The 121,486-nt window shown below is 38.7% G+C and overlaps 1 protein-coding gene across 1 annotated transcript; it reads left to right on the top strand.

The window, feature by feature from the left end:
- The first annotated feature begins 24,581 nt into the window (after window positions 1-24,581).
- Window positions 24,582-106,788, top strand: LOC133993866 (seizure protein 6 homolog). The gene is made up of 16 exons (XM_062432969.1): window positions 24,582-24,666; window positions 68,333-69,106; window positions 69,573-69,694; window positions 84,444-84,636; window positions 91,973-92,158; window positions 93,015-93,183; window positions 93,685-93,851; window positions 93,949-94,143; window positions 94,975-95,113; window positions 102,744-102,940; window positions 103,777-103,971; window positions 105,265-105,456; window positions 105,678-105,872; window positions 106,035-106,073; window positions 106,164-106,272; window positions 106,364-106,788. The coding sequence occupies exons 1-16, from the start codon at window positions 24,582-24,584 to the stop codon at window positions 106,521-106,523; spliced, it is 3,117 nt and encodes a 1,038-aa protein (XP_062288953.1). The 3' UTR covers window positions 106,524-106,788.
- The last annotated feature ends 14,698 nt before the right edge of the window (window positions 106,789-121,486 follow it).

Below are 121,486 nucleotides of genomic sequence, written 5' to 3'. Positions count from 1 at the left end.
ATTAATGTGGACTAGCATGGTGGGAGGAATTAACCTATTTTCAATGAATTATCTCGCTGTAAGTTAACTTGTGATGCTTTTTCCAAGTTGAGATATCCACCATATGAACAAAGCGATGCAAGATCATGATTGCTGTCGTGAAACCAAATCATTTTGAAGAAAGAATTACCATAATAACTGAAATATCCACATTTTCTAAAGCTAGTGAGATAATTATTTTATTAAGATAAGGTTTATGTCATATTTCTTAAACTTCAGGGGGAATATATATTTGTTTGCTTGTGTAAAGGACATTTCCATAGAGCTTTTAACACCTTGCAGACACAGAAATTTATGGTGTTTTTTAGACGCACACACACACTGGATATCTACTGTACAGTAATTATAGTAATAGTAATTTGGATATACAGTATATTCAATATTTTAACATTAATGCTTCAGCTGCATAGTCTACAGTGAAAACTGTCTTTATCTGGGGGATTTTTGGCCATGTTCGTTTAAGCACTAAAGTAATTACATCATTTTCAGTACGTCACAGTCTTCCCATTTCAATGTGCCAAAAATGTTGGCATACTGTATGTAGAGTATATTCATTAAACCAGTGACTTTTTTGTCCATGACCACCAAAATCATTGTATGATGTAATAGTTATTCTCAGTCTGTATGCATTTTAATATCTAAGAGGATTCTCATGCTGACAATGATTGAGGCTTTATGGAGAATACACTTTTTTTAGACTGAATTTGTTAGGGAATTTGGGGAAATGTCAAAAAGATTCAAAACCCAACTTTAGCTCCATAACTGTATGTTGTTAGTTTTGGATGTGTTTTCTTGTTTATTTTGTCTAATTTAGCCCCCCCTTGTATTACCTCATAGAATACTGCCAAAAATACTCCCGTCTGCTCGAATAATTCAACACCTTCATGTGATTTCAGACCCAAAGTGACAAAAACAGGAAGACCGTCAGCATGTTGTTGTCCACACTTGCTGGATATTACTGGATATTTGGCCTTACAGAAATGATGATATGCGTAGATGATTGTGACCTCTTTAAACCCTATTTAAAATATATCTAGGTAGACTTGAATAAGGAAGCAAACTATATGTGTGTGCGTGTGGACTGTCTGCTCATGTGCAAAGAAAAGCTTGGCTTGCTATTTGCATATCTTCTCAGAAGAGGCTAATCTGCATTTCAGGTCTTATTTTCTCTGTTTTTTTTCTTTGCTTCAGACATGAATATTAATGTGGAACACAGTAAACTTTGATGTCAGTGCTTCAGAATAGACTTGTTTAAATTGGAAAAAAAAATATTGTAAGTTTCATTGCCTCTAAGTTGCTGGCTTTACACATTGTGCTTGAAAAGTTTGTACACTTCATGTCTTTTGAGAAGGCTTGTCTATTTTCATTATCGAACAGATCACCATTTGTAATAAGAGTGTGTTTGGAGTTTTTTAGCAAATAAATTCAGCTGTTTGTTTACAGAATCAATGTTGGCTCATTGTGATTGCATAGAGGTATAATTTGGATGCTATTTTGTTTTCGAATTCAGCGGCGTCAGAAAACAGTTGGAGAAAAGGAGGTTAGACAGGAGGCAGGAGTTTGATTCATTTTAGCTCATCTATCCCGGAGTAGCTTTTCATCATACCCATCCAGTTGTTCCCAGGAGACTACGGAGGAAACAAACAATTCATAGAAATGATTAATTCTGAACAGTTGGAAAAGCAGACTGAACATTTCTCACAGTACCTTTCCACACTCTGGTTGTTAATATGACTGCTGCATAGCTACACATTCAAAATCAAGCTTGGGGCAAATTCAAGAAGATCAAAAAAAACAAGTGCAAGTGCAGTCTTCCTTCCCACATCAATCTCCATCCTACATAGTAGAAGCTTACCTACAGTAGATTCAAAGAGATTGATGGTTTTAGGTTACCATGTTGGCTGACATTCAAACTCAGTATGTTTTGCTTTTAAGGATCCCCTATTTATCCAACCAATCTGTAATCCTTATTGCTGTACACAACCTGTTGTGTTGCTTCACTTTGTGCCAGGGAGCTTTTTCCTGTAATTTCACTTCACTTGCATGCACTCACTGAGTGGCTGCATGTTTCTGCTTAAAGGCTTTCCACTGAGTGACAGATTAAATTCTGCTCCCGATTTTACTTATTCTGGCTCTAACACTGTTTCACAAACCACTGGAGCAGGAAGTCATTAGCTCAACAAAGCCAAGCAAGTCTGTGTTTACGGTGCCACCCTCCCTGTTATTTAGACACAATGGTTTGGCCACATTTGCTACTCTGGAAGTCTTACGCTGCACTTCCATGGACAGTATTACTCTGTACAATAACATAGAAGGCCAGTAGATTTCTGTAATTTGCCTTTTAAGTAGACTATTTCAATATGTTGATTCCTCATATCATTTGGAATTCATTTGGAATTTGTATGAAATTGTGTACTTTTCTTGTCACTTGTCTCCACAAACAAAGACCTGCTATGTATAACAATGCACCTTTTAGAATTACAAAGGAGATGTAGAACAGTCAAACTCAGTCAGAACTGCCTCTTAAATGAAACTATGTGCCAGTTTTTGCATGAGCAGCTCTATTTGCCAAGCATCTCTGCATTTTAACCTTGGGTGCAGCCCGCCCTGCCAGGCAGTAAAATATGTGGGGGGTACAGTTAGACGGGAGAACGTGTTTATCAGCATTCATCCTCAACTATTAAGGCTCCCAGTTTTCTGCCGGATGCCTGCTGTCAATAAAGCACTGATTGGAGGCACTGGGACACCGCCTGCAGGGACCAGGTGAGGAGGTTTGCATTCATTTGCAATTCTAAGATGAAAAGAGGCAGCAGAGTGTGCTGCTTGGGTGCCTCTCTTTGTTTGCACATATCATTTCCACTCTAATGAACACTGCACAGTAGTGGGCCCTTGTAACAAGGCTCAAAGGTAGACTCAAACATTGTTTACATTTTGCATAGGTCTTTGCAGGGCCTGGGGAACAATAAAATAATTTCCTCCTCCTGTGTGGGACCTACCATAAACGTGAATCAGTTTTAGTCCCTGCAGCTTAGTTATGCCATTCCTTATAAGCACAGTATAATCCTTGAAAACAAATTGCTGGTTTTCTACGCAGTGGAAAAAGGAAATAGTGGAGGGTCTATCACCAATTTCAATGTTGGATTTATATCTGTATCTCCACTGCAAAGTATGAAGGTGGCCAAAGCCTCCTGCTGTGCTCAGAGCTGTTCCTTGCTTAGTGTCCCTGCCAAAGGAGAATTGCTGCCCCTGTCGCTGGTGTATGCATGTGTGTGTATGTGTGCGTGGGCGTGTGTGTGTGTGTGTGTGGGCGAGGGGGGAAAATGAAGGCTTAGGGTGTACTCTACAGCAGTCCACTACATCTGAGGGATTTGAAAGGGGTATAAATGGTCCTTCCTCCTAGCCTCTCAGTAGGAAAGTGTTGGAAAGATCATTTAACTGTTTCTCAAATGCCTCAAGCGCTCGCTGCCACACTGTGACAGATTTCATGTCTGTCGTCTTTCACCTTCCCTTGCTGTTGTGTTTTTAGTTCCACAAACTCAGAAACCTGTTTCCATCTTGACAAGAGATGCAGGGGCGCCCAGGAAGTTCATGTCAGTCTCTACTGATAACTATCCAGTGAAGATAAAATATTCATGATGATAAGTAGAACAACAAAAAAATCAAGTAAATTGGAAAATTACTCATCCTGCAATTCAGATCTCTATCGCATAGGTGAAAGACAAATTTGGAGCATGTTTCTATCCTGACATTTTTACTTCTTGTTATACAGTATACCCCTGATTATTCTCAGATTTGGAGAATTCTCCTACTGTCTGGTTTGCTTGTGTTTGTAGTGGCTCAGTGGTGAAGAACAGTGCTACGGGAGAGCGAACAGCATCATGTCTCTGTTTCAAAACCCAAACGACCCATGAAAAAGCAGTGCTATCACATCAGTATTTTGCATGTCTTGGACCTCTAGTCTCTTTAGCTCATCTCTTGTTAAAATGCTACTTTATTGTCCATATTAAATAGTTTTCACTGCAGCTCAAACAGATGGGAGGGTTTCAGTGGACGGGGGGTGGTGGTGGTGGTGGAGACTTGTACTGAGGCTACAAGGAGACTGCTGCTGTAGTTGCACTCCCCTCTTGCACTCATCAGTGGAGTGATAGATTGCTTTGTGTGTGTGTGTGTCTGAGAAGGTATTAGGCCAAGAACCAAATTCCAAGTAGCAGCATGCTTTTTGTATTGACCGAGGCACTCTTAAATTATTGCACCGTTCACCGCATTCCCTGCAGCTACATTAAGATCCATCTAATAATCCTTGAAGATCCATGTTGCTCTTCTAACCAGGAGTTCATGTTGTTTCCTGAAAGCTGTTGCCAAGCTTCCTAGTGCCACTTCATGGTTGTCCACATCCTGCTGCTGACAAAGATGCCTCAAGTAGACCGTTACAAATTGTTCTAGACAATCTTTTGGCAATCTCATGTATTGCGAGAATATTTTTCGAAATGAAACGAAACACTAATTTATCATTTATAATTCTGAGGTCTTTAATCGTTAATAAATGTGTGAAAATACAGTACAAGTAAAAAGTTTGGACAGACTTTCTCATTGTATTGAATGGGAAGGTGAATCTAAACTTCTAGCTGGTACTATAGGTATGGGAAAATACATCATGGCAACTCCACCAGACATTCTTTAGCTCTGACTATGCCACGATGTCATTGCACCGAGAGATAAAATGTTCTTGACTTGGTGCCAACGCTTGACAGCTTGGTGGTCTTTACCAACAAACTCACAATTGCCGCAGCCATAAACTGATGGATTGCTGGAATTAACTATGCATCTAAACTGCAGAATTTATAAGCATTACTCACCGAGCAGATGGGAGTCATTGGTGTATTTGGAATCACTTTATTCTAACCCCAGGATATTGCACTTCATCCATGTCCAGAGGAACATATTCTTCTCCAAAGTGGGATTTATTTAAACTAATACAAAAGCCCAGTGGCTATTTGGCTTGACACTGGTATTGTGTCATTGAGTCTTGGCATGTGCAGAGTGAAAACAACTGTGCACAGCTCTTCTGGACTTCTGGAACAGATCTGGACAGCTGTCACAAGCCATATGCATATCGCTGTTGTCAGGTGTTGGAGATTTAACTCATTTTAACTCATGTACAACCGAATGTTAACATGAAAAGGTACCTTTGGTGGTAGAAATGTTTGTATTTGCTCAAGGATGTCCATGCTTTTCAGATCATTCGAATAAGTTAAGCACAACAGAATTAAATGTGAAAAATATGTTTAATTCAGTAAATCATCAAATAAGGGGAGTAATATCAATGAAATTGTCCCAATGTAATAAGTATCAAAATAAAAAAGTAAAAGAAACAGTGTGGGGAAAAAACAGTTTAAACATCAACTGTAGTGTTTGCTTGTTTTCAAATACAGCCAACTATAGCTCAGCTCAAAAGTTTAAGTGTTCATTTCTATAGTGATTGAAAGAAAGACATTTTCACTCACATCTGATCCCTGAACCCAAGACGCCATTTCTTTTCCATTTCGACTTAACCTCACAGAAATTGGGGAGAGCGATTTGCAGCCTCAGCCATTTGGAAGACCTTAAACGGTTATTCAAGGAGGAGCACCAATCAACATCCAACAGCGAGGTATTGAATAGAGATAATCAGGCTCTGAATAGAAATTCAGAAATGCATAAAGTGGTAAAGTAGTGTCTCAAACACATCCAGAGATTGACGGCTGGACGCTGAGCGAATCAGACAGGATACTAATGTATGTCCTGTCATTCGGTCTTCCCTTTTAGCAGGCTCCATCTCGCTGCCCATGTGGGACTGAGTCTGAGTGACAAGCCACTGACATTTACAATCTCTCAGCCTCAAAGTGTGGGCAAGCAAGCCTGTATCAAAAATGTGACCTCAGTGGATGGTCTGAGTCATCATTAGTGAATTTCTGGAATGTCACATACAGTGTTATGCTCATGCATCGCCACATGTCTGCCTGTTCATTACTCTCTGTTGATAGTCAGTGCACTATGCTTGGCCTGTCGTCTCATTTGCTCTCAGCATCCAGTTTCATTAAATCTACAATGCTGTCATGGAAAAGCATGTTTTGACTTTAATTTATCATCATTCCTGCCACATATTTCAGGTGTTTTGGTGTATTTGTCCATGAAGTATACTTTAATGATGCTCTAATTAATAATGTACTGGTGGAATTTTGGAATTCATGTCAGGATAAAGTCTGAGCTATTCTTAGCCTATTTGTCTAATGAATTTCATCGAAACCTATTTTGAAGCTTTTAAGACATTCATGACAGACAGACATAAGCAGACTATATAATGTAATGTTTACTGTGTAACTTCATCTCAACATCCTTGCGAAAGCTATGTTCTTTGTTACATGGTACCCACGGAGTTACAACTCTAGCACGTCTAGCAATGTTGCTAGGAGACTTTATGTCCGGCAAAATGTTAGACTAATAGGCATTGAATTATTCAGCGTCAGTACTGGAGGTGGTGCTGTTATGAAAAGTTTTATCAGCATGGAAGGCAATTTTCTTCCAGAGACCTTTGCAACTATAAAAACGGGGCTGCGTCACTAAAAATTCAGGCGGATCTATTTATGTACACTATAATATTTCCTAACGCTCATCTTTTTGCCATGCTCAATGAAGGCCACGCAGTCAGGAGTGCTTGTGCGTTTTTTCTACTCTCTTCTCTTTTCCAGACTACTGCTCAGGTTATACTATGCTGTATGTGCACAGAACCTTCCCATTCCAGTGGCACAAATTAATCTGCACCGCCTGTCCACCTGCAACAGACCTCATACAATACAAGGCCACATGCATTTATTTCGCTTCTTGCTGTAGGGGCCAAATATACAGAGACATATAATTTAGAGCTGCCGTCTCTTGCTATCTGCTGTTTTTCTGGCTAAACAATACAGCATTTCAGTGAGAGGTGAGCTCATGCTGCTATTTATTGCCTCGCCAGGATGAAAAGGCTGGTTTCTCAAACACATGATAGGTGTGACTACAAATCTTCAATGTTAGAAATGATTATTTGGATTATTATTAGGATATTTTATTCCTGATTCTGGCATCTGTGGCAGGTAATTTATCTCTATATTTATATGCTTTAGTCTGTGATTCTGTAATTCTGACTCATAAAGTAGCACTGCTTTAGAACTAACTGCCATACAGTGCATTGGTTGTGAGGCAACACTTATTGCTGTTTATACAACTATGAACTAAAAAGGAAATTGCTTGTAACATTTGCAGGAAAATAACAGATTGCAGACATGCTGAAAGATACAGCTTAAGGGCTTTTTTTGTGGTTTGGAAAAGTCAGGTCTGTAAATCAGTATACAAGGTATTTACGCATGAATAAGCAGTGAAAATGAAAATACAGTATTTTGTTGGAGAGGCAGACACATAAAGGCCAGCATCACTATACAATGCCATAAATACAGCTAAAAACATTTGATTTCCCTTTTCCATTTAAAAAAAACAAAAACGTGTAACTACTTTCCCTCCCTTTAACCACCCACACCACCATCATTACAATGATGACATACTGAACAACAGCCACCATTGCTTTTTTACTCTTGTGTTTTGTTTAAATATAAAAGTGTAAAATAATTAAACGTATCTAAATGTATCGAGGTGTGGGTATATAGGTCCACAAAAGACAATCACTGAGCAAGGGGTCCCTGGTCTTACTTTTCTCCTCACTATCAAGGTAACGGGATTTTCCATTAAAACAATTATCATTATACATATTAGCATCAGGTAACTAGGAAACTAAAGCCATGCTACTGTAGGTACATTATCAAGTAGATGTTGAGATATTTGAGTGAACAAGAAAAAAAATGACCTTCAGGAAAAGTCAGAAGATCACCAGTGATTAAAATGTATCTACTAAGAAACTTTAATATCTGTAGCATACTCCAAGGTAACTAATTCATAGTTCACTCTGAACCACAAATATCATCCTTGTAGTGTTAAAGGAAAACTCTGTATAACCAAAGTCAGTAGGTTTAACCATTGTGCAACTATGAATGTCTGTATAAAATGTACCAGCCATCCATCTGATATCATGAGATATTTCCATCTGCACTGAAGCGATGGACTGACTTACTGAATGCTATTCAATTGTAAGTCATTTACTGGGAAAATCAGTGAAAAGATTTTGCTTCTGGTTAGTTTTTATTGTACAATTTCCTTAGTGCAGAGATTCTGTTATACAGTACATCATCCATCTACACTAATCCTGTGAAATAAGTTGCATTTTTAGTTGTTCAAACTTGTTTAGAGTTTGTATTTACTACCTATAAATGCATCAGATACATTAGGACTCACCGGGATGATTACACAAACATACAGTTGGCAGGCTTTTTACATTGTGTGCCATCCATTGGATTTTGTAGGAAATCTGCTGACTTATTTTACGACACAAGCTAAAAAAAATGGCTGCTGTTGAACCAGTACAAACACAGGTAAAGCATTCAGAGTTTCTGGCTCCGGCAAAATTCTCTTTGTGGTAGAAGATGAGACAGTAGTACTGACAATGTGATTGCCACAAAATTGAAGCGAGACATGAGCACTAAATTATCGATAGAAATTAAACAATGAATGACAGATGTGCAAAATACACTTGCACCTTTAATGTCTGCATGTCTGGCTTTCAGCATAACACTTTTTGAGAAGATGAGAAATCGCTTTCGCTCATGTATTCATTTCCATTCATCCAAAAATACTCCACTCATTGTAGAACTAGGCTACACTTCTGTAACTGCTGCCAGATCCTTCTCGATTGCTCCATAAAAAGATGATTTTCCATGCTGGGCTCAGTCTGCATACAGCATCACTGGATCATTGCTACAGACAGTCTTTAGGCATGGTTTGAGCTCAACCAGAAAAAAGCAATAATGCCAATATCTTTCCTTCTGCCAGAGGAAGAAATAAATAACCTCTTTTTATGTGTGTAAACGTACAGTACCAGTCAAAAGTTGGGACACCCCTTCCCATTCCCTTTAATAAGAAAATGTGTCCAAACTTTTGACTGGTACTGTTATGTCAGCACTCTAGACATTTTAAAATGTACATGATCTCTTCTCTTACTGGCCATGACCATAAAGTAATATGATAAACATGAGAATGAAAATCATCTTAAATGTGTGATGACATCACACCTCCTGACACTTCTGACCTGTGAATAGAGTGCCCAGCTTGTGAGAGGTATATAGTGTATATGTAGGATGCTCTGTCACCAGCTTGTCCCTCAGGGACTGGTGGCTGTGGCAAATCTCAAGGCGGCTGCCTCAGACCCAGTGGTCTGGGTGATGGATAGCCTCTGGCATGATGTATGGCCTCCACTTTCTTCCCACAGGCCTGTATGGGTTGTGTTTGGTCAAGTGACCTCCGCTTCCTGTGCATCCCTGCATGTCCCTGGAGGCCCAATCTGCTGTCTGGGTCTAAATATGATCCATGGGACTACATGGCAGACTCTGAGTGATGGGCCTCATTGTCCAAGGGAAGGAAATCAGATTCTCCTAGATTTTTCACAGCCTTTGCACTCAGTAGATTTGGGAATCGCTCTATTTACATTTGCTCTATGACAGACACATGTTATGCAGAATGCATGCAATCAGGTGTTTACAGGCAAAGGAGATACATAGGATTAAATGAAAAGGCAAATGAGTTGTAAACACTGAAATGTACCTATACTTTATTATGCCTTTTTTGTGAATATTCAATCATTTGGTACAGTTTTAGGATGTATGCCTGATACAGTAAACAATTAACTATTATTGGTTATTTGTTTATTTAAATACTCATTTTCTCTGATTCTTTAAAAAGAGAGCATTTAACTATGTTTAGCACCATGAATTCACATGTTTGTTTTTTTCAATATTTTCTAACTGAGACTCTAATTTAAGTTTTGGGTTTTTTTGCACAGAGAGTGATGCAAATGTTCAGCTCTCCAAATTATAAACTGTGAGGCATTTGCCTTTACAGTCTATCCAGCATCCTGGAACAGTATGACCTTTTATTGTGTACAAACCTTTAATCAGGCAGCCTGTGCAATACTGGAGTCAAATATGTAATTTCTCAGCATGCCATCAAGTAATTTAATGATTCTTACGTTTTGCTGCTGTGCACTACTGTGCACATCACACCACTAAATAATGGGTCACTGAACTTCCATAACAGAGAGAACTGCCAGACGCTGACACAATACATTTCCCCCGCTATAGCTACTCTGGTAAATACACACACTGAGAAATTAGATTTGGCAGGTCATTCAACTCTCCCCCTGGGGATCTGCAACTTTGTGGCTGCAATGTTTTATTTATTTATTTATTTTCGCTCAAAATAAACAGTTCACCCCAAATACTCCGAGTTTTTCTCAGATTTGACCATTTCCCTTAACCTCCTTTGAATCTTTTAAGGCAATGATAGGAAAAAAAGACACAAAAAAAAAAAAAAATTCTCACCCACTAATCAAAAAAGATGTGAGGGTAGCATCACAATTTCATCCTTGACTTGCGACCGTTCTGAAAGCCCACACTTTTACTGCGAGTAAACAGAAAGAATTTATTGGCTTGCCAAGTACTCAAAATTTCTTGAAGGATTAAATAGCTACATCATGTTAGATGAGTTTTGAATCACGAGGATATGTTTTCATATGATTTTTATCAAATCCCCTGCAGCTGTAATGGAGGAAAAAAGGAGAAGAAGAAGAAGGAGAAAAAGGCAAGTGAAGGTGTTAAATCTGAAGTTTGCTTCCTCTGCTTTAATGATGGAGGAGTCGCTGCTTCTTTTGCTCCACTGCTCAAGTGCATTTCAGTGGCATTAGCCTCACCTCCAACTTTGCCCAGAGCTGCTGGTGGCACTGCTGGAGGATAAAGTCTTGCGCACAGCTCTTCCAGATTATTCATGTATGTCCACTGCAGCTCCCTTGGCAACAGTGAAGGGAAGGACCCCAGTCATTCAACACACGCTGCTCTTAATGCTGAGGTGGCCCTCTCTGAACGACATGCACAATTAGAGAGTGAGACATGGCCGCATTTAAAATCTAAAGACGGTTACTGTGTCTGGTCGTTTTAGTGGGGCCCATTCATGAAGTAATTCACCATGAATCAATGCTCTGATTAATTACCACTGTGAGCCATAGATGAACTGTTGTCAAGACAAAGAGCAGAGAGAAGCATTGCCATCTGACATTTGCTGCTTCCACTATTCCACCCACATGGTTTGTTTATGCTGCGTGGCATCAGGCATCAAAACGGCTGACATGATTGCAGCAAATGGATTCTCTGCTTTGTTAAACGCCATAAGCATTTTTCAATTTTTTGTGTTTATTACATGCAAATTATAATATTTAGCTATTAATTAAGATATTGAAATCCTCTATTATTAAACTGACTTTTCCTATTTTTAGTTGATAACACACAGGCAGATAAACTCAATGCAAGGCGCCTTTTTTAAAATCTGGGTCAAATCTGATAAATGTGATTTATCTTGACAGAGAAAACCCACCGAACCTGAAAATTTAAGCGCAACACATGGATGTACACATGGATATACTCATCTGCGATCACTGACATAATTACCTACAAATCCTACAATTGTCATGATTAATAATGTCAAGATTATCATCTTCATCAACACCACCATCACAGCTCGGCAGTTTAATTCATTTAATAAGATTTCATGATGATGAGGATCATTTCTATGTGAATGGTAGTAATAGCAGTACTGCAGTTACTGTGAAAGTCCTCTAGCAGTACAGCCACATTTTTTTTCTTTTTCTTTTAGCATTCCATTTGGATCCTGTTTATCTGTGCTGATGCTGGATTGCCCCACTCTCCCTCAGTATCCAAAGGTTTCCGTTAATAACATATGAACCTGACTGACTGAGTGACGGCCTTCTGCTTCTTTTCTGGGTAATGACAGAAGTCTTTGTAAGACATGCAAGATTCACACAGCATATAGTTGGCAATGATTTTGTATTTAACTCCACCAAGTGAAACCCTCAGAGGATATTTGGTCTCAGGGCTGTGTACATGAAAACATTCGAGAGTATGAAGTGGAAAAATGGAAGGAGGTGATGCTTATGAGCTCCTCATCATCCAACCCGTTCCTCTTCTCTCTAAAACAAGTGCCTCTGCTCATGTTGAATGAAATCCAGTGCAGATTTGCAAGTTTTTATATAGCGACTGCAATTTTCTGCAGCCATGATTTTTGATTTTATGTTAATCCTAAAAATAAGAACTTTGATGATATATATTATTCTTAGAAATGTAAATAAAATGACAGTGTGATTTCAGGGCGTGTGCTCACACACACACACACACACACACACACACACACACACACACACACACACACACACACACACACACACACACACACACACACACACACACACACACACACACACACACACACACACACACACACACACACACACACACACACACACACACACACACACACACACACACAAACACACACACACACACACACACACACACAGTGTGATTTGAGTATAAAGTGTAAGGCATCCTGCTGCTCCTCCAAAATTACATTCTGGCAGGTGTAAAAATTTGCTCTGCAAGAGCACTTCACACAGGTTGATTGTACACCTGCTTGGCTATTTTACAGGTGCTATTCATGCTTTCAAAGACGGCAGCTTCCTCCGAGGATCTCTCTCCCCCCAGCCTCAAAACGAACGAGCCCTCTGCCTGCCAGCGTGATAGAAAGCTCATCATGTTAATTCAAAAGCTAACTGAATCAGCCATAGAATTGTATTTCTACCAGACAGGTGAGCTTCATTAACTTTTCCAGTTCTGTTGCGCTGGCATCCTTCTCACTATCATTTTGCCCACCCTGAAATGCAGTAAATAATTAAATTGGCTGGGTGAAATATTGAGTTTGCGTTTTCCAGAGGCACATAAATATTTCTGTAGCATCTAGGAAAACACAAATAGCTGCTGCGGCATTATCAGCTAGAACTTATTTGCTGATTTTTGATCTCAGTAGCATCAGTACAGTAGCATCGCTTTGTGTAGTGTGTGACCGAGCTAACCACAGAAAGACATCACATGTTTAAAATGGTGGGTTTTGCCAAGACATTTTAGACAGAAGATAATTAATTTGAATTCCTGGACTGACTGGAAACACACCCTCTCTCCATCTTTCATCCCTCAACAAATGCTATTCAGGTGCTGTCATACAGCAGTTAACCCCCCACTGCATCAGCTCCAACTGTTAGTCCAAATTATGCTGCAAGGCAGTGATTTCTTGAACATGCAATCATTTTTCAGTTAGTCTGTAATGCAATAAACAAATCAAAAAATGCAATGCTCAATTACAACATAAATAGATGAAAATGTAATTCTTTAAATGGCCTCTTTGGAGGAAAATGATCTCACAAATAATTTAATAGTTCAGTAAAAAAAAAAGAAGTAATTTGTAAATATTGGTAATATGACAGTAAGGATCTAATTTGACCAAATTGTTCACCTGCATACTCACAGATAAAAGTCACAGTGTTTTTTTTTGTTCAAACAGCTGCTGAATATTAATGCTGCTCTCCAGGTTACACACAGGTTAATATGCGTCCTTTCTGATGAATAACTAAGGGCTAATGTATAATGCATAAGACTGGCTGTTCCCTGCTCGAGGCTTTGTGTTTCTCTTAGGTGTCCATGTTGGAAGATGCTGGATGTCACCATCAGGAAGAATTGTTTCTGAATGTCTAATCACTTGCATTGGCTGGAGAGCTCACAGTAGAGTTTTCAGCTGAATGCCACAGAAGGAAGGATGACAGTGCTGATGGTTTTCAAAGTTGTTTCCAAAGTGATGCTTTAGCATTTTAATATTTATCTTTAAGTTTGCTGCTTTGAATTATAGTAAATCAACTGCTACTAAAATTATGGGCATGATGCAAAAAAGCAAAGCCAGAATTTAGTGTTATAAATTGTGTATAGCATTGCCCATGAGTTCAATCCATGTCTATGTACTTTATAAGAATTTATGCTGTAGGCATTTGATGTGAGGCCTACAATATATAAAATAATACTCACACTATTTTGGAAATATTTAAAGTGTATTTCTCAACTGTTTTTCAGGGTATGTAAAACCAGCATATGGCTCCATATCATAGTACACTACAGCAGTATCATCTCCAGACACTATTTTGTAAAAGAGATGGCAGCTTGAGAAGCAGTTGCTGGTGAAATCATGGAGGGAATATATCAGAATAGCCAGAGGCTCTGGATTGTTAGCTAGCTGAGTGAAGCTGCTTTGCTGAACTAGTTTGCAGACCCCTGGGCAGCCAGTCCATGTAAACAGAATATTTATTTAATCGTCTGCTTGGCATGTGGGACTGTTCCAACTCAAGTAAAATGCTGCACATGGATTTATTTTACTCTCTACACTCGCAGAGCCAGGCTTCCGATACTGTGTAAACCTTTCCCTGCTTATCGTAGTTGGTGCATCGATTTAAGGGAGCATGTCACTGGAAGATGCTGTTGTTATTTTGTTGATGAAAACATTTTGCTATTCAGCTATTCAGCATGAATGAGCAATTTGAAATGTGTTCTTTCTGAACGTCAGGAAAAAAATGCATTGTTTGTGTGTGTGTTTGTGCTCGGTCCTATCTTGTGATGGCACATGTCCCGCCCCATGCTGTGAGTGCCCCCACTGAGCAGTAATAACACACCTCACTGCTGTCTGAAATATTCATAGCCAGGTAAGCCCATCACTCCGAGTCAGTCACATGGATTCCCTATTATCACCCCCCTCTGCTCTCGCCCCCAGGTCACTTTTTTCCACCTGCCTTTTTCTGCATCCCACTCACCTCTCAGCCTTTGGCTGCACCTCATACAACCACCCAGTGTTGAGCCATAAGCTCGAAATGCCACTGTTCCTCTCTTTATTGTTTTGTTTTTTCTATTGACTTTCAGACAGGGTTAGCAGGATTCATCTTTGTATTTCATCAGTATTTTTTCATCATGAGAGTGGAAATGTGAGAACCTGATTGAATGTGTCTTTGCTGCTGAGCAAAGATTACATTCAAGGTTTTAATCCAGAAATGCCAAACCACAATGTTTATTACATGAGCAAAAATGCAAGATTTCATTAACTTTTTACAGTTTGATTCACTATTGCTATGCTATACACTAACACAGTATCACATAAATAAATGTTGAATGCCCTTAGGTGTGTCTATTTATTCATTGTAGATATCCAGATGTTGTTTATTCATTCTTTAATTTTGCTTCACGCCAGTGTTATTCAATTTTGAAAACCACCATTAACATTTATACCATTTATAGAAAACATGTGTATGTGCGTGCAAATGTGTGTGAACTGATCATCCTTGAAGTGGTTATATGTGTATGTTTTTATAATTTGTACATGAGGATGATGGTGAAATAGATACAGTACTATGGAAGAGGAGGGGTTTGATCAGAAAACAGCTCAGAGCTTAGTGGCAATATAATATCATTTTACCTAATACTATAAAAAAATCCAGTTAGGATGACCCATGCTGTGCCTATAGATTAGTAATACATAAAAAATGTGAAGTATCCTTGAACAATACCAGCAAATTCCTCTCAATGCCTCTCAACTAGCCTGGAAGTCAGAATAAATAATGAGAGCAAAAATTTATATCAACAATCATCGCACTCTTTGTTTTACTAATATGAGAGGTATAGGCCAATATTGATAAATTCTTCATGAACAAACCTGGCAAAAATCCAGTAAGGTCAAGGCCACAGAAGCTCAAACACTTCCAGCAAAAGCAAGGCCAGGCAAGAGCAGAACAGTTGCTTTTAAGCAGCTTTTCAAACTGCACTCGTCATCGCTCCACAGCTGAGACCATACAGTGAGGTCAAAGTCAACCTGCACCAGGTCATGGCCTCTGCCAAGAACCATCAGTTAGATACAGGCATAACTCAGAATAGAATAGCAGCATTTTTTCTTATTATTTTATGGTGTTTTTCTTTTTAAAGCCCTATATTTTTTTTCAGGGAAGATTTATTGCTTTTTTTTTTTGCTTCTTGTAACAGCAACAAAGTCCGCAATTGCACCTGGGAGCTTCTTACAACATTCACATATGAAGTGGCTTGCTCAAGGGCATGTAAATATTGACTGTTGAGGGAGGAGTGTGGGTTCAAACCCAGACCAAGGTGTCTCTTAGGAATACAGCACAGGCCTGCTATCATTTGCAGACAATAATCACTTACAAGTGATCTGTGTAATGTCATATATTCACAGATGAGGCACAGACCTCTGAGGAAATCAACAAGCCAGAACTAAAAATAAATCAATCATTGGAAATGTCATGCTTCCAGTTCACAATGAGAGACTCATATACAGTACTTTATCTTTGAGATTATTGTAAATATTGTTGTGAACAAGTAGTTTCTGCAGCAGAAACAACAGGGTGAAAGTATTCAACTCCAGAATGGAAAAATCATGTATCATTTAGTGTGAAGGGCAAACAGAAAGATAGTATGAGATACATTGATTAAAATATGATATGATGGTGATGATGATCATTTTACACTCATTGTAATTGCTTTATGTTAATTATATTCTAGACAGTAGGGTCACTTGCACTGTAATGGGAGAAAGAGGCTTCATGACCAGCTAAGACTTAACAGCCAAAACATTCCTGCATTTCTTCTTTCTTTTTTTTCTTAGCTTTTAAAACTAGCTGCTGCGGATGGAAGAAAGGCTGTTTCCGTCACAGCATCATGGAAGCCAACTGATTAGTTTTGAATGTGAAAAAGGAAATATAGAAAAGAGGATCCAGATCATGCCCCTGTTGACTGTTACATAGAGCCTAACACAAGGAGACCATTAAGAATCCAAGTACTGTCACAGTGAAGGAACATTAAAGGAAATAATCAAATGCAGCTAGCAATGCCACGTACACAACACTACTGCACAGAATGAGATATTTTCTGCTGAGATATCATGGAGTGAACTCATCAGGGAGTTCAGAATGTGAAGTATACAATACAACCAATGATAAAAGTGAGACGATAAAGGAAACACTGCAATGGTCACCCGCCCTGGGATATTGCTGTGGAGCTGTTGCTGAGAGGTTTTGTAGTCTTCCATTCAACAAATAGTAGACGTGCAGACAGACTGACAAAGGTGAGAGTTAAGCATCTACAGAGAGGTATGATCTAGAATACAGAAACAAACTTGTGGGAAAAAAAGCTATGACAGAGCAGGACTAGAGAATCGTCTGTGTGTATGAAGGAAATGCAGTTGAGGTGATGTGGGAAACATGAATTTAGAGACAAAACATACTGTAAAATACTGTATTAAATACTGTAAAAATACTGAGTTAATGTGTGAATGATAAACTTGTAATTAAAGTAGGTGAAGTATTTCTGCTTAAGCTATTTCATATTTGGCTTTAACTGAGGTCTTGAGCAACCATAGACATCTATTAGTTATAGTCTCCTTTGTTGGGACTGATTCAGTACACAATGAAATGTATAGAGTCAGGCGTTTGTATAGAAATGTGGCAACACAATTTAAATAAAGTGTTTTAAGGGAGATTGAAGAGATTGGAAAACTGTGCAAATATCACATGGAAGACTGAAGTGGAAAGTCTCCACAGAACAAGAATTTTTGATTGCCTTGACAGCTCTTTGGTAAAGTGAAGTCATCAAGACAAAAAGGCTTCAGAGGTGTCAAGAGCCAATCTACTATAAATGGATTCTCTGTTTTAAATTATCTACAGTCATGCTTTTAAAATATGAAATGTTAAATAAAATATCAAATAAAAGTGCCAACACACAGCCGTCCTTAACTGGTTTGCTAACCTGACAGCCTCTGGAGAAGATGAAAAAAAAAAAAAGGTAATAGAATGACCATCCATCCTCTTTGACATTTGGCATTTCAGAAACACTTGAAAGAGGTGCTCTATTACCTCTATGTACCCGTCATCACACCCCTCAGTGGTATGCACTCTTGTGCTTCTACAGCAAAATATATAGAAGACTGAGTCATCTCAAAACTCGTTAAGGAGCCCAATTTCAAGCTGCTGCCTTTTACAGCAATTACGGTAGACAACTATCATTACAGCATTTGAGAGCTCTTCTTTAAGGCAACATGTGAGCTCTTTCTAGCCAAACTTATGTAAAGTTAACTTTGTATTCATTTGAAAATGTAACCTATGCTACATCTACCTTTATTGTACAAGAAAAGTGATCTCCTACACCTGTAACAGTTTTTAAAATGTATTTATTGGTGGTAAAATCCACACATTATATAAACAAAATAACATTTATTTCAAAATATATTCCAGTCTGGCTCAGAATGAAGATCTGTGTGGGACTTTCACCAAAAACTGAACAAAATCTGTTCAAAGAAAAATAAATATTCCAGTGTAGCAGTAATGTCACAGCTGGTTTGCAATTGCATATCTGAAACATATTATTATGTGGATAAAGGCACAGTATGCACAAAATGGGAATGTACAGTACAAAGTTGATAAGCTGAAAAGCTTATATAAATGTCCTTTACATATTGGCAGGGATCAGTCAGACTGTCACTTTGTCACTTCAGTGATGTTCAGTGTGTGTGTGTGTGTGTGTGAGAGAGAGAGAGAGAGAGAGAGAGAGAGAGAGAGAGAGAGAGAAAGCTGGAAGGTACAAAGGAAATCAAACTCAATGGCAATAAAGTAAAATTTCCTTTTGAGCCTTTTCATTAAAAATGACTTTCCACACGAACAATATACTTTTTAATTCTAATTGAGCATGTGTTCTAAATAATTACATTCAAATGAAATTAAGTGATGACTAGAAAAGAGCTGCAATAATAAAAGAAATAGAAAAACATTGTCAAATTCGCCCACTGTCTCCCATTATAACAGCTGCTAATACCTTTTAAGGAGAATAACACTTCCCTGTCATCTTAGCTGTCAGTTTGAGTGTGAGAGCTGAGCAGTGATTGCTGGCTGGAGCCCCTGTTCTTTAAAGACAGACACCTTTTTGGCTGAGAGTGGAAAGCAGCCATGGAATTGAGGAAAGCGAGGTGAACAGCGGGCAAAGATGAAAGCTGAAGCTGAAGTGGCAAGACTTGCGTTTCTGTGACTCGGGGCCTGCATGGTTTAACAGGATGCCGTTGAACCCAGACACACGGCATGGACATCAGTTTTTATGTGTGGAGGCAAAGTGACTGTGCATAGGAGGGGGGCAGATCTGTTGTCTTGTGCAGTCAGCCGCCTTTATCTGCACTTAACTTCTCATTAGGGGCTCATGTGACATAAGGCAACAACCTGTGACCAATCAGGCATGGTATATGGCCTACGCTGTTGAAAGGTGGGGGTTGGGGTGGGGTGAGGAGGATGGAGGTGGAGCTGTTTGTGTGACTTGTTGTCACGTCAGGTACCGCAGCCACTAGCCTTGAGATACTTGGCTGTTGTCTGAGAGTGCTTTATCATCTTGATAAATGCAGCCTTGGAGCAGTGCACTATCAGCATGCTCAGAGGCATGAGACACGCTCTGACTAATGAAAAGAGAAGGTCAAGGAGAAGGAGGGGTGCACAGTGAGGGGGAGAGGAGAAACAGTGAACAGAGATGTGGATGTAAAAGTATGGGACAACATGTCAATTTTTTTCCCTAGCAGCGTATGAATGATTCGTGCGTTTCTATCATAGCATCTCACGTGTTGACACTGGGTGCATGTTCAGCCTTTTCCTTTAATGTGTGTGTATTGCTAAATGAATGGTTGAGTGTCACACCGTGCACAAGCTCTTCTATTATTATATGCATGGGTAGAAAAACTACATCTTAACATTCACTTCCTCACAGGCACACAGAATACTGGTATCAGGAAACAATAGAGTTTCTCGTTGCAGCAATAATTTCTCGCTTCACCATTTCAAAAATATTCATTGTGCCATATCTGTGCCACTATATTCCTAATTACATTTGACAAGAGAGGTTACATTAATTTTCTTGTACCTGTATTACCGAAGACATATTCCTTCTATCTTGAATGTTATTACAGCAGGTGTTGAGAATATCTAGCGTAGTGTGTTAATTTTGGAGTCATCAAAGTGACAGTGCCGAGCTTTGGGAATCCTTTCAGGCTCATTACCATAGTCTGCTGAATCTATTGGCAGGGCCCCGCACGACTGGGCAGACGCTGCTCCAGCCTAGCCGTCAGATAGAAGCAATGATCAGGGGGTTAACAGATGCTGCTCATTCTTTAGGGTCACATCCACTCTATTCCCACTGCCGGGACTCAGACCGAGCACAACAACAGCTATCCATATTGCCCGCACACAGTTTTGCTGTGGAAACAGGAAAACAGGCAGCTTAGAGAAATGCCCTTCTCCTACAGACCTGTCTCCCAGCACTCTTGTACCCAACAGTTACAAATCCATGAAGCAGATGTCAAAGGTCAGGAGGAGTTTGATATACCCCCGTTGTCCTTTCCTCCTGCAGAAAACGGATGTGTGAAAAAAAAACAGCTTTGTAAAACTGTCTACTGCACAGTTGACATGCTCAGAGGGAGCTCTTTTTCAATACATGGTAATGAGGAATGTGCAATTAACGGGGCTCTACCAGGAGGAAGTATACAACAAAGGGGGGGAGGGGGAGAAAAAAGAAGATGGTACAATGCTGCAAAGTACACTGAACTATTTATGATACACAGGGAAGCATGGACGAGTTAAGAAGAAACATGTTATTTATGGGGAAATTGGGTCATTGCGCTAACAACCAGGGTATAAAGTAGATATGGGTACAAGGAAAACAATCAATTAAGGGTAACACACAAATATATTCACAGCTTACTGCACATCAGTTAACATGGAAGTGTCTCTTTTTTGTTGGTAGCATTATTGATTTGAATTCTTGTGTGTGTGGTTACACGAAAAGACACAACTAGTGACAACGCCTACATGAACTTCAAAACACTGCTGCTGCGATTAAATAAAAACACCATTGTCTGAAAAAAGAAGATCAATGTCAGCGCGTGCGTGTACGTGAAAATCTATCAAAACAGTCATTTTAACTTGTTCTGTTGTGAAAGCTGTGTAATCTGTTGCTTTGTATGATTTTCTGGTATAGAAAGTTGCTTCTGAAAATTCCAAAAAAACTACCTGCAATCATAAAAAGAAAATCATGTTTTTCTAGGAGGAAATCGATACTATAAAGAGATTCACATCTCTGACTGACTTGTTCAGACAAAATGTGCAATAACACTAGCTGTTCTGTTCTCCATGACTAGACTTGCCTGAATATTTAGTTAAATAATTAAGACTATAGCACTTCAGTAGTAATGATACATATCTTTCAAAGAAATCCTAAAAATGAAAGCTTCTTAAAACCAACTAAAACTTAAAAAAACCCATAAATTAACAACAGTCCAAAACAACAAACAGCAATGCTCAACCAAGGACTAAACTAATGCTTTATTGAGTTGCATCAAATAAGGAAATATACCATTTCCCACTGTACTGATTCAGGTATATGTTATTTTCTAGTGTAGCGTCTGATATTATCCATCAGTTTCAAACCCTGAATCTCTCACAGTTACCTCCCCTCTAACAGCTGAAGTCTGATTGGCATCCCCTAATGCAAGACAAATAGCAGTAAATAACAGGGAACAGTGAACAGATTTCGAGACAGTACTCTAATTGCGATTGTTGGCTGAAAGGGGTCACGGTTCTGCACTGTGAATGTGATGCACGATGATTAGCCCCGCATGCATTTGTGAGTCCTGTGACTGTGATATTGTTGCTGTCTGTGACTGTAATACGGGCTGTAATTTGTAGGTTGTAATGCTGCGTGGGTAGGGACTCATTGATAGCATTTGGCACAAAGCCGTGCTTGGATGAAGCACTTAGCCAGTAGTCAATCTAAATATCACAGACACTGCTCTGATTCAGTGGCAGTGTGTTTGTTAGCTGGAACATGCTGCGTAATAATCAGTCAGTCCTTAGCTATTTAATGAACAGTCATCATAAGATGTTTTTACATAATCCTGCCATCTAAGATTACCTTAATGCTTGTAAAGGCTTGCTGCCGGTGTGTGCCTCATTACCTTGGGACATTGGTCATTTCATTTCAAGGGTCTGATTTTCATTAACTGCTCAGCCCCCCTACCCATTAGCAGAATGAAAGCTCAGCTGCAACCATCTGGCTGCCAACTAGACCTCAGGGCTACTTTATGGCTCCACCGAGCTTCACTAAAGGGAAAGTTGCACTATTAGGTTGTTTTTTTTCTCTTCTGAGTCAGGCCAGAGGGAGTAAGGGAGTGATGCAAGGAGTGTCCCATGCTTGGGGATGTAGGGGGAAACAGAGAGATAAATTTAGAAGAAAAAGAGCAGAGCAGTGATAGAGGAGACAAAGAGAGAGGCAAAGTGAGACAAAGTCAAACAGAACCTGAAAGAACAAGTCAACATAAAAAAGGAAAAAAGGAGACAAAGAGAATAAAGAAGAAGAGGGAGTACAACATGAGTCTGTGAGATGACAATGATATACATGATACCTCTGTTAATCCAACACACCTTTTGAGTCTTAGGGGCCAGAGGTGTGACAAGATGTGAGAGATTCAAATGTAGACTGATGATAGACATTACACTTGGCTTATGGTGGGCTGCCGCACATATAGATACTCAAAGAGCAGGTGTACATTTTACTCTTGCACCGTATACATTTTATTTTAAGACATAGTGGTCTGGTTTCTAAATAGCACCTGCTTACACATACTATTTTAGTGTGTTCAACAAAGTCTGATTCTGATTCTCTTCCAATTCCAACCCCATCTCTATTCTTGACTTCTAATTGCTTCCATTCTGACACTGTTTTGCTTTGTCTTGCACAACAGATTGCCTGTGAATACACATCAACCTGCTGTATCGTCTACTATTTGGGTGACAACAGAGTTCAGTATGACAGCAAAACAAAATATCCTTCCTGAAAAGTCGTATGTTTTGTTGCTTGTCTCTCTCTGTAGAGTAGAAAGCTTCAAATGTATTTCGGAGTTTTATCCATTACTGTTCATGCATCACATATGGTTAGTGACCGGATGAAGATAATGTAGGTAAGGGCTTGCAGCAATTATTTTACTGGCTATATTAAGCCTCTTTTGATATAAGTGGCTAATCTGACCCAGATAACTACAGAGGTTTGATAGCATAGTCGATACAATTTAATGCTTCTTGATTATTAAGCGTTGCGAAAGACGAGCATATCTTAACCAATGTATCTACCGCAATTAGTCAGTTCTAAGACTGGCTGAGTTGTGTTATTAAATGAAAGCACAGTATGTAGCAACCTTTATGCTGGCTAAGAGTCTAATGATGGTTGATGATGGCTTATCTGTCTCTAATGAACTGCTGTTATGAGAGCAATGATGTAATACCCTATTGATCTTTAAGGAGAAACCGCCTTTCCACTTGCTCAGACTCCACAGGGAGGTCAGAGGTCAAATTACAGCAGCCTTTAGAGCTTGTAAAACTTCAGCGTTTGATTGAACCCAGGTCGTCATGAAGGATTTGTTCCAATGTACGCTATTTGTTATGGTTTTAGCTCTTGCTGATATACTCACCAAACACTGTATTTTACTGGTTAAAAAAACAAACATTTTTTGCGCCCAATTTTATCCATCAATGTGGAATGTGCCTGCAAGCACTGGGCAGACATCATTACTGGCAAATAGATACAACACTAAGACACCCAGTACTAAACCTACAAAAATGACTCAGAGAATCATGTCATGATTATTTCCAGCACCTGCGGAATGTCTCACTTGGGTGCTAATCATGAACAGCAGGGTCTGAGCTTTTTCTGGGAATGGGACTAAAAAAATAGACATTAGCAATCACAACTCCTGAGGGCAAAAACTAGTCCAGATGCTAAAATTGGGATCAGAAATTAAAAAACAAAGCAATTTAATGGTGATAAAGACAAGATCACAGTTTCCCGATGCTTATCATAAATAAGCCACAATATTTTTTTACTTACTCTAACCTGATCATGACAGTTATTGATGATGTGAATGTGAAATAGGAAATGCTCAGTAAGTAAATGTGCGTATAAAATAGATAAAAATGATATATTATACTAATAAGAATGAGATGAAAGGAGAAAAAACAGATAACAGTCCTTCAACTCCTCCAACTAAACTTTGTGGGGGCTGTTCCATCAGCTGACGCTAGGAGCTGTCCGTGGTGCTGAAGCATCGGCAGCCTCTTCTCTTTGTGCCGACGGCTCCACACAGCCAGGAATCCGCTTACTGAGCGTCCAAATTAAAAAGAAGGGACCTCCGCATTTCACTTTATTATTCTCGACTGTCCTCACTCTGCGAATTCACAGGAAGTGCATCAGCAAACAACGCGCGGCTCTGTTTATATCCCCCAGACGTTCAAAATCTCGCTGTGCGTGTTTTTGTTCTTTTTCCGCCCTGGAAGTATTCTTTTTTTCTCTCTCAACACAAGGACGTATCCTGTAGCTGAGCGAAGAACAACCTCGACTTTAGTAGACATGTGTATGAGACAGGACTGTCAATTTAAGACCCTCTTCGCGGTTTTGGTTCTCGTTGCCGCCGTGACCAAAATCCATGGCCAAGGTAAGAACTTCATACTTTGTGAGGATTGTACTTCCTTCTGTGAAACTATACAAGGCGAAGGTAGAGCTGACTCCTGGCCAATGACACCAGGTTCACGACTCTCAGATCTACAAGTGTGTATGTGGCTGTATTAACCGACTGGAGTGCTCACAGAGGGGTTTATTTGATATTAAGTTTACAATATGTCAGTAAAAACCGTAACAATCAAGCTGTAAAGAGAAATGACAATTATCCTGGTTCAAAAAAAGTTGTAGTCTATAAAGATACTGATCATTCTTAAGTGCTTCTTTCCCACGTTTTACTACAAAGATGACTGAAATATGAAATTAGAGGCAGCAAATAAACGAAAATCCTTGTGCAGTATCGGATCCATACTGCACAAAGAGTAGAGTAGAAGTTATAGATCGTTACATGTTGCCACAGGGTAAAATGTGTTTAACAGTCAGTTACATACGGTTATACTTTCGATCACAACTAACAGTCTCTTTAGATAGCTCTAACTGCACTGCACGTACACATACACACGTTTGTCCACAAATAAAACTTAACATGCCGTGCACAAACTGAGCACTATTCTAATTCATATTCAATCTAACGTGGGCAACTTGACTGCGTTTAATCCCACAGTGAAATAGATGTTTCGGAGTAAACAGTCAGGAAGTGACTGGTTTGGCCACTGAGGTCTGTGTGACAGACGGTGCTCGGTAATAAGACTCTAATCCTCAGGAATTGCTGAAGATTATTGACCAAGCTGTTTGACACAGTTGAGTGCTTGTGGGAAGCAGCGATGGATTCAAGCACACTGGCCTTGTCCTAATTATTTCTCTATTATGCTCTCTGCCCTCTCTTCATCATCATAACTAGCTTTCCATTTGACTATCTCCTTTCTCAACTTGTCTATACGTTTGACTACTGTATCACCCTTCTCTCTCTTTTGTGCTGAACTCTTCTTTGTCAAGCAGCTAGACATGAGCCACCCACCCACCCCCAAAAAAAGTAGGGCATTAACATGGGAGTAAGGGAGCAGGGAGTAATGGCCCGTACATAAGGTAAACTAAATATCACACAACAGGCAGCCACTGCACAGTGTCAGCTTGATAAATAAGTCTTGATAAATAAATAAATATTTACATCAGTACTTACTTATCCAAGCAGGATTAAATGTTTAAATGTTACTTAGTTGTTCTGCCCCCTTGGGAATAAGACAAAGAACTCACATCACATCATCATCCTGTGCATGTGTTTAGAATGCCCTTCCACATCCTCGTTTCCACATTTTATGAAAGCTGTCAATTCATGTTGAAAATGAATATGTTTATGAGGAGCAAGTGACTACTATACAATTTACAGCAGTATCTGTGAAAATGAATTCATATTACCTGGGCTGTTTCACTGATTGCATCTCAGCCCATCCAAAACCGAGGTGCAATTCTGGAGCAGTGCCCGAAAAACAATATCTTACACTGTCAACAAAACATCAACTGATTGAATATCTGGTGGAGGAAATGTGTGGCAGCCGCTCCTGTACAGAGTTTCAGAACCTTATGTAAGCATAGTGTAAATCCAATAATTTGTTCTATTGCCTAACAGTTTATATTGTTTAAATCTTTAAGTTGAATCTGTGTTGAGTGAACACACACTCAGCAGTGGAACCCTGCACATTAGTGCTTCGTAGTAGAAGAAATGTGAATTTCTGAGTGTTTTCAGAGTCACAACTGCACATAGCCTAGGAACACACTCGCGCTGTTCGCTCACCGCTCAAAACTCTAGGGAGAGGAAAAATGCACAGTGCACTATTTTTAGAGCAAAATAAAATTTAACAGCTTCCATTAGTGACTTCTCTGCAGTTGCTTAGACAGCAAATGTTCACATTGTAGAAAATTCTCCAAGGTAGGCCACTTCAATTTTTATTTCTTGAGGTTTTGGTCTTTTTTCTTTGTCAGAAGTTTCAAATGTGTTGGCAGGTACGGGAATGAGGTTGAATGAGTGAGGTTTTGGTTTAGAAGAGGTCTGAATCTCTCATTTGTGGCACCGTCTGTTGTTGTGAACTTGCACAGTCTTTTACCTAGCGGGGATTACAAACACCCATCTATTTCACTGTCATGAGCACACAAACAGACACATCTTTAGCTAAAATTTCAGGAACTGTGCCATGATTTTCTTTGAGCATTTTGTCACTTCAGTGGCCAGGATTGTTTCATATCATGTATATAAACATTTCAGTCAACATGAATGCAGATAATCTGAGCAAATATATACATATGATCAAATTGTTGTAATTTCTGTATTCATTTGTGAGTTTAATCTAGGATATCTTTTCATGCCTTTTCAAAGTAAGAAAAAAATGTACATGGATGTCAAACAGTGTCCTGGGGTTAGACTATAATTTGAGCAAGAGCATTTCTGTCATTTATATAAAGTTATCCAGGATTATGGTAATATAAATATCATCATCACATAAACATACATTTAAAAGATAAAATGAAATATGAGACATAATTAACTGATTAAAGGTTAATTACCATCTACAATAATTACAATAATGTAGGCACATAGTTTTGAAATATGATGCTGCTTTGCAATAGACTTGGTCAAGCCTTCTATTGCTTTATCTTTTCCCGCACATCAATAACAGGAGGCCATTTGGGGAGGAAGAGAGTAAAACATTTTTGAAGGAGGATCATTAAAATTGATCAGAACTTCTCAGTTCTTTATGTACTCATTTTAACTGCAAAAACACCAAGAAAAATAAAATGGACTGTCCCTAGAGTAAACCTGTCCCTGCTTTTAATGAGGCACTTTCATTTAGTTTGTCCTCCAGCTTTTGCTTGTTTTACGCTAAATGACGTAGTGACTCAGTAGTTTGGTGAGGAATCAGTATGGTTTCCTCACATTTGCATTTCAATGTTTTTCGGACATCCCAAAACAAAAAATCATATATTTAAACTTGTTTGTGTTTTGTTAGAATGGCAGCTTGTCTCATATCATAAAAATATACTGCATTATTTAATATTAAATCTAATTCAAAATAAAAACTCCCTTTGTGAGAATTATGAGTGTGGTTCATTTGTGTGAAATGGTGGGTTGCTGATGCGATAACTAAATTGCAACAAGTCATATTTGTACATTAAACATTAATGTGGCCAGACAGCCATGCAAGCAACAACTTGAACCTGTCATAGGAGTTATCAATCAAATTTGAATTCTATATAAAGCATGTTATCAGAGACTAACTGTTGAGACACTTACAATACCAGGTGAACGTATACTGTGTACACATTCCTCCCAGCTCCAATATGAAACCTTTAGAAACATTCCTGACCACTTCAAAAATTCAGTGTACCGAGTCTACATTTACTTAAAAAATCTCTGTGATTTTTAACACTTATTCTTGACAAAATAGCTCAAAAATAATGGAATTAGTTTAATAAAATACTGACGGATATATTTAATAGCTAATCATGCACCCATTCAATGTGGGGAGTTTTCGTTCGCCCTGATGCGGCACTTGAAGTTTTACACAATTTAATGGCATTCAGCTGAGCCTATTATCTTTATGCTTACACATTATCTCCGCCTGTTAGCAGTGATCTTTGGCGATCTGGGAGTTGCAGAAAAGGGATGTTTTATGTATCGTAAAGCTCATTAAATGAGTTATGATCTCCTGGGTGACAGAGCTCTCCTTGACAGACCACTGTCGGTGTTAAGAATGTGCTATGGATGGGAGACTATGATTCAGATATTATTAATGAGTCTTGGTTAAGAACTGATGATTATCTTTCATAGCTCATATTGAATAAGGCCTCAGAAGATTGACAATATCTGGCAAATTCTGTATTACTTTTATAAATTCCAGTTTAGATGGCATGAAATGATTTAGCATGCAGTTCACAGGGAGTCCTTTAAAATAATAAAGATAAAACATATGTTGTAATGGTCTTAATTTGAGGTTAATATTAGAAGAGGCACATATTAAAAGACAGTGCTCGCCATACTGAACTCACACAGAGGGTGAAGTAGCATCTCTCTGGGGTTCCTTTTGTATTAACACCTGTTACCACTACAGTGAAATAAAGCTCATCTTCTGTTTAAAACAGGCATTTGGTACGTGCTCATTTAACTCAATAGTAAATCTCCCCGTCTGTCTCACCAGTGTTACAGGTTAAAACGCAAGTTTTCTGTTTTCCAGTATTGGAGGAGTTGATCATGCTCACAAGTGTTCATTAAATCTGCCAATATCATGGGAATAAGACAGCATAATTCTGCTTTAGGGTAGATTGTTGCTTTGAGCGGTGCGCTGGAAAAATCTGAACATCCTATAATTCCAGGGGAGTTAAAAGAAATCATTCAACACCTGTTTGTTGGATTGCCAGTGATTAACTTCATCAAGGGCTATTCAGCATCTGTGTGCTGTCATAATTAGTTTAACTTTCCCAAGGCCTGTCAATGGTAAATGAGCGTCATTATGCCAGAATGCCCCTCTTCAAGGTTTGGCGCCTGCCTGCCTCAGCCCCTCTCTGTGCCTGTGTCGGTCTCTTTCACTGCCTCCTAGGTGGAGCTCACAGCTTGGCTGAATGCGACTCATTTTCAACTCTTCATGTGCAAATGCCTCTCTCGCTCCATGAGAATGTTCTGTGCATCCTAATTTGAGCACTTGCCTCATATGTTTCTTCTTCAAAAGTGCAGAGCTTTATTTGTCAAAAGGAAAAGAATATTTTTTCAAGGGTCTTTTTTGGATTTCGTCACTGTTGTGATTGGAATGGTCCTCCAACAGCTAGTTTAACACTATAGAAAATAAACCTGGGTGTTCTCACTAAAACAGGTGGTATTTGAAGGAGACTACAGTTCAATCTCAAAATTCTGAATCAATGAAGTGGTTGGACACATTTCCAATTTTCTTACTGTGTGGTGAAACTGCAGCATTAACTATGACAATCTGAGCATTCCCCCATGTTGTATAAATAGCTAAATAACTAGGCTATAATGTTAACTTATTCTTCATGTTTCCTATGTTAAATAACACTAAACTGTATGTCAGTGGCTCAATTAATAATACATGTATGTTTCAATGTCATCTTACTTTTTTCAATGTGTTTTTTTGTGCTTCCACGTTAAGAATTAGCATTTCAGTTCATCTGTAAGGCAGACTCGAAATGAGTGTGATTGGCATTTGTTCATCAAAAAATAGTTTAGCGTTTTGGTGTACTTGTTTTAGTGCAAACTAACTAATAAACTACATTTGTTCAGTTGTCCAGCATAGAGAACAGATGAATATGATTTCTTCTTCCTAATAGCATGCCTTGTCAGCATATTGCATAGTATTCATTTGTACATGCATTTTTAAAAACCTTTAAATAAAATAGAACCAACTCTGGCATCATATTCACAATCCAAATATGTATTCAGAAGGTAACTACAGCACTGGCTATTTGGCAGTTAAGCAATTAAGTAACAGAACTTGAACCAGAACATAATAAGCACCAAGCAAAGCTTAACTTTTTATTTCTTGTAAAAGGAAATTACTGTTCGCACATTGCAATAATATTTAATGACTTCAGAGTTTAAAGCACCATAATTTGCTCTTTGTACATTTACTTTTTGATCATTCAACCTGCACTATTATCCCTGGTCAATTGGAGTGTATTCTCTTACCTAATAAATAATATAGAGGATTTTGTCATAAATCCTTCACAGGACAGCAAATCACTTAAAACAATACAATATAGAGAGAAGAAACTGGAGTTCTCCCTCATAGCATTTCTTGTCCTGTTTGTTTAATCAATTTGACAATGTTTGGATAGACCTGAATTGGGTTCTTGCCTTTAGATAATTATGTTAGAGTTTTCTGCAGAGGCTTGTATTTTGGCCCAACGCAAGCATTTCTTCAGAGATTTAGAGTAACAAGTTTACAGTGAAAATGTCAACGTGGATCCCTAGCAAAGGAGAGAAATTTCCTCTGGATCGCATGCAGGCAGTCAGAGATGCTCCATTTATGAAATCTCACTCCCAAAGCAGAGGACTGGGGCAGGACTTCCTGCAGAGAGGGTAATGAACTAAGAAACTGTGCCTGGCCAAATTTGGAGGGCATACACATTTAATACATTCCAAGTGAAGAGTATAGCAAAAACCCTAAATGAAGCGAAGTCTACCACTTTGTCAAGGCAGTACGTTGTTGGCTTACTTTCTACCTGCTTTGCTTTTGGCCTTGCGCCTTATTGATGCCACCAGTCGGCCACAGAAAAAGAGTCTGCATTGGTAGCCTACTTTCCCCACCTTTCATGCTCGGCCTGGCCGTGTACACACCACCCTAATCAGGACTGGCGTGTTTTGCGGCTGCAGTGGGGACGGCTCTCTGAAACGATTAGGCCCGGGGACAGCTCCAGCTCTCTTCCCCTCTTCTCCACGCCAGATCCCATCTAGAAAGCATTTCATCTGTGGCAGTGGAAAAGGCTTATGTAGGGTCGGAGAGTGCTGTGTGGAAAGCAGCAGGTAATAGGCTGTGTAATGTGTTTGGGGGAGTAGTTTTAGTATTCACAGTTAGTGCTGACCTCTGGCAGGCTGAGACACCCCCACAGTAATTTCCTCTGAAAAGATGTAATTGAATTCATCAGGATGAGTAAACATATTATAAGTAGCAGAGAAAGATAACAATGTTGTGGATAGATCAAGGAAGGGGATAGTAGCACCATGCGTAATTGAAAATAGTCAAAGACAAACAAGCAGGGAAAGTGCGCAGGATGCTTGGACGTCATTGCTTTCATTGTTGCAGCTTTCCACTCCACTGTGCTTTCACATCTGTTTTGTTTGTTATTTCCACTGATGATCGTGTCTAATTTTAAGTAAAAGTCCTGCCTGTCCCATGCTGATCATAATATCACCATTGTTGAATTGTTGCTGTGGAAATAACATCCTACTGAACTGAATCACTGGCTAAAATGTAGCAAAGATTCAATGACATACTGTACTGTACATTCATTTCAAGCGTTTTGTCCAGCTGATGTTTTCAGTCCATACGATACAGATACAGAGCAGAGGGGCCACCATGTGACTGTGAGACTCTTTCTCTGTAGTGAGATGTATTGAAGCAAGGTCCCAGAGGACTTTGCATATAATTTAGAGGTTCTAACATCGACCGCCATCTTCAAAACATTGAACATTGTCGATCCGGGCTTCTGTCGGGTGGTCAGGCAATTGTCTGTCAGTTATAAAGCAGTCCTCTCCCTCTGCTTCGCTCCTGGTGATGGAGAACCAGCTCATTGTGACTGTTTCCATCTGTCAGGGCAGTGAGCAGCCTTTAAAAAGAATACTCGCCCTTATGAATGGATTACTTAGCAGGGAACAGCTGGAGTTGCTAGGTTATAGCTTTTAGTGGTAAAAGCCGGTCCTTGCATTTCTGACATTTCATGGAGATGGCGTGTAAAGTAGGTGGTGAAGTGATGTTTAGCAGTCTTGTATTGATGGCATAAAAGCTTTGGAAGTCGAATAATACATGTGACACTGATATAATGTAAACTTACTTTACAGCTTGAAAAATAAAGGATGGCCGACGTTTTAGGGCAAACATGCTTAATATCATTCCTTCCCACACTTTTGGTTGTTGGTTTGTTTAGCTCAGTGTACATTAGTGGTTCCCTGAAGATGAATTCTGACTCCTCCTGACCTTTCCTGTTTAGTGCCACCATGAGGTTGACATTATGACAACTACTGGAAGGATTACCATTAAAGTTATGGACATTATTAACTTTATCCCCTTACTTTTCATCTAGTGCCATCATTATTCCTCCAATAATTTGTACATCTCAGCTGTACCCATGCTAATACGGTAAACTAAGATGGTTGACATGGTAAATATTGGCTTGTTAACATTCACATTGTCACTGTGGACATGCCACACTTGCATTAATAGTAGCATGGCTGTAGACACGTAGTCTTGTTGTAATCTCTGTGTCCTCATCTTGAAATTGTATGTCAATAGGTTTGTCCTCGAGGACATGTTTGAGAGTGGAAACTACTTTGTGTTTTTCTGCTGTTGGATGACTCATCAGAACCAAAGAGGAAAACAGAGAAATTGAGATATTGGTTTAAAAAATCTCTTATTTTTATTTGTATCCTTTGGCTTTTTAGTTTAGAAGAGCAAATTATGTTATTTGGCTTCACCATTGTGTGGGAAATTCTAAATTGTGTTTTGAGTATTAGGAGTGATTCAGACATCCATTGCTGGCTGAGGTTAGCACACATAATGTCTTAAGTTTCTGAATAACATTACAAACATATTATTGTTAACAACTCATTTGAATTTGTCTAGTTTCTGTAATCATCGCATTCGTATCACGGGAATGTCACTTTAATAAAAGGTCTGGCAAACATTAAGGAATGAATCTCTATTTACCTGTGTTTAAAATAAAAAAATCCTAACTAGGTTTTAATTTGTCATGTTCTTTTAAATGTGAGTCCAATATGTTTTCCTGGAAATTAATGTCTGCAGGGTGTGAGTGAGTGTGTTTGCGTGTGCATATATTGTCTATTGTTAAGCCTCACTTCCTGGTTGCCTTCTGGATATTTTTGAGTGATTTGCTGGAGCGTGATATATTTCAATTATATTAATAGATTATTAATGTAACTGATATATATTATATTTATATGTTTAAATGCTTTATCATTGCCTTTGAATCCAAAGCATCACTGAATTAATAAACCTAAAACGCATACTCAGGCTTACATACTTAATATACTTATACTTAATATAATTATGCTGTTATAGCATTTTCTTTTATATATTATAATTGTCAGTGTAGTTCTTGTTCTTTGCGTAAAGGTGAATGTGCCATTGTTGTTGCATAACATTTGTAATCCTTACAGTATGTGACTTCTTATTTAACCCAGAGATCAGCTCTTAAATGTAGCTCAGCATGTTGGGGGAGGAACATGGATTCAATCCAGGGAGTCCAGCTGTGTGTACTTCGTTGGATTAAATCTGAATTACAAAGACAAACTGAGAGAAGGAATTCTGATGGTATAAGGGATGATCTTTGCCAAAGACTGGACAAGGGCTTTTACAGAGTACCGAGGAGGAGACTGTGTTTATATTACTCCTATAATAATCCAATGATCCTCTTTAGAATAAAACCTTAAATGGTTAATTGGAAATATGAGAACATTCAACCATCAATGATAAATCTTTGGTACATTTACTGGGCTCTCAACAACATATGTTCACCTATGTGTGTTTATAGTCTAATCATAATGTCATAGAACCAAGCACATGTGAACTCCGTACTGTTATTTTAATGTGATAATGTTCACAATAAATAATAAATGTAGCATTATTCCAGTGAGGTATGTTCAGTTATTAAGTGTCTTAGCCATGTAAACACAGTGACACAGTGGAAAAAATAGAGCATAAGTCATTTCACCAAATGTCCAAAAATGACATTTGTTTATGTTCAAATGACAAAACCCTCTAGTGGATGAAGTAATTATGCCTTTTGTCTATTGAGAGCTAAAGAAGAAGAAGAAGGGTAATGTTGTTATACAGCCAGAAAGTCCATAGAGGAGGTTGGGGTGGATGGATCGATCAACAAACACGTTGTTACTTTGTTTTAACCAGGAAGGTGTTCCCTAATCTTAATCAAGTAGTTACATGTTATACTTCTGGTGGGCATGGAGAAACAGTGTTTTTTGTTTGTTAATTTTAAAGGACTTGTTGTAAACAGCTTAATTATGGATTGCAAGTGTGGAGCAAATCACCTTCTTGACAACACAAGAGGTGTGTTTTCAGCCAGTTATTGACAGTATTCATATGTAAACAGCATTATTAATCAAACAGTCATTTTCTAAACCCATGTACAGTATATGTCTTGATTTGAGTAATGATCTAGTCTAATTATGGCAATAATCAGAGGAATTTAGTTGTATAAGATATGGAAACAAGTACATGAATACCACTTGTGTAAAGTCAAATTTTCACCATGTAGTAGTTCTTGGTATACATATTGAACCAATTTTATATGGTGATATTACACTCCTCTTCATACATGATTCAGTTTAAATGATGTGAGTATATGTGAAATCAGGCCTAGAGGGTGAAATCACTCAGCTACTTTATGGAATGGAGCTGTATCTTGCATCATCCATATGCAAAAATATATTCCCCTGAAAAGATCTGCACGAAAGTGAAAAAGCAGTTGAAACCAAGTAGGAGACTGAGGTAGAGAACTTGGCTTGTAGAGAAACTTTACTGTAAACTCGCAAGGAGTATGAAAAAAAAAGAACAGAAAACAAAAAGGTAGGCAGACAGGTGACGTAGAGAACACATATGCTATCATGAGATGTAGCTGGTGAGGCAGGCAGCAGGTCACAAAGGCTGTTGACAAGGATGAGCTATAAGTGTGCAGTGAAGGTGAACATACTAAGGACCCCTGCGGACAGGTGAGGAAAACATTTTGACATGTCACAAAAGGTCAGGCACAGGTGTAAAAAACTAAATGAATGACATATGAACTCAATGTAACTGCTTCCATTTCATGGCCCTGGTATTGTTTATTCTGGCTCACTGTCACACTCTCGTGGCTTACCGAGACACTTAAATAACGTTATTATTATTATCATTATTAGTTATTATTGTCACCACACCTAAACCTCACAATAACTTAACTGAACTGTAACTCTAACCATAAAGAAGTAACTTGACATTTCGGTTAATATTTGTTGCCTTGCTGAGAGTTAAGATAAGTCTGTAAGCTAAATATGAAGCTAGAGCCCTAAGACATTAGCTTAACTTAGTATAAAGACTAAAGGCAAGTACAAACAGCTAAAATGACTCTGTCCAAAGAAAAATAAATCCACCTAATAGCACCTCTAAAGCCTACTTATCCACATGTTATAATGTGTTTATTTAATCTGTATGCAAACAGAAATGGAAAAAAAAGGTAGCTGCTTATGCTAAGCTATGCTAAGCTATCCCTGCTGGCTCCAGCCTCATATATTTCACACAGACGTGGGAGGGGTTGATCCTTTCCTCAAACTCTCAGCAAGAGAGTAAATAAGCATCTTATCAAATTACTCATTTAACCAAAAACCAAGTCTTAACCTTACGATTTAATGGCTTAACTGCTGGAGGCCATGCAGCTTTTAGCTCTAAAATAGGGAGACGAGTCCCTGTAATGTGACCTTAATAAAGGCACATAAACGCAGCAGGAGGCGGTAACAGATGAAGAAGGGGAGGGGAGTAGGCACAGGCGTCACCATGACACCATTACCTCTGCTGGACATTTCTGCGAACGCGTCAGCAAACTCAAAGATGAAACTGTGTCAGATTGAATGGAAACTGAGGATAGTTAATGCAAGCCGGGGCAATTTCCATATCAAGAGCATATCCCAGCATACATGACTCCACTTTATTGGAAGGCAAACCTGTGATATGACAAGGCTAGCCATTTTACCATTGCCTGCTGCCACATGCACCAATTTCGAAGAATTTATACATTTCTTTATATTTGCAGTAATACACATTCAAGAGCATGATTTCCTTGCCCTGAGACACTCCACATCTTCCCTTAATGGTTCTTTATTGCAATCATTACTGATATAAGTAGCTGTCTGAATACAACCACAAAAAACACCTCCGATTTATCCATTTTAGCACACAAGCTCTAAGCTGGTCTCCTGTTTTCTTTATACTTTTTTTCTTCTTCTTTCACTCTCAACATGAGTAGCATGATAAACACATCTCTGGCTTCTTTTGGTGTTCTGCAGTGATAAAAAATAAATAAAAATAATAATTTTTATCAGCCTTGAGAAAAGGAGAGAAAACATGTGAGAGATGGGTGTCCATGTTGTTAGCAACCACTCTTGCGCTTCTTTCTATTGCTGTATTGTGCGTGAAATGTTCTGCTACATCCTGTGTTTTTCATCAAGACAAAAAGGAGTAAAACCAAATTTTCAATGCTTGAGGACAGCTGTTGAAATAATGACAGGGTTAGACGCTCTACTATACAGTGTCTGTCTCTTATTATCTCTGCACACAGGGTGGCCCTGATTTTCCTTGTTTTTTTTGACATTCATTCTTTTCAACGATGTGTTGCTCTTTTTCCCCCCCCCACACTGAATTCAGAGTAATACTGAGGAACATGTACACAGTGTAGTATAAAAGCCTCAGATTTCACATTGAGAAGAGTAGAACATCTTCAATTAGGTGAAGGCTGTGAGAGTATATCCTGTGTTTTCATGGCAAGAATTGTGTCTCGGCTCGACAAAGGCAGCAGGTTAAAAACAATTTGACAAGGAGTCTACAAAGTGAGAGCAGCGTTACACAGATGGGGAGAGAATGAAAGCAAAGTGGGAATTGTCTCCCTTTCTATTTATATTAATGAAAACATTAGATACACATCCTGTCATTGCTTCTAATCTCAAGTGCCTGAACAAAACCACGAGGGCATATAGAACCAAGCAAGGCTCAAAATCCTAATCCTGAAAATTGCTTATACACTCCTTCAGTGTTTTCATTCAGAGCATTTTCAATGATCCCAACCAAACAAGTGCCGTGTTATTTCATGCGTAGGTGTACACGGTGAGGAGGACAGTCAGTAAATAGCTTGTCAATGTCAGTGACCATTCCTCGCTTCAAGGTGACATGTTTGTGTTTAGCTGAACTTATTATGTGTCTCTGTCAAAGCAGTTTCATCTGGTGAGTAAACAAATCTAGACAAGGTTTTAGCCAAGCTGGAAAAAAATCTCATCACAAAAGTGCACCACTCGGCTCCAGTGCAATTACCTTCTGTAAATGAAGCACAGTCTGTCCTGTGAGTCGCTTACCCTCTGTGCAGGCGCTTTGCACATACGCTGTGTCAACAAAGCAGCACGGGCCTCTGTTTGGAAGGTGTGAGGCTGTTTACCTCTGTTGCTGTGTGGATTGATGAGGTGGCTGAGGCAGAGGCAGGGGCATGATGGTGAATAGTTGGAGTATTACTGTGGAAAGAGGTGTTTCCCCTTAGAGGCGGCTAACTGAGTTTGACAAAGCTGTTTCTTCTGAGAGGCTGTAGGGACGCTCCCTGGCCCCGCTCCAGGAGCCTCGGCTCCGCGCGTGGATGCGCATTTGAGGTAGTGATGAAAGGTAATGCAGAGACAGGAAGGAGGAGGCAGCTCCCAGTAACATAGTTTTAGTAGTGTAAGTCAGCCTATTGCGAGTTGAATGTTTTAGAAGCATGAAGAGAGAACAAAAACCCAGGGAGCTTTATCAGATGTTTGATTTTAAGGTCCCAAAAGAATATGTACAATATGTGCTACTGTCTGTATCTATCATTTCATCTAAGCCAGAAGAATACATTTAGACAAAAAAATTTGAGAAATTGAATTCTGAAGTTTTTATTATAATAATTATGACAAATGAGAAATGAGAAATGAGAAAAAAGAAAAGAATAAATAAATAGATACTGATACAATGCATCATATTCCACAAGATATTTAAAAGATAAAACCTGAAGATGATTGCATCATTTCCAAGGCTGGATTAGTATCCCCAAGGGCCCCAGGCCCAATTAATTTATGCTCCAACCTCCTCTACTTCATTTTTTGCCTTTTTGAAAAAGCCACTTATTTGCGGGACAATTGTTATGCGGCCGCTTCTTTCTCTTTCTCTTCTTTTTATATTTTCTTTCTTTTGTCAGCCCTGCAGGGCTTTTGGTTCACCAATGGTGCTGCCCATTTTTCTCAAACACTTATTGATACAACCTAACCACAGTGCATGGGGGGCAACTACCCAATCATCACTTTCCCAGCTGTCAATCAACAGTCAATCATTATACTTGATCTTCTTGGAAACAACTTTTATTTTATTTTGATAGGATAACGCTGCTGTCAAGTGGACCATAATTATCAACATGAAGGGAATGGGTCAAGCCTCTGGGCACTTGCCCTGATTGCTCATATAGTTGATCTGTCCATGGTCATTTCTTACAGTCCACCTGGTTTTCACATGGGCATGTTGATTGTATCCCTCCTTTTACTTCAATAGATTCTCTTTTAATCTGTTTCTCTGGTTATATTGTTCATCAATTCTGCTTTTCGGATAGTATATAGCCATCCCTATGGCTTTTATAGGACACAAACCACCATGGGATTTTTATACAACTGCCAAGGAAATTGGATTAAACGTCTGCTGTGATTCTGCAATCATTTTATCCTGCAGCCTCTCTTTCTATTGTCACTACTGTATGTGCACTCTCTGTCTCAATATCCCTTGTTATGCTCTAGGGTTTCCCCTCAGTTTTAACTCTTTTAAACTGCAAACTTAGCTATGGACTTTTTCATATTTACATCATCCAACTTAGAAGTAAAGATAAGAGAAAGGAAAGGGCTCTTTTTTTAAAATTTTACGCCAAGTTCTCATGCCAACTGGATTTGTCACCCCATAAGCCAGTGGGATTTGTGAGCTCATATTTCATTTCACTGCACAATCCAGTCTGTCCAAACTGATTATGAAGGCAAATATGAGAACACATTGGAATTCAAACAGATTCTAAAGGTTTGCAAATGCTCTCTGTCTGCTAATTTGTCTTTACATGCTACTGCTTGCAAAAAAGGGGGTCACTCTACGTGGATTAGACAAATGATTGTTTCAGTGTATGTGTGGCTAGAGAGAATGAATTAATGAAATAAGTATATGAAATACAAACATTATGTTACAGATATTTGTGCATTTTTATTTGGAAATGAAGTCTTGATAAAGTTATGTTTTGCCATAACGCTGACCGTGGCTTATTTGATCAATAGTCAAATAAATATCAATAATAAAACTATAACTACATAGAATAATAAATGGAAGCATGTCAAATTCTATAACATATATAAAATAAATGAATGGGGTTGATCAGGTGGCCAAGGGTGTGACATTTACATAAGAATCTTTTTTTTTCTACCTTATGTGATCTGGGCATTATGTTGTATATGGAGATGCTAAATAACCAACAGTGCACATTGAAGTGTTTAACTGGAAAATGTTACTTGAATGTGGCTGACAAAAACCTTAGAGGTAATAACTGTCCAATTTATAAACTTAAGAAAACTAAGTCCATTTATTGTGAGTAAAGAATTGTGTTTTCAGTAATACAATAAAAAACAATCAATCCCTCTTTGGTTGCTATGTGGTTTGGAGCCTCCAAACAAAAACTACTGACCAAGAGACACACGTTTGCAAGAAGTAGAGAGGTGTCATATTCACCCCTTTCATTGACTCATGAATAGATCCTTAGAGTAGAAGTGTTTTAATAGATCCTGAGGGGGGGAAAAATCTTGTTGTTTCCATGGTAATACTCATGAGGATTTTTTCGCTTTCAGAGAGTAATCCCGCAGAGAAACTTCACTTAAATAAGGTGAATACGGACAATGGCAAAAGCAGTAGGGAAGCCACAGCCCTTCAATTTAGACATCTCATCATGGCTGAAAAATAGAGCATAATAATAATCTGCAACAAAAAGAAGTCTGTAATGATTGTTGGAATGGAGAAGTACAAAGGGATAAAACAGAAAAGGGTCAATGCACGAATACACACAAACATACACACATGGACACACACACACTAACAGACAGCTCTGCCATTACGCAAATGGATTTCGAAAGGCACTTTAGTATGTTTGCTCTTTGTCTCGGGCTGTCTGTGGATTTGGTGGTGAAGACAAACCAGCCCTTGATCTGAAAGCTCTGAATCACGGAGCAGATAGATCAAAGCCTGCACTTTCTCTCTAAGATGCTTCCATTCCGAGTCTGCGAGATTGAGGGAAGGACGGGGAGATAAAGGAGGAGAAGAGAGGGCAAAGTTTGTGCGTGTGTGTGTGTGTCTGTGTACTCAGTGTGTATAATTAGGGTGGTTTTCTGGTAAATGTGTGTAGGCTAGGAGATTGAATGGTTAAGAAGAGCTGCAAAAATCTGCTGAAAATCCTTCTCCCCTTGGTCACACAAGCATCATGACCCCATCAGACACAGTGGAGAAGGCCTGCTAAACCATGTGTGTGAGCAAGGACTGGACAATGTGGCAGATGCCTCTTAATCATATGAGATTTCTGTGCGTCTCGTTATCTGCGCAGTTTGTGCACTGCTTTTGTTCCTTGCTTATATTAGTGAGGGAGTTAAATTACGCACATTAAGATCATATTCAGGTGCTTAAATTTAAAGGTAGTCTTAGCTGTATCAGCTGAACCAATACAAAAGTTGCAGTGCATTTTTTGCACAAGGCCCCAATTTAAAAAAAACATGTATTTAAATTTTAGCTCTGCCAGATATTGCTGGCACAGATTAAGATTATATACAACAAAGCATTCAGACCCTTGCAGGTTCTTGGCTGTGTTCTGTGCTCAGTTAATGATTAAGCAGAAAGCTGTCCTTCTGGCCTTTATTTGAAACACTTCCTGTGAGAGAAGCTTCTTAAATTAATTATGTTTGCCTAATGAATAATTAAGCCAGGGGAAAGATAATTTGGTGTTACGCAGCGAGCCAAACCATTGTGCGTGTAGAGGAACCGGTGCGCTGTGTGCCTGGCTGATTTCACATTGGGAGTGTGAAATGAGAATTAGCAAACAATTTACCTCCTGTTCCATCCTCCACCATGACTAAAACATCACTGCTGATTATGTCTTGACAAGTGTCAATACTGTATGCCTGTTTATTAACTGTACCAGAGACAGGTTGTTTATGAGCTTCCATTCTTTCAGTTTTGAATTGAATCCTGTCATTGATTCGCAGTTTGAATGAAAGCAGATAACAAATGCTATTGTGTTATGTTGTATTGTCACAGGCGCTAAAATAAAAAAATAAAGAAGTTGAAGTGTAGCTTTGATGACAGGAGACATAAACAGACGTTAATGGCTTCTTTTCTGTAGACGTGAGACACAGAGGTTAGAGATTAAACCATGAAAGAAGACATTTAATTATCCAAGTCATGCTAGTTGTTACACTGGAATAATACATGTGAACCACTTCTGTAGGATTTAGAATATATTTTACGAAATTCTATGGCAATAAGATTTGTAATGCAGTTGTCTCTCACGACTTACTATAAGTGTTGTTATCCATCAAACATTCCTATTTATGTATTTATATACACAAGACCTTTATTGGGATGTTTGAAAATTCTATCCCGTTGAATTACTTAACACAAGATAATACTTTACTTCCTTTCATTGGCAAAATGTGACACAGGCTGTCAATTTGTGCACAAATGTGGTTTTCTAAAGGTTATCTAATGCTTTAATGATGCATTTGATATCTAAGTTACATTTTCTTTTTTAACATTATGTGGCACATCAGGCATAAAATAGGTATGACTTGTGGAGGGAGAATTAGTCTTTTCATGGATTCAAATGTGCCCGTGTGTTCATATAAATATACACACCAAGCTTAGATACAGTGCATTGTAACAGGACAAATATCACTGACAGTTTCAATTTTGCTGCAGTGATTTATAGGCTCTATGAGTCACTCAGAGAGAAAGAGAGAGCGAGCGAGAGGTACACAGAGACACACACATACACCCTTTCTATCTCCTTGTCTCTTCCTCTCTTCCTCTTTGTCCCTCCCTGGTTATAAAGGCTTGCCAAGAAATCATTGGCTCAACAGAGAAAGGGCAAATCCTCTTCAGCCAATTTAAATTCTCCTGAGCACATGGTGCTGACTATTCCAAACTAATTAATAGACATGTCATGAATAAAAGCACTTTGATTATGAAAAGAGGTTGCCCTCTGCCTCCTTTTAGGCTTGTCATTAGTATGAGGACACATGTGGTGAATAGTTGGAGTGTTGGTACCAGCAGTCTCAGACAGCCGCAGATGCCCTCTCGTGATTAAAATTTTCGCTCCATGTTTTATTCATGGCTGACTGCGTGGACCCAATACCACAGTCTCTGATTAGCCATACCTGTTGCAACAGGAGAGTCAGGGCCAGTAGGACCAAAAGGGCAAGGCCTATTCAAAGGCCAGGACACAAAGACATCTGACCCTACAGCTTGTACTCATACAAGTACACTTCATCAACCTGCTACCCTGCTGTCCTCTCAATCAAAGTGACATACAGCGCAGATCCTCAGCGCACCACTATAACCCACGCTTGCTTAGTTTTATTTACGGCTGCCCTGCACTGACAGGATGTGGCAACACAAACAGTACTCCTGCTGTATGGGCTTATTTTTATGGAAGCTGGGACAAGTATTTTTTTCTATACCAAATTATTTTAGGGTGTTTTGACTGGGTGTATATTATTTGCACGCTATATGGGATTTGTTGTCTCTTTTTCTGTCAGACAGTCCTGTGCATGCCCACCTCTGTTTTTTTTCTTCTTTTGCTGTGCCAATACCTTGACAAAAAGCATCCAGAAATAATCCTACAAAAAGATGGTGTTGTTTAGAAAAAGCCTTTTGAATGTTCTGTCAGCAAAGGCATAGGTGTAAGCTTATAAACTAAGTACCTCTAATAGTCTATAAATGACATATACGGTTATAGACCAACAAGTTATATAAATCTACTAATGCATAACTTTTATAATTGGGTGTTGCTTTTTTGTTATTTCCAATATTATTTATGATATTTGCAAAGGTCATATTTGTTTCCCTTGATTTTCTACAGTTAAAATATTCAAAAACGACTTTTACTAAAAACCTACTTATCATTTTGTTATAAGGAACACATGTTTTTTTGTTTTGTTTTGTTTAATGTCAAGTACTCTGACCCTTTCAAAGCAGTTATGGGACTGACTCATTTCATATGATGCGCCACCATTAAGTGCCTCTCTTTTTGTTATTTTTCCTTTTTCATGACTAATAAGATCAATCTAATTTTCAATATTGAGTATATGAGGCACAATAGAAAAGGTTTTGTTGGGGTAATAGTTTCCAGAGAAGTGGAATCTCACAGCACACATGACTATTCAGTCAAGAATGAATAAAATACATGTTGGAGCTGTTAGTGTTACACTTGGCTGCTTTATTGATCATGTGGTACTAGTGCAACATCTCAGAGACATGTATGGTCTCCAAGCTGTTATAGATGGCTCTGTGGTGCCTTATGTTACATTGTAAAGAGGTTCTGGCTGTCAACATGTGGTCCTCCAGCCCAGCTGATTCGTCCCAAGGGGAAATGGACCCCCTTCAGGAGCCATCTGTATCCCGGACAACGCTATCCATCATCCTCGCCGCAGCGCTCAATTTGGGGTTCTTCTGCAGACAGCTTCAGGCAGCAGCGAACAGCTTTACATGTACGTGTCGGTAATGAGAGCCCTTGAAATCTGCCTAGTGGCTCTCAAAGCCAGCCTCAAGGGCTGAATGGAATCAATGAGTCAATCCCGGAGGATGAACCCACGCCCATCCTCTAGGGTTGTTCAAAATGTCAGTTTCTTCTCTAAATGTTTCACTGTGGAGGCAGCAACACTAAATTGAGAGAAAAAAAAAGTGATTAGTGTGTCCAGCAACACACAGCTGAGGCTTCTAGGTTAGTGATTCTCAAACAGGGAGCACAACAAGGTTCTTTAAAAGGTTCAATGGACCTCGGCAGGAGGAAGATAAGTTTCACTACTATTCAATACAGTGGATTTATTTATTTGTTTATTTTCCATGCATATAAAAAATAAATTTGTCATGGTAAATGTTCCAAACATATTTTCTATTTCTATCTATGTAGGCATATATGCCACATACAGCAAGGAATTCAGGAATTCCTGCTTTAAGTAATGTGAAACTGAATGTAAGTTTTGTGCTGTGGGCTTGAGTAAACCAAATGGAACAACACTAGTCTAAACATCCATTAGCGATCTTGAGTATTTTGATGTGTTTTGAGTGTAATTCTTTTAAATGCATCATATTCATGGAACTAATGGCTGTTGTTGTTGTTGTTGTTGTTGTTGTTGTTGTTGTTGTGGATTTTACCAGGTATGTCGCATTGGAGCTCACATTCATTTACACCCTTTGGGCAATAGTTGAGGGAAAAGTAGGATTATGAGCAATTCATGAAATTGTATTTACTCATGCTCGAGGGCTGCCTGGTGCAACCGCAGGACAGTGCTTCTCATTAATCTCTACAACCCAGACTTTCCAAGCAACCTCCAATCACATGCCTGCTTCTTTAACCTTAGGCTACCACTGCCCCATTAAACACATATATTTATGTCAAACAGCCAACTTTGCCTTTGATGCAGTGCCGAAACAAGAAATCTTTCGCGGAGCATCTGAGAACATTCCAGGGTTGAGGGTTGTTATCTTTTACAGTTGGCCCAGTTGTATTTGATGTAGCGCAGAGAATGTATCGCCTAATGGCTGTCTGAGCCACTGCATCCTTATATCCTGGTGAAAGCTGGTATCAGACACACGACTGCATTGAAAGCCTGTCAGTGATGCATTCATCTGTCCAGCAGGTTGAGCAAGTAGAATCCATTCTGTGTCAGTTAATTCAATCAGGCTCAACTGACTGTTGCATGCTGACGGTGCTCTTAGGGGCCACGGGTCCTTTGGAGAGAGACGATAGAAGAAGGATCCTCTTGGCAGGGGGGTGAAATGTCATAGCCCACTGCCCTGGCCAGATGAGGCTGTGTTACACACCAACTTGGCGGCTCCAGACACGATAGTTGCAGCTTATCATATGTAAGCTTAGGGAACGAGGCCAGTGGGCATTCCCACATTTTGTGTTGTCGCACTGAGTCCACATCTCTCTACAGTACAAATCTCATTCTTCATGCTGTTGTGCTGAGCCCTCACACAGTTTCTCAATAATCGCACAGGCTGGTTGGCGACATATCTAAATCCCTCTCCTACAAGTTCCCAATTCCACGTGAGACTTCTTGTGATATTTTTTTAACCAAGTACAAACGTCTTAGCAGCAAACAACCTGAAGAGGAGTTTACATTTTGTATGCTGTAGGCATAGCCAGACAGGCATAATATCCAATTATCTCTTTCTATGCCCACGATCAGTCCATCCAAGTTGCACATTACTCTAGCCACTCATGAGCTTCCACCAAGGAAACTGATTTGTAATGTGAGATTGGAGGAATGAGTCAAGCCTGGTACCGTGAAAGAAATCTTAAAGCATGCAGGTGAATGACATCAGCTTACTTTGCACAAATTCTTCAATTTATCCTACTTGATAACATTGACGTTAGAGGGAATGTGAAGCAAAGTAAACAACAAAACAGAACTCTTGTGCCAGCAGTCCCTGCATGAACATGCACATACCTGTATCACGTCTGGTAATAAATTGGATCTATAATCCAAGTGTGAAAATAAATCCAATTATTTAGGTCAGGAATCATTCCATATCTGGTCACTGTTGTAAAGGAGTATATCAGTGTGTTTTCCTGGGTTTTATCATTCCACTTCATTTGGACAGAGGTAGTAAGTTAAATGTAAATGGGTACAGTGAACAGCCTGCTGTGGCATATGATATAAATTAAACATATTTTAAAGAAAATAACCCAGGGCTTTGCGTGTGCAGAACATTCCTTTACCTTTATCTGTATTAATGGGATGTTTCTATCGCTGTGTTTAGTTCACAAGATGTGTCAGTTGATGTTTTTGTTTCTATTCTTAGGTATACAATCCTCCAGAGGTGCCCCTGCTTTTATTTTGATCACATGAGAATACTTCCTGATTTCCCCAGTAATGATCCCCAATCTCCCCATCTGCAAGATTGGCAGCATTACTCCCCACAGACAAACAGCTAGTTGTCATGTAGGAAGTTAAAAGGGAAAATTACAACAATGTAGATATATGGAAATCTTTACTTAAAGCATTAATCATACCTTGAGAATTCTGCTTCAGCCCATCAGCTCTCCTTTAAAGGAAAAAAAAATACTTGAAGCTGTGTGCGCAGTCCAATCAATTCTGCTCTATCTTATACCAACCCACATAATTGCTCAACACAAAGTCACAATATCTCTTTGCTGCTCATACTGTAGGTCCTTTATGAAACTGGAAGTCAATCCAAAGTCATAAGTGTGCTTTAAAAAAAAAAAAAAAAACTTTCTTCAGTTATAATAAATTACATAGTTTGCACTGAATTCATACAAGATGTTTGCTCTCACACTTAAACGCTGTGAGTGCACGTGTGTTCTTTTGGGATATGACTGCATCTAAATGTGTGTAAGTATTTGAGCATGTGGCTAAAGGACTGTCACTAATAACAGAAATTACATTTCTGTAGCTAAGCATATGGAGATTGCAGGCTGTGAAATTGACTCCAAGCTGTGAAAGTAAAGGCAGTTCCCACTGAGGTGATACTGTAGCTCCAGTTGTTCAGGGGTGGGGCACGCGGCACAGTACGTGTTTACACTGCAATTCAATTAGTGCCCTTGATCATCTTCTTTAGCAAGTCTGATGTGGTGTGACTTTGCGATCCAGGAGGCAAGGCACCAGCTCACTCTCAGAGAGATGCTTGATTTATTTGTTCATTAAGAACTCTCACTGCAGACTCCGACCTCTCATCAATCCCTGTTCACACTCAACAAGCAGAATCAACTGAATTTCCATTTCATAGCCAAGAGAAAAAAGTCATGCATCATAACCATTGATAAGGCCGTCCACTGCCAAAATTTTCAAACTAACCCGTAGCGTGGTAATCCCATCCAAAGTGGATTAAATATTAAATAGTTTGGCGTGTGTGAGGAAGGAGAGCAGGCTAGTGAAATGCCAGGAGGATTAAGTCGGAACGGATATAGTGCGGCTGCAGTAGCATTCTATCCGAGTGTTGCTGTTCCTTAATAATAGAAATGTCAGGAAGCGAAGGACGGGTGAGGGGGATGTCCTAACTGCAACAGCCTTTAGAAATCACAGCAAGTGTAGAATTCATCATTTCTGCTTCCCACTCACGTCAGCTTTAAAATGGTATTAACCTTTGTTGCTGAGGAAATTCCCACTCATGATGCAAAAATTCAGGGAAAAAAGACTTTTATACAAGTTTGTTGGAACAAAGCTACCTGATTAGTGGTCAGTATAATACTTTTTCAATCTTTTTCACATGTAATGAAATATTATTATTACGCCCCCCCCCCCCCACACGCACACACTTGTTCTTACACAATGTAATAATCCATAGCAATCTGTTAATAAGAAATTCAGTTTAGCGAAACAAACATTAAAACAACCTCGCCTTGAGGAGGAAGTGTTATTCATATCCATTTTCATGCTTTATTTTATAATGTTTTATCTCTCCCTGAGCGATCACTTTGTCAGCATCAGTAATGCCTATAAATCCTACTGTGGAGGAGATTAGTCTGTGAGAAGTGCTGCTGCCTGCAGTAATTAAAATTCTGCTGGATGGCCAGGGTTTCTTCTGCCATCATCTCCTCCAAACATCACTCGCGGTCTGTCTTACTCACTCCCTTTGTCCTTTTGTCCCTCTTAATAGTTTTAATCAATTACAGTATTCTTTTGCATTTAAGCAGATGATAGTCTGGAAGAACAAAGAAATATAAGCACAGATTCCCAATGACAGCCATCTACTTCTCCGGCTTTACATCTTATCACAGGGATCATTTTATGCCAGTGTACAGTATTATCTGAAAATGAAAAAAATGCGCTTGTCAGATTTCTGTTGTTTTTTTCGTAGCTATTCAAAACACAAAAGGTGACAGAGAATGTGTGATAAGGGTTGTGTACGTAATATTTAAATTCACGACCTAACCCATTCAGTTTCCACTGACTTATACTGATTTACTATTAAAATTCAGTTCAAACACTACCGTGGCTGCATTAATCTGCTTCTGCAAGGTTTACAAGTTATGATATTGATAAGTGTTGCAAGTGAAATGTCTGGAAGAGTTTGATCTGTTTATCTAGTTATGAGTTTCTTAATCAAATCCAGATTTGTTAAAAGTTTTTCTTCTTTGATTGAATGTGCTGCTGCTGTGTATAATTGATTTGTCGTGTCTGTCTGAGACTGGCTGCCTTGCTCAATAAACATGTATTTTATGACACTACAGCTCATGGCTTAACAATTGCACTCAATCACGAACAGAATGAAATACCACATTGTGCATCTTGTTGCAGCATCAGCAGTATGCACAGTCTGTGCAAATGTCTGACAAACAGCTTGATAATTTACAATTTCTGCAACCAAACTTGCGACTCCTTCCTGCCTCTTCAGTGCGCTGGAGTGTTAGAGGCACTTGTATCTATCTATGGATGGTCTCCCTCAATCTATCACCATTATGGTCATCTCAGGGAAAAAGTGCACCTTCATCTGATAAAGGCACTTAATTCATGATGACTAATGATGGATATTTAACAAAGACTTGTAGTGAGACCTTCACTTTCACTGAAACTGTCATTTCTATTCTTACACCTACAGTAAAGTGCAACACTGTAATATATGTGAAGAAATCGTATTTATCACATTACTTAGATTCTCATGATTGTATTTTTTGACTATGTACTGTGTCTTATTTGATATACCAGCTTACACATGGAAACAGACTATGGATCAGCAGCATGGGGAGGCTTTGCTAGATAACGTTTATCCTCTGCTGTTCCTCACCTTTCAGATTGCTACATTAAATCCATTTGCTGCCCTGCTGTACACTTCCGCATGGTGAGCACAAGCTTTCTGGACAGATACTCTTATTTCTTACCTTAGTTACACACTCATATCTAAAGTAAAGATGCTTTATCACAGACCTACAGATTCTGCACGCCTTGAATGACAACAGTTGAAGAAATGACAGGCAGGAAATACTGTAGAGCAATCAGTTTCTTATCGAAATCTGTCAGAATGCAATGCTGCCAACAAAGTGAAGCTCAGCACTTTGCATTTTGAAATATCTTTGATGACAATAATCGGTCGTGTTGTGCAAGCTGTGTATCGGGCCGTTTTTCACACTGTATGAGATAGCCCTATTGCTCCTGTCACTTTTATTTATTCCTTCTCTATTTTTACCACTTGTTGCCTCAAATGTCAGCTGTTCATCTGCTTTATCACCTCATTCAACTACCCTCTGTCTTTGAGTTATATGGACAGCGCCGAGTGGTCGATGAGTCTGTACCTCATTTATAAGTTCTCCATGGAGTTATGAGCAAAATTCGGAGTTTTAATCAACAACCTTGCCAGTTCAGTCGGCAACCGATTTTGTTTATGGTTCCATTGACCTTTTCTGAGCCATAAAACTCTGTCTGTGCCAATCTTTGCAACATTGTAGGGTCATCGCTTCATCAGTTATCGCTCCACTATAACAGCAACGTGACCTCAACACTCTGTCCTCAGCCATCAGACAGACAAAGATGGATAGTTTTATCTGTAAATGTGGCTATTGCACTACACATGCTGACATAAATTCCCAGCTGATAAGAAGAACACTTTACAGGGCAGTCAGCAGGGCATTGGATGCTGCCGTAACCTCTTGTGCAGCATGTAAAAGAGCAGAAATTAGACTGCTTGCATGGATACACGATGGCAAAGAGCATCGACTGAAGAAACTACATTCTTGAAGTCCTAAAGCAACTAAGTCAGGTATTCCACCTTAGGCTTATCTATTCCAGTAGGAAAAACAACCTTTAACAAGTAAGATTTTCATAGGGGAAAATATATATCAGATTTAAGTGCAGATATAGCAAACTATGTTTTATCCTTTATGCAATAACTATGGGAACCTGGCAGACTTTAGCCTTAATTTTTTGCCTTACAGACCTTTACTTATTAATATTTCATTTAGATCCATCAACCTTCCAGACAATTTGGCACATTTGCATTCTCATTTTTAAATCATTTTTTGTTGTTGTTCTGTTAAAAACATCTACCTGTAGACATCGCCTTAGGGGCAGAAAAAATGTCTGTGTGTCTGTGTTTAAATAAAGGTGATAGGTCTGATACTCTCAGGCTCTTTACTTTAGTTTTAATTTTATGCTTTTTTCCCCCCTCGGGAGAAGCTGTGAAAGTATGAAATGTTGCTACAAAATGAACAACAACAACTCTTTCAAGCTCAGTTAAGATCAGAATTTGCATGACCTCGGCCGTGCATAAAGGTTGCTGTCATTCTAACCTTGTGGTCGGCACCGCTCGCGGCGATGACACACTGATGTGTCGGACAACTTGCTTATTCATCTCCCTGTGGGATGGAGCAGACAGGTAGCTGCGTGAGGGTGTTGGCTGAGTGTGTAGTGATGAGGACAGATGCTGTAACAAGCTCTCAGTCACACTCTCTTATTTAAGTATTTAAGTCACAGACTGCCGGTGCCACTAAGACCTCAGGCTTTTTTTAAGACTGGATTTGTACTTGACTGCAAAGTCAGTTGTCAGAATTTATAAACACTCAGCATTCAATTCTGCCATCACATTAAAAATAATGGAAAAGAAACAACAGGATGATTGGTGATTGGTGGTGATTATCTGTCTGTTATATTTATTCCCGCCAAAGAAATATCAAGTGACCAAATTGAAAAGCTCTTTTCACAGGAGGCTGAGCTAATCAAAAATTTAACAGTGAGACAATGTGTAGCACATAGTATCTGTTTCCAGTAATGCTGGGCTGTAATGTTTCTTTCCTCTATGCTGGTGTATGCCAAGATTTAAGGGATTAGACCGGGGTTGTATTTTCCATGGTGCTACAGACCGCTTAACCCTGCCCTACTGTGACAAGCGTTTTCCACTCAGATTAACCAGAAAATGTACACATTTACCAGATTTACTTTGGAACAGAGTAGACGGTTACTGCCCCACTCCTTGGTTAATATACTGTGGATGCACACAGTACTGATAAATGTGAATCATATCTACAGGGAATAATATTTTCTGAACAAATGTCCATATCACAAACTTGCACACACTGATACAGCCTCTGGATTTCATGCATTATATTCTACAGCAATAAGGTGTGCAAAAAACCCCAGCTTGGAGCACAGGAGAAACCTGAAATACATAATGTATGATCAACTTGAAACCAGCATGAAAAGCCAAGCACAGGAACAAACTTCAGACAAATTGTCTTGCACTTTGAATTGATAAAACAAAGTACAAAGTGGCATCACTGCTAATTGAAGGGTTTCGTTCCAAAATATTATGTATCTATTATGAAAAGTGCTGCCACCGTGGAATTCAATCAGAAATTCAAAGACAGAGATGATTTGATCCTCAAGATAATAGCAGTTTTATAATCCAAGCTCTTGAGATGACTCTTTACTTAATTAGTACCTCGTGTACTAATGTGACTCATTTCATGCCAGAGATCATTTCATAACTGAAAGTGCTCTATTCACACCGTTGATGTCTTAATTTTAAATTAAAAATTCCATTCCTAACTTGAGCATATTTTAAGTTAATAAAAAAAACAACACCTGTATTGTTTCCTGCCAGGCTCTACTGTACTGTGATTGCATAGGGCACTGATGAGAAACAGCGGCTGCACTCGAGACCCACTTACAACTCAATCTATAAGCAAGCAACGGATTTGTGACATAGAATTTCTGATTACACAAATATCCAACATAATCTGTTTATACATTAATAACAAAAGTATCTAAAGCCAATATGGAAAATGATGATTTATTTTGCCCTTTTAAATCCTGAGGTCAGATTTATCGCTGGAGTTGTACCGTCAGTGAGTACGCACTAAAAAAGACCACTACCCCCGTATAACTGAAAGAAAAACAATCAGTGTAGTGATGTTTGAAAAGATTTGGTGCCTTCTTGGAGTCTTTAACTAAGAGAAATCACATATGCTGTACCATACTGCACCATTATTGAGGTTGTTTACATTGCTGCACATCCTTGTTCAAATAAGAAAGTTTTTGATAAGGTTATGATGAAAGAGGTAGAAAAGTTGCAGCCTTACAGGGTTGTTGTTTTTTTGTAGTTTATCTTTGATGACAGTTACAGAAATAACTTCATTGTTCTTCCAAAACAGTCACACATACTTTTTATATATTTCCCTCTTGTCACACCATGATGCATTCCCAAACCGAGCACCACTGAACACTTGAACAAAGGTGGGGTTTTTTTTCAAAAGTGGGTTTTTGAATGAGGTTTTCTACCACATAGATTGCAAAGAAATATAAACATGAGGAACACAGTTTGTGTTATAATAGTTCCTTTCTGTCATATATAAAGGGATTTTTCTTTTTCTGTCACTTTTGGTCTCTGCCTGCTGTTTTCACTACAACTAGATATTATCAAGTGCTCCCTCAATCCCCGGTGCTTTCCATTTGATGCCTTTATCCAAACCCTTACTGCATTTTCTGTATATGCAGGCTATGTGGTAGAGCTCAGCAGTGATGAAGGATGACATTTGTGATAAATGCACTGACCATAAACTGTCAAATCATAGCAGAACCTGCCTGCTGGCCTCTCCCTTAGTTACGCTCTTCACCCTTTCACTCCTGTCTTGTCCGTGCAACTCCCCTTCAGCATGGCTGCCATGTTGGACACACTTGGTCAGAGTTCACTTTGACGGGAGTTAAAGTGAGTCACATAGTGGCCAAGGGCGTTAGCAGCCAACGTTAGTCACCATTAAACATCTCTTCACCTCAAGTCTCTCCCCATGACCCCTTTTGGATTAGAAATACCTGCCTCGACCTCAGCTTCTATGTGGTCCAACGTACAGCATAGGAAGATTTTTACAGAAATCGTTGACTTTCTTTTTAAGACGCACGCAAATGAAAAGAGAAAAAAGAGGCATGGATAAAGCTACACATATAAAATGAAGTTGCAGAAAACGGATGGCACTGGGTAACCTACAACTGCTACGTTACTTTTATTTTCTTCATCTCTTATTCATCCGCCCAGTTTATCTTCCTGCTGACAAGTTGTCACTCTCCCCTAGTCTTTTGTGTGTTTAGAAAATACTCTGAATTATTCACCCTGCTTCATGCATGGTACTGCTACTGTCAGTCCACATCGCTTTGAAAGCAGATAAGAGAGAAGTTTTTGGGTCATGTTTGTGAAACCTGCCAGAGGATACTGATCAACGCTGATAAGTTTTTTCATTGTTATAATATGGACATTAAGTCATATCTAGACTTTTAGCGTATACTGCTGTCTGAACTTTTCTTTTCTGTAAAACTTCAAAAGTGAGCAGGTCTTTGGCTGGGAAGTAAAAAGCGTTGCATATTCTTGTCACATGGCCTTTAACTGATGCAACTTACTGTACAGAAGCACGGTGTCTTTTTTGGCAAGTCAGACTGTCATGTTACAGCACAGCTTGTATTTGTCGAGCTTGATTTCACACAACATAACAATAACACAACATGGATGGGGATTACAGTGCAGGAGTTAAAAGAAGAACTTGTGTGTGTTTGTGTGTGTGTGTGTGTGTTTATACTGAAGACAGCTAATGTTTCTTGCATGTTGAAATAAAGAGCTGTTGATCTCCTATCTCACTGTGGAATAAACACACAGCTCCAGATGCGAGTATCATCTTTGATGTATGTCTCTAGCATGTGCGATGGAGCCCGCGTTAGTGCTGGCGTGGGTGTTGTGACCACCTGCTGTCTTTAAAGACCTTGAAGAACTAAGCTAGATTCTCAAGAGAAGCATACAAAAGAGACATGAAAGAGGCAGAAAAGAGAAATTTCTCTCATTGGTAGAACGTTGTAAGAAACAATCCCGCTGTCGCTCACCTACCAATTATTGCTCCTCCTTGAGCTCCTTGAGTTTGTCCAGATGGCATCTGATCTAACATAGTGCATCACATGGAAGTAATTTACTTCTTCATATGACCATTTTAAGACCAGAGAGCCAGTCCTAGTGATACACTTCATGGAATTATTACATTTAAATAGACTGACAAAACATATTCTGTATTACAGGATTTAATGATGTCTGATTCTTCAGTGCATGTAAAATTACATTTGCTAGCTGTTATTTATATGAGAAAAAATTGCACATAGCCTATAGTATATAGTTCTCCAGAGTCTCAGCTGCAGTTTTAGGCATCGGCTTGAAATACACAGGAGATACCAGAGGGACAAAATGTGATGAAGTCACATGAGTTGTTCACACTAAAGGACAAAGCTAACACAATGCTATATTTAGTTTGGGAAGCACTTATTTTCTCTATAAACTGATGATTATGTCAGTGATTTATGCTGCTCACGACCATTTGATTATACTATTTTGTATTATAAAAAGTGTAAAGAAAAGACCCTCAAGAATTGTATTATATCACCCCTTATTTCTGAGCGAGCATTTTGCAGCAGTAAAATTATCAGTCTGTACTTTCTATTTAGACTTTTGTAGTTGCTGATGAACTTTGCCTTTCCTGCACGAGATCATCATTTCACAGGAAGGCATCCATGCAATGATCATGATGCACAAGACAAGCATTTTACACAACACAGAAGATAACACTTGGTGTCAATCTGAGGTCAATTTTAATTTATCAGGCAACACTGTTCAATGTCTTCTTTAATATTTGACAAAACTGAATTATCAGGCCAGTGTTAGTATCCTAGTACAATATTGTTTTTGAGTGTTAAGTCATTAAGTCACTACACAGTACTGTTGTTTGCATGGATTTATAATTAATAGAACTGGATTAAGGATCAGTTTAGCTGCATGAAACAGGGTGAGAGTAGAACCCTTCCTGGCGAATGCTTTAAGATTTCTGCTGGGTTGAAACAGACAACCCATTAAAAATATAAATGACAGGGATATGGAAAGGATGAATGACTGGGCACTAAAATGTATTTTCCAGCCCCTTAAATCCATTCAGACTAAACCACTTAAAATTTTCATTCTTTTTATTTTTTTCACTCAGTGCTTCTCCACACAGATTTGCTCTTGCACCACATGTGTTTGTAGATCCTCTTAGGGTAGCCAGGGTTGAAATCCAATTTTGGTGATGCTTTAAGGCACAGAAAAAGAAACAGAGATATAAATAAATAAAAAGTTTATAAACTGTGATGATTCTCTTCATTACATAGCGGCCAATGGAAGACAACGTCGCGAGTTTAGTGCTGTGGTTTTGCGATCATACACATGCGAATCAGCATTGCTTATGTAAAGTTTGCTTATAAAGATTAACGGTGGCTTGCCGAGAGACTTGTTTATCATCTGGGTTTTGTTTTCACCATCTGCCAGTGCTCCAACTTTATTAGTTCTACTGATGTTCTCCAATTACCTGGTGTAGTAATTTACTGCACTTCATAATAACCTGCTCTTTCACGGTGAGGCAGGGCCTTCCTTTTCTGTGAGAAGTTTAAATGAGATCAGAGCAGAATATCTGGAGTCTCTCAATCATATGCGAGTACACCACTCTATCAGTAGCAGACTATTAAAGCAATAAGCTACAAGAGGCAGTGATTTGCAGTTATTTGAAGCAGCTTCTGGAGGAGTTACTCCGAGGTACACAGAGTGTAAAAATCCTCCTACTGTAAAGTAGATTATTGCTTTAATAAAACAGGAATAACTAACCACAGTAGTACAAGTAAATATGAGCAATAGATCTTTTTCTATGCAATTAGTTCCCCAAGTTGTACCACAGCGACATGTTAGTTATGCAATCACAGGTATTTAAAAGATAATTTAAGTCTTCAACTGATTTCAAATAAGAAGCAATTTCCTTTCCGAGTATAGTATACATTTTGCCACTTGCCCTTCTTTATATAAATAACTATGTCTAGACATACATTATGATTACCATGCAACATAGGATACAGAACTACTAATCTACAGCAATGAAATATGGATTGCATGACTTACAAATGGTGTAAGAATACTACAGTTACCTCAGATATACATTAAAAAAAACATGAGAAAGTGCTAGAGCTAACTTAAGTATTACAGTATGACCCCTGATATATGAGTTCAATCTGAGCACCTGCCTCACAGCTTATCAGAGCCATCTTATCTCTTATTATTATCAATGACAATTTAATGTTTTAATTCACCTTATCTCGCCTTAACCTTTCCCCATGCTATAAAAAAACCCCAAACAAACAAAAACAGTTGCACTATATGTGAGGAGAATTTGAAGGCAACTGCTCTAAACTTAAATACCACAAGTGGCTAAATTGTTGTGGAGGGAAGATCAACTTGAGCTGCAGCCGAAGAAAGAAGATGGTATAACATTTTTTATCTCCCTTGTTGCTGTTTTTTCCCCAGAGAGGCCAACATATGTCCTCTGTACACGGACAGGGCCTGGCTCTAGTCATGAAGTTTCTCATTGTGATATATGTTGTAGTCTTTTGATTGATTTTAGACATTGGTGCCAGTATTGTGATACTGTTTCACTGTTTCTAGCAAAAATATTGATAATTCATGTTGCAAATCACCATTTTTTCCAAAACATTCAGAAGCGAAATGAAAGAGAGTCATTTGCTACTTCAAGCTTTTAGTTTTACCTTGAAACCATTTGCAGCAGAAGGTTGAAGAGTTGCCGACAGCTAATACAGATGTGCAAGCCAGTTGCTTTGTGTAAATTAGGCTGATATTGCAAGCCTAAACAATGGTTGTCAATATGTGTGATACTCAAAATCAACAGATAGCCTTCAACATGCACTACCAGTCATAGTTTGGACTCACCTTCCCATTCAACTGGCACTTGTGTTCAGTGCTAATTAGTAATACTAAACAGACTCTTACTGTGGAAGATATTTACTTCATTTGACTACCTCAAGGAGCTGGAGCCTTATATTATATATTTTTGCTCAAATTGGATTTTTTTCCTCCCATCACTTACATTGTAAATACAACACATTTGGAGGGGAAATACTAATGGTCAGTATGAACAGGAGGAATGATTACAACATGCAAAACCTGCTTAAATGTACATATGGACACCTGACTATTGTATTGAGACAGACTTAAAAAAATGGTGAACTTGTAATTTAAATCACAATATGACATTGTGAGCCTGTTTGCTTGCTGACTTCAGTACATCGCTGCCAGCATGGCTATAGACATTTACAGTCTCAATACCAACACTGAACCAAAGAACACATCACATCTGGAGGGAAAACACTAAACTAAAACAACAGCCAATTGGCTTCAAACTTACTTTTGAATTCCCATAGCCTCAGACAAAGCCCATTCTATTGCAATGAAGAAGGTCCAATTAACAATATAGTAGCAGTGCATTTCAGTCACTGGCAAACTGTTCATAGGCAATGCAAGTGATCCTGTATGCCACAGTAGAAATGTGCTGTGCATCTAACATTTACTTTATCAGTCCAGCTAGAAAATGAAGCAAACAGGGAAAAACCCATCTATCTTTATGCAAAAAAGAAGACTGTGGCACTTTTTCCTGATGAATGCAGGTTGAGGTTGTGTATGTGAAACACATGGAATGCATCTTTTAGTCTGGAACATGGTGCGTCTCGGCTCTAAAGGGCCCTGTATCTATCAGACCTCTGCAAGAAGCAGCATCATCCATCACTGTCAGTGTTAATATTGTTTCCCCTCACCTCCCAATAGGCAGCTTGTGTTTTGGTTTACAGCATTTATGTTTTCAGACTTGTGTACTCACAGGCCCTTACCTGGCTTTGCAGTCTGGCAACCCCCTGCCAAAACGCATAAAACTAATTTCAACAAAACATGCAGCCAGCATATTAAAATGCCTCTGCTCGAAGAGGTTTTCTCTCTGTCTGTCTTGCTCTCTTTCTCTCTCTCTCATCACTCCCTCAAAGATTCAGCGTATTATTATTAGTGTTTTATGTTTCAACATTGCTCTGAAAAATGTTCTTATAAAACTGCTGAGTTTTGATTTAGTTAAGAAGTTGCGTTGTGTTGTAATTGATCATTTCAAACTGTTGATAATATTTTTTCATTGTTCGAAAAGGATTGATAAGAGCAATACAACTGCAAGTTATTACTGCTGTCTCAATCTAGCAACCCAATACAATGGTTTGTAGAATGGTAAACAAACAAAAAACAAAAAAGTGTACAGTGAAAAAGTTCCTTATATACTCCACTGGCACTCACTGAAGAAAGAAAGTGATTATCAACAGCAGGGTTGAACGCGCTAAAATAGAAAGCTCTCTAGACTCTAGCCTCTTCTCTATGTTTAAGTGAATGTCACAATTCCACTTAAATTCAATTTTCTAGTGTGTGTGCCTGTCATGTTTAGAGGGAAGAAAATAACATCTTCCTCGGAGAATGATAATTTTGGATCTCTCTATCTGGATGTGTGGCTGCCTGTCCTTAAGAGATTCAGTCATCAGTGTCAAAAACATACAATTTCAAATGCATTGTCCCTCAGATCCTTCTGACTTTTATCTGTTCTTCTCTCCCTTTAACCAATTATATTTTATTTTGCTTGCTTGCTTCTACACAGTGCACACAGAAAAAAAACATGTGCAGTTTACATGTTGTCCAGATTCTAGCAGATCTAAGAGTGATTTTTGTCTGAAAGTCTGTTCCTCTACCTCCCACTCCTCTCAACTCTTTACTGCCAATCCTGTAAATGTAACATTCACACTTTAATACAATAACTTGTGCAGTCCTTTAGACTCTCCAAACTCACATTTTCCCTCCTACACCCATAGAAATTAGACATTAGAACACAAAAAATTGAAAGAAAATGTTATCCTGTAGGTGAAGATCACATGTGATTCCCTGAAAACCATAGATTTGCCCAGTGTCTGGTAGCCATATCAAAAATCATAGAAATCATAGATGAAATGTCGTATTTGTGCCACAATTACCATACAAGCTCCTCATGGCCTCAGACCAAAAATCTGAGGTATTAGACCAAATGTTCATTCTAAGAAAAGCAGCATAAATAACTGTCCTTAATATCCTCACGACATGTTATTCAGGTTTACTATTTTAATAGCTTTGAATGTCCACTTATGTGTCTCATACAAAATAATATGGTGTAGAATAATTGATACAATACTTTATATTGTCTACTGTGAGTTGTGTTAAAACAGGTTTCGGAGTGTGTCTGAGTACTGTGTGTGTGTGTGTGTTTGTGTGCATGAGTGCACCAGGCAGCACAGATCACAGTGGTGGCATTGTTTAGTGCGTCAGACTATAAAGTGGTAGACAAATGGAACAGCTGGTGAGGTGAGAACTAAAGCACAACGTAAACTGTACAGTGTCTCAAGTCTGTCTTAAATAGACACACACACACGGCATCTGTTTCTCTGAGAATACCAGGGAGCGTATTTCAAAGGAAGGTGACTCTGCAGGAGAAGACTCCCACAGAGTGTAAGACTGACGCAACAGGTTTCTAGTCTCGCTGAGTGTTGGGGTGAGTGAATTTGAAACAATTTGGATAATTGTGAATTTGACAGTTGACATAGCCACAAGAAGTGAGCTGCAGGCCCAAAGAATATACCATTGTAGATATTACCTTCAAGTAGTTCTTTCATAAAGGTCTATTTGAGCTTCCTTTTTCTCTTTTTCTCTCCTGCTGTAATCACAGCCAGCTAAAGCAGTAGTGAAAAGAAGATAGAAGAATACCAAAGAGGCCCACAAGACACAACACTTTTAATTTAAGTTGCCTTTCCAATAACTACCATGCTTGTACACACTGTACTAACACTTGTTTTTTTTGCAAAACGAGCACTGTATTTATTGCCAAATTTAAACCGTGGAAAAAGCAAAAACAAGGGTCCTTAATGCATCTTGTTGGCATTTCAATTTTCTTAGTTTCAAATGGTCGCTGCTGTTTGATAAAGAAAATGAGGGAGTTTTTGGTGAAACTACATTTCCTTGCTTCTACATTGCCACTGACATATTCAGTGGTATAGCTAGAGGCTCCTTACAAGATACAGAGTATTTACAAGTATAATAACATACATAAACATGTCAATCTATGACATGTACACAGATAGGGTTCAAAATCGGCAGTATGTTCTGATGGAACTGTTATCGGACTGGAAAAATATTTGAAGAACAGGGGAAATCGTGACATCAATAAAGCAGCTTTTAAATTCACCAGTAATGTCTCTGATGTCAGGAGGAGAGTCAGATGTCTTTAAAGTATAACATGCCTATACTTGGGTGTATATTATGCATTTTTAAATGAAAAGATTTATTACATTATTGAAATAGGAAATCTATGCATGTAGGATCTGGAAATAATAAGTAATACATTGCACATACACACACAAAACATTATTTAATGTTTCTTTCGTTAATCCAGAACTTCTACCACTTCATAACTGCTGTTGTTACAGATTTAGCAGATCTTCCACATTACAGTATTCCTCTACATATTTAAAGTTGTAGCTCTTGTTTCACACACAGCTCTATTCTTAATTGACTCCACCATGGAGTAAATGAGAAGAAAATGAAAAGATAAATTACACTAATGGAAGGAAATGAAGCGTGAAAAGAGACATTCTTCCCAGTATTTTCTAGGATGGAGTGCACTGGTAAATTGAAATACAACAAGGATCTGGCTTCTACGTAAGACAGATTCAGCCATGATTACAGAGAACAATGTCATTTTAATACCAGGCATTTGTACAACAAGACATGTAGTCATTTCATTCCTTTTTTGGCAGACAAAGAGAAAAAAAAGCAAAGGATGCTCAGAAGAAATCTGAATAAGGGAATGAAAATGGCTTATGTGAAAATACAGCATATAGTAGTTGATTACCAATTAAACTACATTCAACCTTTTGCCATGGAGTTCAGATTAGTGTAAGGGTGGCTCGTTTACCCCCTGCAGATATATACAGTAACTCATGCAAATAGTGATGCTGGGTAGATCAGGTTTTGTTCTGCTCCAGCTAAAGGTCAGGTCTTATGAGCTTCCTAGCACCATTAAGACACAGTTTGTTTAAAGCCTGTCTGAAGGACAATGCTCAGCGAACTGGAACACAGAAAGGCCGTAATAAATGAAAGGGAAAAGTTATGGTTCCGCTCAATGAAGTCAAAGGGCAGATGGAGGATAAGAGCCTGTCTCATTTCAATATGCTGTTATGCTCACGGGTCGAAAGCCAGACCAACAGTAAAAGGAAAATGTGATGCTTTGAAATTGGGATCGCTGCACAGGCGTGTATGTACTATCCCATGCATCTTGACTTCAGACTGTAAATTACTGTGTGAGGGATGAAACGGTGACCTTTTTGTTTGTTTGGTTTGTGTTTGTTTCCTTTGTTGTTCTTCCAACCAGTGCTCACTTAATTTCATTTTCTACATTTCCTTACCGCTACCTTAAAAAAAAAGATTTCCCCTTCCTTGCACCTGTCACACCCACAAACCAAATTAAATTATCAATTAATTAAGTTGACTAATGGAATCATTCATCACTTTAAGCCATTATTTCATATAGTCTTTCCTCATCACTTCATGCTAACAAGTGAAAAATCTGCAAATACTGCAAGAGTTCTAGCAAATGTCATCGGTAGAAACTTTTCACCTTAGGTGTTGGAAAGAATTCATGAGCTCAACCTCCAGTAAGGGCCCTAGACGGAGTCATGTAGAGAGATCTGAAGGCGTCCTATCTGAGCCCAGCGGAAACTGTCTATTGATTTGCTTGTCTAGTGGCCCTCTGTAATAATAAGGAAATAAAGCCCTGGATATAAGGAGATTGATGTCAATCAGCAGCCTGCCTCAAGTGTGGCTTGTCCCATCTTATTAGCGTTCTCTCCATGCACTGAGTGTTCACTGATGACTCCATTGATATGCAACTGAAGAGAGGAGGCTGTCTGTTGCCATCTTGAGGAGGGTTCCCCTGTGATTGCTCACTCTTGTCATCTCAGTCGGTGAGGAATGAGAGATGCTCTGAGAGATGAAATATCAAGGCAAAGTCAGAGCTTGTACCTCTAGTCTAAATGTCACACATAATCAGAATGGCTAGACCCCCTTTAATTATAAACAGGTCAGCTGAGTTATGAGTTATAGGTCTGCAAACATCCTTTATAATTTTAGAAGTCTCCAGCAAACCTTGTTTAACTTTCTCACTGCTTCCATTATATTGAGAAAAACAAAGGAGCAGCACAGTTGAGATGTGGTATGACATCCTGTTCATTGTCATACCTTATCCTGTAAGATATCTTTTTAAGATTTAGAGTAGAGCTACGCCTTTCTTTTTAACAGTTGTTAACATGCCAGGGTGCTCTGTGCAAATTAAAAGGATAAGACTATTTCTTGCCAGAAAAAAACAAAACAGAGAGAATTGTGTTTTTTATAATCACCACAACAAACATGCTCGACTTTAGAACACCCACACTGGGTTTACCAAACCCATCCAGGTCTGCTTTGATAATTTCATACATGTCATGCATGTCAGATTTGTCTTCATCAGTAATTGGATAGCTGGTAATGATGGATGAATATTTAGCTTCAGTTTTAAGACCAGGTTTAACATTACCAATAAGTATTCAGTTTCTTGAACGTTTTCCACACTCGCAAGAACGTGAACATTCCCCACCCTCGCAAGACCTCAGGCTTCCTCTGAGGCCCTAATATATCCTAAATGTGTTCTACTTAATGCGCTCACAGAAGAAACATTTCACCAAGTAAATTTCCCCAAGGACAATAAATGGTATTTTATTGTATTTGTGCCACCGCTCAGAATAAGATAACAGCAATCTCATTCTGTCATGGTAATTACCACCTTTAATTTATGAATTAGCTCTAATTAGCCCGCTTCAATGTTGTGCGATGTAATGCAGTTACACACATAACCTCTTGAGTGTGCAGCATGGTATCTACTTTTAGCTTTTGGCTCCACTGCACTAAATTAATTGTACAATTTAGGTGCAGAACTATATAAAATGTTCCATCCTCTCCTATGGTTGCTACACTTGCAGTAAACCTATAGCCAAACATTTTTGAGCATTAATTTAATACTCAGCACAGCTTTTCACAAACAAACATCTGTCATCTCTTTGTGATTTTATTCCTTGCCTGGGACTTAATGCAACTAACGTGGAGGGGTTAAATATGACCGCATGACACCCATCCTGTGAAACTGACAGAGCACATCGAGATTGTTCTGACAGTACACTGGTTAAGGCGGCATATTACAGTACATCTATAACTGATTGGAGTCGTTCAAGCACAATCAATTTAAATTGGCTGGCAATAGGGTGTGATTTTTCTAACTGTAGATGGAAACAGGTGAGAACAGGGCCTGTTTCTGTATAGGGAATCAGGGTCCGACAAAAGTTGTAATTTTTTTGTCAGCTTGACAGTAATAGAAGGTTGGATGAACACATCAAATGAACAAATAAACAGCAATTACAGCATTTGCATTTCGTTTACAGCCTGTCACTGCATAAATATTTGATTTCATTTTTGACAACAACATAAAAAATAGCTGTTCTACAAAAGGCAATTTTCGTTGCTCTTACTTCGGTATGTGGGCTAGTTGGCTCCTTAGTGAAATGTTTGAGATGATTTGGCTGTCAAACACTTTTAAAAGAGGCTGGATTTTGAATTAGCACCATACAAAGCAAAATACAGCAGGTTATGTTTGACAGAAGGAGTAATTCTTTGAACTAAAGTAAATAAATGGGTAGCTGAGGTTATGTGTGTGTCAAAGTACACATTGACTTCACTGTAAAACAATCAGCAAAACCAAACCTGACATACTGGCCATTGTTTTAGAGCCAGTATTGATGGTTTTTGGCAAAGCTGAGCATTCTCTGTGAATATATTTGTGTCATCCGTCAATGAACAGCCTGTTATTTTTCTTGTTTGGTTTGCCATTGTCAATTGTTTAGGCTACATGCGCTTCACACATGAACAATGACAAGTTAATTGCCTGCCATGCTCAAAATGCAGCAGAAGGAGGCACCAGGATTGGGTGCAGTCCCTGGAAAGAAACTATAAATTATTTTCAAAATGGCCTTCACCAACTCAAATTTATATTCGGAAATCATCTAATTTGCCTGGCAAGATCCGCCATTAACTTATGACTTCTGCAAATTTCATCTGTCAGGTGTTTCAGCCGCTGAAATGTACGGCAATTCACATAATTTACAGAAAAGATTAACAATCAGTGACAAGAAATGTACAATGTTTATATTTGCAACCAACAGTTGCAACTTGATGAGACTGATGAAAAGAAGATTGTGCAAATTGGTAATCTCCTGTTTTGTATTTATTGATTTGCATTACACTAATATGCAAGAAATTTCATTCAAAATTCAGTTTCCAGCTCCATTCCCTGAAACGTCAAGTGTAAACATCCAATTAAGGCTCAGAGATGAGAACAGTGTTGTAGCAGTACTCTTTCTCTGTAATCACCACAGTGAGGTCTCCAACCTGTACACATTGATCCTGTATCGATCTGTGTATGAGAAACTCTGGTTTAACCCAGTTCTCCATTCTCACTCTCCATGTTCACTCGATATTCTGACTAAAGGGCAGTAGCTGGATGGTCAAAACCTGACCGACACAGATAGAGACAGAGAGGAGGACAAAGATAAGAAAAAGAAGGAAAAAAAACAAGCAGGACTTTTCCACCAGTTCCACTAGAAATCAATTTGTTGCGGCAATAACAGTAATCCTTGCAACATTACTATTCCCAAGCTTTACTATATAGTATGTGTGTGTTTGAGAATCCTCTATATTTTTTGCAATTATGTGGAGGGGCAGCCTGAAATACTTCAATCATTCATGAAGACCTCCCTTTGCACTCTTTATTCTCTCTGGTAGTGAGATGTGTCAACTATGCTTAGTTTGCCTTTAAAGTGCAGCTTTGGCTTCTCTTGTTGTGACAGAATAAGGCTACAAGAAAATGTTGCTCCTCCATCTTAGAACATCAAAAGGTCTTTGAATTGCTTCTGTCACCAAGAAAGATAAATGGGGTGTTGTCGCGTCTGCCAGTAAAACGTAAAACCATGTGTCAATTCTGTCAGCCGTGCAGGGGCTTTGTAACAAAACTGTTTACTCTTCCTCTTGAATAGCCTGATCAAACTTTTATTAGTGTGCTGGCTGGTGGTAAAACTGCTCTGCATCAGCAAATGTTAGAATAGCTTGCAACTACTCTCCGAGTTTTACGAGCGAAGCAGAGCTGCCCCTGTGCTTTTTCGCTTTTATTCAGAGACCCTTTCCCACTTAAAACGTGAATTAATGTGTTTCATGCTATGGAATTTCTTATAAAATCGATAGACAAATTCAATTCCCCGGGGTGAACATTTGTCTCTCGGCAAGCAGATTTAAACATCTATTTCATATGCAAGAAAGCAACTGTGCTTTCAATCAATACGCCCGAAAACACTCCACTCAGTTGTAGAACACAATATGCAAGCCTGAGCATTTCCAGAACTGATCATATTGGAATTAAACCAATATAGACGATAAATAAAATGTATAATAGATGTATGATGTATATTCTACACAAACCTGATGTGACATGCTACTGTTCATTTTGCACATACACAAACATTGCATTACCATTAACTCTAAGGAACAATTTTCAGTGCACCTTATATCTGTTTTGCTTTCTAGTTAAGGCTCCCTCAACCTCTTGAGGATACATGAGGATGTCTCACTCATTTGCTTCCCATGTCAACAGCATCCTTTCATCTATAAGCATGAAACGTGTGCTGGCAGCTTTTCTGCCTCATTAGGACAAACTGTCACAGAGAATGCAAGCTAATTAAGGTGTCAAAACAGACGGCATTGTTTCATGTAGACACGTGTACATAGACGCCTAAGAGGATTATACAAGTTCTCTGTGTTCACAATTTATCTTAGGTACTTATTCATGCTATACCTCAAAACACAAATAAATTGTCTCATGTTTACATTGCTAGCTTTATGTTAACATTTACAGTATGTTTTTCTATATCTGCCAATTAGCTTCAGTGTACTCACATTCAAAGGTGGGAGATAAACTAGATTAGATGGGAAAAGAGAAAGATGGAGATTGCATTGACGCCGACATGAAAACAAGGACTCATTTTAGTCAGCAGTATTTTTAGTCAGCTCATCTCACCGCATAATTTTAAAAGAATGCCAATTTCCATAGACGTTTTATTTTTATGCACCCTAAAGAGGTGCACTGTATTTTCACCTCTCTATCCTAACAAGACAGAGTGAAAGCCTGCCAACACACACTGTAAAACAGCAAGTCAGCACTGGAATTTCAAAACCTGATGAAAAGCTATTTCACGTAAACGTTCATAAATGAGGCAAAACTCTTTGTTGACGTCTGAGTATGCATAACTAGCAGCCAGCTGGAAGGTATTTGATCATTTTAGGATAACTGTCCCATCAAAGCCACTAAAGACATGCAAAGAAGTTAATCTTTGCTGATGTTTACACTGTCTAGAGCATTTAAGGATTTGCAGTTGTGGGAGCTATCCATTCATCAGATTTCCCAAAGCAACTTATGTGAGGAAAATGTAGCAGATAATGAGGTAAATATGGCAGTTTTGGACTTGTGGTGAAATCATTTGGCTTCCAAAAACACTTACACTGCACAGACTGATTGGCGGGGCTGTTCTCCACGAGCTGTTAAAAGATATGTTGATGTTTAAAGGGATCCTTCAAATATGGTTAGAGACTTATAGGTGAAGAAGCATTTAAGCGAAAAAGCAATGGCTCCTTTAACAGATTTTATTGATCAGTGATTTAGGCTGACAGGTGTCACTCTTTACTTTAATAATCAGGTCGGTATTGTTTACTTCCTATCTGTGGTATTACCTTTTTTATTTTGGAAATATCTGTAATGAAGGATTAAATGCGTGCATCTGTCTGAAGTTGGTTATTTTGTTATTAAATATTTATATAACTGATCTAAAGTTGGAGCTCAGTCTGTCTTTTAAATGGATTAGCAGTGTCATTGTTTAGGCCATGGTAAAATGGCAAAGTACCTGCAGAGAACATCTTATGCTTTGCTTTTACAGACTAATGGATGTCATATAAAAAGCTCTGTGTTCAAAATTGTGTTGCCAAGCATCTCTCCAGCGAATCAGGATAAATCCATTTGTTTGCTTTAGTTATTAAATGTTCTTAATCTGTACATATTAGTGTTTTGTGGCTTACATCCACAGGTCCATCCAATCATTTCAAGTTTTCTGACTATTCACTGACTGACTATTCACTGGTTGAGTGGTTCCTCTATGCAACTTTGCACTGCATTGTGTTTGAGTGGTGTCTTTGTGTCTAGGTGAGGTTGAAAAATCCAGGGAATAAGAATACTAGCCTACAGAAGGAGGCCTTTTTATCCTTTTTACTAGACTATTTCTGCACAGTGCCTCTCTGCGCTGAGATTCCACTGCCTGAGGGGTGTGATTGTGGAATTTATCTTTGATAATAAACTGGCTTTCTGCAAGCTGCTACTCACCACAGTACTAATCAGCCACAGTTAACTTAAATGTAAGAATATAGCTTGTCAAGTACAGAAAGAACTGAAGCACTGAAGATGCAGTTGAAAATATATAAATATATGTGTTCTTACTACTATCATATTATACTGTGCTTTATTTGTTCTGACCTACATATGCCAACTCATTAGATTATTTTGCTGTCACTAAAGCTTCTATAACGGACAGTAAAAGGGATTATACTTAGTATTCCACCATCCCTGCTACCAAAGCCACACATATGCAAGCATGCGCACACACACATAATGAACTGATAAAAATAGCAACAAAATATGTGGGGAAGAATTATACAGGAGGACAGCGTCTCACCTCATTAGGCATAAATTTGGTAGATTATCGTCTGGCAGCCTTGATGATTCAATAATGAAGCTGTCAAAAAGATATGCTGTGTATTGCACTTTACTTTTATAACTTTCGGACCTGTAATATTTTTTTTAACACAACCATGTTATCTTTATTCCTTCATTTTCAGGTCCACGGGAAATTAATGGCATCAGTAAGAGGACACTGGATCCAGACAGGGATCTCTTCACACACCCTTCAACACAGGACACAGAGAGTGAAGTCCACTTGGTCACCACCGCCTCGCCGATGAACAGCCCCAACCACCGTCCTGTCCTAAAGGGCCTGCTACTTCACGAGCACCTACTTACAAGAGACTTCGAGGGGGACCAGCACTTTTTCAGAAGGGATGGCTCTGTGGCTGCATATCCCACCATGCCAGGCTCTGTGGCTCGTCCAGATGTTGGAGACCCTGTCACTCAGCTGGTGCCCCACGAGGATGCCCCAGCTTTCTCAGACATTGCCACTACTGCCACTGCAGCTGCCACCTCCCCACTGACCACATTCTTTCCCACAACACCAAGGCCCTCCACGTTTTTCCCCCAAAAGAGGCCCTCTAAGGACAAGACCAGTGGGTCAGACAAGGTTGAGCCAACCACAGACTCCCTCACAACTCAAGTAACACCAAATAATAGAGGGTCAGTCACTGAAAACAACCCAGCAGCTTCCTCATCCTTGCAGAGAAGTCAGCCTCGGAGTTGGAGTGCTTTTCCTGTAGAGGCCACCCTTGCACCTTCCTCAATCAGGATGGAAAAAGGAGAAGCAAGAGAAACAACACTGAAAAACAAAACCAGCCTTGATCATCCTCTCCCCAATCTAACTTCAGTGTCTCGAGTAGAAGGTACTACTACAATGTCGACAACTGTTATCACAACTACCACCATCACTACCTTGCACACATCAGGTATGTTTTCTCTGACTTTAAAAGATGTAACAGGCAGAATGTTCCAATGACTTTGTGAAAGAAGCAGCGGCAACATCAAAATAACTTTTTCCCCCCACTGGGATTTCAAAACTGAGAGTATCTCTCCCCGCTAAGATTTAACACGCGGATCCCAGAGGGCAAGAAAATTAAGCGTCAGGTCATCAGCATCACTGCTGTTCATTTCGTATGCTGCACACAGCCTTTCATCTTTCCACCAGGGATAACAGAGTTGCTCATGTGTCAAAAACAATCTGATTTTCCCTGATGTGTCCTGCCTGTCCTTTCCACTGGCCACAGAGGGCTAAAGGCACAGATGAGCAGTACGGAGAGGAAATCTGCAGAGATAGTTAGAGGGTTGCAAGGCCACGGAGACACAGGTGGGCTGTCAGATGGATCAGTGGTCTGGGAAAAAGGGAATCACTTGTCTTTTTACTGTCTCCTACAGAGCCATGCAGTCTGAATTTCACTGACCCTGAGGGTAACATCGAAGTCCTTCAACAACCTGGCTCTGGAGTGGAGTGCAACTACTTGATTACTGTCTACCTGGGATATGGCATTGAGGTTCAGGTCAGTGCTCACAATAATGTTGTTATTAGTCAGAACATGACATACGATAAAGTGATTAAGTTCAAAATTGCATTATCAAACACTAAAGATTAAATATGTGACCCCAGATAGGGGCTGCAGAAACAAGCTGTATCATACCACTGATATTACCTTGAAAGCTGATGAGGCGAATGTGTTTGCAAAAAGTTGCTTACATATTCACACATCCAGCAAATAGAGAGCAACCCATTTAATTGGTAAACTATGCTGATGAGAGCAGTGTAAATGAACCAAAACACCAAAGTTATGGGCCATAAAACCAAAAAAATAAGGTGAAAGATGCTATAAAACCCCCACGAGCTTACTTTACAAGTAATGTCAAGCATTGTTATTATGAAATATAATGTACTATGAAATGTGATGTTTGATTTTTTAAGTTCAATAATGTTGCACAAAAGGGTTTCATAAAAACAATGAAGAGCACTGACATATTTTGGTTTAGTCTTAGCTGCTAAGAGTATTCAATGCTCTTGTGTGGGTTGATAGAGATAGACGGGCAGCAAATTGCTGGGGTGAGTGGGTGGATGGGGGCACCAGGGACGGGGTCTGTCTCAGGTTGAATGTTTGCTCGGTAAGTCTTTTCACAAAAGGTTATAAAAATTAACTGTCAGTGTGTGTGTTCCTTGGCATTTGCAATTCCTCAAACGCCTCATTTACCACTGGAGACTTTAAAATGTGTGAGCTTTGTCTTGCTGCCTCTGGAGGGCTAAGATAAGTCTTGACAGAGTATATGTTTGAAAGTGTTTTTCTCTGGAAGCTTCCTCCGGGTAACTTAAGTAAATCTTTAACCACTTACAAACACAGTCACACTTACCTGCACATGTGCATGCACGGACACACATACACATCTACTTCCACGGATTCTCCAGTGCATTTGGCAAAACGTTTCTTTGCATACTTTAAAGACCACAAGGATTGAAAGCAAGAACATGCTGACATTTTGTCCTCTCATATCTACCAGGACTGATTAAAAAAAAGCCATGCACTTCAGCAACTCCATGTGAACAAATGGGGCCACTGTCTCTCAGCCTCCTATTGCTAAACTGATAGTGATCTGATGGCAAACTATACCGACAAGTGCTTGGCAAGGCTGAAGGAAATGAAGCTGAGGTCTCTGTTTCTGGCAAAGACATAAACCGAAGATGGAAAGATAGAAATTGAAGTCAAGCATGTGTCACACCTTATGATCAGCGGTGTGTGAAGCTCTTGGGCCTGGAGGCTATCCAGGTCTCAAGGTTTTAAAAGGAACGAAAGGCGATTACAAAATAGACTTGTGTCGGGAGCAGCAGTGTGTTCAGAAATTGGTATGCAAGTGGGAACATTTTTACCTCACATTTTGTTTTTACACTTGGATGATTTTTAGTTTTCAGCTACTTACAATTTAAAACTTCTTCCCTCACCTGTGTTTAATTCTTAAAACACAGGGGACAACAAGGACACACATTTAGATGCTGCTCAACACAATTTTACCATTGGACAAGACTTATCTGACACATGTAAATGTGTGCTGGGACACACTCACTCACACACAAGCATGCAGAAATACACAGACAAACCAGGAATTGAAATCAGAAAGGTGAAGCAATGCAGAAGCAATATAATTAAAAATTCAAATAATTCTCTCAAATTCAGAGTTAGTGCTTGGCCAGTGAGCTGCTGCACCATGCCTTTGCTCCAACCTGGCTAATATTCTCTGTCCTGCACCCATAAATACTGTGTGGTGTGTTGGTCAGCCACCCTTTTTAATCCTTTTTTGGCATTTTGCCTCAGTTCACAGTAGAGAGTGACAGGAAACATGAATAGAAGATAAGGAAATGCAACAGAGATTCCCAGCAGGATTTGAACTGCAGGCACATTATGGTTACATGGTCACCACTGGGCACTGTCCCTGGAAGCCTCTATCCTTTTTAGTTAAAAAAAAAAAATTCTATTTTCGCTTTTTGTTAGATTGAGTGTTTCACCAGCATGAAAAAGTGCTACACTATATTGGAAATGGATTACAAGAACAGATGACAATGCTGATATGTGAAATTGTAATTTTTCTGCACATATGGCACTCTAGTCCAGGGGCTGGATTGCCATATGTGCATAAAAATTACATTTGAGATTGTATACATTTAATAAAGACTTTTTTTTTAATTCTCTGCAGGCCACACAGTTTATACACAGACACATGATTGCAGGGTATTTTAAAGATAATATGATCCGTATTCACATCATGAACACTGTTCTTGCTAAATGGGTATATTATAAAACAGCCCTTTATTATATAACAGCCCTTAATTAACAGAAGCAATAGATGCTTTAATGAGCAACTCAATCATTGCTTTGCATGGCAGTTGATTTACACAAATAAACAGCAGCAAAACATTCCAAATGGATCTATTAATGAGCTCAGATCAATACTGTCTTTTCATCATGTTTCATGTATGTTGTCTTGACGATACTAATCTCTTTTTAATCGCGGCATCCAATAGCAAAAGAGAGATCGAATGGTTGTTGTAGCGAGTAAATTGATTGCTTCCACTTTTCTGATTAGCTTATTTGCCATCTTCACACAACGATCTCTGGAGGGATCACAGACTTTCCCCCCAACCCATTTCTGTGGACAGATTATGCAAAGTTTTGCAGATTTGTGGCCTTGATTTTACTGATATTTATTATAAAAAACAAATATATATATCTTGATGTATATGCAAATATTTCAAATATTGACTTTGATTAACTGGGATTTGCTACGTTTAACTGTGCAAACAATGTGGTGAAATGCTCATCAGAATCAGAATCAAATTTAGTAAGTTTTCAGATACAAGGAGATATAAGAGTTTAAAAAGGGAAGAAGCTATTCTTGTGGCGATAAACCTCAGCCTCTTGCTGGGGGAAGTGTTCGAAAAAGTTTATGTCCAAGGTGGGAGGAATCAACCATGATCTTTCCCGCTGACCTGAGTGTCCTGGAGGTGTGCAGATATTGGAGGGACAGTATGTTGCAGCCTATCACCCTGTTAGTAGAGCGAATGACAGACTGCAGTCTGCCCTTGTCCTTGGCAGTGGCTGCAGTGTACCAGATGGTGATGGAGGAAGTAACGATGGATTCATTGATGGCAGTGTGGAAGTGCGACATCATTGGCTTTGGCACGTTGAACTTTTTCAAGCTGCAGCAGGAAGTACGTACATCCTCTGCTGTGCCTTGCTGGTGAGGGAGCTGCTGTTCAGCTCCCACTTGAGGTACTGGGTGATGATGGTGCCCAGGAAGCAGAAGGACTCCACATTGTCGACTAGGGTTGGATTCTCTCTGAAATCCACAACCATCTCCACTGTCTTTAGAGCGTTGAGTTTTTTGGCAACAGGGGGCATGTGTCAGGAATTTCCTTTTGACTTTCAAATTGACAGTAGAACTCATTCAGGTTGTTTGCCAGGCCTGAGTCGTTAGTAGAGTGGGGGGCTTTCAGTTTGAACTTGGTGATCTGACTGAGGCCCTCCCAGACAGAGGCCGAATTGTTTTCTGAGAGATGCTGTTGGAGTTTCTCAGAGTGCAGTCGTTTAGCATCTCTCACTGCCCTGTTAAATCTGTATTTAGACTCTTTGACCTTGGTGCGTGATGGCACACAGCTGTCCTCACAGTAGTTGATGATTTCTACCAGTATGCAGGAATCAAGAGGAATATGATGCGATCAGTATCCCAGTCCAGCGTGGGGGACGACAAGATATGCACTATTGATTGTAGTGTAACAGTGATGAAGTGTAAAGTATAGTGTTCTAGTCTCTGGTCGGGCATTTAATTGGCTGAAGGTATTTAAGGAGTTCATGGCTGAGATTCCCTTTGTTGAAATCACCAAGGACGATAATGAAAGAGCTTGGGTTTGTCCGCTCCACACACAGTATCTCGTCAGTGAGCATGCGCTGTACCTCCTGCATGTCTGCCTGCGGTGGAATGGTGAAATTATGCTCCACGCTTTAGAGCAGAGGAGTCGTAGGTGGTTGAAATGCATGTACTTGTTTTGGTAGCTGTTCTCCATAATGGAAGGGAGTGATCATTATAGCAGACAGAATAGCAGACTGCAGCTGCGAAAGAGGGGAAATCAGGTGAAAGTAAAAATCTGAAGGACAGATGCATTGACTTTTATAATAAATATTAATGTTGGTGTACTCTACCTGTGGTTCTGTACAAAATAATATATACAGGTTTACAGTGTCTGTCTTTCCCCAAGACGCCACTGATCTCCACCACAAGCATTCACAAATATCACAGAGATTGGTGGGGAATAAATAAGAAAGATCAGACCTTTTCTGTGCTTAGTCAATACTCTTTTCAGCAGCCTGGCAGCTTGCAGGAGAGGGAGGATGAAAAATGTATCAGGAGAATTTACTGCCCTCAGCCTGACTGTTCAACCCCTCGGCCACAGCTAACAGCATATAATGCATTACCCCATCTGGTGATTCTGTCCACATTATGATTTATTTGCAGAATAACTGCACAAATATTAGGAGGCTAATGTTTTACCAATGTTTAGCACTGATATTAATTAATAGTGTAATAAACTGTATAGTATAGTCTTTAGTATTTTTTTATTTTTTTTTATTTGTATGTTCTGCACCTTTGGGTACATTAAAATTATTGTATGAGGTAATGTAATAAGAAAGTAACTGTTTAACAGGTAGAGAGCAAATTATGAGTCAGTCAAGATACAAAATATAGATTTTTGTTTGACATTGCTTGCTATTATATTAATGATGTATAGCTTTGAACATTGAGCATGTCAGTGTTATATGGAGGAAAGCTTTATTTCAGGGTTCAGTATCTTCACTTTTCTTGTCCTTGACACACTGTAGTTAAGTTTAGATAACAAATCAATATCATCAAATACTTAAGATGGATGAAATTAAACATGACTCATATCCACAACCATTTTTATTATTTCATAAGCATATCAAAACAGATGTGAAGCTCAATTTCTAATCCATAATTTCAAAGATTCATATTCACCTATGAATTAGCCTTAATGGGACGTGGGTCTTATTTTCACTGTATAAATACAAATGGAAATGGAAATGATTATCCTGTGAATTAGTGACATCTTCAGCACATCTTATTTCTATCCTTCATATCTGTCTCTACCTCTCTGCACAGTCACTTTTGCAATACGGTTTTAGAGGACAGATGGGGGTTTTGGAGCTTTTTTCTATTTGATCAAATAAATCCGGTGGGTTAGCAAGCTATCAGCTCTTTCCAGGCCATCTGTCCCGCTCTGATTTCTCTGTCTCCTCCGCTGAGTGATCTACCTACCTGGGTCTCATGGAGTTACCATCTGAGCCTCTACACACAGGTTGTCCCAGCTCTGTTTAATGGGGGCCATCCTGCACTCTTGCGAAAAGAAAATGCATTTGTGTGGGAAGGACTTCATCCTTCTATAGAGAGCCATATGAATTGTAAACAAAACCACTTCTAGAAAACCAACAAACCCCCTCTTTATTAAATCAAAGGCTATAAAGTTTAAAGATTTGATTAACATCATGTAGAAGGTTAAAAATCTGACCTGGCTAATCTAAATCTAAAATTGTTATGTTCAAAAAACAATGAATAAGTCTTAAATTTGAGTTAGTGTGCTGTTTTGAGCTGCTGTATAGCATCTGTCTCTTTATGTGTGTTAATGCATGTGTAAAAAAAAAAAAGAAAAGAAAAGAAACTGTATATATGCCGACTAGAAAAACCCCCATCTAATTCATCTCTTTCTATTTGACTGAGACCACTTGATAAATTTCAGAGGTTAGGAGACCAGATGTGGCCAATTTCTCCCTCTGCCACAAAGGCTGATTGGGCGAGTCTTTCCATTTTCTGACAGTTTTAAAGCAGCATCATTCAAGAAGATGGTGGGGAAGGATTTAAGGTCAATACTGTATATCTAATCTTTGTTCTCTTCTCCATCCCTCTCCCAAGTCTTTCACCCTCTCTTTTTTCCTTATTTTTTTTGTGCTGTTTTTATCCAGATGTCATTTGTCTAGCTCCTCTACCCTGTCTCAATCAGTTCCAGTTCTTGTGAGGAAACCTTTCATTAACAGAACACAGGAACAAATACTTTCTGTATAATTTATTTTTCTAAGACTGTATTTTATTCTTCTGATTGTGTTGGTTAAAACAATGTGTGACAGTTAAATGTTCAAGCAGGATTTCAGTAATAAGGAAATATAATATAGTCACAATGGTAGATGGTAGATTTCAACACTGGAAATAGTCTTTTGGCTTTGCTTTATGATGAGTTATAAAATGTAACAGTGTCCATCAAGTGAAAGAATACACAAAGCTTGTTTTGTTGTTTTAGTTAATTAGCTTATAAATATCCAACAAAGGCCTCGAGTCTCAGTGGGGAAAATTATAGCTTCCAAGTTTTTCATGCTCAAATGAGTAAATATTGTTTTGGACAATTCCAAGCAAAGCAAAAATAAATCTTAAAAACCAAAACATCTAATGAGCTCAAGGCTGCACATTGTAATTAATTACTCCTAAGGTGAGCACAAAGTGCTGCTGAGGTGTATCATCAGTGAAATTCCCCTAAAAGGATTGAGATGTTACAGAGCTTGCCAAGTGTTTATGTCTAACCTTGACTCTGGGATTAACAATTGGTAGTTGATGCTGCCTCTGCGACCACGCTCTTCTGACTCCAATCAATAGTCATGTTAATAAGCAGCACCGACACTTGACACACAGCCTCCTCTCATTGCCGGGTGAATTGCTGTATTGATCTTTGTACTATCATTTTAATTCCAGTATTTCTCACAAAAGAAGCAAAATGCACACGGCATTGACCCTGACTGAGTGTGGCTGATGAGGGAGGGAATTAGATTTGTTTTGTTGCTGTTCAGTGAACACTATAGCTTTCATCAGATGAAAAGGGCGAAAAAGAATTGTTACAAAGTTTCCACTCTTGACATTTCTGTAAAGATAAGAGTTTTTCTTTTTAATACAATCATGCGTTCCTCCTCAACACTGACATACTAAAATTGGTGCTATAACAAGGCAATAAACATGATCTGTCCATTCTGTGACTTTGGTCCCCAGCAGCGCAAATGACACAACACGTAGCAGATATGTTGCAGAGAAACTCAGCCTGACTGAGTAATGGAGGCCAAGACAGGATTACTGCCTTTAATCAAGTCGAGATGAGGCAGAGGGAAGCCTTCATCATGCTGTGTCTTGGGGGAGTAAGGCAGGACATAAAGAAGCCCAGTTTGATCTTGATGAGCTTTTTAGGGTGTCAGGGCTTTGCTGAGATGAGTTTTCATGGGGCCCAGCGATCCCGAGAGGAATGCTTTCAGGTGACACTAATTGCTCCTCCACCCAGCTAGCTGTCATAAGGGGAGAAGACTCTGTCTGGCAGTGGGCTATGTTCTCTCCAACTCTTTCAGTGTCATGATGAGGACAGGAGAGTAAAGATGCATGGATTTGTGCAAGAAAATACGAAAAATAATCAGCAATGCATGAATTTAAATCTATGCAAAACTGCTGCAAGTAAACTGAGATGTCAGGGGAAGAGAGGCACCTCGAAATGAGGCGGATTTATCAGGAAGTAAGAATCTCATCTCATGAAAGTGTTTCAAATGCAGGGGGTCGGAATGATTGCTCGCATGTCTACAGAGAAGCTTCTGGTGGTTAAAAAAGAGAAGATAAGATTTGAGACAATGGTCACTATACAGTGGTAGCATTTGTTGATCTCAGGAACAAAAATGGGCAAGCATAAATGTGAAATTAGTGACAATGAGCAAGTTAGTGTTGTATTCAGCCGCTGGCTCCGGCACATTCTCATTAACATTCATTTTGCTGATTGGTAAGGATCCATTGTTTTAGACAGCCTGGCAAACAAGAAATGGCCTTGGCTATTTTATGTAGAGGTGAATGTTCAATTAAGATAACGTTTTTCATATAATGAGCACTGGAATAAGTCTGTTTTTGTATGAATTTATCAGGAGATACACAAAAACACCAACTGGGTGAACCAAGCTTATTCACACTATGATTTAGAAACGTGTGGCTGAGATAGGGGGAGATGAGGTAGGTGCTCGAACAGTGTGTTTCACTGTATAGGCCAGTGGCTTTTATCATAGTAATGATGACACTGCAGCTGGCGAGTCCAATGGCTGTTGATTAATTGCTCCCAACAGCAGGGTCATTTGATTTCCATGTATAGTGGGATCATTTTGATTGCATACTACTCATTTCTGCATCAGCAATGGCTCCTGTGAGTCAGTGTAAATGTTCATTGCAGAGCACCACCAGATGTTTTCCAACAGTAAATTATCAGTGAAAGCCAGCCTCTGTGGACAGCTAACTCATACCGAGTGCTTGCAGATAAATTAATAAATGAGTGAATAAAGATTACATGCCATGTGTAAAAGTCTAATTTGTTTGACAGATTGTTTATTTGAAAGCACCAGGAGAAATATATATATTTTTCTTGTCCAAAGACCATTTTCAGATAAACAGTATTTCTTTATGTTTTTTTTTAAAGCAGACAGCAACCCCCTAATTGCATGATACAAATTAGCCTATTTAGTTGATCTATTATGTGCAGTAGTGGAAGAACAACTCAGGTCCTTTACTTACTCTTACTGCAAGTGGCAATACTACAATGTAAAAGTACTAGTCTTACTTGAGCTCACTTAAATAAAACAACAAGAATATTATCAGCAAAATGTTCTTAAAAGTATTCAAATGAATAGTAGTCTTATATAATGCATCAGAAAGGCCACTGTCAGTGTTATATTTTAAATGTTGTGGTATATCATTACAGATGCATTCATGTGTAAACAGCATTTACTGTTGTAGTTGATGAAGGTGGAATTATTGTTGTAACAGTTTACTAAAATATTGGGTAGTTTAAATCTATAATAATGCATCATATTTTATAAATGTTTTGTATGTAAAATCTTAATTTGCAAAGTCGATAGAGTCATCAGATGGATACAGTGGCATTGACAGCGTTTCCTACTGAAATGATCAAATTAAAAGCAGTGGCAGGCTGCTTTCTGTTTTGATGTGATAAGCTGGATCTTCACTTCTGCTCACTGTTTACTCTCATAGTTTAAGACTGCAGGATACTGGAAGCTCCCTGCTCTACAAAGGTCAAGGCAAACACAGCAAGATCAAGGCATTCAATCCTGCAAATATTGTCACCCTTTGAAACCTTTATTTTAGAGATTTTCTTCCATCTTTTGTATTCCGAGCACAGTGCCTGGACTGTCAGTTGTACTTTGGCCTTGCAGGATAGTCTGTTCATTGTAGTGGTTTGATTGAAAAGACAGTGACTAGAGGATAGAGATGACCCTCTCTCCTCTTCTCTCATTTTGATTGGGCTTTGAATATATGTATTTTACTGGAACACACTTGAAAATAAAGAGCACTTTCCCATAGGACAGTCTTGTGCACGCACACATACACATGCACACACAGACTTTTGGGGTATTTGCATAGACTTACATTCATTTCCTGGAGACTAACCCTAATTCTAACCACTACTTGCCTAACATCTGGATCCCACTTGTTATGTATATGTTGTATTCTGACTCCAATGCGGTTTTGTTCATTCCTGTAACAACTGACCAAATTATCAGCATTGTAACAATTTGGGATTCAGCTTTTCTCCCCAGTTGTTCAAGCTGTCCTCAATCAACTGGTCTTAAGTCTTGTTTGTGTCCCTGAAAGTGATTTAAGTCAGTCCCTCCCACACACACACACAGATGTGTTTCCCATCACTTCAGAGGACATTCATTTCTTACAGACTTATCGTAAGCCTAACCTTAACTCAACCCTAAACTTAACCTTAATTTTAAACCAAGTCTTCACCCTTAAATTAATTATTTATGCTCGGGGAACTTGCTTTTTGTCCCAATAAGGGAAGCGAATCCCCACAACATGACTTTGTAAACACATTTTTGTCCCCACAACATGAGGAATACCTGGACCCCACACACATGCACGTATATGTGTAAGAGAGAGAGAGAGAGAGAGAGAGAGAGAGAGAGATATACAGTGAGAAAGCAGTCCCTCTGGGCATTTGGCTGCAGTACTGGTGAAGATAAGGTAATGATGTCTCCTGACATGGCCAATGATTCATAATTGAGGTAGGACAGCTGTTGCTGGCTGTACTGACAGGTCCCAGGGTGGATGACAGATGATAGGGCCCTCTGGGGCCAAACTATCTATCAGTCCAAATGTTCACTATCCACTATCTGCTTGCCCTGTCCTTCATAAGCCTCCCTGGTATATGTAAACCAAGTGGTCACAGACTCAGCCTGTTTTACATCACTAGCAGAAGTTGAATGAAGTTGCTGCAGTATCACAGTGTGTACCAGACATGAGGTATAAAAACTGTGCAATTAGGTGCTGCCTGTAATAAATAACCAATAAATACTACTGTGCAAGATTGATGTAATTACACTACTTAAATTGTCAGGAATTCATAACTTTGTAATTTACCAGTTTTGTCTGCAATCTGCAATCAATAGTATGACCAAAGCCTAATTGAATTTGACTGTAAGAATATGAAATGAAAAAGGTCTACAGCACAGACCTGGTCACCCTTAGTTACCAGCTGAGTCCTAGGAATAACCAACAGAGCCCCATTTATTGATCTAAGGGAACTCACAGGCGTGTAAGGAGTCAGCAAATCAGTAATATATTTTGAAGCAAGGCACTCTAATGCCTTTAAAGTCTGCAATACAATTTTAAAATCGATGCAAAAACAGTAAGCCAACATAAGTTAAATTAAACAAAGTGTTCATATCTCTTGATGCAGCATTGTGCAACAATTGGCACTGGTCGAACTCTTACTTATATTAAAGTGCATTATAGTAGTCCAGGCAAAAAACAAAACAAAAGCATGTACAACTTCATGTAAATTGGGAGGAGGAGACAAAATTACCTAATTTTAAAGATTTTCTCGGATTTAAAAAAAAATCAGTGATTGAACTTAAAGTTATTGGATTTCTATGGAACATTGAACTGTGTGTCATCTATTTATGAAGAGGATGAAATAACAAATTATACATTTTTTACATTCTCTGTTCCTTGAAAATGTTTCAAGTTGAAGGTACACAAGACTACAATACAAACAAATAACAATAAATCATGATACAATCAATTATAAAGGTCATTTTGAGTAGATTCTCCAAGGTTTGCAGTTTTCTAATGTAAGCTATCAAATTGAACCCACAATGAGTGAAATTGCAATTCTATATTTTCAGCCTTATTTCTTGAATATTTTGTATAGTATGAATATGAAATTGAAGGAGTTATTGTGCTGCACCGTGGGGTAAATTATGAGGTTATAAGATGAGCAAGTATGCTCAGCCGAACTAACCTAATTTGCAAGGCATTCAGGCCCTCTATATTAGCTGAGACAAAAAGGCAGAAATCAAAAAAAGAACTGTGCCTAAGGCTGTGTCATTGCTGTTGCCCTTGAGAAACTGAGAAACAGGGATTTTAAAATCATGTGACATTTCTTTATTACTCACTGTGACACTGTGGTTTGAGGCTGCCATGTGGTTGTGGTTGGTAACTATACCTAAGCTACAATTGCAATATGCATATTTTTTTGTATTTTCTAAAAACTATAAAGATTCTGTGACAAAAAAGCAAAAGAAAGAAATGCTGTTTGTCATTTTTCATGTTCTTCTTTGACTGTCTGCCGTGTTCTTAGTTTCTTGTTTGAAAACCTCCAGAGTGGTGTTTAATTCTAGTTGTGATAAAGATCAAATCAATCAAAGTGGCTGACCTCATGGATCATTCCAGAAGAAGTCACCTCTAAGCTCAGTCTCAGAGTGTCCATTAACCTCTCCACGCTCATTGTCAGCTCCCCTTCGTCTGAGTGACAGTTAGTCAACGTGACCACATTCATTTTGCTGCGGCTGTTGTGCTATGTGCTCATCCTGCCCACTGTCTCGGCTTTTCCAGGCTGTTGCACTCCTGCACACATATTACTTCAGGGACATCAGACTATGGAGGGAAACACTTTTTCTGCCTCATGGCATACCCGAGACCTGAGCCCACTACCTATGACAGCATTAGCTTTCAGAACATGATATAAATTTCACTGCTGGCTGAGACATCCCATCCAGGGAGACAAAAACTTAAGCCTACCTGGAGGAACCTGCTTTTTTGATCAAATTACAAAACCGGGTGGTATCCAGCTTCTACAGCTCTGCCGCACATCGAGTCTGTGCATGGTTATAGTTAAGTTACAAGGAGACTCTCCTTTCTTTTGTTTTTACACATTTTATTCAGTTCCAGGCAGTAGTGCAGTGGACTATGTCATAATAGATTTGGACCCAATGTCTCTCAGAGGTTTCACTGTCAACCCACTCACACCACTATCAGATTAAAGTGAGATCAGTCTTTTTGAAGAGAGCACACACTTACAATGAGGCCTCTAAACTCAGTAAACTATATAACATACATAAAGATCAAAATCAGACTGCATGGGGAGCTGCCAAAAGGTATATGAAATTCCCCAAATCCGATATTCAATTGATTTAGGTCTTTTTAAAATGTTTCCTAATAATAACAACTCTGCTGTGGACAAAATTAAAGCAATTTTTGGTAAAGTCACATGTAAAGTCACATGTAATGTAGTCAAATTTAAAAACATCCAATCAAATACCAAAACAAATAAACAATAAAAATATAAAATGACATTTTTAAGAAAGTTATCAAGCGAAAAGCATAGACTCCCAAATAACCAAAATATAATATATATAATTATATTTTGGAATCATAGTATACTATGATTCTTTAAATCAATAGAAACACACACTAGAGCAAAGAAAGAACAACACACCAGGAACCAGCTCCGTTAAATAGAAGAATCTTTAGAGTCAAACCAAATCTGGCAGAAATGGAATACTAAATAAAACACAACAAGATCAATATTGGCAATGCAAAATATACACCAAGTGGAAATCTTAAGAATTAGTAATCAAACACAAGCAAAAACCCTCTAGATGCTTCATTAACAGAGCAAGACCTGATGGAAAGCATCCAATTCCTGAAACCTAAAAAGACCTGTAGAGTCAACAACATCTAAAATGCAATGATCAAATATTCTGACCATAAATCCAAACTGGCAAAACTCAAACTTTTTCAATATAACTCTAGCAGTTGGCCCTTTTCCTGACATATGTACAAAAGGTTTAATAAAACCAGTGAATAAAAGTGGAGAAAAATATAACCCAAATCATTATTGTGGATATGTGGATGTGTATAAATAGTAATTATCCATGTAATCCATATATTATCCATATTATACAGAGTTTGAACTACACATAATCCTCCCCCACCAGATGCTATTCAAACACGTTGAAGACATAAATCACCGCTATCAGAACAGCTTACAAGCAAAAGGGGAGGCAGCAAAAGTGCCCTGTAAGGTGTCCCGACGGTATGATAAACCGTGACAGTTTGTGAGGTATAGCTCATGTAGCAAGGATTTTTTTGCAATTGAAACAAGTATATTGATTTAATTTTTATTAAGGATGAACCACTAATGTATGTATATTTCTAAATTGGTTTTATGTGTAAGCCTGTCCAAACCTGTATAACATGCTAAACAGTATGTTAGATTGATAGTAGCTAGCTAGATGTTTACTTAGCCATCTCTATACTAAATATTTAGTACAAACTGTAAACCCTGTGGTTTGGTGAAATTGTGAAGGAAATCATTAGAGTATTTTTATTCAAAATGTGCTTAGCTTGGATTAATTTGCACTTGTAGTGAGAGAGATTAGCAATGGGTTACCCTACGGTTACAGAATGCCCAGAAGAGACAGAAAATTGGAGACAATATAAAGGGATGTGCAAAATGCAGCTAGAGGCATTAAGGGGGAGATGAGAGAGATAGAAGTGGTTTGCATTAACCATTAGCAATTAGATGGGATGCCCAGTAGAACTTAAACCTCTGCCATGGCATGTTAAAATGTTGTTAAAAATTTATCATGTCATGAAACTGTAATGAAATCTGGAAGAGAACGTTTTGAGTAACCCTGCTAACTGACAGAAAGAAAAAAACATCTTCCTTGGTAGGGCTAAAAACATACAGGACAAAGGCAAAAGGGCTAGTGTGGAATGTCAGTGCTTTACCACCCTAGGGACATGGAAAGGCATGACAAATGACAAAGCTGCCCAATCTTTCTAGGATGTTTGCCAAATCTATGACATGGAAGAAGAGAGTGTTGTTACTGAACTGAAGGTGTTTCAGTCTTCCTATGCCCTTTGTACCAGCATGAGGCTTAAATGACATAAAAGAAAAATGATGTGATAAATGCTACATGGCCAGTGACAGCGCTCATTCTACAAACTGAAGCTGATCAAAACCCAGTTTAGAAACAGATGTGGAGTTAATACTGTGGTGTTGTTTTCCTTATTTTTTGAGTCACCTTATAACATGTTAATCTTAATTGATGATGTAGCCTTTTTACCAAACATGCATTGTTGCTCTCTGCTGATGGGGGCTCATTGAATGTGTCAGGTACCCTTTATAGATGTTCGCCAGTGCCTCTGAGGCAACACATACTGACTGTTATTCTATGTACAATGTGTTGGTCTACAGAGACCCTTTGCAAAGGGCAAGTCAGACAGTGAACCATGACATCATACTGTACACGATGCACAGAGGTAGGGCAATAAAAACCTATTTTATGTGTTCATATTGTTCTCTTTTTTTAGGTGCTAAATGTGAGTGTGTTGGAGGGAGAACAGGTGACAGTAGAGGATACGGGTGGCCGAGAATCCTTCATCCTTGCCAATGAGTCAGTCTTGATGCAGGGCCTTGTACTACGCAGCTGGAGCAACCAGATCTCCATCCGTTTTCGTAGTGACCAACAGCACAACTCTGGATTCCTCCTGCTACATTACCAAGGTGAGCCACTGCCATGCTAACTACAATATGTTCACCATACATTAATCCTACAGCTGCTCAGTTTAGTTTTGTTCACAGTAGATTGGACTTGTATATACAGAGACCGTGTTACTCCAAAAAAAGTAGTAACAAGGTCTCATTCTTACACAATGTTCTGCTCTCAAATATTGACTGTTGAGCTTACTGTAATGACTACCACTCATTTTCATGATGTTCTTTTTTGTGTGTATCTATCCACTCTTTCCACTCTTGCCAAAAAGGAACATTTCTAAAACTGTTGATGTTCTCAATGGAAACCTCACTGTCATGCGTGGCATCCATTGTGGAGTTGTCAGTCAGTCAATCAATCAATCAATCAATGAGAAGGTCAGAACGCAGGAAGATTGTTTGCCAGTTGAATTTATACCTTCAAGCTGTTTTTGAGAACACTGAATTCCACTGTCCTGTGCATAGATTAAAACTATGCAGCATTAATAATTATACTAAATGTGTTCAAGTAGTAATTACATGAGAAATTGACAGCAGTAAAAGCTGTCAGAAGAAATAGTTAATACTGTATGCTGCTGTCCCAGGAATTCCTCTCTCCGTTGCGTGACATTGATCTTCCATGTCCACAACAATGTCTGTTTATCTTAGCAATCACACAAAGTGGCCACCAATTACATGCCCCATCGATTCGAGTTGATGGTGGAAGCTGGTGGACAAAACATTCATTCCACCGCATTACTGTGGCACTTTCATCAGCCCTAAAATGAAAGCAACCATCAAAACAGTGCCACTGACGTGAGATAAATCAGCCCGTCGCTGTTGGATGTGTGAATATCGATGTGTGGTCAGGCTGAATGATGACAGCGTGGGGTCAGTGCAGATCATACAGGGTGATGCATAGATGAGGCCAGATGGTGACAAATAGTTTAAATATATTACACTGTCAGTATGTGTACTTCTCTCCTTCAATTCTCCTCTTTTCATATCAGTAGGGGAGAAAATAATAAATATTACCCAATATAATTGCGTAGAAAACACATGTTATTCCAGATTTATTGATGTGCCCTTTCTTTGACTATTTTATGCTGTTAAGATAAATACGAAATTTTATATTATACCCATTGAAGGTTTGCTCAGTGTGGCCTCAAGTCAAATATGCAGCATGACTGAATTTACTGCTAGATTCTGTAGTGTCTGATGATGCTCCAGTACATATTTCTGTGCACTTACAACAACAACCGACATCAAATTTTAAATCACATTCAAACTAATGAGATGAAAAAAATGCATTGAGCAGATTTCTAGAAGACTACATGTAATGAAGACACAGATATTTCAATTTGTGTTCCTCTCCCCGGTAAGCCTGAGTATCACCTTGTCCTTTATAATGGTCTGAGAGAAATGTGATTGGACAAGCGTGGAGAAGGAGACAGAACTGTGGAGAGATGGATCCCAGCTCAGGGTAATTAATATCTGCTGCAGTGTTGGCTCTTCCTGCGATGGCAGACTGATTGATGTCTCTATAACATTAGCGGTGTATTTTACTGTTTATCTGTAGAGAGTGGGGAGTGGGAGTGTGGAGCACGAGAGAGAGGCACGCAACTTCCCTTGCACGTCTATATACTAAGTTTCTCAATAAACACACACACAAACACGCAAATATCTTCATCTACATAGAACAGAGGGTATTAATGTCTTAATTGTCCATTCAACAGTGATGCCCGGAGACAGCAACCGCAGCTGCACAGTATGCAGAAACAATAACATGCATACATGCAACTAAAAAAGCACAACTTATAAAATTAATTATTTAATCCTGAGATTAAAACAACCCTGTATGCACAAAATCAGTACAATTTGTTGTTGAAATAACGCTTAGAATTACTGTAACCTATTTTGCTATTAAAATAATCATAATTACAATTTGTCAGTTATGAGTTATAAGGCTCTAAAAATCCAAAATCTTGATACTTATTAAACTTATTTTACTTCCTTCCTTCCTATATTAAATGTTCTGCTATTTTTATTTTTATCTTCACTGAGAACAAAAGCACTGGGATGTTCTACTGTACATACTCGGTTTATCATTGTTATTGCAATAATATAGACAATTACGAAAACCTTAAAAGACAGTTTTATTAGTGACATTGACACTTATGAATGAGTGTGTTGTCCATGTCTAAGCCATCATCTTGGAGAGCTACAAAAAGATATAGGTATATGTGACTTTTTGAAATGATGGGACACGTCCAGGTCTGACTATTTGATCTAGAACACTATAATGGCAGTACTTTCATGTGACATGGTGTAAATATCCTTGGTTTTATGCAGAAATTAAGTATAAAATTTGATCAATTTACTTTTTTTGTAATAAAAATGATATACTGCAATTTTAACTCCCAAAGCATACTTCATGTGCAACACTGCCTGATAGCATCTTACTTTATCCTGTTAGCAGCACCGGGACTAGCGAAATAAACTTGGAAGTGACATTTCCACCATTCTGAAAGCATGATATTAATTAATTACAGAGCTTGCATGCAAAATAGTTAAGTTAGTTGGCTGAAAATATTAGTGGAGTAATATTCTGACTTTTAAATGGCTAGGGGGGGTCAAGGAATATTGTCATTTATTTAAAAGGAATATCATTTGTATGCATGAGCATTGTAGGTACTGATAATTGAATTTAACGCATTTGCACATGTAAATGTGGACAACCCAAGGCCCACTTCCCCACAATTAAAATGGTGCTTTATGAAACTTAAGTGATGAATTTAATCATTACCTTCTTGTTATTCACTTGATGGATTTATTGTTGCCATCATATCTGACCTCTTAACATAAAAATGAGCTTAAACTGTCATTTAAAGATTCTGTGAAGTATACATAAAGCATAAATCAGTGGCATTGCTGTTGGCACTGATGTTCTACACAGATTATTGATTGGCTGTTAGTAATAAGCTGTGTTGACAAGTGAGGTGGCCAGAGGACCTCTGCCACTGGCAGTAATCCACTGTGTGCCACAACTCTGTCGCATTGATGAGATGCCGCCTTTTCTTCAAAGTTATTTCTCTTTAATAGGCTTTATTGAGTAAATGACCATTAAAATTGAGTTTTTAACCCAACCACATAAATATCAATAGGACACACCATGGCAGAACTATGGTCTGGCTTTTTACAACTGAATCACTTTCTCAGAGACAGCATTATTGATCTTTCTTTAGAAGGTAATGCTTTGGTGCACAGCCAGGACATATGAGGCTTGGATACAGTGACAGTCACACTATCACAAGTCACCTGCTAACCGCTATATCAAACAATAACAATTGATGAGAGATGCCCGGTCATCAGCACAGGAGCGGTTCTCCCTGGAAACACATTTTATTGTCTAAATATGGATGTAATATATGGTGGATCATATTCTTCTAATATGCAGTACTGACATTAAATATAGTAATAATAAAAACTGCACATTTTTATATGTGTTACGTTCTGTCATAGTCATCAGGAAATGTTTTCTTTTCTTGAAATGATTTCCAAAAGTTGATCTTCAGCAACTTTTGACAGAGGACTGAACAAATTGTAATTCATTGTTGGATCCAAAGTGCAGATTTATTCAAGGACCACTTGAATTTCAGGTTGAAATAATATAAACTTTATATTCAAAAAAGCTAGTAGGCTTTTGTACAGGTGAACGACAGAGAGCGAAAGAAAAGAAGATAAAATGTGTCCCTCTTGAACTCTTGAGAAGGAAAATAAAATGGGAAAAAAATGAAGTTATAAAAAAATGACTCCAGTTCAGACGCCTTGTGATTATATATTGGTGATGACAAGCTACATATAAAAACAACTGTCAAACTTGAATCTATGCTATTTAAACCCCAAAGACTTTTTGCTTTCTTTTTTCTCTTTCTAATCTTTTTGAGGATGACTATTTTAACACAAACAATATATGTCACTCACAGATAATGTTAGCAAGAGGTACTGTAGCATTTATATTATTAATATCTTCTTGTTTTGACCTGTAATGTCAGTTTAATTGACATAAGGATTCATTATAATACTATTGTAAACTATTTCAGAGAAATTTCACATAGTAGTTTCATGACTGTTCTATCTTCCTCAGGTGTACATACAAAACATTTTTAAAAACATATGTCATGGATTCTTTTTCAAAATTCAATCTCTCTAATAAAGCTAAAATGTTATCCACAATGCTGAATCATACCAGTCTTGCTGTAGAACTGAAGGTTTACCTGAGTATTGCCAGTGTGATGGCTTTGTCTCCTCCACAGGGAAATGATAACTAAAGACATAAGTGCCACAGCTGTTTCCTGTGGCCCCGCAGTCCCATCAGCTAATCTTCCTGGGTGCCTGTGCAGTGGATCTATTATTTGCAATAGCAAAACAATCAGACTTTATGGCCCAGCACCACATCTACCGGAATGGAGGCAGCACGTAATTTAATACTTCAGGAATTGGCTCCACAATTTTTGCCTCTGGCTCTCCCACTGCATGCTCAATGGGGATGTAAATGCTGCTATGATAATGGCAATAACTAGGTTCATTGGAGCTAGTGATAAACTATGAATTGAATGGATGACCCAGGGGCAGTGTACCTCATCCCTGTGGCTCACTGATTTATTGCAGGAGAAAGGCCTGTTTCATTATGGTGGTAACCAGTGGCTTGTGTAAAAGAAAAACCTAAATCAGTAGATTAAAACATAGTAGATGGGGGGCAGTTTCACAAGCTTTATGGCCATTATGCATTTAGGGCTTTTCCCTCGAGTTCAAGTTCAAAGATTGATAGAATATCTAATTTAGCTCCAAGGTAAGGCTAGAAGCATCACTAAAATTCTGCTTTACATCCCCAAATGTCTGGCTGGATGAAAGCACTTCAAATCCAGTTTGCTGCAGAGTGCCTAATCTTTTTGTTGTGCCGTTTAACCTACACTTACTCAGCGTCTGGCCAGGCAAAGACTTCAAAACCCAAATTTATTAAAGCATTCATGGATGTAAACCAAAAAGCCTGTCTATCTACAAACCTGGTAGCTTTCCCTTTCTACATGTGGCCAGTGCTCCAGCTGTAAACTTATGATGTTAAGAGACCGTCTTTTTAACCCTTTTGTTATGGAACCCCTGTCAAACTCTACTATGAAATGTTGTGGTTGATATTTACTTTATCAGATCGGGTCAGGCATGAATAAACTGAAAAATAAACCCTATGGTATATGCAGATCAGATGTAAACATTTTTTGCTCCTTTATTCATGCATATAGAAGTGCACATGGCAGTGACTTATGATACAGTTCTGTGATGTTCAATATGATAAGGATCAAGCAATGACATCTGGGTATAAGCAAAAATAGAAAGTGGTGACAACTAAATAAGGCTCACACCAAACGGCCCTTCAGCTATGCAGCTGAAAATTGCAGTAAGTCCACGTTGTAATTCTGTAAACACCAAATAACCTTAATCATATTAACACAAGTAGATTAAGGTGTTTACACTACATGGACCATGCCTGATTATTATCATAATTGCTTTTAAGACTGCAAATATAATTTTGACGCTGACAGGTCCTCCAGTATGCCCTTTGCTTTGTTGTTTTCTCCTTCTATTAGCTCTTATTTAGGCTTTGCATACAGTCCATTAAGCTGAAATATGACGTGCAACTTGCAAAGTTTGAGTAAAGGTGCAGCTTTTAAAAGGATTTTGTAATTTTGTGGCTGCACAATAACGCCTTGATTATAAAACAAGCCATACTGGGTCCAATTATGTTGCTTGTTCTGTTGTTCACACATTGCCAGAAGTTTAAAAAGTTTTAGTCTGGTCATTAAAGTGCCTTCACTAATGAGGTAGAACAGTGTGGTTATTAGATGGGAAGAGAAGGTTGTTTAATAGCTTCCATTACAGACTTGGTTTGCTCCCTCCATTATCCATGTGAACATCATCCCATCTTACACCATTTATTTAAAAACAGGGACAGGACAACAATGCAAAGCAAGTCCAGGAACATTGATCTTACCCTGCTGGAATCACGACTCCCTGACAAACACTACAGAGGCAATTCCTCTTCAAGCTATCACACTGCGTGCCCAATACACTGTTCAACTGATCAGCAACATCATTTTTCAAAGTATTTGCAATGGACCACACAGTGATGTGTATCACTGTACTGCTGAAAACATGTCTCTGTACATTTGCATACTGGTAAACTGAAATTAATTAAGAGCTGAAGTGTTTAGAAAGAAAGTTGAAGGTTGATTATAAAGCATATCTAATTGTGTGGACCTGTTATTCCTCATGTTGTGGGAACATAAACCTGCCTCCTATATGAGGACAAAAAGCAAGTCCTCTTAATATACAATAGTGTCAGGGTGAAGACTTGGTATTAAGTTAAGGTATGGTTAGGGTTATGTTAAGGTTAAGGGTTAGGCAGGTAGTGGTCATGGTTAAGGTTAGGATACGTGGTCAGGAAATTAATGTATGTATATGAAAAACAGGAAGGCAAAGACAGAGCTTAACATTGTACCCAATTTCTTTGCACAAATAATGGCAATATCTATATTTTTGTTTCCCCGTTGATATCTAAATGTTGACGACGTGCTCAACAGTGGTTTGGAGGAGCGACAACATAGTCAACAATGCAACAAAGCAGAAGTGGGTTATACACGATGCAGGACACAGATGCATATGCTGTGGTGCCAGTTAACATTGTTGACTCTTTGTTTTGGCCAGAAATTGACATCCTTTTTCCCCATGACTCGATTATGCACAGTCAAATGAAACATTGAGTGCAGATATATTATTTATCTAGAAACTTGAGGTTGTCTATTTTACTCTGAAAATATCCCTCAGTCCTCAGACTGGTAAACACATATTTAAAATTGTGTTCAAAATGAAATGACACATAACAGGTCTGCTTGAGTGTTTCATCATAAGGTCAAACGTGTACTTTGAATACACGTTTTATATACATATTTGCACTTTGATTACAGAGCCAATAATTAGTAAATTCATTAACTGCGTTTGGGTGTAATTGCATTTACATCATAGCATTAACATGCTGTCACTTTTTAAATGATCACTACTATGTAACATTTTGAGCATCACAGGTTGCTCATTGAGCATACCATAGTAGCAATAATCCATTTAAATGTATTCTTCTGACATTACATTAACACAACCTAATTAGCACATTAGTCTTCCTCAAGGTAAGTCACTGAGCATTATTATAATGCATTTCAGTAGATATTTTGGCTAGTGACCAGCCACAGGTGCCAAAAATAGCACATTATACTGCGATAAATTTAACTAACTCCTCTGCTTTTCCCCTTCTCTCTAGCCTTTGTGCTGAGCTGTGCGTTCCCCAAAGAGCCTGCCGGTGGAGAGGTTTCCGTTACGCATCTGCACGCTGGCGGAGAAGCCTTTTTCCAATGTTTCACTGGCTACAGGTTGCAGGGTCCCAAAATGCTAACCTGTCGCAATGCAACCACACCTTACTGGAGTGGAAAGGAGCCTCGATGTGTGGGTAAGAGGAAACTGGTTCTTGGCCAGACACATGTTTGTTCATTAACACTAGAGGCGGTTCAAGGGAGCGAGGTAGCCCTTTCCTGAACTCCAACAACAAAACAGCTCCAAATGTAATTACACAAACCAAATCTCACTTATACTGTAGGTCTCCTTATACCTTCAGGTTAATTGGGATGGTGGCTACCTGTTAAAAATTTCATTTAAGTTTTTGTTCTCACTTCACGCAGTGAAATGTGTTTCTTTTTTAAACTAAATTGTTTAAATGTTTTGCAAATGCATGTTTTGAATTGTTTTCAGATTATTTAGAACCTGACAGGAGTCATGTTTAAAATTCAAATTTGCAGAGTTATATTGTAAGGCCTTTTCGCCCCTTTTCCTTTATAATACAGGTGAATTTGATTAACGAAAGCTTTCACTGGGTTGTCTCCCATCGTGTTGAACACTGAGGCCAAATGAGTGTGTTTGCGTGTGATTAGCAGCACAGGGAGGTATTCTTTGGAGAAAGGGCAAAACAAGGCCATTGGATCTGGCTGCCTTAATTAGAACTAGGCTGCATGACTATCCTTCTCCTGCTGGTAAACGCTCATCTGCCAGTCCCAGCCTTTCTCCATTCCTGCCTGCAGCTGCTCTGAACTGATAATGTTACTGCTGCTGTTTTGCTGTTCCCTTTACAAGTCCATCACACACAGTCACACGCTCTTAGACCTAGGTGAGCTGCCCAGTGTTGCCACAGTCCACTGGATACTGATGCAATCTATGCTCAGACAGGGACTTTTAGTCTTGTTACTTTTCTCATCTAGTCTTACCCTCTAACTCTTTGTCTCCTTTCTCTCTTTTCTCTCACTCTCATATAGCATCCTGTGGGGGAATGATAAAAAATGCCACCTATGGCCGGATCATCTCTCCCGGATTTCCTGGCAACTACAGCAACAATCTGACATGCCACTGGGTCCTGGAGGCGCCTGAAGGCCATCGGCTTCACATTCACTTTGAGAAGGTTGCTCTGGCAGAGGATGATGACAGGTGGCAATCAACCACATAATTAAATATATATTTAGAGCAAAGGAAGATAGAGTGTATGAATTTTTGTGTGTATTCAGCTAATAGATGGCACCGAGCTTTAAACTCAAGAATTACAGTATGCCTGTGGATAGAGCATTAAAACCCTCAAAGGCTTTAAATAATCCAAATCTTTAGGGAGTGACGGATGAATTTGAAAGGACCTTTTTATCATTTTAACAGTGCTCTATCATGCGAATGAATTGACTACAGAGGTGAGTGGTATGAAACAGCAATTGCATTAGATTTTTCTTTAGTAACTACTGATCCACATGGCTATCGTCACACATGGCCATTCACCTCATTACTGAGTGGTGGAGACTGTTATCCCATGTTATTATAGCCACCATCGGAACAGTGAGCATCTGTCAGATAGCTTGCAACTTCTTTTTTACGCTTCTCTTACCTCTCACTTACATCTCTTTTTAATCTATCGTCCTTTTTTCTCTCTCTGTGTGTTTTTAGGCTACTGATTAAGAACGGCAACAACATAGACTCTCCCCCTGTGTACGACTCCTACGAGGTGGAGTATTTGCCCAATGAGGGTGTGCTCAGCACTGGTCGTTACCTGTTTGTAGAGTTCACTACAGATGGGACAATGACCTCCACTGGCGCAGCCATTAGATATGAAGGCAGGTTGATTATGCAGATTGCACAGTTTGCAAACATAAAACAGTATACTGTATCTCATCACTTATGCATGACGCCGTGCATTTTTTGTGTCCTCAGCTTTTGCAAAAGGGATGTGCTATGAGCCATTTGTGAAGTACGGCAACTTCAGCAGCAGTGACTCCACCTACAATGTGGGTGCAGTAGTTGAATTCTCATGTGACCCGGGCTACACTCTGGAGCAAGGCTCCGTAGTGATTGAGTGTGTGGACGCACAAAACCCACAGTGGAATGAGACAGAGCCAGCGTGTAGGGGTGAGTCAACTGATTTCATTTGCTCGAGTAATTCTGAGACATTAAGTCTTTTTAAAAATGTACTCTCCACTGGAGAAAAACTTAGAGCAGATATGACTGACCTGAGGACCCGAGACTTTCATTCTGTGCTTGATCATTGCAGAAGCTTGTGAAGTATTGTATTCAAATATAGAGGACCACTGGCAGTTAACTATTACTTCTTAAGCTGCCTTGCTCTGATCCTTGATAAATTTTCTCTTAAAATTGTAACAATTTCTAATTTTAATATGTGCACTTGAAGGGAAGATTTTAGAAGTGCCTAGGATTACATGCGTATAATAATTAGATTGAACTGAACACTGCCACATCACACAGACTTTGCACCATATTAAATAATAATTTACCCCTGAGCCTTTCCTTCTTTTACAGTCTCCCTACACATGGCATGCTGATCTTATCCTTTCTGTCTTTGTTGACTGCATGGCCATTTTGCCACACAGCAAAATTGAAAAGCTCTCTAGTAAAGCTAGATATGAGAAAATTGAACTTCTGCTCCTTTGGGTCATGGTCACCACATGGTCCAGTGGTAGTATGCAGTTTCACAAGGTTCATGTCAAGGAGCTGCACACTTGATTTCATTTTTAAGCATTAACCTTCACTGTGGCTCCATCCTATATCACATGATAATGGTTCATGGGTCAACACACAGTATACATGCACATTGTGTAAATTGTATTATTTGAATGTGCTTTTTTAAATGTACATGTTACATTGATTTTGATGTAAACTATTCTGTTTTGAAATCAGTTACAATGCCTATTTCTCAGCCTGGGGTGTCTGTGTATGTTGCAGCTGTGTGCAGTGGGGAGATCACAGACTCTGCCGGTGTTGTGTTGTCTCCTAATTGGCCTGAGGCCTACGACAAGGGGCAGGACTGCATCTGGGGCATCCATGTGGAAGAGGACAAGAGGATCATGCTTGATATCCAAGTGTAAGAGACTGCACCCAGGTGTTAGACTAGGAATCACACAGAGGAGGTCAAAGAGGAGGTCAGATTGACTTCATGATTTAAAACACTGGATCTCCAGACACACAACACATGCACTCTCACTGGACATGGGAAAATGTTTCTCTGGTTGCTGTCACTAATTAGATTTTTTTTCTTTTTTTTTATCCTCTACATTAAGAATTCTGTGTTGCTTCCAGCTCACTCTCTGACCAGATTAGCCAGTAAGCCTCCCTGCTCCCACTTCCCTGGTGTGTGTCTCAGAGTTGGCTTTGAAATGAATATGCTCTGGCAGTGAAATACTCTGAGCCACTTATCCAGCCTTCCCAACAGCAATTCAACACACATTTAACACACATGTATATAGATGTCAAAATAAACACGCACACACAAATACAGGCACACTCTGCTACCACTTTACCGATACTCTTATATGAATGACCTCTCCGCCACATTCACACCTGCTTTCTCGTCAGAGCTATTGCTCTTAAATGAAATGTACATCACCTTTTTACCTTCATGTTACACTGTTTTTTTTAAGTGCATGCATTAGAATTCGCATCTTTTTCTACTTATCTTAGACAGAATTGTTTGTTTGCCTGGTCTCAGTGATTCCCACAACATTTTCATGAACATGGATCCTATAGAGAGCATTAAAAATACAGCATAAGTGATTGGTGCTATCGCCTAAAGCACTTGCACACAAGAGGGCGCAGAGAGGTTAAAATTAAACCAGCAGGAAAGCAGCCTGAGGTGGTAAAAAAATAAAGTGACTGACAATCTCAAGCAGAGGCTATTGTTAGCTATTGGTCATGCCGGTCATTTATTCATGCAGGCATTTGCACCCTTCCATTCTAGGTTCGATTTTCAATATACATAATTCATGTCAGAACAGTTTGACAAAATTGCAAGGTTCAACTATGCACATCTCAACTGCATCATACAACTTCACGTTTTGGTTACTAAACAACAGAGAGGAAAATATATTTTTCTCCTAACACCACCAATGAGCACAGAATGTTTTAACATATGGTGTGTTTCTTCTGTTTTTGTTATTTTAAGTCTCTGCGTCCACTCAAAAATGTGTTGTGCCTATTGTTACCTCAGATGGATTAGGGTTAGGGTTAGAGTTACTACTTCACTGTGCACAATGATGTATGTGTAGAGTTTGACACTAAAGGGCTGTTCTCACATCCATCTGTGACATCACATCTAGTTTGGAAGCTACTCGTGGTCCAGTATGCAACTTAGACAAGTGTCATGTAGAAACTTGAAGCCTCCAGCACTGAAAATGGACTTTTCACTAAAGTTTAAACTTTAAATTAAAAAAAAAAGATTAGCATATTCATAGATTCTGGATTTTTCAATGAGGGATAAGGTGCATTTGTAATTTTAAGGATAATTTGACTTTTTGTCAAAAAAAGTAATTGTATATATATTTAAAAAATTTGTCTGGAGGGGATCTTTAAATGTTGCTGATTTAAGTCCAAAGTATACTGATTGAAAACGAAATAGGACCAGGGATTCGTTTACAGCTCAGTAGGCATGACTGTTGCACAGAGTCAGAGGGTTTGGTGGACAGGTGGATGGTTTCTGTTCTGTCTCAGTTTTCTATGCTGTTGCACGACCATGATGCACATAATGCTCCAAACATTTATCTCTGCGGCTTACAGGGAATGAGATATGAGCCATCACTCAAATATGACTCACAGATCAAAGGGAATAATGGCATCTGAGGATACCAATAATACGTAGTGTCTGAGAGCAACACATGGGGTTTGTGTGACCCTGCTTGCCTCCCTGTTCTTTAGATGAAGATTAAGACTCAGTGATTAATGTCTGATGTTGAAAGTCAACCAGTGCACCTAGGGTAAAAAGATCAGAGGGGATTTTTTTTCTTCATGCAGAAGTAAACAAGTTTGATTTGAGGTAAACTGATTTTCATTCTGAGATCTCTTTAAAATTGTGCCAGCCTTAAATTTGTTTTAATCCCAGCCACATGAGGCCGCTCGCTGTAAATTAATGTTTGTGTGGCCAGCTTTAGTTTATCTCAAGGTTGATCATGCATGGCCTTCATGGCAGAAGAAACCCTCACCTCGTCTGATCCCCGCAGACACCATCATTACCCTCACGTCTGGTCTGCTCATCTTGCGAGTAGCGTTCATAAAGGTTCGGCCAACATGTGAAAGCGTGTTTATTTCTGTGTACCTGTTCTGCATGTTGAAGTGAAAACAGCTTTTGTGGATGAGTGCTGTCTCATTATAAAGGTGGGCACACACTTTTTCACATTAATGAGAATGTTTTCTGTATTATCATTCATCACTGTGCCTGTGCTGGCAATTACAGAGGAGCAGTGTGCATAATGAGGACTGATTAATTAATTTAGGCCAAACAGGAGGGCTGGCTCTTTGCTAATTAGCATGGAGCATAGTTCGAGCAAGAGATGGAGTCACAAGCTTACAGCTGATATCCCCACCTGTTGAACACAGCATACATATGTAACTTAGCATTCAGAGTGTACTGTATCTATAAACATGTTTCACAATGTAACATGATAAGAAAATCTGTTAAACACTAAACTGTTAAGGCTCTTTTGAGCAGACATGCTAGGTTTATAGAGTCCTCTTGTGGAGACTCTGGGCATTACAGCAAGCCTGCTTATAGAGTATGTAGCTGCCTGGACACTAAATGGTTATTTTTATTTGAACAGATAAGACATTTTTCACTGAGCAGAAAAATTCATATGCCAATGTGTGTATAAGAAGATGTAGAAGGTTGCCGTTTGAAAGCTTTTTCCATTCCATTGAAAGCAGTTTCCATTCTGTTGAGTTACTAGATATTTGCCGGATTCTTTTTGACTTGACAGGTCAGAATGGCACTACTGGTGACAAAGTGCCTAGAGTGTAGTACAAAACACAGCTGTCATTCCCTCATCTACAAAAAAAAATCGAGCTGGTGCCATCACTATGCGGAGGAGTTTTCCTTTTTCAAAAAGACCCCTGGAACTTTGCACACCCACCAAAGCCATGACAGCTCAAGGAGTTATTTAATTAAATGATACATCTCTATACAAATAAATTATAGATCACTATACAAGTGCAGCCTTTTATGTAAAAACTGACTGAAAGTTTTTTTTGCATTTGTCATCTTTTCCAGTAAACCATATTCCAGACTGACTTGAACCCTTAGCCATCACTGCTGAGTTGCTTGTTTGATTGTCTGACTGCCTGCCAAAACATACTTATTTTAGACACTTAGCAACATGAAGTGGCTGTCACAGAAAGTTTCATTTAAATGTATTTGTTTTTAAGGATAAAACAAGCAGTGCAGCAGTCAAAGTATTCTTTAGAACAGTAGTTATCCGTTTGCAACACACGACAGGAAATGACTGGAGGGCAAACCATTAAAAAAAGGAGCCAGGTGGGATGACATTTGGGTGGAGCGACTGCCAGTTTGCTGCAGAGATGGCAGCTGAGCGGCCTGTTGTGACTCACCACAGAGTGCTGTGTAAGTCTGGACTAAATGCACTGTTCATTTGGCTTCCGTGTTGTCACCAGGGTTTTGAATACACTTCAAGCAGACAGTGGAGCGAATAAAGAGGGGTCAGCGGGAAAATTTAAAACCAAGGTTGCCTGGAGAATTCTTGATGAGCTAGAGCGACTTGGGAGACTATTTAGGAATCCAGACAGGAGGAGAGGTGACAGCGTGTCAAGTGGGGAAGCGTGTGATTTGCTAATGCTGTCGACTATAAATCTGCTGTTTACGGATATGGCTGCAGTGTTGGCCTTGCATCTTGTCTACCATCACACTAAAATTCTTGAGCGGGAGCCAATGTGGCGTTGTCACTTGTAAAATAGCTATTGCAGATGGACATTTTTGCCAAGAGCATCTCCCTTGTAATGTCAGTTTTAAGGTGGACATCAGACAGAGTGCTGAGAGCTGCTTTTATTTATGGAAAGATTATAAAATAACTCAGAAAGGTGAACGGAGAAAAAGACGTTTTCATGCGTCATAGAAGACATAAGCAAGCGATTATGAGCAGGTACTTGGCCCTACTATTGCCCTTTAGAGAAAACCTGCAAAGTATTAAAGAAAACAGAACAGTGCTGTATTTTTGTGTCGGTTTGGTGAAATGCAGACTGGAGGTAATCACACAGCGAGATTGCCGACTGACAGATCCATATCACTCCTTCTAGGGTAGTCTGAATGCACCGAGGCCTATGGGAGGAGATAAGGTGAAATACAGTGCAATGATAAGGTGGAAAGCCTTGTTGACATGGGCAGCAGGTGGAGGATAGAGCTTGAATAGAGGTGAGGTGTGAGATGTGGAGATAGAAAAAGATGCAAACAATTTGGCTGCTGTGTCCCTCTATAGTCTCCACTGATGGACGCTGTTTCATTGTGACAAGACTGAATAAGATGAGCCTCAGTCTGTCCATATCTGCAGGATGTGAACCTCTATCCAGATACCCGCTAGACCTATTGCTCATAACAAGAAGTCCTTTGTCCATCATTGTATACAGCCACATAGTGTGTATCAGTGTGAGTCTTATCCAGTATGTGTCAGATAATTAGTTACACAAATACGTATACACTATGCAATGTAAGCACTATGTGGAAAACATAAACTGTTTAACAAATGTGGTTTTAGGATTGTTTTCGTACTACTTCAATATGCAACAGTGTTCTCATGGCGGTTTGGTAATGGAAAATTGGCGTTGTCATTCCTGTCACTTCTATTCACCGCAGCCGCTGATTGTTAGGGAATATGGAGGTATAAATTGTCCCTATAGCTGTCCAACTAACAGGGAGGGAGTACCTTGTCACTCTGCACCTCATTTCACTCTCATTCATGCAGCTGGCATCTATTATTTGTGTTTTTCAGGAGAGGCTGGAATTTAGTTTTGTCCATATTTCACCAGCAGCACACTGCACAAGCAGAGACTGGAACCCATTCATTCTGGTCATGTCTTTTGTTAGAAAATTGTTCCATCTAGGAGTCGTTTTAAGCCTGGACTAGTGCTCCATGAGTATACATCTTGTGGATATATACATTATTAGTTATTGACAATTATTAACATAATATGGGTTAGTTACTATATATTCGAAAAACAACTGCATAAATAAAATAATATGTTGTAGTAGGATTTGTTCCTAATTTAGTGAATAAAGCTGAAATGTGTGCATCCTGATGAGTTTAACACCTTATTTCTATGAAGGGGTTATGTGGAAGGAGGAAAGGAAATTCTATGGTGGTGGTGGTGGTTCATTTGAGTGTTTCTATTATCATTAAACTCTCTCAATCACAGATAATGTGATCCTACTACTATGTTTGTTCAAACAATTAAACATATTTAGTTAGTATTCAAATGTCAGGTTTAGGGGTCTAATCTAATGGGCTGAGGGGCGACCTAAGAATGCTGGAGAAAGGGAAGAGAGAGCTGCAAAATCAACTCCAATGCAATGCAAATACTTCATTTTGTATGTCTGTGAACCCGTGTTTCAGCACATTTTGCCTTCTTTCAGTTTAAAAAAAAACTTCAAGCTCAAGGACATATGTAGTGTCAGGCAGGTGATTGAAATCAGTGAGCTCAAAGGGCAATCAACTGAACATAGAAATAGACTTCATAGGGAGGTCATTTATAACAAAGATAGACTTTCCTGTCCATATTTTAGGAACTGACAAACTCAAAATAGAAAAATCAGAGACTAGTACAGTAGAAATGTATAAAAAGTTGAATTTGACATGAGAGTACATGATGCTTTTTCCCCCTTTATGGCTTCATACCAACTGAACTAAATTAACTACGAGGACAATAACAGTCTTGTCTTTTTTCAGCTTGCCGTAAACTTTACATTTCTATTAATTTTTTTTAAATCACAATATTTACAAAAATTCTCTCCACACTTCTTATGTAACTGTAAATATTGTATTTCACATGGTTGGGTACAGACTTTTAGCTTAATTTAAATGTGTGCACAATTTCTATTTGGTCATTTTTACTCTAATTTTCTATTATGTGTTAGTTGGTTACTAGAATGAGGACATACAGTATTATAGATGCTTAAAGGCTTTTGTGAAAATAGAACCTCTCTATGCAAGAGTTTATCATGTTGATTGCCCTGTGACCTCATTTATTTCAATCACCTGCTCTTTACCCTCTATGTCTCTCAGGCGATGTGTGTTTTTCTTTCCGTCTTAATCAAGACAATATGTGCTCATATTTTGACTTGCATAACTAAAAATATAAGGACTGCACTAGTGTTAAGAGGGTGCACGGCTCCGTCTTCCTTTTTCTGTTTACCTGCGACCCTGCTGGGAAAGCATTGCATCCTGTTCTTTCATCTAGAAATGGCAAACTGTCTCTGATCAAAAATGTATTGGTTAAATATTTTGACTTGTTCTTAAGTTTGACATCAACTATGAGCAAACAGAAGCGTTTATCTTTGAAAAGATCACAGCTTGATACTAGAAGGATGACAACACGAATATTTTTGCAAAATGACAAAGAAGTACAAATACAGGAAAATGATGGCAATTATTTGATACCAAGGGATTTGTTTACAACTACAGCTGTGAGGAGCCGGAAATAGGATTTTAAGGCATTCCAACTTACAATTTGCATTAATGCAATTTGCAGACACTGGATTACTGAAAATTATTTTTGAACTTAATAGGTTGCTTGATCATGCACTCGTGGGCAGGTAATTCATTGCTACAAAAGCATGATAATGTGTTTGAAGAATAGCGTGGTACTACTATTACTATAACTGTACACAGCTTGTGAATATTAACACAAAACAATCATAAAGCCAATCTGCACAGCTATTTTAAAACCTGCCTTAAGCCCCATTAAAAACTAGTTTCCCCTGCTTATTATATCAGCAGGGAACTTCCACTTTTGTGGCTTTTTATTTTTTATTTTTACCATTCTCCATCCCCTGAGCATGAATAAATGTCAAGCTTTACTGATGCTCTATAAGGAGGGCAAGGACATATGAATTTCCAAATGGAAAAAGGTTAATGCATTCGTACGTTAATCAGTGACAGCAGGGTTTCTGTCAAACTGCCTTGGCTGCCTTACAATGTATTCAATTTTATATAAACTGAATTATAATGTCCTACGCAACATTACATCTTTTATTGGATTTTATTCCCTTTTTGAGAGCTTTCATCCTTATTATTTTTTCTGCAATCCCGGTAGACACATGCACTGCATTGTTTTTTTTTTTTATGTAGGTCTAAGTACCTTAAAGGATCATTTGTGAAAACTGATGATTTCTTTACATTATTCCTCTGCTTATTTTTCTCATATTTGCAGATACACTTTACTACATATTCATGAGATCAATGTGTGGGGCGAAGAGACATAAATCCTGAATTATTTAGTGTTTACTTCACATTCGATCTATCCGATATAAACAGAATTTAAATTTTCTTCGTACTGTTGACATTCCCATATGTCATCAGCTTTTGCTTTCATCAGAAGATGCGGGTCACTTAACTGTTTAGGCTCTGAGCACTCTAGGGTAATCTGTATAACAGCAAGTTTCATTCATATCATCAGTATTGTAGAATTAAACTGTTTTTTTTGGTTTGTTATGTTCCTCCCAGACTCCATGTGGGTAAAAACGACCTCCTGACATTTTACGATGGTGATGACCTGACAGCCAACATCTTGGGCCAATACAGCGGCACACGGTCACACTTCAAGCTCTATACATCCATGGCTGATGTCACCATTCAGTTTCAGTCAGATCCCGCCACTAACATCTATGGCTACAATAATGGCTTTGTGGTCCACTTCTTTGGTAAGACTTTAGTTTTTATTAATTTCTTTATTTATTTATTTTGCATTGATTTAAATGATTTAAAAACTAATAAAACAAATTGATTTTCATCTCTGGTAAATTTCAGTCTATAGTTTTCTAGAATACCATGTGTGCTGCTGTTTTAGTGTAAAATTCCTTTTACAAGACAACAAGACAAGCAAGGAACCAAGCTACAATTTAAGAACATCAGAAATGGTAACAAACATGGAATATAAAATGTAACTCATAACTAGACGGCAGCAGGTAATCAATTAGAAAAAAAAGGTCTTTCTGTCTCTTTGTTACCTTCTCTTGCTGTGCCTCTGTCTATATGTCTTCTGGCTTATCCCAGGTGCACCGGATTCGATAACAACAAACACAGAAACACAATAATAGGGTACACTTCAACATCAGCTGGTTTTGCCCACTGCTTTGTGTTCTGGCCATGTATGCTGCAGTTAGGGAGGCAGAGATTGACTGGTGCCAAACCGCATGCTGCGTTCCTCCAAGCAAACATCACAGGCCTCTATTTACATTTATCTCCCCAAACCACTGCTGTTTAGTACACAGAACAGAAAATGTTGCAGTTGTACTCCCAACAGAGGAGGCTGTTACATGTTGTTTTCTCATCATATCTCCCTTTACAATCTAGGTCCTGTACCAACAAATGAAAATCAAATATGCATCATACAAGAGAATTTAACATTTAAGTATTTCTGTATTCCCTGTATCTACTGCTTCTTCATCTCTGTAATTATTAATTTTCCATTTCCCACTCTGTCTTTCCTACCGACACAACGCACACCACCAACTGCTCCAACATCCAACACCAACAGAGGTGCCGAGGAACGACACCTGCTCTGAGCTGCCAGAGATTACCAACGGCTGGAAGAGCACATCCCACCCTGACCTCATCCACGGCACCGTCATCACTTACCAGTGCTACCCTGGATATGAGCTGGTAGGCTCCGAGATCCTCATGTGCCAGTGGGATCTCACTTGGAGTTGCGATGTGCCGAGATGTGAGGAAGGTGAGGAAGCACACATCTGGTATTATCTCGAGTGAGAGTAAGACCTCATGTATATACTGTACTTTCAAAATGTCACAGGGAACACAGAGTAGATCATATAATACAATTCTGATTGGATATGTATATATAATCTGCATGTGTTATGTGGGTCGCCAGTTTTCAGAAAAGTAACATGTCGCAAAAATTAATGGTAAGCTATTTTTACATAGAGGAGAGATTGAAATGTCCGATCAGTTAATCAAAAAGGAAGCAAACTGCACATAAAAACAGTTTTAAAAATACACTAAATACTGTGTTAAAACACACTGGTATGGGATGGAGGCTGATAATATACAGGGAAAAGAAAAAATAGCAGCAAATTCACCATAGTAATCAGTACAATACAAGGTGGGTCATATTTTGATTGGCATCAAGCCCTTAACACCTGTAGTGTCTGTCAACTTCTGATGAGCATGTACTTATGATCCTCCATGACAGCAGTACTTGCAACTTTGTTAACTCAGTAAGTGTGCTTACAACAACCATTATAACCTTTTCTGTTGATGTTTACTTTCTCTAGTTCTGTTAAGTACTGTACATGTTAACAGGGCCATTTAGGAATTATTGTGAATGGTGTGTAATTATCCTGTGTGGTGTTTAAACAGATCCTTACAATACAGCTGTATATAAATGTACCTGTTCATTTATCACAGAGTAATGACAATAATTATTTTGTTTGTTTGTTAAAAATATACAGATGAGAGACAAATCGAAGGAAAAACTGGTACAAGTCTGAATGTTTGACCCCTACAGTGAGGGGGTCCGGGGGCTCTGTTATGCTGTGGAGGGCATTTTGCTGGCATGGTTTGGGTCCATTTTTCCTTAAGAGTGAAGGGTCACTGCAAATAAATACAAAGTTGTTCGGAGTGATCACCTTTATGCTATGATTAAACATTTCTGTCATGATGGGAGTGGTCCCTTTCAGGATGCCCTCATCCAAAGGGCTTGAGGGGTCACATGAGGGGAATGGTTTGATCAGAATGAAAATGATGTGAATCATATGCTATGGCCTTCATAGTCACCAGATCTCAATTGAAAATATGTGGAAGATTTTGGACCAATTATTCACTACCATCATCAAAACAAAAAATGAGGGAATATTTTTTGTAAGAATGGTGTTCATCCTTCCAGTAGAGTTAAAACACTAAAGATTTGTCACCTGTCTATATGTTTTATTAGTCTACCACTTTGACTGCAAAAGATATATAAATGAGAAATACATGACCATCATCATTTGTTTCTGTGCTGCACTAGTCATGACATGTCAGGACCCTGGAAATGTGGAGCACAGTCGTAAAGTGATCGTAGGCAGCCGCTTCTCAGTTGGATCGACAGTGCAGTTTATCTGTAATAAAGGCTACATCTTATCGGGCAGCAGCGTCCTCACCTGCTACAACCGAGATTCAGCCAAACCAAAGTGGAACGAGAGGCTGCCCAAGTGTGTCCGTAAGTCACACAAGTCAGAAACACACACATACAGTATGCATGTGCCTAGCTATACTTGTAAACTTGTTTCTTAAACGGATGTGTCCTAATTTGATACATCTTTGAAGACCTTTCTTAACCTTTATGTGTCTCAATCTGTTGTCAGTGGTTTTACTGTTAAAAATGATTCCTACAATTACTTTTATGACAACAGATATTGTCCTAACTGTATATCCCTTCAGCTGAAAAGTACGAGCCATGCAGAAACCCTGGTGCTGCCTCCACCAGTGTACAGAGCTCTGAAAAGGCCTTCTACCAAGCAGGAGAGATTCTGACCTTCTCCTGCCACCCAGGCTACGAGCTACAGGGTGGGTCCACCATCTACTGCATCCCTGGACACCCGTCACAGTGGAACAGCACTCCCCCTGCTTGTCGAGGTAAATCATGTCTACACACTGTAGCAAACTAACAAATTTCACAGTTGTCACGACATGGAAACACTATTTTTACTATATACTTTAGTGTAATGTATGTACTGTTTGTTTGTGTACCACAATTATGAGCCAATCACTGACTGAACCATATTTGTTTCTTTGTAGCATCCTCAACTCAATATGTGAACGAACGAAGGCTGGATGGTGAGTTGTATTAAAAAGATTGCAGTATCAATAAATCAATGTTTCTTTTCTGTATTTTCTCATATTTTTCTGTGTGTGCTCTCCTTCTAGTTGTTAATATGGATTACAGCATGGAGGGAACCAATATTGCCCTTGCTGTTTTTATTCCAACTGCAATCATCTTAGTGGTTGTACTTGGGATTTATGTCTACTTTGCAAAGTAAGTGGTTAAGTTAAAACTTTACACATTACACTTTTCCAATCACATGAGCCTTTACATGATGTTTTCTCTTTCTCTACTCTTTGACCAGACTCCAGGGGAAGTCTATCAGAATGCCAACGTCCTCGCCACCATATGATAACATGACAGAAGAGTCAGCTTTTGACAACCCTATATATGAGAGCGGAGTAAGTACAGATGTCATGAGCATGCAAGATGTGGACTCACAGAACACCAGTGTGCTGTCCTGATCCTTTCCCATCTGGCCGTCCTCCTGTCGTCATCTCATGTTTCCCCAGCAGAGGGCACTCTCCACCTCATCTTTCATCACCATATCTACCATCTGTAAGCAAAAAAAGAACAGTGCTCTTAACTAAAGATGTTGCTACAAAGCAACATCTGATGTACTCTGAGATCACAGCTCATTTTTCATCCTGGATTTCCATTCTTTATCCACTTGGAGGAGAGAGAGTGTCATGTTAGACTAGTACATCATTGACATTGTGGTTTGTCATGTCTTACCCATGTTTTTTGCATTGTGTCATGTTGCATGCTGCAATCACATCAAGTGTGTAAATGCACATTTGCTAGTCTACACTGCTTGGCACGAGATGCAGTTTAAAAACGTACATGCAAAAAGTCAATTCATAAAACGATGTTAATTAGGTTACTGATGAATTGAGGTGTTATATTTTTCATACAGCATTAATTATGCATGACTTCTACTTATTTCAAATGAATAACTTCCATATATCTGTAGGATCAAAGCAGGCTGCATTCTGTCTGACAGGTTGTGTAAATTACATAAGTATCTACCTTAGTAAATAGGCTGCTATGTGAATGGTGTGTGCTGTATCTGGATGTAAGTATACTCTTAAATTATCTTTTTTATGGACTTGTCTCATTTGTGACTGGAGCATCCTCTCCCCCTTTTTCCCTCTACTCCTTTAGCACTGGCAGACTCATTCTAGATACTAAACCCTGTCAGTCTGTCTACTTTGGCTGTACTACAGAACAACTATGAGGTGAGATCTCCTTCTGATGCTGAGAACACGTCACTCACATGTCACCTGAGACTTGGGACGTATATTTTTTGACTACCTCTCCCAAACCTGCCACACAATCTGATCCAGTTTCACTGCAGAACTTCAAACGGCGCTTCATAGACATATTTTTCTGCAAATTACCCAATCATTATGCTCTGTCTTCTTCTTCCACTTGATGTTTGAAACCACATTGTTGTTATTTACAGTAACCAGAATCACTGGTTGGTGAGCATTTGAAACACAATGTTGGCGGTGAGATGTGACCTACTGAGAAATATAAATCATTTTTGTTTACACCTAAAATAATGGATATTAGCTTTGAAAGAACCCATTTCAGAGTTAAATACTCCTCAAATGTATAAAAACTGATGTATATTGTTCTGAAAGTGTAAAGAACAAAAGCTGTTTCTTTTTGTTTCTTTTTCCTTTTTAAATCCACGTTCTCTCCCTGTAGCTCTGTCATCCTGAAAACATCAGTACACTTGATAATGTGCCATCATGCTACAGTAACAATTATATTTGTGTGGCAACAGTGACTGTGTAATATCTACTGTAATCACATACATAAAGTACATATTTATACTGGTCATATTTTGTTCATAGGGTTTTAAATGGCTGCTGTAATGATAAATGGCTGCTTATATAGCGCTTTTATCGAAAGCGCTTTAAGATATTTCTGCTGCTCACTCATTTACACACACAATCATACACACAATGCTGGCAAGCTACCACACAGGGTGCTGGCACAAACATCAGGAGCATTTTGGAGTTCAGTATTTCACCTTGGCATGCGACAGGACCCCTCTATCTCCTGAGTCACAGCATTAACATTACATTACACACTAGCAGCACCTTAATTTTGGGTATATAAATAATATATAATTTTATCATTTGCGTGTTTCATCCAAAAATACTGATGAAACAATTAAAGTTAGTTTAGAAAAGTTTTTAAAAAATAATTAGGATAAAAACATGTAGTCTGAAATACAACTGAAACTGCAGTTGATGTATATATTTGACCTTATTTCCAAATTACCCAGCTAAAAAGGTACAGATAATGCTGGTGTTCAATGAGCTTTTTTTCCTGCTAGTCATTTCTTTAATTGGAGTTAATTGTAAACATTTAAGAGATGGCGCTTTTGATTTTTTTTTTAAATGGTAATTAATAGCCCTCGCAAATCAACATATCCAACATTGTATCTAATGATGTATTGTTTATGTTTTATCATGTTTATTCTAAAATGTGGGTGTTGTATTTTCTCATTTAGGGTTTATTAAAATGCCCAAGACTGAGACTAATAAAAATAACCAATCACTGTAATCATCTAACAATTGCAAATACAGCAGCACTAGATTTTTTTCCATCTAATCTCATAAAAGGTAATTTTGCTTTTCATGTTAAATCACACACACAACTGAAGATAGATCATATATATTTGGTTTGACATTGCACAGTTCTTTTTATTGTATTGTAGAGGAGGAGTTTGTAAGGGCCACCTTTTAAATGTTTATTTGTATTACACAAATGTTACCCTCCTCTACCATTATGATTTCCTTTTTAACTGATTTGTGTGTCTGGTCTTTACAGGACAAATGAAAAAGATAAAGAGGTGTCCATTTAGAGACCTTAAAGCAAGAATTGCTCAAGCTTTGCCTTTTGGACCCTTTTCTGCTCTTCTCATCTTTTTCTCCATCTTTTTTTTTTTTTTTCCCAAAATGGTTTTGTTCCATTTCCCTCTTGTGAATTACTGTAAATATGTCTTCATTTCCACGGTCAAACCTGTGAATCTGTGGGTCACCATGGTGATATTTTTATAAAGTAAATTGCTGATGACCGTTGGTGATTACATTGATTTATCAGTACTTTTTGATGCCGTAAGCCAGTAGCAATTAGAGATTGAGGGAAATGGAGTTTTTATTGTTGAGATCTGTTAGGTATTAATTCCCCATTATCCAACATTCTTTGAAAATGTGTCATTTCTTCCTTTTCTTTGTGTGTATGGGTCTGTTGTTTGTAAATAAAATGCCTGTCCAATATGAGTGCCTCACGACTGACTATAACCTGAGAGATCACTTATGGAAACTGAATTTTTATTTAATTGTTGTTTTATGGCTGTGCCCCTGACGTTTTCAGCCCTCCACTCTTTCAGTGTTCAGTCTGCTCCACTATAAAGTTTCTCTTCGAGTAACAAAAAACCCAATGACGTCATCTAGCTGATGTGAGGTTCTGCATACAGCTTCAGAGGATTTTTCACATAAATGTTTTCATACAGATTTGGAGCTATGCATCAGCTATGCATTACTTATGTCACACTATACAAAGTGATAAGAAGAAACTTGGTCGTTTGTGTATGTTCCAAAATGTGGTTACACCTCAACATTGGAAGACCTTGAGATAAAACTCAGTGAAACCCACTAATCATATACAGAAATCACACACTAAAATTGTGCAGTGGGTTAAATAAAACAGATCCTTCCTTGACATAAGTGATATTACATAGGGTCACATCGTTGCAGTGCATCTGTTTCATGTTAGATATGTAGATAGACCTCATATCTTTTGTGCATATCCTTTATATTCTAACAAAGCTTTCTGTCAGCATCATAGCTGATGCAACCAACAACCAGGAAGCCAAATTAACCTCAAATAAATAAAGTCCTCTGATTAATCATAAAATAAATTGTTTTGAAGTGACCTCATCAACTCATTAATGAGTAAATAGCATATGTTTGATGAGTTTTTATTGGTTAAAACAAATCAAATGAAGAAAAATATACGTTAAGTCTACATATCAAGCATTTATAAGCAGAATATAAATAGTTAATATGGTGTATAAACAGATCATGGCAGTATAGTAAAACATGTAATAATATATGTCTTAATATAAGCTATAATTGTGTAATTGTTGATGAATACAGTACATTTTAACAATGTCCTTATACCTGCTTAGAACTACATTATAGTGTGTTGTAATAACCATTTATATATTGTTTATAAATGCTTTATAGGGGAAATTTAAAGAAAAGTGTTACTATCCAAAACACAAATATACATACATCCAAAGTGTAGTGACAGCAGCAGATGAGATTTAATATGCTCAGGAGAACCTTTGATTTGACCGACCACAAGAACCAACCGCTCAGCAATATCACTAGGACCACATGAATATAATCAATATCTAAGTTGCTAAAAAAAAAAACAATCACAACTGCTTGACTGGAGCATACATGTTACTACATAATGAAACCCATAGTGAAAAAGATGTGACCAATATTGGGATATAGCTTGTCATACAGATGTTTACCTCTAGATGGCAGCATGGTAATTGTAATAGGCAGAGTGGGCTCTAAAGCCGAAGACCATAGGAGCTTAAAGATCAAACATAACTGTCAAACATCTCTGTATTATAAAATCATATAAACTGTATGAAACGTTTCTCTTGGCCTTTAACAAATAAAGACTTCAACTATCCCTTGAATACACTGAGCAGGTGTGTCTGTGTACTACAGGTCTATTTTGTCTGCCACCAGTAGCTACCAAGCTTCCCAATATTTCATTAGCTTATGTTTATTCTGTATTATTTTGTTTATATAAACTTTCATGTGCATCCACTCATTAGCATTCATACATTTGGTGAAAGAGGAAGTACCAGCAGAAAATTAAATCTGGATATTAGTTATATCTCACGTTTTTATGAACATGAACTCTGAGAGTATTATCAAATTTTATGAGCATGAAATCTCTGAGAGTATTATCAAAGGGACTAAGATTTTTTTTTTTTTTGAGATAGTAAAATGTCTGGTAAATTAAAAAGGGAATCAATTGACATGTCAGTGCAGTCACTGTGTATTTTTGCAGGAATAAAAAAATGTAGTAATCAAAAGGTAAGATGTAATTTCACCTCATTTTTGTTCACGTAAACTGTCAGTAGGTCACAATGAAAATAACCAGGAAGGCTTTAATCCGTACTGCTAAATTATTCTGTTCTAGAGACTCTGTTCACATGGATTACTGGCTTTGTTTGTATCATATTAGGTTATATCTAATACAAAATATATTTAAATTACAACCACACTGTTCTATAACCAGGTCAAGGTTTTTGTTGTTGTCTGTGTGGGAGCTGGTTTGTCTTGGTGTGACATTTGGGGGCAGTCACCCTCGATTTCAGCTGAGCTTTCACTCTGTTGCAGGGGGCACTGAGGAGCTTCAGCCATTAAAATGTAAATGTGCTGTGCAGTCAGTCTTGATGTTGAGGTGGAAGACGACAGCAACAGAGGATCTACTCATGCATCAGCTTGTTCTCTTTACTTCACTTTAATCACTGACAGAGTGATCCAATATATGCTGTGTTGTGAAAAATGTGGGGGGTATTAAAAGATATACTATAAGTGATTCAAGTAGGGATCAATGCCACCCTCTGTAATGAACTAAAAGGCTGCATGTAATTTAATTTTATCAAGTGAAAATGGTTTGAAATGTCTACTTTCAATTAGGTACAACTCAGATTGGCTGATAATTATTAAGATCATATGACAGCATAAATAACAACATCAAACAGCTTCTGATAGGAAAAAGAAAACACCATGACTGTGGGTAGTTTTAATGTTAACATAATGTAACATCATATGATTTGCTATATTCCAAATGGGTATTTCTTTTTTTTCCAGGACATTAGTTGGCATAGGGTTTTTGATAGTTGTGGGGTCACAGACCATAGTAGAAAATGTCATTTCTGTTTGCAAAAATAAACAACTGACGAATATATGAAATAACTTGTGCTGCGTTGTTTCTTTGATTTTTGTTTAAACTGTTCAATTAAATTTAAATTTCACATGCTTCATGCATCTTGCAGCTCATCAATGCAACCAAACTTAGCCAGTAGTGTGCAACACTGCCTCAAGTACAGATGGAATAAGATTTAGATTTAGATGAGGATACTGGATGAGTCCTTTCATACAAACATGTCTCACCGAACAGAATAACCATACTTTCTCATCAAAGATGGTTTATTCTGCTATATTAGCAGCAGGTGGCAGTCTACTACCAAGTCAGTTGTCTAAGGAGGGATGGGTATGAATGAATGGGAGGTGGGTGAGAGGGTTGTCAGCTTCCTCTGGTACATCCAGAAGACCATCACCAACATTTAATTCTCCTACCACGCACTAGCGGCAGGCGACTTGATGTGGGGGTTTAAGGACGGAATGGTTCACAATTAAAATGTCCTAAAACATCCTCCTGCTCACACTGCAGAGACCAGTACAGGAGGAGATCAGTACATGGCAATTAACCCACTAATATAGCAGACCATTAGGCCTCCCTCTCTGTGTCGGCAGCCCCTGGGCATACAGTACGCTTACCATGGGATACACATTATGAGCGATAGTTTAATGTAACGACCCATTCAATGAGTTTTAGTGTATGCATGTAGTTGTTGCAGGACAATTTAGCAGCACAGTGCAGTATGTGTGTACAGGTAGAAAAATAACTGTTGCCTAAATTGATTGCAAACCTTTGTAATATTTATAGAAAGAGGACACATTGGTTTATATTTTAAAAGTTAGAATTCTTTTTTTAATGAGGATATAGATGCACTAGTACAATCACTGACAGATGGGTGCTTTCAGTTTTGGAAAAAAAATGAAAATATGTAATTTCTGTCTGTATCTGTCATACATTTGAAGTTTAATCAGGTTTATCAGGGCTTTGATGGTTCACCCTGAGGCTTCTTTAATTTTGCACTTCTATGTTTTTAGCAGAAATTGACAGACAGCTCTCCCTCCCCCGAAGCACAATTCTATTAATCTGATTAATATGCTATTAAAACAGAATAGCGAGAGAGATAGCAACTAAAAGCTGCCTCACCCTTCAGAGAGCTACACCAGGTGCAGAAGAAATGAGCATGCAGTTGTGTTGGTGACACTGCGGCAGAGGTTGGTACCAGGGTTGGTTGCTATGCCAAGGTTGTGACCCTTGCTAGTCTGACCTTTGTTAACATAGACCTGCAGTGTATGGGCCACCACGTTTCTTTTTATAGGCTTGTCTGTTCCTCACAACCCCTAGAAGAAATAAAGTATGAGTGCAATATATTTTAATGTTCTATTGTCTTGTTTTTACACCTATAAATCAACTTTTTAATGACAGATAATGGAACAATTTTATTGTAATAAGTAATCACCAGCTATCATGACTTTTTTTTTTTGTGTGTGTTTTTTCACTGAATACATATTTGCAAATTTAACAACCACATCAGATTTAGGTATGAAGGACATTTGAAATTTCAGTTAAGAGGCATAACAATCATTAGTGTCTTGTTTGGTGGTAAAGAATTACAACCAAGCCAAATTTGAGTACCAATTCTATTTGAGATCAGGTACTACTGATATTTATGTTATTTTCTAGGAAGTGTTTGCTGAGTTTGCTGTGACCCAGTGGGGAGATTTTACTGCTTTAACTTGAAGCTTAATATTGTGTGAAATGATGAAAGACAAGATCTTCAGTCTTTAAATGTGAAATAATATATTTCTTCTTTATCCCTTCATTATTTGTTCTCATGTAAAACAAACAAAAAAATCTCAGATTTTTTGCCATTTTATTGTGTAATATGTAACAGTCCATGGGGGGTGATGGCTGATGAGGCAGGAAGCCATGTCAAAGCACACAGACAGGGCTCACTGTCTTTGTTACTACAAACTGCAGCCTCAGGAAGCTATTCTGCACAAAACAAAGGGTAACCCCTCACGCCTCTGGTGCTGCTTGATGTGGCAAGTTGCCAAATCTCACTCTCCGGCAGATGTAGGGGGTCAGGGCTTTTCTAATGCTCTCAGATCACTGAGACTCATGTAAACAAAGAACTGCTTGAATTAGCTTCCATCTCCAACCTCCAGACCCACCACTGGCATAGCTGATTTCAAACAAAGAGGGAAATACATTTTAATCTCTTGTCACTTTTCAAAGGACTCCAATTTAGCATGCAATGCTGACTGGGTACTGAGATGTTTTTTGATCATGATAAAAATGTGACAAGTACCATGTTTTGCCTAAATGGGGGAATAAAAGTACTGTACAGTATATTCATCAGATGACTAACAACTGCGTGCACAAGTTATTTGGATGTTAATGTATTTCAGTCCTTATTTCCTAAAAAAAAATGCCATTCACTGTCAGCCATGGTGAAAGATTGTTGAAGACCTCTCTGGATGTTTATACCCTTTGATAACTGAGCATATGACACATGCATGTGTACCTCTACTTTTGCCGAAAATGCAGTGAAAGGAAAGTCATTTTTGCACTTTTACATGTAAAGTGGAGGTGATTGGTTTACTGGACACTTGATCATTAAGGTTTAGGTGTTGAGGATAAATGGAAGTAGGAGGAGGATAAATGATTGTGAGCCTGAATAAGGCAGGAGGTCATTGCACTGGGGTCACTGCAGGACAGATGAGTGGTAGCCTGAGAAAAAAACACTCAGCGTCAGGTTGCTCAAGCCTTCTTGTAGAGTGATATGGTGTACCTGAAGCAGTAAGTATGCCCTAAACTGAATGAAGGAGGGAATGAAAGGGTTAATGCATGCAAATGGATAAGTAATGCAGTTTAGCATAAATGTAGTGTACATAAGTCAGATTTATGTGAAAATAATAATGCACAGGTGATCTTGATAAGCACCCTGTACTTAAATGTTTTTTTTAAAAGCATGATGGTTGGGTATACAGGGTGTGTATGAATGTGAAACTAGTGTAAAAGTGGGCCTGCTCTGTATGCAGTATGTGTGTGCCTACAAGTGTGTGTGTGTGTGTGTGCGGGTGCGGGTGCGGGTGCGGGTGCGGGTGCGTGTGCGTGTGTGTGAGGCAAAGAGCTCACTCCGGTATATTATCTGAGCCAGAGCAAGATAGGAGATGTTTTCCTTCCAGGATGCTGGGCAGGTTTGAGATTGAGGGGGTCTGAACAGAGGGGGGACGAAAGCGAGTGAACCAGAGGGCGGAGGGGAGTGGATGAGCTGGTGAGATGATAATGCAGCATGACACCTCTGAAATGAATCCCGGGTTACCATGGCGAAGAAGCAGGGTGGGACAGTCTCTTAGGGGCCTCAAATAAAGCCAGCTGTAAATGATGTTTGATTAGTATTTAGATCATGTTCCTGCTCAGCGGAGACATTTTGGCAGCTGCTTGCGCACCAGTACTTCTGCTATTGTTCAGTCTGCCACACTGAAACTCGCAACTCTAATCTGTACAGCGTCCTAAGTGTAATTACCAACTGTAATCAATAAAGATTAAATGTTAAGGTTTGTCCTGAAAATGTAGCAAACATCTTGCAGCATGCCTTCATGAATATCAGAAATTGGCTACATGCGTGACAAGACCCTAGGTGCTTCTTTACATTTGAGATGGCCTGTAAGGCACCACTTAAATACCTTTTTAGAGAGATTGTGTTTTCAATACAATATAATAATTATAAGAAAACTTTTGTAGCATTTGAAATTAATTGTTTCTCTCAAACAGCACCATACTGACTCAAGATTTCTAATTTGGGACATCTCTTGCATTGTTAATTATAGCTTTCTGCTACTGGGTGAATTAGAAATGCTTTTGAAAAGTAGTAAAATATGATAAAAATGAGACTCAGAACATTTTACACAATTTCTTACAGTGTATAAGTAATCCAAAATTAAATAAGTCTTTTTTTTCCCTACTAATTATTTTTTCTATTATTTAAGAAGTCATTGCTAATTCACCTATAGACTGACATTGTTCAGTACGCAGGTGTACTGGGGTATTATAGCTTCTCCATCCTATATGTAAATTTGCAGCGCACAATCCTGTTTGCTAGAAGCTTAAGAGCTGGGAGGTATCTGTGTTCCACATAGCAAATAAGAACTTATTTACTCATGCATCTCAGCATATTAAGTAGATTTTATTTCAATGATTTAACTGGGGAATTTTTGTGTATAAATTCACGGTTGTGAGAAGTAAAATCGTGCTTATCTAAATATAGAAATCAGCTGTACAGCTGTACAGTGGGTCAAAGAGCCAAAGTCAATATAAAGCATAAAGCTGGTATTTACTTATACATAATATGTGGCAGGTGCAAGATACAATAGTAAAAGTTTGGTTGTCGCACATATAGCAATATTACATTATATGACAATTACAGAATTTAGGACAATGAAAGGTGAAAATTAATTGTGTGGCTATTGCTCAGTGAATGAATACAGTTGAACTAAGAAAGTACTTCTGGGGTAGGTAGACTATGTGATATTTGTTCTCTGTTTTTTTCCCACCAATGCTGCCCTTGCACTTCTCTGTTTTCTTCTGTCAGCCATGCCACCAACGGACTGCTTACCACACCGGAACTAATCACATCTGACTGCTATCTGTCTCCGTCAATTACACACTATGTGCCTAGTGCCCCCCCCTGCCACAGTGTAGTGAAAAAGCTCCTACCACACATCCACAACAGACACCTGCTGAACATGTGCAGAGAAGTTATTTTATTGAAGCACAGTGTTGGCTTTTAAATACAACAGTGCTTATATTCATTCATCCATTCATCCACTTTATAGCTTCTTGAGTGGCATTGTTGGGGCCGGTCTATCTTAGTAGACACTGGCCAGTTGATCACAAGCCTAACACAAATAGACAATCCCTCACTCACGCTTACAGTCAGTTATCGGCTCACCTGACCCGCTTTGGACTGTGAGAGGAACACAAATTGAAAGAGCATGCAAAAACAGGTCAGCGTGGCCACAGTGATCACTGAGCATCATTTTAATACATATTCAATAGCGCTAATAAAAGAAAATCACTCCAGTGTAACGCCACGACTGATGATGTGTGATTAATTAATGACAACATCATGCTCAATTTAATGCTAATTGTCATCGATGACCAATCCAATACTTCTGTAATGAATGAAGCTGTCATTTGTAGTGGATCGTATTGACACAAAACTCAATACTAATTAAACTAAAATTAAATCATTACCAACTGCAAACATGTCAAGCCCACAGATTTATGCAATCAAAATCAGATATCTACCTGCTTGAATTGCTAGTGCAGTGATAATCTATGACACTAAAATGTATGATTATTTTTGTTTTTGTTTTAATGCAAGCAGTGTATATACAGGTTATTATAGGCTAATAAACCAAGAGATGATGTTATTTGTGGTTGTACCAGATGAAAGGGTTTGTATATATATATCTGATCTTCTCCCACTCACTATCTTGGCCATTTTTCTTCTTCATCCCCCTCCTCTTGCTCTTGTTCACTGTCTGGCCCATGTTGCATGTATGGGGGATGTCTGACAGAGACGGATTGCCCAGCCACAGCTTAAAGGTGACTGCCTCGCTCCTTCTTCCCTAAAGCGCTGGATCATTGGAATCCATCATGGGCAGTAGCGCCGGTCTCCACACAGACAGATCAAAAGACAACAACAGATGAGCAGCACAACAGACGAGAAGAGGGGACTGTATCGGATAAGAAGAAAAAAAAGAGACATGGATAAAAATTTTAAATAAAAATGTAAAAAGGAGTGTGGGACCACAATACTGAAAGAGGATGTGGTGGTGGGATTGCTGAAGAGAATCACACAGTGGTGGGATGAAGAGAAGATGCTGTAGGGCTTCTCCTCTGGTCACCGAGGACTGCACTGGGGGGCTGGTTGGGCATGTGAATGGGGGGCATTTATCATTATTGGCTCGTACCTCCATCCCTTGCTCAACCTGACATCCCTCCTACCATTGACATAAATCATGATTTCTCCATAATAGATCCCCCTCTCTGCCACGGATGGGAAGAATGCGCTGTTCATATCGATTTCAGCCTCTCATCACTCCTCCCTCCCACATTTTCAGTTCAGCACAGTGATGCATAATCATTATTAAATATTACTGAGCTGGAATTTATGGGACGCAAGGTAAAGTTTGTTTGTACACACGGCTAAATTTGGATGCATGACAGGCAAAGAGGAGTAAATAATACTCAGTCCGCAGAGCTCGTTTTCCTCATCATTTCTGTTAGCGGCAATGGAGAGAATCATTACCATCAGAAAATAGAGAGAAAACATTGATTAACCTGAGCAAGCAATAGCAATATTTGCCTCAGGTGCAAACACCCACACACAAAATTCTGATGCTGGTTTTTACTTTTTTTGTTGTTTACTTAAAAACACCAGTTCCTTCATAAGGGAGGTAAATTCATCATGAAGATTAAAAATATAATAAAATTACTATAAAAACCATCTCATAAACCTCAAAGACCAAAGGACAGAAGATGCCTCGCAGCAGTGATGAAGAATAAAAATGGACAAAGAGGAGAGATTACTTTAACTTTGACTGAGCTGAGCAGGTGTTTAAACATTAATAACTCTATTGTTGGTTTGAAGTTTAAATTCATTTGTCAAGTGCTCCACATTTAAACCACTAGCATACAGTACAAACACTCATGTGCACCTGTCCCATGATGTGGACAATTGGAGGAAAGAATAATCTAAAAGTAACCAAGTAAAAATATGTTTGAATGATAATAAAATTGGTAAGCTTATTGTTTACCTTATATTCACCCATGTCATGTATTTTAAGATTAATTAGCTGTCTTATTCAGGACCAAATATTTTTCCACAAATATTAAAAAGCTGTATTTGTCATCTGAAGAAGCAGCGTACACACTACAAATAAGAATCAAAATCTGCACCTGAATCATTAAATGTAATAAATATTTAATTGAAGGTCTTTTTTTATAATTAAACATTAAATTTTAATAGGTTCTTTAATATGTTAACCAGGAGGCACTACAGGACTATATTTTACAAGTGTCTTGATTAATCACTTAGCAGCAAATGTATTTTGTGCAATTTATAGTATAATTAGTCATTTTGTGTTTCAATTGTGTGGCTGAAGATATATGTGAAAACCTGAAGGAACTGTCTGTGGAAAGAATTCTCCCCTTTTTTTCTCCTTAACAACAAAAATGTGAAATTTGACAGATTTACATATTTTTAATAAATAAATCTGTCACAAATCTACAGTGCACTGTCAAATACAGTAGTATTTTATTATTTCCTTCTGTTTTCAATATGGATAACTGAACTTTTTTGTTTTCTATTTTACAGAAACAACACAATATCTAATTTTGGAACAATCCTTCAAAGAAATGCGTTAATGAAAGGTTTAAGTAAGACTTAAAAGAGCTTAAAGGAACACTATGCAGGATTTACTGGTTGGTGTTTGTGCATTCAAAGTAGGCCCCTTCTCCGTGGCTCAACCAGACAGTTGATGAAAACAGTGAGTCAAGCTTGTGAGGACAAAGCATAGACTGTACATAAAATGGACGTAACATCCGTGACGTCACCTATTGGTTTGTGGACTGCTGCTTGGAAGCGAATAGTTTCGGATCTGGGCAGCGCCATCTTGAAAATTTCAGGTGCATGCCGGGTTAAAAAAAAACACGGATTCTACTTATATGGGCATCAGGAGGAGCATGAGGCGCGCTCCTGAACCTGTGAACCAATCAACCTGTCAATCACGACGTAGACACGCCCTAATGCATACCCTGCTTTATCGTCAAATATAAAATCAGGGAGGCCAAAATTTCACAAATGAACATCATACTGTATTGAAGAAGGCTTTAAACTAGCGATTGAGACCATAAACACATTTTGAAAACGTTTACTGAGGTTATAAATCAAGTGAGAAGTTCTCCATTGACTTGTACTGAGACGGAAGTCCTTTTGACACCAAAACGGTCACCCCCTGGTGGCCTTTTGATAGAATGCAGTTTTAAGTTACTTCTGCGTTAGCATCATTTCAGAGGACCAGAACTCCCCGCCTGGGACAAAGCCATGAATCAGATAAATAAAACTTTCATTTTGATTGTTTCAGGGTGGATGTGCTCTAAAGTACAAATAAACATGCCCATACCTCTGCACACAAACGGGAAGATTTAGTGTTAATGCAGAGCTTCATTCTGTCTGCTGTGGTCTCTCTGCTCTGTGTGTGTGTGTGTGTGTGTGTGTGTGTGTGTGTGTGTGTGTGTGTGTGTGTGTGTGTGTGTGTGTGTGTGTGTGTGTGTGTGTGTGTGTGTGTGTGTGTGTGTGTGTGTGTGTGTGTGTAACTCAGCCCCACCCCCAGTTAACAGAAACACAGACCTGCAGCTCTTTATACATCCATGACACAGAGACAGAGATCAGAGCAGAGGAAAGAGACATAGACATTGATGTAACTTGGTTGCTGCGCTACGAATCCCAATTTTACACCCTGCACACTGTTATTGGCTGGGGGCTACACACACACTGGCCAGAGCCTGACACCCAGAAGTATCTCGAACACAGAAAAATAATGAGAAAATGATAAAACATAGGCAGAGAGCAGAGTTTTAGTAGATAAATACACCACCACACACAGATTACATTTGTATGAGTCTATACATAAAGGGAAAGGAAAATCTTGCATAGTATGCCTTTAACAGTGGACTGATTTGCATGAAATTCTAAAGTCATTTGTAAAACAGTAATTTAATGCAAGTATGTCAGCCTATTAGGCAAAAAGCCTTGCGTCATCCATTTAGAAAGAAATGTCTAGAAATTAATTAACTTTGGTTATTGATTGTTCTTTACTTCCTTAATGACAGTATGTTATTTTTACTGTATGTTAGCTGGTAAAGTCATTTCCTTTGAGTTCTTTTTTTTCTGTTTGATGGCAATTGCATGCCCCTTAAAAGTACACTTTTCAAAAATATTGTTATATTTAAACTAACATATTGTCAATTCATCATAAATATGTCTAATGACAAGTGGGCACTTAGTTATTGCACCCAGATTCTGACCATTTAATTGAACAGGTAAGACATGAGTGAAGTAATCGCATGACATCACACTGAAAGGCAGTACGGATGTATTTAACAACATTGTTTTAAGTAATATCCCCTTTTTTAACTTGACCTAAATCTTCTACAACTCCTCCAATTATTGGGTGAATGGCTCTAGCCTAATGTGAGCTTGGGTCCCCCATGATGAAGATGGATGGATTGTTGGTTCATGACCACACTGGTATAACTATTTGAATCAAACATAATTTAACTTGTGATAAACCATAGCTGGCTAAGAGAAAGGACTGTAAAGAAGTGGAGGTCTCGCAGATGAGCCAGACTAGATTCCTGACAGGCTTAGTTAATG

Source organism: Scomber scombrus, chromosome 14 (genome assembly GCF_963691925.1).
Source record: "Scomber scombrus chromosome 14, fScoSco1.1, whole genome shotgun sequence".
In the NCBI taxonomy this organism is placed as follows: Eukaryota; Metazoa; Chordata; class Actinopteri; order Scombriformes; family Scombridae; genus Scomber; species Scomber scombrus.
Note: the sequence above shows the minus strand (reverse complement) of the source record. Positions and strands in the feature narration are given on the sequence as shown.

Excerpts from the sequence above, each read along its gene's own strand:
- LOC133993866 (XM_062432969.1), top strand. The coding sequence starts at position 24,582 with ATGTGTATGAGACAGGACTGTCAATTTAAGACCCTCTTCGCGGTTTTG. Across the intron at positions 102,941-103,776 it reads CTTTGTGGTCCACTTCTTTG|AGGTGCCGAGGAACGACACC; the intron begins GTAAGACTTTAG and ends CAACACCAACAG. Across the intron at positions 106,074-106,163 it reads GAACGAACGAAGGCTGGATG|TTGTTAATATGGATTACAGC; the intron begins GTGAGTTGTATT and ends CTCTCCTTCTAG.